This window comes from Mya arenaria, chromosome 11 (genome assembly GCF_026914265.1).
Source record: "Mya arenaria isolate MELC-2E11 chromosome 11, ASM2691426v1".
Taxonomy (NCBI): domain Eukaryota; kingdom Metazoa; phylum Mollusca; class Bivalvia; order Myida; family Myidae; genus Mya; species Mya arenaria.
In genome coordinates this window covers 54381971-54503866 of record NC_069132.1, presented here as the reverse complement: position 1 = coordinate 54503866, position 121896 = coordinate 54381971, and the positions used below count along the sequence as shown (strand labels likewise).

The 121896-nt window shown below is 35.4% G+C and overlaps 4 protein-coding genes and 1 long non-coding RNA gene across 12 annotated transcripts; 4 read left to right on the top strand and 1 right to left on the bottom strand.

Moving 5' to 3' along the window:
- Positions 1–13691: 13691 nt before the first annotated feature.
- LOC128209107 (uncharacterized) lies at positions 13692–25243 on the top strand. 6 transcript variants are annotated; one of them, XM_052912966.1, is made up of 10 exons: positions 13692–13805; positions 15249–15540; positions 16190–16507; positions 16895–16996; positions 17496–17555; positions 19073–19180; positions 19800–20256; positions 20935–21109; positions 22265–22459; positions 23274–25243. In XM_052912966.1, the coding sequence occupies exons 7-10, from the start codon at positions 20095–20097 to the stop codon at positions 23558–23560; spliced, it is 819 nt and encodes a 272-aa protein (XP_052768926.1). In that variant the 5' UTR covers positions 13692–13805; positions 15249–15540; positions 16190–16507; positions 16895–16996; positions 17496–17555; positions 19073–19180; positions 19800–20094; the 3' UTR covers positions 23561–25243. The 6 variants fall into 6 exon arrangements, 5 of the variants coding, with proteins under 5 accessions (XP_052768926.1, XP_052768927.1, XP_052768928.1 ...); XM_052912967.1 differs by having other exon boundaries at positions 16190–16554; XM_052912968.1 differs by having other exon boundaries at positions 16190–16996; positions 19076–19180.
- On the bottom strand, positions 25200–30928 carry LOC128209106 (uncharacterized). Of its 3 annotated transcripts, none has more exons than XM_052912962.1 (5): positions 30860–30928; positions 29281–29976; positions 28696–28944; positions 27498–27771; positions 25200–26405 (listed from the first exon to the last, which is right to left on the bottom strand). In XM_052912962.1, the coding sequence occupies exons 3-5, from the start codon at positions 28785–28787 to the stop codon at positions 26199–26201; spliced, it is 573 nt and encodes a 190-aa protein (XP_052768922.1). In that variant the 5' UTR covers positions 28788–28944; positions 29281–29976; positions 30860–30928; the 3' UTR covers positions 25200–26198. The 3 variants fall into 3 exon arrangements, with proteins under 3 accessions (XP_052768922.1, XP_052768923.1, XP_052768921.1); XM_052912963.1 differs by having other exon boundaries at positions 28710–28944; XM_052912961.1 differs by lacking the exons at positions 25200–26405; positions 27498–27771 and having other exon boundaries at positions 28208–28944; positions 30860–30922.
- Positions 30929–50179: 19251 nt separating this feature from the next.
- On the top strand, positions 50180–53018 carry LOC128209179 (uncharacterized). The gene is made up of 2 exons (XM_052913097.1): positions 50180–50209; positions 50645–53018. The coding sequence occupies exon 2, from the start codon at positions 50645–50647 to the stop codon at positions 52781–52783; it is 2139 nt and encodes a 712-aa protein (XP_052769057.1). The 5' UTR covers positions 50180–50209; the 3' UTR covers positions 52784–53018.
- Positions 53019–79832: 26814 nt separating this feature from the next.
- On the top strand, positions 79833–88106 carry LOC128207342 (uncharacterized). Its single transcript, XR_008256686.1, has 3 exons — positions 79833–79941; positions 87386–87572; positions 88039–88106. It is a non-coding gene; the product is annotated as an uncharacterized LOC128207342 (long non-coding RNA).
- A 7176-nt stretch (positions 88107–95282) lies between these two features.
- On the top strand, positions 95283–96638 carry LOC128208628 (uncharacterized). Its single transcript, XM_052912177.1, has one exon. It carries the CDS (start codon positions 95283–95285, stop codon positions 96636–96638), a length of 1356 nt encoding a protein of 451 aa, XP_052768137.1.
- The last annotated feature ends 25258 nt before the right edge of the window (positions 96639–121896 follow it).

Below are 121896 nucleotides of genomic sequence, written 5' to 3'. Positions count from 1 at the left end.
ACAAATTGAAAACAAAACGTACACACATCATGTCAATGCTTAAAGCTGCACTCTTACAGATTTACCGTTTCTACAACTTTTGTTTATTGATTTGTCTTTGAATGAGCAAATTTTTGCGTAAATATCTTCAAACAAGTGATTAAAGACTGCTGACAAAAGATCAGATCGCAGATTTTCATATTTCTATTTAAAAATTAATGTTTTTTGGCTAAATGCGTTACAAACGGTTTAAAAAACGGTTTCCATGCATTTTCCCATAAATTGGCTCGTTCCAAGGCAAAAACACAAACAAAAAAACTTGTGTGAGAGTGCAGCTTTAAGCAAGTTGATACTAACGGATACAAACGGACAGTATAAACAGTTTTCGAGGATATAAACAAATACACTTTTTTTTGTAATTTACAAGCTTGTTACTAGCTCTGAATGTATTTCATAAAAGTAAAATAAGCGTAAATCATTTTAATGTGTTCGAAATGTATCTAAGTATTTTTTATACAGTTGGCAAACTTTGAACAGCGGCGTTGATAATATTTCTGATGTCACTGTTGTCAAATATGTGACATTAGTGTTTTTTAAGTTTTTTTAATATTTTAAATATTTAACATACTTATGGTGCAGTTATGGCATATACGTCTGAATGTTGTGATATTTTATGTAACTGGTGACATAGACAACATAAACGTTTTTTGAGGGTGCTACACTTGTCCAATCACATCTTAGAACCGAATAGAACCCATATATTAATGTCACCAAAGCCTTATGAAAATGAGCATCAGTGATTGACCACCATGTATTCTGCACTGGAACTGTATCAATATCAAGTTTCAAAAAAGCATTTAAAGATGCACTTTTACTCCCAAATAAGATCAACCACAATTCTTCAGTTATTTTAATATGTCAAAAAGGATGAATAATTGTCAAAAACAATGGTTCTTATGAGGAATACCGAATTTAATTTGAAAGAAATGTGCAGAAAACAAGGAGGCAATAGAAGATCACAGCAAATCTTTTAGCACTCACCAATCATTTAATGTTTTTGCGTTTTCACCTTTTAAATACACGGTTACTATCTTGTTATCAGTTATTGATATTTTCCGTAAATGCATAATTTGGTAAGTAATAAAAGGTTTATCACTCAAAATTTATGCTTGTTATACAAGTGTATGTATTGATTTTTATTTTTTATTTCTTCAACTGTGTTAACATTTCGAATACTGACTGACTTTAAATTCATTCAGATACAAATATATAGAGGATATTTGTTTTTTTCAGTGTAAGATCGTATTTTATTTTACGAGTGTCATAAAAAAACAAATTTTCACGAGTGGCGAAGCCACGAGTGAAAATATAGTTTTTTTATGATCACGAGAAATTAAATACGATCTTACACTGAAATAAACAAATTTTCTGTTTCTTTTATGCTTATTTTCGGAGTTTTATTTGTTTTTTATTTATTTCTGAATTACCCCCTTTTTTGAAAAGGGTGGGCTTTACGCCGCTACCCGTGGGGCGCCCCTCATGCATAATTATAGCTGTCAACTTTTCTACTTTCGGTTTGGTGAGAAATAGTTCTCTGCTATTCATTTTTATAGCTTAATATTCGCATTTTGTACATTCATTTTGTTCGTTTTTTAACGTACCCTTGCTGTCTTCAAAGTCAAAGTAAGTGTTTAAGACGACGGCGGCCCCCTTGGCTATTGCCAAATGTTCAAACTTTCATAATGTAAAATAAAAATGGGGATTTTCGGGCTAAATTTTGCAATATCAACCCTCACAATATAAACAACACTTAATTTCAAAGTAAATAGCCTTATGTTCCGTTGAACGTCGACGTTGTTGTTTATAATGAACTTACTAGCATATTTAAACATATATATACTGACTAATAATAATAATAATAATAATAATAATAATAATAATAATAATAATAATAATAATAATAGTTATAACAATAATAATAATAATAATAATAATAATAATAATAATAATAATAATAATAATTGTATAGATATTAAACAATACCATTGCGATCGTAAATTGTACTGCAATTTGCCAAAAAAATATTTGTGTATAACAGTTGTAGTTTTGACAAAAAATCACATATATAACTCAGAAAAATAAGATGATAAAGTCGCGATTAGTTTTGTCGATTTAACTTATCGGTTTTTTAGCACTACAGATAGTCCATCGCACCCAGAACGGTGATACGCTGTTTGGAGTAACTTCCCGTGCCGTCCAGTACCTGCCAATACTTTTGCTGCGGCTTTTGTTAATGCCTTTGCAATGATATAAATGTCATATGTCTGCAGGTAGTTCTTTTCATTCTTGAGCATGTTAAGGTTATAATGAGCTTCTTGCAATAGCGTTATCTGCAGCTTCTGTGGTAGAGCGACGACTGTTTGAAGCAGGGCTCCAAGGGCGGCAACATCTGCTTCCGCGTTGTGAGCATTGAAGTCAATTTTCAACACATTTTGCACGATAGCAGATAATTTGTAACTTGATCGTCCAAGAAAGGATTGCTTTGCATAGCTTTAAATTGTCCGAAAAACAATAAATATGAGAATGGCTTACACTATAACGCAGGAAGCTATTTATTAATACTCTAGTGTCAAAAGCTGCATTGCGGGCTATCAGGACGGGGTTGTTATTTTTTTTTCAACCACTCAGAAAATGAAGACAGGCCAGTAAACACGTCCGTATACCCAACCGGTGTCATGTAATAAAACATTTAATCTCCATGTATTGCAATTCCGGTAAGCGATGCGATGGTGTCGGAATACGGCCACCGGCGGGTCTGATGTATGCCGAAAACGTGTCGCCGGTATCCAAATGCTTAGCCGACAGCTGAATTATGTCACTGTCCTGTGCTGGAATTACACACAAACTTATTAAACGGGCATAAAATTACCTAGTTATAAGGACTATATATCTATATATATACTACGCTGACTGAAGGACACGTTAATGTTATTTTTTCTGGAAAATTGTACGAAATGTTGAAAATTTTGGTACCTAATCCCGTGGTCTCAATTTCGAAAACTATGAGAGTATCCGGTTGCGGGGCAGACACGGACGGCCTCATACTCGGAAGAAGAAGTGGCGGTGAGATTTCAACTATGTCGTCTGGTGTGATGTCGTCTGTTGCATTGATTGCGGTTTCATATGTTTTCCCCTCGTGTAATTCAGCAGACGTGTCATTGCGAATCCGCTGTTCCTGTAATCAAAGTAAAACATAAAACCACACATTTTCTAATATATACCCTTGAGGCATTCCGATGGGTAAAAGTGGCACACATGGCGCACGTGCGTTTGTCAATCCAACGCTCGTCTACTTTTACCATATGTAAAAGGGCAAAATTGTTAAGGGATCAATTCGCTAGATTTATAAATATATATGTATATTATTGGTATACTTAAGATCAGAAGCAGAGCAGCAACAAGGGGGAGCACGTAGTGGATATTCTATTACCCATCATTACATTCAAGAAAAGCATAGCCCTTTCAATATTTATTTCATTTTATTATCTTTATCTTATGTTTGGGAAATAATGGGCAAGGCTCGGACGAAATGTCGGTAAAATATCAACGGTTCTGTCACGGTATATCTATGATCAGATCCAACCAATCTATATAAATACCACAAATTGTCCATTAAATGTTATTTGAGAGTTGCCAATCGCCAATGAGAGGCTGAGGTAGTGGAAGCCGATCTGCCCAAAAAAACACGCAGAAAATAATAAACCTAAATGAGATTATTATTTTTTTTTTGGCTTGGCAACACGAAATGTTACAAAAAAGAACTTGCAGTTATCAAATGCGCCAATCAATGTGTTATGCACATAATAAAATGACTTTATGACGGCTTTTCAAAGACGAGCATAGCAATTGGTAAACATTGCATATATGAATCTAATTTACGTTATGAAGCATTTTGTAAGATTTAAGGCTGAATTTCGCATTTCTATTATGTGCCAATCGTTATCATACATTGCAATTCGTGAGCAAGGGCCGGACCAATGTAGCCTCAGGAAAGTTTTACTAAATGTTTCACCTGCCAATAATGTGGTTGGTGTTTTCATGGTAAAGCGATATATACGCAGTAATATTATTTATAACATATACAAATGTAGCGTTCAATGGGTGTTGTTGCAATACATAGCATGGCAAACATGGCATAGCGTACTGAATTTCGCATTTCTGTTTTACACCCATCTTCATCACATATTGCAAAGAGCTAAGGCCGGGCCAAAGTAGCCTTAGAATTTTATTAGTAAATGTGTCACCTGCCAATAATTTGGTTGGCGTTTTCATGGCGACGCGATAGATTTGCAGCAATATGATTTATTACATATACAAATATAGCGAATAGTGGTTGTTGTTGCATAGCATAGCACGGCAAACATAGCATAGCGTACTGAATTTCGCATTTCTGTTTTACACCCATCTTCATCATATATTGCAAAGAGCTAAGGCCGGGCCAAAGTAGCCTTAGAATTTATTTAGTAAATGTGTCACCTGCCAATAATTTGGTTGGCGTTTTCATGGCGACGCGATAGATTTGCAGCAATATGATTTATTACATATACAAATATAGCGAACAGTGGTTGTTGTTGCATAGCATAGCACGGCAAACATGGCATAGCGTACTGAATTTCGCATTTCTGTTTTACACCCATCTTCATCATATATTGAAAGAGCTAAGGCCGGGCCAAAGTAGCCTTAGAATTTTATTAGTAAATGTGTCACCTGCCAATAATTTGGTTGGCGTTTTCATGGCGACGCGATAGATTTGCAGCAATATGATTTATTACATATACAAATATAGCGAATAGTGGTTATTGTTGCATAGCATAGCACGGCAAACATAGCATAGCGTACTGAATTTCGCATTTCTGTTTTAAACCCATCTTCATCGTATAATGCAAAGAGCTAAGGCCGGGCCAAAGTAGCCTCAGAATTTTTTTACTGAATGTGTCACCTGCCAATAATTTGGTTGGCGTTTGGTTTGGCCTTAATAATTACCATTGTATATATGTAGTTAAAACAACTAGTATTTTATTGATTTCAAATCTGTTTATTGCATGATTATTATTGTGTTTGTTTCTTGCACAAAAGTGTTTCAATACAAGGCACTTTAAAGTAAAATAATTCAATCATGGTTATAGTATAAATATATGAAGCTGGCGTCACAGTAAGTAATTTGCAACACGCAATATAATGTACGTAGTTGATGATATATGTCTTTAAGTTGATACATGGTAAAATGCCCAGGAAGAAATTCCAATTGATCTTAAAAATAGGTTTGTTTCTTACTAAATGGTTACAAATATACTTGAGTACTGTCCGTTCTAAAACAGCATATTAATGATCTTGATCTGTAGTTGGATGCCGTTGATTTGTCTTGAATTCGGAGTATTTCTTAGTATAAAGTGGCTTATTTTAATCTCGTTCAGCTGCTTTTTTACATCTAGATTACTGAGTTTATCGGTTATATCTGGTTCTGTTATTTTGGAATTGCTAACAGTTTCAGCAGACCATAATTCGAACGGAGGTAACCCCACTTCATTTAATTTTGTCAATTGTTAAATTATGCCAAATATTCATTAAGGGCTTATCTTTATCAGTAAATAATAAATAATTTGAGATATTTTGTCGTAATTGTCAAAGTGATTTTATTATAACTAGTTAAGACATTTCATTCAAAGTACCGACTATTACTAATCGTGAGGAAATTTCAAGGGCTCTTTATAGGCTAGTTTCAAATATGTCCCGAAATGTTATCCCACCAGAGAAAGTGTTTTTCAGTTTAGTCTAAAACTTCATTTGAAAGCTGGGTTTCAGTAAAACATGATACATGTATATTAATCTCCTTTTTGTTCATTAATGCATTAATGTATTATAATTTATTTCTTATACTGCGAATATTTTGAACCACTTCCTTCTTCAGATATCGGCCAAGGATCCTGTACAACTCGTTAAAACGATAAATAATATAGTAACGAACATATACTTATGGATACCTAATATCGACAAAGTACTGTCTACCCAATAAGTTCTTCTACTAAAATACGTTTCTTTGAAGTCACTCGAGATTTGTATAAAAGAAATAATTAGAAAAAACTTTTGAAACAAGACAATTTGGTCAACGATACGCACAGCTTTTTGACAACGATTTAAGATAGATAATTAATAAAGGAATGAATAGGTAGAAAACTAGTAATAAACTAGTCGTAAATAAACTAAATATCAGATATGTAGTGTTGCATTATCATAGATGTATAACGATTTAAAGACACTCGTAATTTGATGAAGACATAATTAGTCCATCTACATAATTATTTAGATACCATGACAAGTATTTTAGGAGCAGAACATTTATCATATCGACAATTTTCAAACAGCTTACATCTGTGATTAATATGAAAAGTATAACAGTGCTATTCTCTAAAAAAAAAAAAAAAAAAAAAAAAAAAAAAAAAAAAAAAAATCATGTCAATACCAACTTTTAAAGTTTTAGGAACATTAACATGTGTGGGTTTGTCTAAACCTTTGAAAAATGTTGAATACTTATTTAATGAACCACCTGTTAACACCCTCGGTTTACCCCAACTGTTCTGATTTTGAAATTTAAAAAAAAATCGTGCAAATCGCTTTTTACAAGTTTTGTTAGGTAGTTCGTGTTTTGACAAAAACAATGAGAAAGTGTATCAGATGTCAAGCTGGATTAAACTGGAATGTGCATATCGATTATAACTTTAAGTTCAATACAGACATATATATATACATGAATAATAATAAATAACTGTACTTTGCGTATGTACGTTGATATTGAAATGGTGCCGGGTTGTTTACATAATTGTTTACAACAAGAATGATACTAGATATTCAATATTATTTATAGTGTGGTATGTTATTACTTAACCAAAGAAGAGTTTAAAGTGTTGTGCTATATTACAAATAAACTCTTTCTTGGATAACATTAAATGACGGATATATATTAACAAACTGGACTATATATAATAAGGTAATTTTTCATTATTATTGTAAAATACGAGTAAACACTATATGCTTTAGTACGCAGATCACTGACATAACAATATGGTTTCATCGTATCATAATTACATATTTTATTCTTGTATTAACGAGTGAATATGCTGGACTAATATAACACAGTCATTGGGCAAGGTTCTCGCTAAATTTGCTGATGACTGATTCATAATCGATTTTTGAGAAGCCCCAAGCCGAATGTCTCTGCCATTTCAAGTATATCTTGCGTTATATCTGGATGGGTAACTAAAAAGATAGCCGCGTAATTAAAGAAAGCGTCAGTCGATGACCCTTGAGGGGATATTTTAATGATTGACGGACAGTATTTTGTTTTCATTAAACGCTACGTAGCATAATTGGCACATTAAAACAGAAACAAAGATAAACATTTAATACACTTAAAACAATGGAGGAATAAATAAGTTCATTTTGTTAAAGTCTAGAATTTGAAGCAAAAGAGCTACTACCAGTACGCGAAAAAATACACTTTCTGTACTAAAATTCAATTGCATGATGACTCGTAAAAAAGTATTTATTATCGCTGACTATAAGATAAAAGTGCCACTATAAAACTAAATTATGTATTTGCCAGATTGTTAAAGATGAAATTCAAAACAAATAAAAATAAACCAAAAAATAATAGAGCTGCAAAAGGCTGACCTTTTTCATACGATGGTCGGAGCAAAGAGGCCTGTATAACCATGTGCTTTGTAGAGGGCGCGCACTGCGGCCAATCAGATCAGTATAATATGTTACGTCATGCAATTGCTCGCAATATGGTTATAGAGCACCATTAATTAAATGCATTACAAAGATACCAATAACGAAAGTTATCCTTAAAGGAATAACTTGAAGTAATACATTAATAAACATCAATTTGTTACAGCAATATCACGGGATTTGAAATACTATAGGAAATATCTTAATTTGTAAGGGACGTTTATGGTCGTGTGTTTGTGATGAATTAACTGTATAAACATATCTACCTTTAGCTCGATACGACGCCTTTTCTGTTTAACAGTCCTGTGTTGTGTAGCGTTAAACAGGCGTTTCTTATCTAACTCCTGGCAACGTTTCATTGTGATATGTCCTTGTGATAAACTGTAGGCATCGTTCACCTGAGAGCAAATCACCGCCTTCACCACCACCATTCTCATCCTCATCCTCATCATCATCATCATCATCATCATCATCATCATCATCATCATCATCATCATCATAATCACCACCACCATCATCATCATCATCATCATCATCATCATCATCATCATCATCATCTTCATCATCATCATCATCATCATCATCGTCATCGTCATCGTCATCGTCATCATCATCATCATCATCGTCATCGTCATCGTCATCGTCATCATCATCATCATCATCATAATCATCATCATCGTCATTGTATAGGATATAGCAATATTCTTTTTACATTTGTTTTATAAATATGTAAGTATGAGGTCGTAGTTGTTTACAAAAACAAACCTTTAATATATAAGCGTGTCCATCAGTCTTTTGTGCTACTGTCACCGAAACACGAATACCAAGGCTCTCAGACTCGGAGTAATGGGACCCTTTAGCCGCTTTTCTTGATATCATCATGTTCATGTTCTCGTTTGAATTCGTTGTTGAAAGTGTTGCCAGCTTTTCCGTCATTTTTGCGTTGGTGTAGGGATCTATCACCTTTTCAATGTCCTCTCTTACGGCCTGATCCGTAAGGTTTTCCCGCGCGGCAAGCTCGAATGACGGTTATTTGCGTCCCCAGCACGGCACCACTTCCGGTCACAGCCGCCATGTTCCCCGTAGCTGTGTGGAACTATGGCGGTAAGGTTTCCTTTTATGCCGTCTGGATCACCTTGGTTTTGGGATACAGCGTAAGAAAAGCACTTCTTTGCAAATGAAATGGTTTCATTGCCTATTTTGTTGTTGTTTGATTTTTAGCTCCACTGGCCGAAGGCCATGGAGCTTATGTCGTCACAGATTGTCCGTCGTGAGTGCGTGCGTGCGTGCGTGCGTGCGTGCGTAAACTTTTACTTTAAACGACATCTCCTCTGAAACTGATAAGCGGATTTTGACAAAACTTCACAGGAATGTTCCTTTGGTGGTCCTTTACCAAAATTGCTCAAATGGTTCCGGTCCATTGCACAATATGGCCGCCAGAGCTAAAAATAGCAAAATCTTTAAACGACATCTTCTCTGAAACGGTTCGGCAGATTTTGATGAAACTTGACAGTAATGTTCCTTGGGTGGTCCTTTATAAAAATTGCTCAAATGGTTCTGGTCCATTGCACAATATGGCCGCCACAGCTAAAAATAGCAAAATCTTTAAACGACATCTCCTCTGAAACGGATAGGCAGATTTTGATGAAACTTGACAGAATTGTTCCTTGGGTGGTCCTTAAACAAAATTGCTCAAATGGTTCCGGTCCGCTGCACAACATGGCTGCCAGGGCAAAAAAATAGAAAAACCTTTAAAGAACATCTTCTCAGAAACCGATGATCAGATTTTGATGAAACTTAACAGAAATGTTCCATGGATGGTCCTTTACCAAAATTGCTCAAATGGTTCCGGTCCATTGCACAATATGGCCGCCAGAGCTAAAAATAGCAAAATCTTTAAACGACATCTTCTCTGAAACGGTTCGGCAGATTTTGATGAAACTTGACAGTAATGTTCCTTGGGTGGTCCTTTATAAAAATTGCTCAAATGGTTCTGGTCCATTGCACAATATGGCCGCCACAGCTAAAAATAGCAAAATCTTTAAACGACATCTCCTCTGAAACGGATAGGCAGATTTTGATGAAACTTGACAGAATTGTTCCTTGGGTGGTCCTTAAACAAAATTGCTCAAATGGTTCCGGTCCGCTGCACAACATGGCTGCCAGGGCAAAAAAATAGAAAAACCTTTAAAGAACATCTTCTCAGAAACCGATGATCAGATTTTGATGAAACTTCTCAGAAATGTTCCATGGATGGTCCTTTACCAAAATTGCTCAAATGGTTCCGGTCCATTGCACAATATGGCCGCCAGAGCTAAAAATAGCAAAATCTTTAAACGACATCTCCTCTGAAACGGTTCGGCAGATTTTGATGAAACTTAACAGTAATGTTCCTTGGGTGGTCCTTTATTAAAATTGCTCAAATGGTTCTGGTCCATTGCACAATATGGCCGCCACAGCTAAAAATAGCAAAATCTTTAAACGACATCTCCTCTGAAACGGATAGGCAGATTTTGATGAAACTTGACAGAATTGTTCCTTGGGTGGTCCTTAACCAAAATTGCTCAAATGGTTTCGGTCCGCTGCACAACATGGCTGCCAGGGCAAAAAAATAGAAAAACCTTTAAAGAACATCTTCTCAGAAACCGATGATCAGATTTTGATGAAACTTAACAGAAATGTTCCTTGGATGGTCATTAACCAAAATTTGTTAAATGGTTCCAGTCCACTGCACACCATGGCTGCCAGAGCTAAAAAATAAAAAAAAAACTTTATACGACTTGTTGTCGAAACCGATGACCTTTTTTCGATAAAACTTGACAGAAATGTTTGTTTGGTGCTCCTTTACTCAAATTGCCCAAATCATTTCGGTCAACTGCACAACATGGCAGCCAGAGCTATTAAAGTAAAAAAAATTTTTAAATAACTTCTCCTCAAAAATTGATGATTGTATTTCTATGAAACTTGACGAAAATGTTCGTTAGGTGGTCTTTGCTTGAACCTTTTGGCCAGTGGAGCACAGGCACTGATGTGCCTCTTGTATTGTGTAAAGGCAATTGGTCATGTTTTTCACAACATGGTTGTTATCACTATTTTTTCGAAGGGACGGGAAAAGGCATCGTTTCACTCTAGTATACATTGACGTGTCGTCGTCCATTGTAAATGCATTTACCTCGAGGACTTTTCTTTTCAAATCCTGAAGGCATTTTAGTGTCAGGAATGGCTCCATTGCTTTTGAAGAGCCCGTCCAGTTCTTCCCGCACTTGTGCTTCGATGCTGGAACTTTTCTTCTGATTGGATTCTTGCAAAATCTACAATTTTTTAGCAACGCCAAAGCTCAAACATTTCTTTGAAGATTTGCCGACAATTGTCACGTGCCCTGATGAAAAGAAGAATATATGCATTAAAGACGTTAACAGAAAAAGTATGAATTGAATAATTCGATTCATCAAAATATATTTAAGAATGAAATTGTATTTTTACACAATTTTGCAAAGTATCAAAATATTTTTTACGGACACTGAAGATCATCTAACTGTTCGGCTATATCTTTATGAATATGGGGGGTCAGACATGCATGTGCGTTACAGGGCAGGGGCGGTTCCAGGATGCGCCGTAAGAGGGGGCGTAAGTTAGGAAGCGTAAACTTTTGACTTGTGTCTTTCCCTAAGAACCGAAATTTATTTGGTTTAAAGATTTAGCGGGGTGGGAGGATACTCCCCCTAGAAATTTAACAATATCTAGTCCGAAAAGCTGCATTTTGGGCGTACTATTATTTTATTTATTCTATATTGAAATAAAAGTAAACTTGGACGAGTGTAAGGGGATGGGGGTGCCCCCCCCCCCTCCCGGATCTGCTTGTGCAAGGTGTTTTGTTTTAAACTCATTTTGAAGAGCATACTGCGCTTATTGCAATCTTACAAGATGAAAAGTATCTGGAATCCTATTTATCGGACAAGCTGTTGTTACTGTGACAAGTTCCTCGTTTCTGCGAGTCGCCATCCGCCGAAACCTCCACCCACTGTTCATCTGTTTCCCTACAATTCCATTATTTACAACATTTAAGTACAGTAAGAAAGATATTTCCGGCGGAGGATAAAGCGTAGACATTAATTTGTCATGTGGAGACTCCGTTGTTTCAAACTGTATGTATTCAGGAGAAAGATGTCAACAAATAGTCACAAGCATTTCCTTGTATAACTAAGCTACTAGTTTAATTATATCCGTCATTGGAATGCATTTACTTGAATTAAGTACAGTTGTGTTTTATACCATAACTTAAAAATAGTTCATTTGAAATGTATGAATAGTTACTCAGAATTTCGAATTCTTCTTCCACTGCACGTGAACATTACTGCTCGGCAACTGCCTCAATGCTCTTGCCGATTTCTCACTCCCTTTTCTTGAGTGTCGCCTTATTTACAAGGGAAAGGTTCATGTAGGCAATAATATTATTCATTTGTTGTTCCCCAACGCCAGCGTTGATCATGGCTGAAAGAATTGAAGCCTTTCAATAAAAATATACAACCTATTTGAGGTTAATTAGGGATTTTTGAGAGGTAACATTCATTGAGATTATATTGATATTAATGCATACTGAAAACTGCAGCAAACTATTACTTAGCTTTATTTTTGTAAGTTTCGAAAGAAAAACTTACCTGCAGCTAACTTTGTATTTACATCTAAGCATCGAGTTCCGGTTTTGTGATCACTAGCCTTGTGTCGTTTTCCAGTCGGCACTGTGTTGTCAGCCAGACATGACATGCATTTTATATGAAGAATACTCCCAAGACCGTATTTAGTTTCTGATGTTATGTTAGTAAGCGACAACTGTTCCGCGCACTTGCACTTTTTTTAAGCCGTCTATCAAAAACTTAAACTCAACGACTCGTCTTCCTTTCAAGTGACACTCGCCTTTCTTACGAATCTATACAAGGTTCTGCATCCGTTTCTTGATGTTTTCTTTAGTAAACTTTCCATTTTTCTTGCAAATATTCATGTCTTCTGCTTTGTTGCATCGGTCTTCTGCATTTGTATTTTATATGACGCTGTTTCCGGTTTTATTGAGCACATGCACGGTTTCGACAAAACGCGCACTTTCTAACACAAATTGCACGTATCGGACTCTTGATCAGGAGGTCCCGGGTTTGATCCCCACTCGGAGCATCGTTTGACGATAATACTGTTAATCATCCAGGAATGTTAAATGGTTATGATTTCATGTATGTGATATATCTTAAAAAAGTAACATGTTTATGTATAGGTGATCGTCGCAAATTATAATACATCTTACCTTTACCAATACGCATGCACGTGAATGTGCATAATCTCAATCGTTCCTGCAACCGATAGATTTATCAATCATAAATGCAAATCCATCAAAAACACATTTTGTTATAGAAAATTATGGAAGGGTATTAACGCAAAAATTACATCTTGCTTTCTTACGTTACATTGTGCTTTCTGACTTGTACATCTCGGATTCTTACTTTTACATTTTGCATTATGACATGCACACAATGCATTCTGGCTTGCACATCTTGCATTATGACTTGCACATTTTGCTTTAAATTGCATGAATCGTTCGTTATATGACTATCTTCAAATTTGTCTACGTTAAAGTTATATGTTTGATGCTAAAATCAGTTCAGTTTAATTATAATGATCTTAAACTGTCTACATTTAATGTGTACAAAAATAGGAAACCTATGTTAATCGATTATACATGTATAAATAATACATGGAAGCACGCACTTTGTCAAATACAACAAGGCAGGTTGCAAACTACACTCTTTTTTACGACAGAGGGCGCAAGTTCGGAAACATGTACGGAACCATACGGAAATTACCAAAAATATAAGAGTATCCGGAATATCGATCACAATAGTTATGTCCCTTATTTGCAATTTAGCCATAATCTTATTTGTTACGGTTGATGTCATGTGGTTGATTTTTTTATCATCTGATCATTTGTTATAAATAAACAACATCTGCTATTCATATACACCAAAAGGCAGTTGCAGATTTATTCTTTTTTGGTAAGTGATAAAGAATTGTCAGTGTTGGATTAAAGGCGACAGGCGTCTGATGTACATGATCGTGTACATTGCCGTCTCGCCTAACACACATAGTGGCTTGATGACAGGAGTTCATATTAGTCCATCTAGCCATAATAAATAAGTTCAACTAGCCAAAATTATATTTTAAGCATACTTCAACATGTATATCATCAATATAATGCATTGCCATAAACTTTAACAGTGATAAAATGAGATTTGACAAAATTAAAAAGTACACTATACTGTAAGTATAATGAAGTGAGGAATGCTCGCCCAGCGAAAATGTAAACAAAGACCAATTCTCTTTCAAAATTATAACTTCCTTGTAAGCTATTAGCAAAATACCTGGCTCCTAGATGCAGTGGCACTAAATGTACATGATAACACCAGTATCCTTGTCGAGAAAAACAGTTAACGACGAAAATCCTTCAGATAGCGAATTATCACAAATACTCGCCATACATTTTCTGTCAAAATGACGTCGAACCCCGCTCGCCTTCATCGATTAGCGAAAGCGACCAAAGGACAGGAACCACATATATACATGTAAATCAAGAAACACACAACACTTTTACATAGTCTATCGGTGCCTTACCTGGGGTCAAATAATCAATCCGTCATATACTTTGCATTTTCTCAAATTAGAACACTGTTTATATTATGAATATTAGGTTATGAAGAAGTTATAATTTTGAACAAGAATTGGTCTTTGTTTATGGCAATGCATTATATTGATGATATACAAATGTACATGTTGAAGTATGTTTAAAATATAATTTTGGCTAGTTGAACTTATTTATTATGGCTAGATGGACTAATATGAACTCCTGTCATCAAGCCACTGTGCTAACACAGTAACAGTTTTACGAGACGTTAGACAGTTAAAGCTAAACGTATTCTGTTTTTAATATGCCACTAGTGGTTTAAAGATGGCATCCAACCCCTCTGCCAACATAATAATTCATATTTAAAGTAGTTCTTAGGAAGGAGTGCACGCTGTTCCCCTATGTGTCACCCTCTGTAATTGCAAATCCTGTATGCCTATGTGGCGGATCAAGGAAACATTGAAATAAAAAGTAACTAAGCCGATTTCAGGGCAGGCGCACACTGGTTGCATTTTGCGCTTAGATTTCCCATTTTGTTGAATTTCACATGCTAAAATTAGGCTAGGCTTCTTTCCAAAATTTGTTGAAAAAGCCCTGTATCATATAAATGTGCAGAGCTCTCTTGTTTTCGTCTTGTTCAGTGTAATATCCTTATTATTTAAATGTGTTCAAGATTTGTAATGTTTTCTTGTCTTTAGGAAATAGTGGCTGTCCAAAGATTTTTATGTATAAAAATCCTACATCATTTATAAAAATCCTCCATGTTTGCTGTTATGTATGTACATACTGAACAACTACAGTAATGTTTTTTTATCAGGAAAATGAGTAACCAGTTAAGGGCTTCAGAGCTTTTGCGGCAGGCAGCAAATCTTTTGGTTTCGGAAAATTCATCAACTACTTGTTCTGAATCACAATCAACTCCATCAGTGACAACAGCAACATCTATTGGTTCGACTACATCCAACAGAAACCACTCTGCAGAGCTTCGTGCTGCCACTAGGGCACTGTTTGCCCCTTACAACAGAGGGACCCGCAGGCGAGGAAATGCAACAGGGCCACCAGTAACATATTGGACTCATAGATTTTGTCTATTGTCAAAATGTTTGCAGGTAAATTAAAAAATATTGTAAATAGATATATATATATAAACATATTGACAGCCAATGTATATGATATGTATACAGATTATTTGTATGTCTTATACACTTGGATATAGCCATACTCTTTACCACACATCACATTTGATGTATGGTTCAATGTTTAACTTCTGTGTCTGTTTTTCTGCAAAGAATGTATTAAGTGCCATATAATTTGTGTCGCTCACCAGGTATCAATGGAGTTATGAAGAAATAATTTATACTTTATCCATGATGTTCAATAAAACAAGTTATTTAAGTTGCCAAAGAGTTTATGCTCATCTAAGTCACAAATGAGATAATGCTGCATGATTCATCCATACTCAAGGCTCACACTGTGAATTTATTACTTTTTTATTGTGTTTCCCTTTTTTAATGGACACTACAAAAACAACAACAAATAAATATTGAACAGTTCTCTTTTGTACTCCTGATTTCCTGTTTTATGTTATTGGTGTGAAAATGATTTCTCCTGTATGGAAATATTCGTAGCGTACATGTACAATGTATCGTCATATTTTGACAACATTTGAATAAGAAAGTAAGTCAGAAAAGCAAAAATAACCTGCAAAAGAAGAAATTTAAGAAAATTTCACAAAAAGTCTTTTTCATATTTTTAAAGGATACAGTTCCTTCACGGGAAGAAAAAGCCCTGCTGTTTCAGGCAGGTGTTGGTGAGAAGAAATTGACCATCATCAAAACATACAATGCAGATTTGTTTAAACAAAAGCTAGAGGAGGCATTTCCACCCATTATCAATTGTGGTGGATTTGAATTACTAAGAACTTGTGGGAACTCCAAATACACGTTGCAGCCATTGCCAATTCCCCCAGGAGAGTATACCACAAAATATGTTTGTGATGAAAGTTCTCTAGGACAGGCAGTTTGCTACATCAGGCCAATACAGAAAGACCTTGATATAAATCTATGCTCCTCACAAGTATAATTGAAATAAGGATATTGATTTCTTTGATTGCCTCTTATAAGGTTTAGCTTTTGTTTTATTTCAGTTATTTCTAGATACTGTATCACAGTAAGATAATACTCATGTGCTCAAAGCTCCGAACTTTAGAAATGTTTATTGTGTCACTATTTTTGGTTTAAACAGCTCAAAGTAGCATTGCATTTTTATAAACACCATAGTCTTCGTTTTTACTCAGCATCCTATATGGAAATTATTATCATCTTTTAAAGCAGAGAGTCTAAGTGACATGTATGTAATTTTTCAAATCTGCATAAATTTGTTAGCACTATTTAGGAAAGAATAATTATCGAAGTTGCATAGTAAGTGTATGCATGTATAAATGTATTAAGAATTTTGAAACAGGTTGATACTGATGATCAAAAAACAGAGAAGTGTTTGAGGTGTGGCAAAAGTATTCCTCTTCAACGTCTTCGCCTCCATATTGATGCTTGTTGGACTGATGAGGTACCTCACTAGTAATTACTCGTATCTATCAAAAGTTAGATTTTGATTAAAGACCAACCCATTCCATGCTACAGAATTCATATCATTCCATCCATTTTAATGAACTCTTCATATTTCATATAAACTTAAGGTCTAGGCATTTGTTGATAACAAGGAATCTTTAAGATTTTATTGGGTGGTACATGTGTAGGTAGAGAACTAGTTGGAGTGAGCTTAAATCTTTATTTTAAGGGGGGAAACTTACTTTGTGCTTAACTCTTACCATTGGTAAAAGCAATTATTGACCATTCAATTTACAAAATTAAATATGCAATAGCAAAGGTCTGTATATTTTGTATGTGGATATGACATCATGTTTGCATAAAGAAAACTGAGCCAGAGTTTGTATATATGTTTCTGCTGTATATTAAAAAAAGACAAACTTTTCAATTCATGCAAGTGAGATTAATTACCATAATATGTTGTTATCATTTAAATGTGTGCAAATTGTAAACTTCAGGTAGATGCACCCAGTGCAAAGATGAGCCAGGGACAGATTCCAGTCTGCAAATTTGCATGTGTAATTATTTTGTTTGTTTATTTACAAGTTACACATTGCCAATAATTATTAAAGTTTGAAAACTCCTTCTCAGCAGTAGGAAAGAAATTGTTAAGATCTAAAAAAAAATAAGTTATGAATCTGAAAACAAATTTTATAAAATAGTTGAAATGTTTTAAAGCCAAATTAATTTTTGAAGGATATTCAATTTATAGATTGATCAGCAAATTTATCTTATTATATGGCTTGGTTTGTGTAATATACAACTTTGTATTATAATCCAATATGAATTGATTTCTTTATATCTGATAAGAGAGTTTTTTTATTGAAAGGCTAATAAATATTTCAATTGTTACCACACTTTCATTTTATCAATACCTCAAATTACTCCTCATACAAATATGCTATTATTCAGTTGTTTTTTCACATTCTGTGATAGACCTAGTTTAGCTAAAATTACAGTTGTGTTATTTAAAGGCAATGGATACATGCAAACCATCAGAACAGTAATTTTCTTTTTTAAGTTTATGAGTTACAAGTTTTATAAGTGTTCTGCCAAGATTGAAAATATAATAATTGAATAATTCATTATAGTATGTAATTCAAATTTGTCTCATCATGTACACAAGAAAAGGACCTTTGTTGCACTCCCAGAACATACCAAAATAACAAACATTCAAAGGGGATTGTACAAGATAAAGAGGTAATCAACCTTGTTGCCAGGTTAAAGGTCAAAAAGCTTCATTGAACTCTGTCAAATTCCACTCTATAATTATTTACAGTGATACTGAAAAATATTAAAGTATTTTTTTTGTCAAACATCTTGAACATCACATAGCAAGGGCATCTGTGCCTGTGACACGTTTCTTTTTATTAATGAATCTGAATAATATCATGTTTGAGTCTTTGAAAAATTATTTCAGTGTCTTGAAATGTTGGCAGAACACACAATTTATCAGTTACTGTTTGTGGCTTTTTAAGAATATATTGAAGAATATATTGCCTGCATATCTTGCACCCCCTTCCCCCAGACTTCCTGTTCATTCAGCTGTTGCATGTTTTTCTGTTGCACCAAATAGTATCAGTGTAAAGTAATGAAGAACATTTCCAAACATATAGGTTTTGCAGTTTTTTTCAAGTATTTCATGTGGATGTCATTTCCACTTAAAATCAAGTTCTGGTTAAAATCTGCACAATGTCATTTTTATACACCCATAAAACGGTTTATGACATAAAGCGGTATATTGGTGTACAGCAATGAGTTTGTGGTTTGGTCAGTCTACTTGTTCTGTGGAATTTCCATACAATAACTACTTAATAGGTCAGCAGCTTATGATGTTTTCCTTCATTTAATATATCAAAATAAATAATTACTGACAAAGTTTTTATTTCAAAAAAACTTTGCTACATGTATATACAATTAAATTCATTGTAATGTAATATGAAATCATTAAAATCTACTAAACCAAAAAAACAACATACCTAGGTTAAATGATTTCAGTATTGAATGACATTTCACTAATATTCTTTATATGTAGCAGTACAGAGCTGTGTCCTATATGCCATGATGAGTTCCCTGTCAGCACCATAGAAGAGCATGCTGCAAGTTGTTGTGAGAACCAGCTGTCTAATCCCACCCATGCTAGGTAAGTGTTTTTGGTAGCCCAAATAATGTTATCACTCAATTTTAGTTCATTGGCTGGATGATTTGGTATTCATGGTTGTTTGTTAAAATGAAATTGTAACAATTTATTCAAAAGACATAATTAAACATATGACAAATTATATACAGTCAGCATAATATAATACATTGATAAAACGCAGAAACCAATACATGTAAAAAGCTGTGGTCAAGTCCATAAGCATAACGTTACCGTCTGTAGATTTAATAAGGTGACAATAACTGTTTTTGTCGAACCTGCTTGTGGTAAGCTCGACATAGCTTTGACAATGGCGGCCCCGTGTATGTGCATGTGTGCTTCTGTCTGAACTGGGGTGTATCTTGACCATGCATTATAAAATTGTTAAACATATCCAGAGTATGTTATATCTGTATATCATTACATGGAATAAGGAAGTGAAAATCAGGCCAAAATTATTTGTTTGTTGTATCCAAAGTTTTATTATAACCGGAGTTATTATTTTAGGAGTTTACTTTATACTACCAAAAATGCTGTCATCCAGTTTAGGACCTTGTATAGCTTTGTTTTACATCTACAATTTGTTCCCTGTCTTGAGTATTTATAAGAAATATTTGTTTTTAAGGACTCGTGATGCAGTATTGGATGCCATAGCAGCAAAGGTTGGAGACAGTAATGAAAACTGGCTAATCAATGTTGTGAGGAGAAATTTCTTTAAAACAACATTTGAAGAACTATCGGATGCTTTGACAATTGACTGGGAAAAACCTATAAAAATTCCATTTATAGGAGAAGAAGGCTTAGATGCAGGTGGCTTAACCAGGGAGTTTTTCAGCTTGTTGTTTAGGAACAATGACCTTTTTGAAAATGGATCATTCAGATTAGATTCAGGCCTACTTGAAAAGAAGACCTATGAAACAATGGGAAGAGCTACTGCACGTGCCATCCTCGCAGGACACCCAGGCCCAAAATGTTTTAATCCATTGCTGGCCAGGTTCATTTATACTGGTGAAGAACCAGATCTAGCAGATATACCAGATGAATATGTTGGAAGGCCTGATGTGTTAGCAGCCATACAAGAGGTATGTTTAGACTTTCGTTAACGAATTGAAGTTTACTTTACCTCCTTTCAAAGTAATTTTTCTCTGTAAATACAACATAAAAGACACAGCCCATTGTTATATTTGAAAAAATATATGCAAGTTTTTTCCTTACAACTTTTAAAATCATTTCAGATACCAACTTCAAACTTCATACATACTGTATGATTTATGGTCCTTTGTAACCTATCTGAACTTGGAAAGATTTAAAAGGAATTGAATGAAACTTAAATTACCAATATAGTAATGACAATATGGCCTAATTAATGTACAAGAACCACAACTCTATTACCTGTTGTCACGAAATAGCCTCCATTGATTTGAAAGAAAATGCTAAAGCATGTTATACTGAATAAAATGTTTTGGATGAAGTTTCATTCATCATTATGATAATGACAGTGGAATTATATAAAAACCATAACACTGTGACCAGTGCTATCAATTAGTCTCCAGTGTAAACATGTACAAATTGTAAGAAACTTTATGATATATTTGAATCAAACATATACATGTATGTTGATCATCTCCCTTTGCTCAATCTTCTTATACCGTTTGGTTAGTGTATTTAACAACTTTGTATATAGTCTAAAACAAATTAAAATATGACTCCCTCTCTCAAAAGGGTATAATCCCCATTTATGATTGGTAATTATTTTGCAGATCTCAACAGACAGTACGGGATCTGGAGACCTTGTTCAAAGACATGGTGATCTGCTGGAGCAGGCGGGCTTTAGAAAAGTTTTGTCATCATCAACTACCAGTGAAGCTGTACATGCTCTGAAACGGCACTTCACCTTTTATCATGTGATTGGACCACTTCTTCAATTCAGACAAGGCATGGGTTTACTTAATGTTTGAAAATACTTGTTTGAAATCAATATTTTTAGTCAATGCATTTCTCCATCTTGATTGCATACATGTTTTAAAGGATCGGACAATATCAATGTTTAATTTGAAAAAGATAGGTTGTCAGCAGTTTGAATTACTTCGGTATCAGTTTGTCTGCAAAGTTTAAGGGCTCATTTACGATGTATTAGAAAATTAAACGCTGTGACAATTAAAGGTACTATTAAAGTTCTGAAGCCATTTATTTAAGAATTTAAATAGATTTTAAAGAAAAATGTTAAACATGGTTTTAATACTGGGAAGCTGGTTGTGTTTGGAATGAGTTAGGAGCCTTGTCTCAGAAATTTGATACTATGGAAACTTCATATAGAGAATTTAACTGGCAAGAATGTGAATATGTATTTAGTATTTGCATTTAGTATTTATATTCTAAATTGGAAAGTGAAAAAGATTGTCACAGTTTCCTTTATTTTTGTTTTAATGTATACAGTGGCCTTGAAAATCAATGTTTTTTTTTTTGGGGGGGGGTTAAAGAAAAGAATCAAGCCATTGTGATCATTTCTTGTCAATGTCATGCAAAAGGTTGGACATTATAAACTAAAGAACGTCCAATATTTGAATGGAGTAAGGTATATATGTCACAAGACTCAATGGTATGGATGATTGTATTCAGTATTGATACCGAATACTTTTGGAAAAAAACTATGTATTGTGTTGTAAATACATGAATATGATTTCAAATGATTTCAGTAAGGAAACAATTTGTTATTAGTATTTTTAAAGTTTCAAACATGCAGGTCAAGTATATAGTGAGACACATAGTATGCACACATTGCCAGTGTCATTTTGCACATATATAGCAAGGAACATCACTCTCATATAAAACATTATTGAGATGTGCACCCGTTTTATTTAAAGATTAATATGAAATAAGATTTGTCAAAATTAAACCTTTTTTAAAACTTCTAAAGCATACATTTCACTGGATGTTGATATGTATTCACCATAACCGAATGTGATCTTTTTTCTCTTTTACTTCAAATCAAGCAGATGGAAGCAAATTGGTATACATTTTAATTTCAGGTAACGTCTAAAGACATTGAAAAGTATAATTTTTTATATGTTCCTAAATCATTCTTTGCAGGTTTGAAACTTCTTGGTGTTCAAACTGCCATCCAGGGACATGCTGAGGAGAGTATAAAGTTCTTTACCACATCTCCAGTTAGTGCGTCGGATGTACAAAGTTTCTTCAAACCGACTTACACACCAGATAGCGAATTGAAGCCAAGGGAAGAAATGATCATGTATAACTTTGGGAAATTCTTAAAGAAAGCGGAACGTATGTACTTAAAAAAATTTAATATGTTATTCATGTCTGCATGTGAGCATCTTTATATGCACTTCAAATTTAACAGAACCCCCAGGGTTGTCCCTAATTTTTAGGGCCAGTATAAGGTCCCATTCACCTAGCCAAGGAATGTACCTATTTCCCCAAATTTGGTCAAAATTCCCCTCCATTATCCCAAAATGTTTAACCTTTGAAAAAATGATTACAAGTCAAATGGCAAAAAAAATCATTGATTATTGACACTTCGTTGTGTAATGTTTTTGGATTCATGAATTTAATTTACATCAATTGCATTAAATAGAGTAAATTTGTTTGTTTCAGTTAAAGATGTTCGATATATTTCACCAAGTCAGCAATTATTAATTATTTATTAATTTAAGTCTGCAAAAATGTTCCAAACTGTCATTCTTTCTGCACCTGTGAGGATATACATCTCTTCCCTGATTCTAAAATAAATAGAAGAAAAAAACCAACCTTATTTCCTTCCAACTGCATAACAAAAATTGAGTTGGGCCACTGCATTTTTTTTAACAATCGCCTCACATACAAATTGATCTTTTGAGTATTGATGAGACAACAATAGGACAAGCCAATCTTTGAACTAGCATTATAGTCTGTCATTGGTACTTTTTTCTTGATAAAACCTATATATTACTGGTGAACTGGTCATTGTATGTATGTTGGGAAAAATAGTAAGGATATGATTATCTAACCTTACCTACCATCTATTTTTTAACAATATGGGCAATATACTCCATTCAGGTAGAAATTATTATTCTGTTCAAGCCCGTGTTTCGTTTTTCAGGCGGAACACTGTCCACACCATGGATTGATATTTACGATGGAGTTGAGACACAGGTGGTGATTAACACTGGACATGTTCTTCAGGCTCTCATAGGATGTGAAACACTTCCACGAAATATAGAATGTGGATTGGTTGAATTTAGCCACACATCAAATAATTTAACAACTGTCAACACATGTGCACCTTCAATTATGTTCTCACAGACTGCTCGTATTCAGGAGTACGAGACTTTTGAAAAGCACTTTTTGAGCCTTATTGTTGATGCTGTTGGTTTTGGAATTGCGTAATGTTGTATGACCAAAGTAAAGAGATCTTTAAAGAATAGAACAAAGTTCATTTGCTAGCCATGTTTTTACCATACTATGTCATTTTGCCAAAGATGGCTAGATTTGAACAGATTTTGTAAAAATGTTCCTTAGATTACCACCCCAAGATTGCTCAAATGATTTGGGTTAAAAAAAACAACAGTCTTCATTGGGATGGCCCCATTTTTATGCTTTTTAAAGGAGGGCAGCATATAGTCGCCGCTTTGTACCTTTGCATGTCTGTCTGCCCGTCTGTCATACCCTTTTCGAGTAAATAACTTCGAAACTAGGTATGGGATTAAAATGAAACTTGATAAATAGGTAGATGACAATGTGAGTAAGTGCACTGCACAAGAATCATGCAAATTTATAAAGTTGGTGCTTGTTGAGGCCATATCTTGATATGTACTAAAGGGATTCAAATGAAACTTGGTATAGATGGCAATGACAGGAAGTGCAGTGCACAAGAATATTAATTTTGCCCAGCATGTATATTTATTTATCCCTTTAACAATTGCTGTTCTTTTATTTCATTGCTTGAAATATACTTTAAAATTAAATTCTCAAACCTGCCAATATTTTTGCATGTTATTATTTTTTTTCAACTTGTGTATAATGCTGCTACAACAATTCATCTGATACCCAGTGCATTGTATTACAATGTGTGCCGTATCATAGAACAGTTTGGGAGGCATCCATCGCTTTTAGCGATACTCTTGTTTATTATATGTAAACTGTAGAAATTATTTCCATGTAGACTGGACCACATCTTTTATACATTCGAAGATGCTTTACCTAGCTGAGAAATAATCAAGAAATAGATTGCAATGATCTATCTATAGCATTATTTTGAATATGTGGCAAATTGTTTATTGTGAGTGCCTCAGTTTTCTAGAGACAGTTGTTGTTAAGATGATGTTTTCTCTTGTATCTATACCAAGTTGTAATCAAAGACCTTTCATGGCATATTTTAAAAACAAATCAATCATCAATATGGCACATGTAGAACTGCCATTTTATAAATTATACATTTAGAACAAAAACTGATTTTTCAAATTACCACTGAGAGGTCAATATTTTACCATATGGACTGTAATTTGTGTGACAGCCATGAATTTTCACTAATAAAGACATCATTTTTGGACTTCACCTATGACCTTTAAGTAAGGTCAATACAATTAAAATTGAGGTTTACTTTTTTGCCTAATCCCTTTGTAAACATATTTTAAGAATTATTCTAGAATGAATAAGGCTAACAGAGTATTTTTCTGCTCTCATGGAGCAATATGAAACAGTTCTTTCAGATTGCATTGTTCTATGATATATTAAATCTTGTATTTCATAAAAACAATATTTGTATAAATACATCCTTATCCTGTATTTATATGTTATTACAATCTATGTTTTCTTGAACAATGATGCAACTAAATGATATCATGGGTCATGTAATACAGAACTGTTATGCACAATATACATTTTATACATAATGCAGAAAACAAATCTTATCCGAGACATTATGGATATGGATTAGGCTTCTCTCAGCCGTGCTCTTGTTCATGAAACATCATTGTCAGCAAGTGCACTACACAATTTACTTTTAATATAAAAAACAACACATACATGTACTTATTGTTTTTATAACTACATACAAAACATTGCATATAGCCCTCCTTCACTGACAAGGCACATAATTCAAGTGATAAACATTTGTATCCATTATCTAATGAAACAGTTTCACTTTCGCCACAGATGTGGCTGTATTTAAGCATATCTTGTTGTTTGTAATCACCAAGATGATACTGCTTGATCTGATATACGACAAGGCACAACTTAACATATATGATATTTAAAAACTCATCATGTTTGTAATAAATCTTAAACCATGTAAAGTGTTTCTTTGTGTTATGCTGTACTTTTATATAAAAAAAGGCTATTCCGATTTAATTGTCACAGCTGTGATGTTGTTGTGCAAAATGGTTAACAAAAAAAGTTAGGACATGACTATTATGCTTAACTATTCAGCTGACACCCTGGCCTTACCCAAGTCTAAAGTGGAAAGTGCCTAGATAAGTTGGATAAAGTCAGACAAAAGTTATTTAACTTGGTCAATTTTAAATGTGAGGAAAACATAACATTTGACAATCCAATCGCAAGTTTTTTCTGCTTTGTTTGAAATTTAAATTAAACACAAATGACAATGAGAGGTTAGTGAGACTTGCATTCAAAACACCATTCAAATATGGTTAATTATTTCCATTCATTGCACAACATGCCAAACAATCGGTCCAATTTACAGCTCTTATTGTTTACATTGACTAAAAGTAATCAATGTTACCATAGAAAAATATCGTATATGAAATATGAAGACCACTGGCCTGTTAAACAGTAAAAATAAAACAAAAGCTGGACAACCCATAGTGCATGCAATATCGCAATATCATACAATCAATCATCACTATACTGTCCACATGAATTTGTACTGTAGTGATATCTTATTCATTTATGTATACCAAGAATGCAAGACTTCCAACTTAAGAGTACTTGTTTTCGTAGTTAATACAAATGTCCCTTTGTTTTTGCAAAACTTGTGTGAGCTATCTGATATTTTTATGAAAACCAATCAAATGGATTCAAAGAGAGAACATACATCCATGTACGTTTGTACTTCGAATGGTGTGTCAACAGGCTGTTCAAGTATGGCATTTATCTCAGCCTCAGGATAGTTCACTTCCGGCACTTGTAACAGTTGTGGTACAACTATACTTTCTTCAACAGCATTGCAAACAGATTCAGGAATACCAAAGTCCATGCCATAAACCTCTGATTCCTGAAAAATATACAACCACCTTCGGTGTATTAGAGGTGGAACTAGAGTGATCATTGATATGAACATCTATGATACTGCTTTGACAGTGTATAAGGGGTGTTAAAAACTTCCAATATTGGAGACAGTACGACTCGTATATGCCAAAACGAGTATACATGCAAACTTTTAAAATGATAATAAGCTCAAACACTAATGGTTTATCAAGAAAAAGAACTGTCACAGGATCAAGACACCAATAATGCTCACCACTTGAAAAATGCATTGATTTCTTGACATTGAAGAAACAATAACATTTTCAAGCTCTGTCTGTATTTAAAAAAGTAACGCTTTGTCTTAGAAATGAATGCATGATGCAATGTGTGCCTGTAATTTTTTTATAAAAAATAAAGGGCCATAATTTCCATTAAATGCATAAACATTTCAATGTAATAAATCAAGTGGTTACTGAGATATGGACTTTAATATAGTTGCACTCTAAACTTGAACCAGAATTTTTAGTCGAAAAGTAAAGGGCCATAATTTGCATTAAATGCAAGATAGAATTATCTTACTTGATTATTTTAGTTAGTGTAATGGTTGAGACACCTTGCATAATGTTTAAATGTAATAAATCAATTGGTTACTAGGATATGGACTTTAAAGAAGTGTCACTCAAAACTTTAACCAGTTTCTAAATTAAAAAAATAAAGGGCCATAATTTGCATTACTCATTTTTGGTTTAGCATAGAAATTGTAAAACCACATTACAGCACTTGTGATCATGTAGAATATTGGCGATTAGGTAATCAAATGCACATTAAAAGAAGTGATTCACTAATCTGTGTTTTAATAGGAATGAAGAAGCTTGAGCTTGACAGGCTTTAAATGCATGAAAGAGTTATCTTACTTGCTTTTTTAGTTGGTGTGATAGTTGGGAAGCCTTGAATAAAGTTTAAATGCAATACATCAAGTACTTGGTACACAATAGTGTAATTTGTACTTGCATGCAAAACCTTAACCAAGGTATGATGCAGACACCAACACCAGTATAGCTCTCCTTATTCTGCGAATAGATGAGCTAAAATTTAATAATTAGTACCTAGCTATAGTTACCTCAGCAGTAAGCTGAATCTTTGGGTCCAAGAATTGTCCCATAATCCACATTTGCATCGGTGTTTTATTGTGTTCTGTCCGTAGTGGTCGATTGGAAACAGCATGTACAAAACGGTCCACTGAACTTTGAATCCTCTTCAGAAAGACAAGGTGAAGAGAAAGGAGGTTGACCTCGTTGTCTACATCAAGAATTCCATCCTGTTCCATTGTACGGAATAGCTCATAGTAGGTGCAGGTGCATCCCTGCCACAGTTCCCGCCAGAACCGCTCAATTCTGAAATCAAAACATATGTAGTTAACCTTCAACAAGAACTTGATAATAAACAATGGCTGACATTGATTAATTGATTAATTTAATCTTTTTTTTTTCAAATAAAATTTGGGACATATCATAAATCACTATATAAATGTCCTACTATACACGATTTTGGCAAGTACAGTCTTAAACTTCCATAAAATGTAGCGTGCATGTGTTCTATTGCTAACCACAAAAACATGGGTTTATTCCCTTAAAAGAGTACTTTCTTATGTCCTTTCTTAATAGATGCTAGTACTGTGTTTCCCAAGAAATGGAATTGGGAGAGACTGACCTTAAATTTTAACTGTCTTCAGAAATTACATTTTAAACATAATCAAATGCCAAAAGTAAATATATGGATGAAACATCATGGTATGGTCAAATTCATAATAATCATAAGGCGTACAAAATATATGTTTCTTTCCAGTTTCCCGACCTACCTTATTTTTTTGCCTGGACCCTAAACCTTTTATTGCCTTGAGAAATATTTTTTATCATTTGGTTGATTTTTTTCTTTTAAAAGTTAAGAAAGAAGTGTTTTTGGTCTAAACAATTCCAGTGTTGCTCATGCTGATTGTATAGATGTTCATAAGCATATAAGTTGAAGTTTTGGGTAACAGAAAAATCTCAAAAATCAATTTGCCTTATAAAAAGAAAAAGATTAAAAAATTACTACCCACCTACCCTTTTCTTTTTGGGCATGAAACCAGAAACAAACATACATTTTTTTTCGCCTAATGAAAAATGTCTACATAGTGACTCATTTGAGTCTTCGGACCATTTGTATAGTAAATTGGCTCAAAAGATTGTATGATATTACAACTACAATGTAAAAAGTATTAAATGGTGAACATTACTTCTAAAACTCAAACTAATTAAAAGAGGAATATTATTACAAACCGTTGATTATGTACACTTCTGCCAGTAATATGGCTTCTTTTCTCAACACCATGATTCTGAAGCATAAATTCAGCTATTCTGATGTTTTCCATGCCTTTATCTGTCCTGACACGTTATGGTATGCCATACTGCTGAACACCTATTTGAAAGGAAGCGAAAGCTGTAGCAGCAGTGTTGTCAGCAGCTACTTGTAGGTAGACAGGAAGTCTTGAATAGCCATCAATGCCACCATGAAAGATGAATCTCCATCTGAAATAAAACAAATCACATGCGATGATAATATTAATTCATTTTAACTTAAATTTCATACAATGGTACTTATATCAGACAGGCATGTTAAAAAAACTAATGTTATGAATAAAAATATATGCATGTATGACCGAGTAACTCAGTTTGATTGATAGTTGTCATGAGGTTAAGTGTAATATAAAATATGCAGTGAAAAAGATGTATGACCTGGATAATTATTGGCACTTCGTAACTACTACGCTACTGTATACTTATCTAAAATACTTTGTTTGATAAGAATTGAAATGTATGGATTACAGTTCATACAAAATAACTAAGTAAACTATTTATAGTAACCTTATCAATTTATGGTTAGAGTCCACATGCCATAATGCCATTGGTGCTCGCACAGAGTATGACCGTCTCCTGATCGTGTATGTCCTGCAGAGAACATTGCGAAGCATAACGCCAAGTGGATCAACTTCTCTCATTATTCTGCGAATGCGTGATTCCGTTATTCGAATGCCTACTGACATCAAATGTCCTTTAACTGACTTGTATCCAATGGAAGGAAATTGGGTCACTTTCTGCTGAACTACTGCCACCAGTTCTTCATCACTTATGGAAGAGTATGACTGCCTTATTGAAAGCCCATAGTCTTCCATTCTGTTGCTGACTGTTCTTGTACTGACTGACAGCATATCCGACATTTGCTTTAATGTAAATCCTTTTTCAATAAAATATAAAAGTGTCTCCTCAGGAATGTTATAAGAAGGTCGGCCTTTTGCAGAAGTATACAATAAATTTGGTTTCTTCTGACAGACAGACTCTTCTGATTCAGCACTCATAAGGATATCAAAGGCTTCATTAACTTTATCAAAACTCATATTTACATCTACATGATAGGACAACTGAGTTAGTAATGTCCTTACTGAGTCTATTTCATATTCTATGTTTTCAGTCCGGAAATTGCCAACATTATTAGCGACCTGGATGATTCTGTCTCTAATAGCAGATTTTATATGCGAAAGTTCCGTCTGCTCATGGTTTTCCCTACAACAGAAACAAAACACCAATGACAAAATATAAGGTTAATCAAATGAATTGTTTGTCATAGAAGATATTAATAAACATTTTTTTCTACATTCTTAGTGGTGTTTGTATTGCAAATACTATTGCCTTAAGGTATAAAACTTTTTTGTTTTAAATGAATAAGATCTGTTATACATTTCCAATATCATGAAGGCTACAACTAAAGAAAACTACTAAAAAGGCATCTTCAGCCCAACATGCAATATTCATTTTATAACCATTTCTTGGGACCATTTTTGTACATTTTGTTTTTATGTACTCATCAATAAATATTATGAAATCATTTGTCTTAAAGCTGCACTCTCACAGATTGACAGTTTTGACATTTTTTTTTATTTTTTTCTCAGAATCAGCTGATTTTGGCAGCAGTTCCTTCAATTCAGTTTTAAGCTGACACTGTGAACAAGAACCTGGGGCCGTATTCATAAAGCATCTTAGTGAATAATTTCAACTTAGTGAAAAATGACATTTTTTGACAAGTTGAATTTAAAAAAATCTAACACTGTGTGTACAAATTTAGTTTGAAAATAGGCAAGAAAATGTCCTAATTAATAAAAACACATTAAAAAATGTTGTGGATGGTCACAGGTATTGAAAATAAGCCATGTCAAAAATTAGGAACTTTTCAAGAGGATGAAATATTTTACTAAGAAGTTTTTTTATGGCCCAAACACTTTGAACAACTGTTCTATTTTTATAATTATTTTGTTGATAAAAAAATAATTCTAAAATCATTGATTTGGAAATTTGCAACTTGTCATTGTCAGCTGGAAATATAATTTGACCCACAGAGTTTTAGTAATAAATACAAAAATTGGTTAAATCGTTTTGTTTATATATTTACCTTATTTCCTCCATAGTGGAAATGGAAATTTTAAAACAAAGGGACGTAACTTGGTAAACTGAATCCGAACCGCAAATACGGACTTTACCGAGAATATAACTGTAGCGCCACCTGTTAGCATAATTTGGGTGTCACATATTATTACACCAGATGTCGCGTCGTATTATGCTTGCTGCATTCGGCTTTCGGCTATGCGTCATTCTACCTTATGACATTCGTCATTCAAGCTGAGTAAATAGACCTAAATACAAACAGTTGCAGGTTAAGTTATTGAATTAAAATACCAGATCAACAAATGAATAATAATTGATCGTTAAATAACGATATCAACATACAATTAAGCAAGACGCACACAGCAGAAAGCATAATGTGCATGTAAGAAAGCAACATGTAAAAGTCAGAATGCAAGATGTACAAGACAGAATGCAAGATGCACAAGTTAGAAAGCACGATGTAACGTAAGAAAGCAAGATGTAATTTTTGCGTTAATACCCTTCCATAGAAAATCATATTCCCGTTGCATTTGCTTAATGCTATTTTAACATTTCTTTCTTGGTTATTGGACGGCATACCGTTCTTTTCTGCATTCAATTTTCAAAATATCACAATTTCACGCCAGCATTACAACTACGTACATCAAAACAACGTTGACGTCAGTTGCGTTAAAGCAAGTGTTTCTGAACGCATTGTTTTAAACTGGTTGCTTAATTAGCCCGAAAACATATATTTTATTACATAACACGAAAGGCTAAAAATCAGGCTATAAAATGATAGAACAAAATATAGGAAGTGCCGTGAATTTAAGGAAGTTATTTTCACTTCAAGGCCAGTCGTTGAACGTAAATATACGTGCAGAATTATCTAATGACACTAAGCTTATCTTCTGCACATTAAATAATTGGCACATTTGTTGAAAATGCATATTGTATTGGTTCTATAACTGTAGTAAGGCATCTTTACAGCAATTTCCATAAATTTATAATTACAAACGGCTGTTCAGTAACGCCAAACGTATCAAAAATGTAAAAAAGGGTTATCGTGTAAGATAGCGTCTTTTTGCACTAACCGACAGCGCCGACATAAGTCATTTAAGCAGAAATGAGGAAAACATGCCTGACACATCATTCTGGCCACTTTTCAAAGTATTTGAAAGATATTTTATTTTGAACGTCAATTTTGACGGAGCAACGTATCCCACCACCTTAAAACATTCAGGTTTATCTTTTAGCGCAATAAATTCACTAAATGGTTGTCTTCAGCCGATATCATGTGAACCAAGCTGGTATGAATTCGTTTCCTCCTGCTATTTGGCCATATAAACGAGTATGGGTACCTGGCAGACGGCTCGTGATAACTACACAGCCATGGGCGCGCACCTCGCTGTTATTACCGATGCCTCCGAAAACACGTTTCCATAGAACCACTTCATGTCGCTAAGCATGAGAACGGAAATATTTTGGACGGGTGGAAGCGATCCAGCAGCTGAAGGAACGTGTGTTTGGGAGACAGAAGGGTCGATTAGTATTTCGCCGTTCACTGATGGACAATTGTACAACAATACAGTGTACAACTGTTTGGCCATTACGTCCGTCTCAAGGCGGGTATGATGGAGTCTATATAGCTACTTTTATAATATATGTGAACGTAACTCTGGTTAACAATTTAATACTGAATGAGCATGGACGATTCAAAACACAATACATTTAATAGTTAAGTTGCAGAATGTGTGTTTGACGTTGTTACCTCATTTAATTAATCGTTTACTGGTTGCATATATCAGCATTTTTTGTATCTTTTTTGGACCAGTAATTTGAACAAATAAATAATGTTATTTTTGAAATATTTCATGTACTAAAATTGGTCTGAATTAAATTGAAGTCCACGCAGTTATCTTAAATATCGAAAAAGAAAGCGTTCAATATGGCCCTATGTACATACGGGATCACAAAAAGACATTGTCATGTTAACGGTTAGAAAATGGACAGGAAATAAGACACGCTTTTTACCGAAAATATTGGAAAGTATCACAGTTCAAATTTATTTCGCGTTAAACCGATGAGCTTAGCTTTTTATATGAACAAATATTTTATATAACACAACAATTTTAACAACGGAGTTTTCAACTAGTAATTAAAATACGCAATGTTGTTTACAAAAGGAAACATGTACGTCTTTAAAGAGCAGTAACTTATGTATAGCCTCATATGCATCGTATGATATGTTATGTCGCTTTCTGAAACACCTCTAGGTGAATTATTAGAGACATGTTGATTTAGTAACTTTTAACAACATTCGAATAACCAAAAACAGTTTAAAGAAAATTTGTGAAAATTAATGTTAGATAATCTATATCGAGAGACAATGCATCTATTGTTTTTGTTAATGATGATCGTGAAAAAAAACCGCATCGTCAAAATCTGTAAACACAGAAATAGCCTGTATGTGGCGAACGAATACGATTGATGGTTTAAGGAATTCAAGCAAAGATGATTTTTTCAAAACAACTCGCAGTAATGCAGCTGATGCCTTTCCTGCTATTACTGATAGTGCTCATGCTTAAGACCTTCATTATGCTAAAATGATAATTTCATCCACACCCATTCTTAATGAATGTGTTCAATAAAGAATGTGTTCGAATTGATAACCACCCAAAATTAGGATGCAATAAGCCACATGTACAGAATACTAAAACGGTTGTTGTTAAAATATTTGTATGTGAATGTTCAATAAATAAATATTTTCATTAACACACACATATATATGTTACAACATTAGTTTAAGCATTATATCCATCAGTGAGCAGAGCTCTTACCGTGACAGAAGAAGTGGGCGGATAAATAATAAGGATATTTCTACATAAGCAAGATACTTGTTTAACGCTGCCTATCATGACAACTCAGTTGCATCACCAGCCATACCATTTGTGTTTTACGTATCTACTTCTTCTTGATCAGTTTCTTGCTGTGAGTCCAGTAACCACTACATACCTCTGGTAGTGGGTGCAGTAACCAATTAATACCTCTGATAGTGGGTGCAGTAACAATTTCATACCTCTGATAGTGAGTGCTGTAACGAATTCATACCTCTGGTAGTGAGTGCTGTAACCAATTCATACCTCTGGTAGTGAGTGCTGTAACCAATTCATACCTCTGGTAGTGCGTGCTGTAACCATTTCATACCTCTGGTAGTGAGCGCTGTAACCAATTCATACCTCTGGTAGTGAGCGCTGTAACCAATTCATACCACTTGTAGTGAGTGCTGTAACCATTTCATACCTCTGATAGTGTGTGCAGTAACCAATTCATACCTCTGGTAGTGGGTGCAGTAACCAATTCATACCTCTGATATTGAGTGCTGTAACCAATTCATACCTCTGGTAGTGGGTGCAGTAACCATTTCATGCCTCTGGAAGTGAGTGCAGTAACCAATACATACCTCTGATAGTGGATGCAGTAACCATTTTATACCTCTGGTAGTGGGTGCAGTAACCATTACATACCTCTGGTAGTGGATGCAGTAACCATTACATATCTCTAATAATGGGGGCAGTAACCATTACATACCTCTGATAGTGGGTGCAGTAACCATTACATACCTCTGATAAAGAGTGCTGTAACCATTTCATACCTCTGGAGGTGGGTGCAGTAACCATTTCATGCCTCTGGTAGTGGGTGCAAAAACTAATTCATACCTCTGATAGTGAGTGCTGTATATATTTCATACCTCTGGTAGTGGGTGCAGTAACCAATTCATACCTCTGATATTGAGTAATGTACCATTTCATGCCTCTGGAAGTGGGTGCAGTAACCAATTCATACCTCTGATAGTGGGTGCAGTAACCATTTCATACCTCTGATAGTGAGTGTTGTAACCAATTCATACCTCTGGTAGTGGAAGTAGTAACCATTTCATGCCTCTGGAAGTGGGTGCAGTAATCATTTCATACCTCTGATAGTGGGTGCAGTAACCATTACATACCCCTGATAGTTGGTGCAGTAACCAATTCATACCTCTGATAGTCGGTGCAGTAACCATTTCATGCCTCTGATAGTGGGTGCAGTAACCATTATATTCCTCTGATAGTGAGTGCTGTAAACATTTCATGCCATTGAAAGTGGGTGCAGTAACCGATTCATACCTCTAGAAGTGGGTGCAGTAACCAATTCATACCTCTTATAGTGAGTACAGTAACCAATTCATACCTCTGGTAGTGGGGCAGTAACCATTACATACCTCTGATAGTGAGTCCTGTAACCATTTGATGCCTCTGGAAGTGGGTGCAGTAACCAATTCATACCTCTGGAAGTGGGTGCAGCAACCAATTCATACCTGTGATAGTGGGTGCAGTAACCATTTCATACCTCTGATAGTGAGTGCTGTAACCATTTTATACCTCTCGAAGTGGGTGCAGTAACCATTTCATACCTCTGGAAGTGGGTGCATTAACCAATTCATACCTCTGATAAAGGGTGCAGTAACCAATTCATATCTCTGGTTGTGGGTGCAGTAACCATTACATACCGCTGATAGTGAGTGCTGTAACCATTTGATGCCTCTGGAAGTGGGTGCAGTAACCAATTCATACCTCTGGAAGTGGGTGCAGTAACCAAGTCATACCTCTGATAGTGGATGCAGTAACCAATTCATACCTCTGGTTGTGGGTGCAGTAACCATTACATACCTCTGATAGTGAGTGCTGTAACCATTTGATGCCTCTGGAAGTGGGTGCAGTAACCAATTCATACCTCTGGAAGTGGGTGCAGTAACCAATTCATACCTCTTATAGTGGATGCAGTAACCATTTCCTACCTCTGATAGTGAGTGCTGTAAACATTTCATACCTCTGGTAGTGGGTGCAGTAACCATTTCATACCTCTGATAGTGAGTGCTGTAACCATTACATACCTCTGGTAGTGAGTGCTGTAACCATTTCTTACTTATGGTAGTGGATGTAGTAACCATTTCATACCTCTGGTAGTGGGTGCAGTAACCATTTCATACCTCTGATAGTGGGTGCAGTAACCATTTCATACCTCTGAGAGTGAGTGCAGTAACCAATTCATACCTCTGATAGTGAGTGCTGTAACCATTTCATACCTCTGATAGTGGGTGCAGTAACCATTTGATACCTCTGATAGTGGGTGCAGTTACCAATTTCATACCTCTGGAAGTGGGTGCAGTAACCAATTCATACCTCTGATAGTGGGTGCAGGAACCAATTCATACCTCCGATAGTGAGTGCTGTAACCATTACATTTCTCTGATAGTGAGTGCTGTAACCAATTCATACCTCTGATAGTGGGTGCAGTAACCAATTCATACCTCTGGAAGTGGGTGCTGTAACCAATTCATACCTCTGATAGTGGATGCAGTAACCAATTCATACCTCTGATAGTGGGTGCAGTAACCATTTCCTACCTCTTGTTGTGGGTGCAGTAACCATTACATACCTCTGAAAGTGAGTGCTGTAACCATTTGATGCCTCAGGAAGTGGTTGCAGTAACCAATTCATACCTCTGGAAGTGGGTGCAGTAACCAATTCATATCTCTGATAGTGGATGCAGTAACCATTTTATACCTCTGATAGTGAAGGCTGTAACTATTTCATACCTCTGGTAGTGGGTGCAGTACCCATTTCATACCTCTGATAGTGAGTGCTGTAACCATTACATACCTCTGGTAGTAAGTGCTGTAACCATTTCTTACTTATGGTAGTGGGTGCAGTAACCATTTGATACTTCTGATAGTGGGTTCTGTTACCAATTACATACCTCTGGAAGTGGGTGCAGTAACCAATTCATACCTCTGATAGTGGGTGCAGTAACCAATTCATACCTCCGATAGTGAGTGCTGTAACCATTACATACCTCCGATAGTGAGTGCTGTAACCAATTCATACCTCCGATAGTGATTGCTGTAACCATTTCATGCCTCTGGAAGTGTGTGCAGTAACCAATTCATACCTCTGATAGCGAGTGCTGTAACCATTACATACCTCTGATAGTGAGTGCTGCAACCATTTCATACCTCTGATAGTGAGTGCAGTAACCATTATATACCTTTGATAGTGAGTGCTGTAACCATTTCATTTCTCTGATGGTGAGTGCTGTAACCATTTCATGCCTCTGATAGTGAGTGCTGTAACCATTCCGTGCCTCTGATAGTGGGGCTGTAACCATTACATACCTCTGATAGTGGGTGCAGCAACCATTACATACCTCTGATAGTGATTGCAGTAACCATTTCATACCTCTGGTAGTTTTTGAAGTTGCCATTACATACTTCTGGAAGTGGGTGAAGTTACCATTTCACACCACTAGCAGTGGGTGTAGAAACACTTTTAAACTTTGGTAGTTGGTACATTATCTATTTCATACCTCAGAAGAAAATACAATAAAGACATATGATATATTTTGTTCATTTTACTATAACTTCTTAAATAAAACTATCAATCGTTATTTTAATTATTAGAATGATTGTAATGTATAATCATTTGTAAACTATGTGCCCCATCACTATTCCTGATCTTGTTCAATATATGACGATGTAAACACATCCATGCTACCATTTTAAGGCATATGTGTTCAAACATCATACTGGGTACTTATTTTTGATATTGATATTTTTTATATTGAGAGGTTCCCTGTGCCATGTTTGGCACTTAAATGATCCATACAAAAGCTCAGACCAAGATTTGTTATTGAAGACAAAATAACTTGTGAATTACGTGTATTTGAAGTCAGATCGGTAAAAGCGTTGTTCAAATTGACAGACAATAAATGATTCATATAACTGATGATATATTCATAAACCCTTTGGTAATCAATAGAGGAAAGTATGTGGAGTATCATCTCGTAAGTGTTATAGAAGTGGTGACGCACACGTACCATCCTATATAAGTAATCGTTTAGATTTTAAACAACCGAACAAGTGCCCCATTATGAAACAAAACACGTTTGCCGGCATGGTCTGAATCACCCTTGAATGAAGTCGGTGGTGAGTATAGGTTATAAGATCAAACCGACTTCAACGTTCACACGTATCAGTTACTCTTGATATAGACACAAGCAATCTTAGCAATATATACAATATTTTGCAATTTAGCAGAGGATATTAAAAATATTTTGCAATTTTCAGGGGATGTTTGAACTTTATCATACCATTTTTTTTTAAATTAATTAATCCTTAAATTATTATTCAACTCTTACATGTATATTTATATGATTATACCTATGTCAAGACCCCTTAACTATAAATAACCTGAGTTGAAAATCTATGAACGTAAATCTCATCAATAGTTTATCTATAAATACGCAAATACATGGAATAACTTGATAATAAATTTCCTTTCTGAATTTCAAATTGTTTCGTAATAATTTATTTCCTCACATTGTTACATTTCATTGTTATTTTTAAGAATCTATCATTGTTTGGAGTACCTCTTAGTATTTCCTAGAAGCACTTAGAAGCTCTGAGAGGTTTTTAGTAGGACCGGCTGTAACGGTTTGATATATTAAGCGTTTCAAGTTGTACCATTGTTTGTCCTTCCGTTTTTTTCGTTTGTTTAGCTAATTGTCTATTAATCATCTACTTGCGAAGTGTGTGACTTGGTTTCTGTGAAATTGAAGTACATCAGAGATGAACTTTCACGTGAAATCATTATCAAGACCAAGCTCTGTTATTTTGTACATAAAGTTTTCGTTAGAATATCTTCTTTGCAGTTGAGTCGGTGGCAGAAACCTCGCAGTTTGCACAGTAGCCTGTGTTTTATCATACATAACAAGAACATTAATCGTTTGTGCTTACATTTGTGCTAATTAAAAACACAGGACGAATCCATTTATGCAAATGTGTTTACCCATTGTTTTGGCAAATTGTGAGATCGACCTATTATTATAAATTATTAATTATTCAGTAAAGTCACGCCATTTCGTTTTCACCTAACATAAAAAAATAACTCTATTGTAAGTAACAAGAAAGGTTATAACTTTGAAACCTAATCATAAATGCAACATACGTAAAATGAAAGTAAAGTATAATATACTTATCGTGTATTCATTAGAAGTAAAATAAATTCAATGAAACAAACACACTCATGTACCTTGCCTTTTTATATTTTGGAAACTGATTTACAAATGTACATAACTAACATGGCCATTAACATAACATTATATGACTTCATTTACTGAAATATTCGGTCAGATTATTATATACTTACTGCTGAATTAAATGTAGAGAACCCAATTTTAGCGAGACATTGACAACTGTCTCCGTGAAGTTCAATCGTGTTATAGATCGCATTTTTCACTCCAGAGGTATATGTTTTGAACAAATATTAGTCAAGTATTTTTTTACCGAAAATTAAGAAATGAATGGCGAGTGTGTTTTGGGGCATAATGCCTCGGTCAAGCTCGATCATGTTGGAAACCAAGAGTTTAAAAACACGTTTAGATTTAAGTCTTGTGAAGACAATAACTTAAATTGTTATCACCTTTCTAAATCGCCTTTGTAGCCAAGTCTACTACTGACTTTTGCGACCTTTCACATTAAAATATGTATAACAGTTTTCTTGACTATGATGGCCGTTTTTAATAGGCGACGTATCCATTTCCGCGGAATTCTAAATTACAGGTTCATGAATTATGCGGAATAACATGACAGCCGGAAGGAAATCCGACCGGAATGTATTAACCTGATAGAGCATAAATTATTCCTGCCAGGTTTTATTTTGGCTTGATTTGATTACAGCACTCGCAAAACTCGAAATAAACAAAACACCCATTTTCCGACTGAGTATGGTAATCATTAGAGTTAAGTTGGCTGAGTACCAGCAACATGTAGTATGTTATTTAGAGAACAATCCAAGCTCTAGTTCCATAATGGTCATCATTGGGGTAACAACTCGCAAATATGAACCCAAAACCACACAAACCTGATTTCCAGCTGAGTCTGTTACTCACATAAGTAAAGTAGGCGGAATAATACTGACAGGTGCACTAGTGGACACCCTAACCTACATACCCATATAGGTCACCAAGCTTGGAAAATCCTTTGATTCGTTTAAAGCACTCGCAAAAGAGGGCCTAAAACCTCAGAAAATACATTTCCCTGCGGGGTTTGGTTCTTATTAGAATGAAATAGGCGGAGAATCACCTAGTAGGTATTGTAGGAAACCCTACACCTACCAACCTTGATAGGGGTCGGAAGTGTCCTGTCCCCTAAAGTTTCTTCTATTATACTAGCACATGTATTACTGCATACAATGTTAGGGCTGTCACTGCAGGGTACTTCAGGAGGTCCCACCACCAAGGCCATGGTCCCTCTCATTCCTTTCATTCCGGCAAAACCACAGGTGGAAAAGAAACAACAGGTAACTCATTGTGTGCTTCTTATGTTTCTTCTAGTACTAAGATCAAACAGCTCAGATCATTTTCTTATGCAGTCATTATATTTTTTATACCCCCACTTAAAAAAGGGAGGTGTGTGGGGATTTGATATTGTCCGTCCTTCAGTCTGTCAAAATCTTGTCATGCATTTTTCAGAAGGTTTATAGCCAGAGTGATGAAACTTAACAGTAATGATAAGCAGCATGGAGATTTGTATGTGACTGCAACTACTCTCTGCTTTGTTATTCCTCTAACATTTATAAAAATGTTGACAACCAAAGTTGTTAAAAAGTCTAGGAATATTAAATAGCATATGTGCATTTGAGGTAAAGCATGTGACTACCTTTAACTAGAATCAAGTTATTGCGCTTGACTGTTTTCCAAGATGAATATAAAATATGGAATTGTGTCACCCCATCAATCTTTTTTTCATTTATATTCAAAATTTTGGTTATAACTTGCGATCAGAGTATCAAGAACTATAATTCCTTTCAGAAATAATACATTATCGATCACATCAACAACAAATAGAATCATACTGTACTGCAATAGCCATATGGTATTTCAATTTTAACATACTGTTTTGACCGCGTAAAATTGGAACATCGAAGTTAAAAGCAAAATCAACAAGTTCTAGAAATACTCATGATCTCTTCTTTATTAATAATTACCTTTAGTCTTTTGGGAGCATTATGCAGAAAAAAACACAAAATGTTTTACCGTCTCATTTAAAAAAAAAGAGTTTGTAATTCCCAACCACCCATTTCAGCCGTGCCTGTAAGTTATAAAATTTTCTTATATTTATGTGTAGAATTGTATTTAATTACTTTTTAATGAAAATACAATTTTTACTTCTGTAAAAATGTTGGCGAATAAAAACAATGAAGAATTGTTTATAAAAAATGTGCTTCTGGCTGAATTCGAAACACTACCTTGAAACCCTCAAACGATTTGTAGTTCTGTGCCTAACAACATAGGCTAAAGCGTTAACATTGACGAGTTAGAAGAGGAAGTTTTCATTAGGGGTGTGCTAGCTAAATCCTTTTACAAATGTATAAGGGACTTGAGAAATTTCGAGCAATTAGGGTTTTGGATCAAGGTCAAGATTACTGTTATTCAATATTTATATATATATGTTGCATTTTTTAAATTCATATCTGAAGACGTTCGAATTAAACCTTTTTGACAAAACACATGTATGATATGAATGTATATTCGAGATAAAAAAGGTATTGCATTTTTATGCCCCCACTATTTGTTTTGCAACTTGTAATTCATATCAGCTTCACCGGGTAACCGCAGATTATTCAACTGTATGTGTATTTTGTTTATAATATAATGTGACGATGACTTGTTTATTCTTTTGTCTAAATTAATGTCCTGTTAAATGTTTGCATACTTTAAATGTATATATTAATTATAAAGATATTCAAAGCATTACTACCTGTATGTATGTAGGATATGATGCCTTTAATGTTTAATTTTATTTCCAAGTTTTGCGTTTGACAAATGGCATATTTGGAGATTACATGCAGTCTTAAGTTTGAAAAAAATAATCCATGTATGTCTCTTATTACAGCCTGTGATTGGCACCCCTGGTTCTAACGGCCGAACAGAGCAATCCGGAGCGTCCGGCCTCTGACCGCGCCGCAAGACAGTCACTCAAGGGAGATAAACAAGAGGAGAAAAAACCTGAAATCTCAGAAGAAGAACAGAAGAAAATAGAAATGAGACGACAGATTGCAAACAAACTGAAGGCAGAATTGATGGGGAGTAGCAATTGAGATTGGAATGGTTTAATAGGCTGTATATTTAGGCTCGGTTATTGTAAAAGCAAATCATGTTTACTTTATGAAAATACAATGCGGCTTCTGAATACCTCATGGTGTTTCAAGATTGATTGATCCATTTTTAACCTGTGTGTTTTTAGATTTAAAAAGTATAGCTTTTGTGAAGGCAACGTTGGCTTTATTGTCAAGCAAAAGCTCTAACCCTTCGGCATTACTAGAAACACCAAGATATTCAAATAAAACTTGGTATACATGTTGCCAGAGACAATACGCACATGTACAGCAAGGCGCATATCTCTGACTTTAAACACTATGTATCTCTGGCTTCATAAATTATTGAGTTATGCCCCATTGTTTGTCTGATTTATTTTTTGTTAAAATTGAACCTGAGGAGTAAATGAAACCATTTCAAAACTCAAATAAAGCTGACTAACTTCAACTTAATGTATCCGATAACTAGTAATATCAGTCCTCGTCCATCCGTATGTCTATCAACAATTGGTTGAAAGACATGTTCGTGGAAACCATCTGGCCATATTTCGGTAAAACCCCACAGGAAGCTTCCTAGGGCAACGTTCTTCAAAACACAACAATACGCCTCAGTTTGCCAACAACAAAAACAAAATAAAAATTTTCGACTTCCTGTTTTTTTTTTCTTTAAAAGAAAATGTCGTCTGAAACTATTCAGTCAAATTTATTAAAACTTTTGTTTTGGAAGTTTTGTTTGGTGATCATCTTCAAGAATACAAGGCGTCTCGATTGACATACAACAGCAATAGCAAAAAATGGCTGAGTTTCTGTTTAAACTTAAAATCTATCTGATATATTATTTTCTCTAGCTGTATATAATGTACTGAAAATTCACTATTACCATTTTATTTTTCAATAGTTAAAACTTTACTCTAGAAGCAAGGGGAATCACATTGTAGGTCTTTAAAGGAAAATAATTTGGCTAAGATTGAAGAAAATTAATTGATGACGTCGTTCAATCTAGATCTCCTGCAAGACTTTTGTGATGCAAATGAATATTTTCCACCTTTCATATCATATAAAACTTTATTATGTATCTTCTTTGAAAATAAATATTATGGCCTGTCGGGTATATTTGTATATAAATTTCCTTCACATATCAGGTAAGCGAATCAGGGCCATCATGGGACTCTTGTTTATAAATCAGGCTGTGATTTAAGGCTATTTTTAAGCAAATTAACTGTTTGCATTGAGTCTGAGTTAATTTTTTTTTATAAGAACAGTAAAATTACGCGTCTTTCTGGTGCTTCAAGCTACCGAAAATACACCAAGTGTCATAAGGCATTTTAAAGTAGTGCCCGGTGCAAAATTAAGGGCAAAACGGGCAATCGGAAACAAATATTTCTTTCTTAACATGCTTTATTTGCAATCGGAACACCTAGGCCAGATTCCAGCAGAACTGAAGGTTCCCTGAGCTTGCCGGAGATGGCCGAGTTGTTACGATTGTGTTTATTTGATGTCATATCGAGCTACTTGACAGTGTTATTTAAGGAATACCGTTAGGGCCATCGCCGATGAATGAGTTGATCCGAAACGCGATACTCGACAGTACGATGATGAAAACGCGATATCACGAAACTACGATGGTGAAAACGCGATAGTACGAACTATCGCGTTTTCATCATCGTTCTATCGCGTTTTCATCATTGTACTGTCGTGTGTTCATCATCGTACTATCGCGTTTTCATCATCGTACTATCGCGTTTTCACCATCGTACTGTCGCCTTCTGATGCACATGCGCATCGTTAAGAATTTCCCCTCCATGTGACAATTAAAATGTCGGATTCATAGTCTGTAGGTAAACATTTATTCTGATTCATAAATCTATTGATTTAGATCTTATCAGATCTTTGTCATTAACGGAATCAACTTTGCCGTCTTTTATCTTTGCTGTATAAGTTTGTGTTGTGTAATGTGCATCTTAATTCTAACTATGGCTGGCGAATACTCGTATCATATTAATATATTAAAGTTAAGTTTTGCAGTTTCTGTGCCGTTCCATTTGTAACCAATTCAAGTATACAACAGTTATTTCCCTTAGTTTTAAGTCTTTCATTAATACCATTCTCAAAGTGACATTTTCTTATGTTCAGTGTGTGATTGGTGTGGTTTTGTGTAATAAAGGGATATGTCCCATAGTTGTAAGTTGATCTACGAATATTTGTTATTGATACTCAAAATTATTTATGAATAAACCTAAAGACAATGGCTTATTTTACCCCCATGCATCCTAACATGATGTTTACTGTATGTAATGGTCAACTTTTAATAATTTAATGAAAGTGGACTTTTTTGCATTTCTTGAAAGAACGAGTATGAAACTACAGTAAACCTCTATTACATTTTTGCATTGGTGCAGAATCTTTAACCTGCTTTTAACAAAATCTAAAATTTTCAAAATCCTAAGTTTCCAGTAATTCTTGCACTTTTTCATTTAATAATAATGTGCACCACACCACAAGATCAAAGTATCAACTTTATGTATCAACTAATGTTTTCACACCTTAAAATGGCGTAAATGGAACCCCCTAAAATCCTTCCATTTTGTTAGCAGTTTTTGGGACAGTGAAAATAGTGTAACGTAAAGAGGTTGTTCTTAAAAAAAAAAAACTAAAGAGAGGGCTGCTGTAAAGGTTGCTGTTCAAAAGAGGGCTAGTGAAAATGCCATCCTATATATTGTTGCATACTTTTTCTCATGATAACACTTAGTCGCAACAGCAACAACAACCATCAGCACCATTGCTTGCAATACTGATCAAAATTATAACACAACATCACTATACCAGGCAAACAGGTCAAGGTACAGTATATGTACCCCAAAGCTTGGATCTATGAACTGATATATGATGTGTTTTGTGGTGTGTTGTATATATATTTAATAGTGATATTTCAATATATTAATTAGGTAAAAAAATAATTAATTTTCTGTGCTGTAAATGAAAATCATAATCTCCTATTCATAATCTCCTCAATCTCATTTAAATCATATCGTGACGTTCACTTCATTTCATTACGTTATGTACATAGCGTAACGTCGTGAAGCGTGTATTGGGGATCTGATTTTAATGAGATTGTAATCTCCTATATTGTGTGAAAGTGATATTTGTGGACAATATCTACATATTTCTACAAATTGAATGTTAATTGGATATATCAACAGCTATCTGCATATGAAAACAATTCACGTTCGTTCAGTTCTGATGACATTTTGGGGGGAATTCAAGTGACCTTATCTAAACTGTTAACTTTGAGTCAGAAAATTCTCATTTATTTCCAGATAAATTCTGCTGGAATAATAAATCTGTAAAGAAGATTCAAGTTCTGCTGGGGTGAAAATTATATTAATGCTAGGGTGTTGACCAAATTACTTTAGATTAAATATGTTCTTTTTAAATTCATAAATTTGCTAATTTGTTTTAAAAGAAGACAGCTGTTTCATACTTTATCTAAATGTAACTAAGGGACACAAGTCTTGATATACTAAAGTTTATTAAATGTTCTATCATACTGAATACCATGTTTCATATTATAAAGCTATGCCTGTAGTATTGTATTTCACTTGTTATTCGGACTTCAAACAGTGAACATGTAACCAAAACCTTGTGTCTTTGTACATCTTACAACATCCCATAATGAAGCCCACTATGCAATTCTCCTGTCTGAGGGGAATATTTATTTTCTCAATTAAAATTAGTCTGTTTGTAAATTTATGTTTGTATTTTACTTTTTATAATATGTTGTTACATGTAGTACTGGTAGATCATACTGATTTTTTTGTTTGCCTATCTTAAACTATATTTTCAGATTCTAGCATTGGTGAACTTCTTAGACGTCTCGGGTACTGGAAGTATATTGCTGCATTTGAAGCTCAAAAGGTAGATAATTAAGACTTTTTCTTTAAATTTAAAATGTTTAAATTGTATATTCATTTTTAACTGCCTCTGGTCTGCAGGGGAATGTAAAATTATCTGGTTGATGTCCTGTGATAGGTGGGCACTACCGATAGTTAACTCTGTCTTTTTTATTATTATTTTTTGCTTTTTTATATTCTCTGTCTCTCTCATTGTTTTTCGGTACATTGTTTATATAATTCACATACAACAACTTTATTACTTTTTCATCAAACACATGTCTTCCATGTGCTATATACATGCAGCTTTATCTACTTACTGTAATTCAAAACAACTCCAAAGACATATCCTTAACTACTTGGCAAATGTTGATGAAACTTGGATGTAATTGTTCCTTAGGTGGTCCATATCAATAGCTTATGTAAGATTTTTGTAAGTCCGTGCAGATATCTGGTAGCAGCCAAATGAAAAATTGTTTTTCTGAAGATGCAAAGCATATAATTATATAGTTTTGATGTTTGGCATGTGACGTCATGTGGCTAATTTACCTTTCATGCATATAAAAGTAAATTATAAAAGGTTAACTATGAAAGGTCATATTTTATGGAATACTTTTTTTCCTAAACTGCATGTTATTGTTTCAGTTTTATGTACAATAGGGATCACTACAGGATAATAAAGTTGACTCTCCTAAACACAATTTTATGATCCTCACAGGTCTGTGGTGTATAGCTTTTCATATGAAAGTCAAAATATTGAGTGTTCTCCTGCTCCTTAAACTGGGATATTGTGAAACGGAATATAATTATAATAACACTTTTTGAAATAGATTTGTGAGTTTGTTTATTTTTTATAAAATCTGTATGTAAACCATTTCGCCTAATAATTCCAGAAGTGGTTATATAATGTCACTTGTTATTAAAGCTGCACTCTCACAGATTAACCGTTGTTACAACTCTCATATTTTTTGTTATAGAATGAGCCAACTTTTGCGTAAATGTCTGAAAACCAGTGATACAAGAATGATCAGACTGCAGTTTTCATATTTATGTTCCATAATTGATAGTTTATGGCTAAAGGTGTTACTAACGCTTTAAGAAAAAAAACAACAAGTTTTTGGACAGTTATCCAAACATATCAGATCCAAAATAAACAGGATTGTTCTCATATAGCCAATATGGTTTAATATTTATACACCAAAATATACATTAACAAGACGCGGATAGTATCCGCTACAAACACTGACAATTTCATGAAAATAGTATGTATGCTGCAAAAGTTACAGGGGTCTGAACAGGGTCACTAACGCAGACCCGAAGCACGCCGGATACATTGGAATGACGTTAACAGTGTGACGTCATCCTAGTATTTTTCAAAATAATCGCCATCACGCTGGATGCACCGTTGGTGGCGATGAATCTATTGGTGTCAGAATACATCCCTATACCACTCAGAGTCCTATTGTTTGATAATTTGTGACGTCGCCGTGCGGAGATGTGTCAGCGAATCAAAACGATTTCCCTTTAATTGGGTTTTGATTGTCGGGAAGATGGCAAAATCAAAAGGTGCCAAATCTGGGGAATATGGTGGGGGTAAATTGTCTCGAATCCGATTACCCCGATCTCCAAACGTGTCGTTTGTGCAGTATGGGACGATGCATTGTCCATATACAAAATGAAGTTCTCGAGGGGAATCCCCGGCCTCTTTTTCTGCAATGCGTGCACGAGGTCCCGGCGGAGTACCTGTTCAAGTGAAATTAACATTCCGATCCGCTCATGTGATAAGATGTGTGACAAGAAACGATTCGTTATAGGCTAACTACAAAATGACGTTAGATAAAAAATATGTTATCACATACTTTAAAATAACACATAGGTTTTGTTCATTTATTTTTAAGGGGTACATAAAGTGCTAAATATATAGTAATTAATTAGTTTTTACTTCAAACATAAGGAAATATTTGAATAACATAGTCATATTTATATCAAAATTCAAAAATTGAATCAAAAATAATTATTAAGTATAAAAAAAATAATCCTACCTTGCTATAATAATCTGCATTTACGGTCATATGGCTTGGGGCGGCGTGGCTTAAAATCATCCCGTGAATGTCAGCAAACATGATGAACATGTTCTTTCCGCAGCTCTTTGACACCCGGGCCTTCTTGGGAGGTGGGGATCCGCTTCGTTTCCACACGGCCGACTGTGATTTTGTCTCGGGGTCATAAAACCAAAGTCACGTCTCGTCTCGTCTGTCGTTAGTATTCTACTTAAAAATCAGTCTCCCTGCCGCTTGAACATTCGAAGGAAAGTTCTGGAATCACTGACACGGCGTTCTATTTCATGGTCTTTGAACAGGCGGTGAACCCAGCGTGCATGAACCTGCAAGCATTATTTGTTTTAAAATTGAAAATTGTTTGTGAAAATAATAAAAACCGTGTATCAATTCAATTAGTATTATCTAGATCCTTAGACGTCGCACCGTATTTCTTTTTTCTTCCTCTACCCTCATCATCTTCAAGGCTCTCTCTGCCGTCAAGGAAACGCCGGTGCCATTCGAAAACCAAAGTGCGACTGACACTGTTCTTAACACTTTTCGTCTGTATCATCGTTTTGAATGATACTTGTTTATGTTCGCATATAACGTTCAGATGACGTTAAACTTGCATATGACGTCACAAATATTTCAAATGACGTTTTACCGTTTTTTAATATTATCTGAGCTATATATTTTGGAGGTTATTACAGTTCCATTACACATATGTTAATTGCACAGTGTACTGTGACAGGTGCGCGTTACCATGAGAAAAGGGCAATACAAACACATTCTGCAATAACATGAAACGATAGAAAATCCTTAGCGGGTTAAAACGATATATATACTGTTACACTTAACAACTCTATATTGTTATGAGTACACCAGTTCTGTTTATTTTGGATCATCCCTCGTATTCTATTGTGAGTCATATTATATGACTGAACTGAACATTGATACCCCAAAAAATCAAAACCATCAACCTATGCAGCTTTAATCTAATTCTTTGAAATTGAAATGATATTTATAACAGTACTATTGAAGACTTTGACTGACCCAGTGACGTACATTCGGATGTTTTAAAGCTGCACTTTCACAGATACATGAAGACCATTTTAACAACTTTTTTATTTATATTTTTTTTTGGAATGAGCCCATTTTTGCATAAATGCCTGGAAACATAAGTGATACAAGACTGCTGACAAAATTATTATTTTGCATTATTTCTTATTTTTGTTTGAAATTTGATAGTTTCGCTTTACTAACGCTTTTTGTAAAACGCGAAAGTACGATGATGAAAACACGACAGTACGATGATGAAAACGCGAAGTCACGTTATTACGATGGTGAAACCGCGATAGTTTATCGCATTATCATCATCGTACTGTCGTATTATCGCGTTTCGTTATCATACTGTCGTGTTTTCATCATCGTACTTTTGCGTTTTAACCATCGTAGTTTCGTGATTTCGCGTTTTCATCATCGTACTGTCGAGTATCGCGTTTCAGATCAACACATTCATAGGCGATGGCCCTTACTGCATTCCGTAGTTATTAACTCAGAGCTTGTAGTTAAGTGATGACAGGACGTTATAAAGCTATATTTTGTCAGACAAAATGTTTGGCATTGTTAACTCAGAATTGGTGAATTATTAAAACTTTGTTTAAGGAAAGGAGTTTCAAATATTCGAGATTGTAAGTTCAAACATTTGTTTATTTTATCAAAGATTCTTAAACTTTTCTGACATGGATATGAGTATTCTGTGTGCATCACAGGTGATCGTCACATAGCTAGGTCACTAAAATATGGCCCTTTAGTCTTTGATATTGTTTAAAAAATAACAAAAAATAATTAAAATTGATAAAATGACATTTCAATAAATTTCTAAGAGTACAACTTGAAAAAGTTTCATTATATATATATATATATATATATATATATATATATATATATATATATATATATATATATATATATATATGAAATGGACAACATGTCTTATGGGACTACCCCGATCCCGCCCCCCCCCCCGCCCCCCTCTTCCAACATTTTAAACCAAACCATTCTTTCGGTTTTTAGGGAGTGGTGCATGTCGAAAGGTGCGCCTTTAAACAGTGTCATAGTTTATTTATAGACTTCTGGGGTTTTCCATGTACATTCCCACTAATAAAGATAAAATCAAAGCGAGGAATTTTTTTTTATGTAATATATAATTCTTGTCGTCGGTGACGGCTGCGTCAGCAACACAATAATAAAGGTATTTTTTTATCAATTGATGATATGATTTGATGAGCTTTATGTCTTGTCCAGAAATCACTTAAGTATTTTTTTATTCGATTATGAGGAAGCCGCTACTGCAAATTTTACACATCCATATTATCAATTGTACGTGAAAAAAGTACGAGTACGTATAAATGGAACTTTTCTATTAATATGCGTATTGGGTTTAAAGTAAATTGCTAATAAACGTTTTATTATTATGGATCACGTATTTATTTTTCCATCTCACGCAGACAAAAACAAGATTAAAACTATTACTTAAAATAAATCAGTCATATACATGCAATATTTCATTAGACAGTTTGAAAGCGAAAGTGAAAATTAATAGGTTATTCTAAGATTTGTTTTATATTACTTGTAGAAACATAATTCGTTTCATGAAATAATTATAACCATTGTTTCTTATTTAAAGATGGAGAACCCGCCCGACTTTTACCGGATCATGTCTCTCCGTCTGTCCAGGGCGTTAAGCGACATTGGCGTCAACAGGTGGATGGTGAGGAGAAGAAGGAGAACTTTCCTCATGTTAGAGGCGAGCCAGACGATCAATGATAAACTACGAGCACCTCTTGATGCTACCACTTTCAATTTCGGGAGTCAGTCAGAGGGAACAACTACACCAGGACTAAACTCCGATATTGACCAATTAATCAGCTTAAACGACTTCAACATCATGTCATCCTGGTCTGAATGGGAAGCCGGGAAACTAAACATTCTGATGGTGAAGGAGGAGACGTGCTCTCCACAACATTATCTTCTACAGGTGATTAGACATGACTCACCTGAACCTGTCATACATTCAAGTGGTGTATTCCATGTAGTTGACAGTAAAGGCCGTGTATTATTTGTCAACACATACGCCGGAATTTTCGCCAAAAATCAAGCAATAGAAAATAACATGCCTCACTACTCTAGTGGCCCATCTCATAGCCTTAATAAAATGTATGACCATGTGCTCGCGCATTGGTGCAGGTCACTTCCGCTAGAATGCCACGGGTGGTTTGAACGACCGAGGCCCGGACACTGGCCGACACCGGAACTGTTAAGAGATGTAAAGGAGTGTGGGTGTTTTCTTGTTCCTGATGGATACTTTGACAGCCGTGTCAAATATGTTGAGTGGAGAATTTCTCCTAGTCTTATTGAGAGAACACTGATGTTTAGCATGAAAACAGTACAGCTTAAATGTTATGTGGTTCTGAAGATTCTAAAATCACACGTCGTCAACCCCCTTTTAGATAATGAAGGAAAACTGACAAGTTTTCACTGCAAAACTGCCCTGCTTTTCGCCGCGGAAAGGTTGCCGTCCGAAATGTGGAGAGAAAATCGCTTGATGGAATGTATTGTGTATTGTTTGAAATTGTTGCTTGGTTGGACGAAAACCGGTATGTGCCCTCACTACATTGTAGCAGGCGTGAATCTTTTTCATGGAAAATTTACAAGTCGGCAGTTAGCAAATCTTTCTAAGATCCTTTCAAATATCATTGACACTCACTTAATAGTACTCGCGTACATACAAGCAGACGACATGGGCAACCGGATGTTCAGCACAACTATCAGAACTGTTCGCTACAGTGAAACGTGTTACATATCGACAAACACTAGTTTATGTAGATGGCTAAATGTCTTTGCTCACCACAGAATAAATAAATGTTTTCAGATTATTCTGTCTATGAAGTCTGATTTGAAGCCTGTATATATGATTTCATATTTCGGCCTATATCTTAAAATAATACGTACATATGTTCATGGGCTGCCGTTTCCATTAAGAGAACACACTTTTGACTATATTTTTAAACAAGTTCAGAGTGTTTCAGCATCCACTGCTGCATCATGTTGCATACGGAATGGTTGTGTTGTTCCGAGATATATACTGTCTCTGTTCGAAAGTTCCCTAGATACGGATGTGGCGTCATCAAGACTGAAGTTGGCTTCTTTTCTCCTCTGTCATAATGAGCTTGAAAGAGCAGCGGACGTTCTGAATGATGTTCAACGTAGATATGACGACAGCGTGCAAGCCGTATGTGCATGTGGAAGAATGGATCCTTTAAATACAAAACATCACAAACCACTGTGCACTACCAGTGTTGTTAATAACGATGACGTGTTATTAACAAACAAAACGGCACTATGTGTTCGCTACTTGAGACAGGAGGCGTTCTGTGCACCACCGATATTACACTACGAGATGGTGAGGGGAATAGGCGAGGATATCAATCATAGGGATGATATTGAGCGTGATTGGATGAACTGGGCCGTCGTGGACTCACTGCCTTACCTCTACTACCTGCAGTACCTGACTTTCCGTGATCTCGGCCAGCGAGGAAGACAACGTCAGTCTGTATTGAACTTAATTAACTGCTATCGTGACGCCAACCGTTGTTATCATCTCTTCCACCCGGAGACCTGTGTCAACCTGATAGGGCACTGCATGGAGATGGAGGGCCAACCGGAGATGGCGTTACGACTGTACAGGCAGTCCGTCGGCCGTTTGACTAGGAACAACGCGGCGCATTGGCATATTTACAGACTTGATCATGGCCACCAGATTTAGATAGAACAATAAAGAAGGAAAACTTAATAACAAATTAATTTAATCATGTTTTCATGAAATGATTAGGATAGTTTATTATTATCATTATTGTCATTATTGTCATAATTATTATTATTGTTATTATAGTTATTATTATTATTATTATTATTATTATTATTATTATTATTATTATTATTATTATTATTGTCATATAAGATTGGCTTTGTCTTATATCTCATAAATTAAAGTATGTTCGACCGAAGTGTTACTGAACTGTGTCTCTTTTTTAACACTTAAATATAATTTTGTTTATATCCCACTTTTAAGTTTTATACGCAAATCATGCACACTTTATGGCAAACATGGCTTTAATACGCTTATGCTATTTCCACGCCAACAAAAAAAACTAGCTACGGAACATTTGCACCATGTGTTGCCAGAAAAAAATGCTCGTTTTATCTGCCATTAGTTAACAGTTGAGATAGCTGCAATAAATCAACTAAAGATTTTATAAAATAGGGATCTAATTCACAAGAAGACACAAATAGACACAATCTAAGTCCCGAAGTTTTATATTTTGAATCTTTTAAAACAACTACTGATCACTTAATATTAAAGATTTGTATTTGTTTTATCTCGAATATGCCTAAGATAGGACATCACTGGAATATATGAAAGTGTAAACTTTTAACGCAACCGTTTAAGCTGCTCTCTGACAGATTGTCAGATTTGACATTTTTTAAATTTTTATCTCAGAAACAGCTGATTTTGGCATCAGTGCATTCAATTCAATTATATAAGATAACTGACAATAGAAGTAATCTCAATTGTTTGAAAAAATGCCGAAAATTACATTTTTCTTAAAGCGTTAGAAACCATTATCATTGGTTTCCAGAAATTTACGCTAAATTTGGCTTATTCTAAGACAAAAAAATAAAAAGATGTCAAAACGGTCCATCTGTGAGAGTGCAGCTTTAAGACATTGAAAATGTAAATAGAAACTATGGCGCCTTGTTTCACAATATTGCATAGATAAAACGACAATAGCCCTATATGTTTAGCTTATTTGGAAGTTTAAATTTAACTAGTGTTTCATACCTGAAAGTTATCTTGCTAAAACACGATATCAGGGGCGTACCTGGACGCTTTCCAATAGTACGCCAAGTATGAGCCGCGTAGCTGCGACACGCGCAGAAACGCTTCGAATATTGGGTAGATACGGGAGGGGGTATTAAAAGGCAAAAGGGAACTTTCATGCAATATCTCAGTGCTAAAATGACATTTTGTCAGTTATTACCGTACAACTTTCATGTTTATTAAACCTTCTATCAAACTAACACGATCAATTTAAATGGAATAAAGTATGGATCGAAGTCTTACACTCTGCTCACGTGAACCGAAATGTTCGTGGCAATTTTCGCCGTTCTAAAGAAAACAGACTACATTATTCAGAATCGATAATGCACACATAGTGATGTGAACATCACTGGCAGTATACATCTTAAAACAGCAGAGCCAGACGACGACCTTTTGTTTGATAACTTGAGTAGTTGTTCATATACAGACGAACCCCGTTGACTCGAACTCGCTTGGCTCGAACTCCTCGTTGGCTCGAACTGGATGTAAAGGACCGATTTCTTTATATTATAGATAAAACATCCCGCTTGCCTCGAATTTTTCGAGGCTCGAGGTATTTTTCCTGTCCGTGAGAGTTCTAGTCAACGGGATTCGACTGTACATGATATTTAAAACATCGGCTATGGTAACGTTTGACTAAATAAGTTTTATAAATATAATTTAAAAAAAATACTATTAGAAATTTAAACAATAAGGCGCTAGTTTTTAGACGTCTTCCCTCATGACTGTCTTGTTTTCCATGACTTTCGGCATTTATCTCGTTTAGAACATATATACCATGTCTCAATAACATCTTTCAAGGGGTTTTTGAGATTGGGAACTGACAGTAAAACTATGGCTCGAGCCTTTGACCTTGACCTTTAAATGTGAGCTTGACCTTCAGCAGGGTGGATAGAGCGTGATTTCCCCGCATATCGTGTTAATGTTATGAACACGTTTCTCATGAAAATCATTCCAGTGGTGTAAAAGATAAAGAGCATACCGGAAAATACATGCACATTATATGAGCTGAAACTGTGACCGATCAATTGAACAACTTTCAAGGTGTTTAGAAGATATTGAATTAAAATGAAATCTATTGCTCGGACATTTGGAGCTGAGCTGGGGTTAAGCACGTCGTCTCAAAGTAGTGAATAATTGACCCTTATTTCATAAAATATATCGTTTCAGGTGTTTAGAAGATATTGAGCGGACAAGAAATATTTGACTCGGTCATTTGACTTTAATTAGGATTCTGCACGCCGTCTTGAAATAATTATTTACCCGTAATTTATGAAAATTCTTCCAGACGTTTATAATCCGTTGAGGTCATACGGGTCGAGGGGTAAAAAAAAAACAATTCTAGAGGGTTATCAACCAATGATTCGCAATTATGTTATATTTAAAAAAAAGCAAATTCAGAAATTCGCATGCCTTCTAAATAACTCCTTAAAGCTTATTTCAAATTATATACAAAACCAATTCTTCTACATTGGCAAAGAAATCAAGTTCAATCTCTTTGCACACCTGTGTGTTTGTGTTCATAAAACATCCTCCAGAGAATCATTATAAATGGGGACATCAGGGGCGGTTCCAGGATTCGGCGTGAGAGGTGGCGTAACTAAGGGGCGTACCCTTTTGACTTGCACCCCTCTCTCAAAACGCGATTTTTTGGGGTGTAAAGTAGTGGCAGGGGGGAATAGGGGTCCTACCCATGAAAAATTTAACTATTTCTAGAAGTGTACAGTGAAGATTTTAGAGGGGGGGGGGGGGGCGCTGGGTCTCCCCCCCCCGATACCGCTAGTAGATTTTACATCTATATTGTCTTGTTTTACAGATCAAACTAGATACCTTCCTCTTATCCTCCGGTTTCACTTCATCTTTGTTATTTGTCTTAGTTTTTTACCTCAAAACATCGGGTATTCTTATACATGAAACAATCTTATTTACTTTGTAAGGCACTAATTCATGTGTGTACGAGATATTTAAGTTGAACAAAAGCTTGCGATAATTTAACAATTGTTCGAAAGATTACACGGAATATAATACACTTTCGCAACATTTCGGGTCATGGGAATAACCTGATTATCCAATTAAACAAAGAAAACTCGTCCAAACTGCATTGCCTTTTATATGTAAAGATAAAGCACAAAACACAATAGCGCATTACTAAATTTATAGACACTTCATCATTTTATATTCAATATGACTTTAGTTTATTGGACTAAATCGAAAAAACGTTCACCAGCTATCAACAATGATTTCAAGTATAACATTTTCAAAGGTCAAATATTAATTATTGAACATGATTCATTTCGACGTGAAGCTGTAAAGTAACGCATTTGGAAATGTAATGAATTCAAACTTGACCAAATTATGAAATAAAAAGTACAGAAACAGGTTTATATCCAACATTTAATGAAAAATCGGTCAAGAGCCCCACCCTGGCTTCTGTCTAACGGATACCTAATTAGGGGCACAAACAACTTTCAAAAGAACACAGACAGACGACAGTCCAAGTTGGACGGCAAATGAACCCTAAAACATATAATTATAACCTTAAATTGATACCGTAACACGTATAACACTGATATACATCGGATACATATATAATAGGAACTCGTAAGTATGTCCACTTTATAAAGAATAAAAGTATTCTTAAATAAAGGGTTAAAATGCATGAACGATTTTAAACATTTCCATCAACGTATTTGTATTAGAGTTTTCGCCTTTGAACGGACAGCTGAACACGAGTTGCGTGGCGGATCTAGCAGGAGGTGAACACAAGCCCCCTCCCCCTAAGTTTGACGGCAAATGAACCCTAAAACACATTATTTTATTCATAAGTTGAAACCTTAACAGTTAAAACGCTGATATACAGAGTATATACAAACTGTTTTTTTTAAATGTATGTCCACTATATAAGATGTAACAAAAAGTATTCTGAAGTGAAGAGTTGAAATGCATCAACGATTTTAAACAATTCATTTCAATAATCAGTAAAATCAAAGTTTTGAGGGGGTTGTGCCCCCCCCCCCCCCACACACACACACACTTACTTCCCAGATATGAAGGGGACGGACGCAACCTAACGCCAACGATTCGTTTAGAAAATAAAGAAATAATTGATCTGACAGTGCTCAGCAAGAAATGCCTCGCGAAAGCCTCCATATTATCCAGTGCGCATGCGCAAGCTTCTAATTAACTGACTGCTTTCTTTAAGCAATAAATGACTAAATTATCGGTTTTTGGTTATAATGTGCTTAATGGATTGTTCTTTTTAAATGTGTATTTGTCCAGCGATCCCATTGACAAGGAGGCATGAGTCTGGATTCTTAAAGTACTAGTTCTCATAATCTTACGGACGCGTGTACATTATTACGAAAGCTGTGTTAAGTGCGGTTACTCTTAATACCGAATAATACCGGATAATACCGAATAATACCGGATAATACCGGATAATACCAAATAACTACCGAATAATACATTTTTTTTGCAAATAAAACTTATATTAGTATAAATTTAGGTGAAATATATATAAATAGTTTAAATATTTAGTAAAAAACCCTGTTTTGAGCATATAGGCCTATTGTTCAAAATGTCTGTTTCATATATTTTTGAGTGTTCTCCCTTTAGATGTATAAGAGTGTTTCCATTTGTTCAGTCCATCAAGAAGTCTTTAGATTCAAAGTGTTTATTTTAAGTTGTGTATCAAGTTATATAAAATAATTGTGAAAGAAAAATAAAACATATTGAAGTCATATGTAAAAGGTTTCGTTTGAATATAAGCATGTAACAACATTGCAAAATAAACTACTAAGAAGTTGTTTAAGGTATTAGCACGTATGAAATGATTATATAGTGAACTAAATGATTATGACAATATCTAAAAATAAATTTAGAAAGGAATTATATTCTGGAATTGTTCTATTTATTTGCGCATTTTTAGAAACAATGTTCATGAGAATCTTCGATGACAGGTTGGTTGTCATATCAGAGATTATTCATAGAAAAGGGGTCTCCATTAAAGCATAAGCATACGACATACATGTAAAAATATAAATTAAATTGAAATGATGACTTGTTTTTAAAGGATATGATATAATGAGCGTCGAAATGACCCGTAAAAAGCAAAATGTTTCATTTCATTGGTAAGCTTCTTGTTTACATATCATTTGAAACTCACGAGTTTGAGTGTAAATGTAAATATGATTTCTTGAGGTTACGTACTCAGATTGCGTATAGCAGTGCGCGTGGAACGCATGGGACGTAAGCAACATATGAAACGTGGAACAGCTCAAATTCAGACACGAACTAAAATCATATTGTACAAAAAATATCATCCACAAATATAAGCCATATGTTTAAACATTATGTCCATTGATTAACACTGTCTATTATTGATTAACAGTTTAACCACCAATGAAGAATACGTCAGATTTGTGTCATTGAAGGGTTAAAAAGTGACGAATGCAATCCATAGAGATAATAAATTTGGCTAATTTATACCATTATGAAACTGTGTCCTTTAGTTTGAAGAAATATTACGAAGTTTATTTATTTAATGCACAAACTATTTTTTTCCATTTGACATGTTAACGTCATTCTCGTTCAACGGAACTATAATGCTACGTGAACAATATGCGTTAATAAAGCATTGTCGAACTTCTAAGGACTTGTACATAATATAAAATTGAATCAGATATTGATACTTTTTTATCCAATAATTATGCCAGTGACGAATAGTGTTAATATAACATTGTATTTATAATTGAAAATGTTATAAACTCAACACGTGAGGCTAATTGAACATTTCCAGGCAAAAAAGAAGAATCCCACCTGGACAGAGGCGAACACGAAATGTCAGCAGTATTGTTCATGTAAAATTTACCCTTTATAAATTATTTGAAAATATTAATGACTTTGTCCATTGCATTTATTTTATGTGTATATGCTATTGCTTTACTAAATGGTAAAATAATTGTGAATAGAACATATATGGTATAAATCGTTATGAATTCTTTAACACGACGATAAAAAGTGTGTGACTTATTGGACCCACTCAATAAACTGTGTATTGACCCCCCACTAATACCCCTTATCTGATCGTTGAAATATCCTATTTCTGCGCGTTACTGATACCCGGATTAAGAGGAATATTGATGGGCGTGTCTTAGCCAATCGTACTGTTCAAAAGTTCTGCTAACCCCTATTCGTTCATCCAATCAGGGAGCACGCTGTATGACCAGATCAGCTGGAGGCTGGACCATGAAAAGAATGTTTTTAAGTTTCGATTAATGGAAAAATACTATATACGCATATTTTTTTATCAACTAATTCGTAAATTTAAGCCTCAATACCAAACATGCCTTTAGCATCTTAAATGAAATATAGTAAAAGAGAAGTGGTATCAGCGTAGCATTCGTATACACTGAGCAAAATTTCTAAACGTCCATTGTTTAAATTACATTTTTTTAAAGAACGGTTTAACGTATCGATTTAATATTTGGTGTGCTAGTTTTATACATAGAACGCTATCGATTTTACAGAGAAAAAACCACGATCTCTTCATGGTTGACATGCGGTAAGGTAAACCCGATTTTCACCATTTGGCACGTGATACACGTGTACAATTCCGTAGGCGATAAATCTTTTTTGGGTTTAGTCCAAATTGAACGCCCCGATACGAAAAACAGAAATTATCGGATTTTAATCTCTATTCAACAATGGCAATATTGAGGAATGTATAATGTAATATCGTATAACTAATAAAACAGCGGGAAAGATCGGCGGAGTCTGAAAATCTTAACATTATTTCCATGAAGACTTTTATATTATAATGTAAGATCATCCGATGTTTTGAAGACAATACATAAGTAGTTAATCAAATTCTTATCACTACAACAAGTTCTGGAGTTTGTCATATATATCCAGTAGACAATATGGCGCCATCTTGTAACAACATTTTTGATATGGTGACACTGGTGTCATTACCTATTGGTTGGGGCTCAACATGCCATGTTATAAAATCTTATAGATATTTTTTCTATATTATTCAAGTCTATAAGTCAGTAGGAGTTCACCAGCTTCACTTTTTTATGTTTTGATAGACCAAAACAAAATAACAGAGAGTAAACATTTAAAGAGAATTAACTAAAGAAACTGCGTGTTTGCTTCGCATTAAAAACGAAGAAACATAATCTGCCTATTTTTAAAGCATAACAAATAAATTCTAATCATCATGCTTATCATGGTTTGAGGGGCATTTTGTTTATAACTCTTTTTTTTTAATATGCGTTTAAGGATACAAACATAGTTTTCGCACTTCTCGCCTGTTTTTTTTTTCAATCTCGTTCACCAGATCTATGCGTACAATATAGCATTGCCGATCCTCTGGGGAATGAGAATTCTTTTATGAAAAATAAAAAAAAATGTTTTTATTATTATTAAGCTCGCTCGCTCAAATTGTCAACCAAATTATCCATGTAATAAACAATGGTGTGGCCTTACATGAATATCACCAGATTTTAAACAATTAACCATATTTACTAAGGAAAAACTATAAAATGGTTGAACAAGAAATATAAATCAATGTAAACTTCCTATCGCATGTCATAAACGATTGCGCAATATGACATAATTGGCAGATCGGGTATTGATACCCCACCGAGAAGGAAGAACCAATATGTCCATAAATCAATATCGCACAGTCCAATACACAACTATGTTACCTTCGGAGGCATTGATGTTTACATTAATATTAAAAAGGATCAATATTGACATATCCTATTTTTATTCGGAAAAGTGCATTTGAAAAAGAAACGTATTATGAACTTTCAGCTTCCAAGCGATTTGACATAATACCCTGTAAATTTGGCATGATATGACAGCTGTTGCGTTTAGTTCCACGTAAATTCTGATATTTCAACTTGGTACTTGTATCATCAACCGTCATTTAATGATGGATGAATTATCCATGTTGAATAAACGTTGTGCTATATTGCTAACAACAATAAGATGAACTATTTTTTAACATCGTATTTTAAACGTTTCAGGCGGCACAGAATGGCTCCTTCGAGAACCTCAGAAAGGCCGTCGACCGGGAGCTGATGTTCCGTCAAAAACTGCAACTGCCGTCTACATTGGTCGAACGATATCCTAGAGTGGACAACTCTGCCGCAATGGTCCTGGATAACTACGTCGACGATATCCGGGGCACACCGCACAAAACATCCGGGGACGGCGACTGTCTGTTCAACGCCGTGTCCATCCTGCTGAAAGGCGACGAATCCCTAAGCGTGTACCTTCGCTACCACACTTGTATTGGTCTTGTTCTGGAAATGAATTTCTTCAAGAATCATCCCCTGGCTCGGCTTATAAGAGACCATTCCGGCTCGTACACATCTGCATGTTTGGATTCAGCAAAACTTGGTTCGGCATCTAGTGCATGGGCAGTTCTCTCCCTGGCAGATGCCATAGAGCGACCTATACGCGTTATCTACCCGCATGTTAACGGACGTGATGACCATCCCCATATATCCTTGAATAGAGTGTTTGAAACTGAAACCGGAAGAGACCACCCACCGCTATATATACTGTGGCACGGATACGGCAGTATTCCAGTTCCTGGACAGTACAACATATTGAACCACTTCTCGGCAGTATCGGGTGTATCACCAAAGGAAGACCAATTCATACCAGTACCGGAACCAGAACGTGTCGGGAAACAGAAGGCCAGCACACCTGTTCACATCAGCGACACTTCGTTGTCATCGCTGGACATGTCCGCCGTCAAGGAAGACTGCGCACCAAAATCTACAACATGGCGCATGCCAAAACGGAAACACATTTCGCGAAAGTCATTCGTTTCCGTGGAGTCGAACATTAGTCTGATTAGCAGATATGACGTGTTAAGCGAAAACGAGACAAGTGCCAGTGACACCGACGATGATGTTCGTATGATGGATGCTGATGACAATATTGTGAGAGATGATGATGATGATGATGTTAATGTTGATGTTGATGAGGATGTTGATGTTGATGTTGATGTTGGTGTTGCTGTTGTTGATAATTATGGTGATGATGATGATGATGATGATGATGATGATGATGATGATGATGATGTTGATGCTGATGTTGATGTGGGTGTTGCTGTTGTTGATGATGATGATGATGATGCTGAGGTTGATGTGGGTGTTGCTGTTGTTGATGATGGTGATGATGATGATGATGATGATGATGATGATGATGATGATGATGGTGATGTTGGGTTTAGTGTTGATTCAGAATTGCAAGAACAGTTATCGGGGAGATTTTTAGACGGCAGCTCAGCCGTAAATCTATTATCATCAGATAAATGTGGCTTAAAATCTGTACATACGGGAGTTAAAGAGAACGTGTATTTCGTCCTTGACAACACAAGGATCTTTGAAGAAAGGACTAAGAAGAAAGCCAGTTGCTTTGGAGATGACTGTGGTGCATGGGACAGTGCATCAGGGACATCCCCAAAGTTCTACTATCTGTTAGCTTCGGATGGTTCGCTAAGTACCGTCTTCCTGCGCCAGGAACAGTACTGTGTCCGAAAAGTTGTCCAGAAAAAGGCTGTGTACGTACCTGTGAACCGCAGCCAGAAAAGGCTAAGGCTGTCGTGGTTCACAGGTACTACACAGCTTCTAAACTTGATAACAAATGCAAAAAAGGGTCACTTGGCTTGGGGATAGGGGTCTTCAAAGTTCCTTAGCGGTTGTCGAGTACTTGGGGAAATTCCCAGGTCTTGCCCCACACGGAAAGGCATCTAGTAAGTCTAGTGAGTATTTAAGAAGCGACAAAGAGGTGTTCACAAATATTGATGAAATGACAGATAAGGTCAAGCCCCACCAAATTTACAACCATCTGAAGAACAATTTTGATGAGGTCACTGGTCCGTCAGATCGTAAACAGATCTACAATAGGCAGTATTATAAGCGAGTCAAAAGTAAGAAGTCTAATGGTCACTCAAATAACATGGCGGACCAAATTCTTGAGTTAGAGAACATGGTCTCTGAAGGTCATCCCTTTATTAAGTCCATCATCAGAAATAGTGGAAAGCCCCCTTCAATCCTCCTCTACACCGATGAGCAGTTGGCAGATATAAAGACTTTCTGCTGTTCAGGTCAAACTGTTCTCGGTGTCGATAAGACATTTATGCTGTGATGTGTTACAAGCAATTAACAGTCACCAGATCTCTAACAGGAGAACCCCCCATCTGCATAGGACCTGTATTCATTCACGATTGCAGTGATTATGAAACATACGCCCAATTTTTCCACCATCTTAGGCTAAAGTTACCAGGTGCCAACTTAGAAAAATTGGTTATTGGGTCAGATGATGAAAGGGCACTGGTAAAGGCAATAACGACAACTTTCCCTGAGTCCACCCATATACTTTGTACCCGGCATTTAGAACAAAATGCTAAGCAAAAAATGAATGATGTAGGGTTAGGTAGGAACGATAGGAAAAAGATGATGAAAAACATCTTTGGTCATAATGGCATAGTGAGTGCAGATGACACAGTTTGCTTTGAGGAGCGCTGTGACGAATTTGCCCAGTTAGCTCATGATCTAGTAATAGGTCAGTTCAAAGAGGTCAAACGTGCCCTGTTAGGAACTGGCGAGTTTCGTCCTGCCCCGTCCCATAGCAAATTCAAGGTTACTAAGACTGAGTGGGTGGCCATGACAGTTACTCAGCGGTCAAATTTGTATAAGAAGTTTAGGTCACATAGGACAAACAACTACTTGGTTAACTCTACTGATGGACGTTGTATAATTGTTGAACCCCGCACCAATGGAAAAAAGCCTGGAGCGCGAAAGCGCAAGGTCAACATCAAAACAAGAACATCCAAGAAGGTCAAACACCAGGCTCCCATTGACCCCACTTAGGTCTAAGGTCTTGGTCAAACAACTCTGCTCACAACTTCTTTTTGTCTTTTCGTGTGGGGCTAGGATGAAACTTGTGTGACGTTACGTCATTAAGCCGTTACGCACGATGTTGCCATTATTTACGGTATCATAACTTGACGTTGGCTTTACTATGCAATGGTAAAAGTATATTGTAAATACCATCATCGCTTTACAATTGAATGTTCTACGATTAATATCGGAATTGATACGCTTATGCAGAGACATAAAATAAAGATATGTATTATATGGCTCTGGCTTAAGCGATAGGAAATGCTGCATACATATATTACACCTAATTTCAAACTGGTACGTGTTTCAATTCGGAGATACTTAAAAAATAAAAATGAACACTTTCTTTTGCAATTGAGTATAATTATATTTATTGAATGTTGAAACAAGGATCGCGGACTTCCATCTTGATAATATGATATTGTTATCCATGAACTGATAGCGGGAAAATACAAAGGGAGACAAATCTTAGATAAAATAAAATGTTGAAAAAAGCAATAAAAACAATAAAAATGTACCTTCTTACGTCATATTTATATATACTTCACCTAAATTTATACTAATATAAGTTTTATTTGCAAAATAAATGTTTTATTCGGTAGTTATTTGGTATTATCCGGTATTATCCGGTATTATTCGGTATTAAGAGTAACCCTGTTAAGTGGGATTCTTTCATCGAAATATGTTTTCAAATTAGCAAACGCCGTCTTATGCATGCGGCATTTTAAAAGAAAAGACAACTAGTAATTTAAGCTATCCGAGTCTCTAACTGCACAAAATTAGATTCACATACTCAGATGAAGAGGCTTAAGTAGTATTGGTAACCTTAGGTGCACATATGTGCATATAAACGCAAATACCAACTAGGGAAATTTACCGATGGGTACAAACTTGTACGAATTCTTGAGGTGGGGTAAATTTTAACCGTGGTATTTCATGTGGTGTAAGCACACCAATTGATTTCAGGGTTTTTGTTTTTAATTTGGAAGGGTTTACATTAAAACATGCTAATGTAATACACTTCTCTATTCTCTTTCTCTATTCTGTTAAACCTTTTTGAGATTTCCCGCAAGACTGTTTCTACAAAGGATGGAAAAGATTGAAATATCATGTAAATTTTGATTTTTATATTTTGTTTTTAAGTTTAGCTATTATGTCTTTCTTGGAGACTCATAAGCTATCGAAATGGAATGCTATACTTTCAAAAACATTTTAATTAACATGATGCGGCCTGTCACTCAAACTAGCCGGTCGATAATCGATTGACCAATCAGCTTCTAGATCAGGCGAGGCTTATCAGTTGCTACCCGCCATGACCTCCGACAATCTGCAATTATCAACAGTAGTTTAATTATGCTTTCTATGCAAATATTTTTGCATAACTGAAAAATAGTTAAGACAATTAAGGAAATTCGAAAAACTGACATTTTCCCTGAATGATGCTCAAAGTATGCATTTCATTGTACTTGTTTGATAACTTAGTTACATTTAAGTAGACTATTTCAAACCTCCAAACGTATTAATCGTTAATGCAACCGTAAATAAGTTAATTTATTTTGCTTAAAAATAAATTTTATTATTTTCGCGATATTGAATTGAAGGGTTGTCGTTCCGTTGCTAAGCAATCGGAACACTCGGTCTCTATCGGTCAAGTCAATACGGACTGGGTCTCGATATTTAACTCTAGCTTAAAGTACACGTTTGAATTAAATTAAAACGGTCTATGAACCGGGAATCTTTCTTTGCTAGCGAAATCTCGTGCGGGGAGGATCAAAATTAAAAAGTCCGCCCAGCCCACCCAGTCATAGATTGTTTTTTCCTTTTGTTTAGAATTTACCTGTTATATAAGTATTATAGTAATTAAGTTTAAACTTTGCTGCTCAGAAATTTACTTTCATGTTTTGATGCTTTCGTACGTTGTATGTTACAGTATGTATCGAAGCGGTGGTTCGAGTCTGGTCCAAATGCACGCTATGGCGGGTAGATGTCTCTCCAGGGAGCGTTCGCTATGACAGAGAATACCCTAAAACAGTCGGGGAGCAACGGATCACAAATCGCCATCTGAATATATCTGGAGTGTCATCTTAAAGAGTGCCAGGAATATACAGTCGCTTCTTAACGTGCAACCGCTATATGGAACATTACTTGTGACTATGATCTTGTAGTCATGGTGATTTATCATAAGTGGAAACTCGTGCGGATGGAAGTTCAGTATGGAACACTTGATAGGCCACGACAGAGTGTCAACCCCCACTTTAGTGGAAATAATTTGCTGTTGCATTTGCTGTTGGTAATTGGTGGTTGCATTGCGTTGCTAGGAGATTGCGGATATATTGCGGGTTTTGCAGTTGCTTTTGGCAAAAGGAGCATTTGCACGTAGACCGTAGTTGCTGGGTTGTCTCATTTTGCCAAACAGTCTATTCCAGCACTGGCATATCATAGGAAACTATAGTATTAATAGAGTACACATTGAATTTACACTTAATACAACGGCTCAGCCTAGCCTCTCGGCTTGCGTGGTTCTTTCCCACTTGGACTTCCAGACGTGTGTCACTAGGACCTATCATGGAGTCCGTTCGTTTTCACGGTCAGATTTTGCCAATCCTTTTACTTTTTGTTAGGTTGTTGTTCTAATTGCAGTTATTATGTATAAAGGTTATTATGCGATTATAATGTTTGTTATGCAGAAGTAAAACTCAGCAACTGTCAATGTTGTTTATTTGGTTTCTATTCAACGAAGTAGTAAACTACGTATATTTTCCGATAGTCTTTAAATAGGAAATATCATTATAAGTTATCAGTATTATTGTAAAATATTGACGATATCAATCGATTTATTTATTTTTCTTTAGAAATTTAGTTCCTTTTTGTGCGTTAATTTTTAAATCCTAAGCATATACAATTTTTTTTTTGGACATTTGTTTGGACATACTTTTAGGAGAAACGACTACTCAGCTGATTTAAGTTACATTTTTTAAATTCAGATAAAAGATGTAATATCCTCACAGATCAATAGTCTATAGGTCCGTGTTGTCATATAGCTAAACATTACAAAACGTATATACGAATAAATTATCTTTGTAAATGACTCAAATCGTATTATAAACTTGTGATATTGATTATGATAATTTCTAACGTCTTTAATGCTTGTTAGAACAGTTTTGCATTTCATTTAATATGGATATTTGTCAAATTTGATGTTAATTATGGCCCAAAGCATGTATTTAATGATATTGCCAATAAACTAAACCTGAAACTGATATTGATACATTGAGAGAAACATTAAGGTAGTTAAATCAATACTAATAATTCATTAAACTTGTAAAAAAGAGGTGATTTTTAATTGAAAAAAAGAAAAACAGCAAAATCAATTTAAGTTTCCACATTTGATACAAACAAACGTCGTTTTTTTTGTTGACTTTCGTAAAGGAAATTAATACAAGTTTTGTTTCCCTAAATTTGGGTTTTAAAAAGAGACCTGTTGTAACAAAAGTCCGATGTTATTTAGAAATTAAGAGTTTTAAAATTTCGACATTAAATCATTTTTATTTGAATCATACATTGCATTCAATGAATAATGATCAACTAATTTAATATTATTCTTGCTTTTACTGCTATGTTTTACCAAGTTCCATGAATTTTTTAATTGATTGTTAAACTAAACTAGTACTGGGGCGTAGCCTTATCGCTATCGGCGTAGTTTCAATTACGTATGGGTACCTGTCACTATTGTTTCTGGGTAACTGCCCCAATGGGTCTGGGTACCTGTCACCATTAAGTCTTGGTAACTGTCCACATTAGGTCTGGGTAACTGTTCAAATTGGGTCGGGGTCCTGACCCCATTGAGTCTTGGTTACTGCCCCCATTGGGTCTGGGCAACTGTCCACATTGGGTCGGGGTAACAGTCCCCATTGAGTCTTGGTTACTGCCCCAAATGGGTCTCGTTTGCTGCCCCCAATGGGTCTTGGCTACTGTCCACATTGGGTCTGTGTAACTGCCCCAAATGGGTCTGGGTTACTGACCTAAATGGGTCTGGGTTGCTGCCCCCAATCGGTCTGGGTTACTGCCACGATTGGTCTTGGTAACTATTCCCAGTGGATGTTGTTTACTACCCCATTGGGTCTAGGTTACTCTCATGGGTCTGGGAAACTGCCTCAAATGGGTCTGGGTAACTGCCTCAAATGGGTCTGGGTTACTGTCCTAAATGGGTCTGGGTAACTGCCTCTAATGGGTCTGGGTTACTGTCCTAAATGGGTCTGGGTAACTGCCCCAAATGGGTCTGGGATACTGCCCCAAATAGGTCTTGGCAACTGTCTACATTGGGTCTTGGTAACAGTCCACATTACGTCTGCGTAACTGTCTCCATTGGGTCTTGGTAACTTTCCACATTACGTCTGCGTAACTGTTTCCATTGGGTCTGGGTAACTGTCCACATTACGTCTGCGTAACTGTCTCCATTGGGTCTGGGTAACTGTCCACATTACGTCTGCGTAACTGTCTACATTGGGTCTGGGTAACTGTTCATATTACGTCTGCGTAACTGTCTCCATTGGGTCTGGGTAACTGTCCACATTACGTCTGGGAAACTGTCCCCATTAAGTCTGGTTTACTGCCCCCATAGGGCCTTGGTAATAGTAAACATTGGGTCTAGTAAATTTCCCCCATTGATCCTGGGAAACTGCCTTCATTGGGTCTGGGTAACTGTCCCCATTGAGTCAAGGTAAACTGTCCCCATTAAGTCTATGTTACTGCCAGTATTTGGTCTGGGTAACTGTCCCCATTGAGTCAAGGTAAATTGTCCCCATTAAGTCTGGGTTACTGCCAGTATTTGGTCTGGGTAACTGTCCCCATTGAGTCAAGGTAAACTGTCCCCATTGAGTCTGGGTTACTGCCAGTATTTGGTCTGGGTAACTGTCCCCATTGAGTCAAGGTAAATTGTCCCCATTAAGTCTGGGTAACTGTCCAATTGCGGCTGGGTAACTGTACCCATTGAGTCTTGGCAACTGTCTCCGTTGGGTCCGGGAAACTGTCCCCATTGAGTCTGGGTTACTGGGTAACTGTCCCCATTGAGTCAAGGTAAACTGTCCCCATTAAGTCTGGGTAACTGTCCAATTGCGGCTGGGTAACTGTACCCATTGAGTCTTGGCAACTGTCTCCGTTGGGTCCGGAAAACTGTCCCCATTGAGTCTGGGTTACTGCCAGTATTGAGTCTGGGTAACTGTCCAAATTGAGTCTGGGTAAATGTCCCCAATAGGTCTGGGTTACTGTCCCGAATAAGTCTGGGTAACTGTTTCTATTGAGTCTGGGTAACTGTTACTATTGAGTCTGGGTAACTGTGCCCATTGAGTCTGGGTAACTGCTACCATTGAGTCTTGGTAACTGCTACCATTGAGTCTTGGTAACTGCTACCATTGAGTCTTGGTAACTGCTTCCATGCGTCTTGGAAACTGTCCCCATAGAGTCTGGGTAATGCCATCATTGAGTCTTGGTAACTGTCCACATTGAGTAAGGTAAATTGTCCCCATTGAGTCTGGGTAATGGTCCCTATTGTGTCTGGGTAACTGTCCCCATTGAGTCTGGTTGACTGCCCCCATTGAGTCTGGGTAAATGTGCCCATTGAGTCTTGGTAACTGCTGCCATTGAGTCTTGGAAACTGTCCCCATAGAGTCTGGGTAACTGTGCCCATTGAGTCTGGGTAACTGTGCCCATTGAGTCTGGGTAGCTGTCCCCATAGAGTCTGGGTAACTGTCACTATTGAGTCTTGATAACTGCTACCATTGAGTCTTGGTAACTGCTACCATTGCGTCTTGGAAACTGTCCCCATAGAGTCTGGGTAACTGCCATCATTGAGTCTTGGTAACTGTCCACATTGAGTAAGGTAAATTGTCCCCATTGAGTCTGGTTGACTGCCCCCATTGAGTCTGGGTAACTGTCCCTATTGTGTCTGGGTAACTGTCCCCATTGAGTCTGGGTGATTGCCCCCATTGAGTCTGGGAAACTGTCCCCATTGAGTCTGGGCAACTGTCCCCATTGAGTCTGGGTAGTTGTCCCCATTGAGTCTGGGTAGCTGTCCTCATTGAGTCTGGGTAACTGCCCCATTTTAGGTCTGGGTAACTGTCCCCATTGAGTGAGGGAAACTTTCCCCATTGGGTATGGCCCCCGTTAAGTCTGACAAACTGTCCCCACTTACTCTGGGTTATCAATTACTAAACAACATTACATTAACGCTCTTGTAAGGTGGAAGATAATCGGTCACAAAAAAAGTCCAAAAGCAATCAACAAGTTGTTAGGTGTAAAAAATAAGAATAAGACGGAAACGGAAACGGACATTTCTCTTTTGTCACACGTTTTTGGAAATATATCGAGGAACAATGCACTCCTAAAATTCATAGTTAAGTTATAAACAGTAAAATGTGTTAAGCAATGTTTTAACAACAAAATATCTGCACTTGAAATCAGAATTGGTTAATTAATAAATACTGGCTATAAAAGGAGTTATCTATATTTACCACAAAATTGTGTAACCTGTGTTTATTTTATCTAATAATCTTAAACTTTTATGACAGGTAAATCATTTTGTTTTGTGTATCTTAGTTACAGTCTGTAAATAACTCATACATTATGTAACGAATAAACTATTATTTGCTGAGATTTTCACAGATGTGCAGTAGTTAACTGGGTTTGCAGGACATGTGTGTATAAATGTAACAGTGGATCGATACATGTGGATGCGTTACTCTCCAGGTTGTGCCTTAAAACAATGTCATAGTAAATGTTAAGACTACTGGTCATCTCACTTAACGTTTCATTACTGTCCCGGTTGTACCTTTAAACACTAAATAAATAAACAATGTCATGGTTAATGTTAAGTCTACCGGGCTTCTCCCTGTATATTTCATTACTGTCCCGGTTGTACCTTTAAACACTAAATAATAACAATGTCATAGTTAATGTTAAGAGTACCGGGCTTCTCCCTGTACATTCCAGTACTGCCCCGGTTGTACCTTTAAACAATGTCATAATGAATGTTTAGACTACTGGTCATCTCACTTAACGTTTCATTACTGTCCCGGTTGTACCTTTAAACACTAAATAATAACAATGTCATAGTTAATGTTAAGACTACCGGGCTTCTCCCTGTACATTCCATTACTGCCCCGGTTGTACCTTTAAACACTAAATAAATAAACAATGTCATTGTTAATGTTAAGACTACCGGGCTTCTCCCTGTATATTCCATTACTGCCCCGGTTGTACCTTTAAACACTAAATAAATAAACAATGTCATAATGAATGATTAGACTACCTGGCTTCTGCCTGTACACTATATTACTGTCCCGGTTGTGTTCGTTGTCACGTTTAATGAAATACGCCAAAAATGCATCATATCAAATTAGAATAATTAGAAATTTCTTTTGGGACTATCCCGACCCCCTCTTCTCTGCTACATTTTAAACCATAAAATGATTTAAATTTCGGTTCTTAGGAAGGTTGTATCACAAATGGTTGCACCTCACAGCTAGGCTCCCTCTTACGTCAATTTCTAGACCTTCCGCTGGTTGTATCTTTCAACAACGTCATTGTTAATGTAAAGACTTTTGGGGGTTTTCCATGTACACTCCCACTTATAAGGATGGAACCAACACGAGGAATGCTATATACGTCAAAATAAAATATATATTTCTTGTCGTCGATGACGGCGTCAGCAACACAACATCATAGAATTTGACGAGCTTAGTGTCTTGTACAGATATTACTTAAGTATGTTTATACGATTTACATGATGCCGCTACTGTAAATATAATACCCCATATAATAAATCCAACGTAAACGAAAGTACTTAAAAATGGAACTTTCCTTTTAATTTGCGTATTAGGTTATAACAGAACTGCTGATCGTTGTTATATTATTCTGAATTATGTATTTATATTTGCATCTCATGGATACAAATTCTAGATTAACACTACTATAATATTATTTTAAATTTGTTTAAATATACATTTTGAAAACGAAAGCGAAAAAGAACAGGAAATCATACGATATTTTATATTTCTTGTAGAAATGCATTTCGTTTCATGAACATATGATAACGCTTGTTTCCCATGATAGAGGCGAGCGATATGATCACTTGTAAACTACGCGAATTTAATGCTACAGGTTTCTATTTCGGAAGTCAGTCAGAGGGAACAACAACACCGGGACTACACTCAATATTGACGAATTAATCTGCTCAAACAAAACCAACATCATGTCCTCCTGGTCTGAAAGGGAAGCCGGGAAAAAAACTTGCTGATAATAAAGGAAGAATCGTCCACAATATCATCTTATTCAGGTGATTAGAATTGACTCACCTATACCAGTCATAAGTTATGTATTTCATGTAGTTGAGAGTAAAAGCCGTGTATCATATGTCATCACATAATGGGCAATAATGGGCCATTCTTACAAAACCAAATCAATAGAAAATACCTTGCTCTTCTACTCCAGTGTCCCTTCGCATTGCCCTTCTAAAATGTATGACCTTGTGTTCGTGTGTTAGTGAAAGTCACTTCTGTTAGAACGCCAAGAGTGGATTGGGCAACTGGCGGCCGGCTACTAGCCGACATCAGCACTGCTCAGAGACACAAGGAAGTGTGGGTGTTTTCTTGTTCCTGATGGACACTTTGACAGCCGTGTCAAATATTTTAAATGGAGAGTTTCTCCTATTCTTATTAGAGAACATTGATGCTTAGCATGAATACATAAAAGCTTAAATGTAATGAGGGACTGGAGATTCTTAAATCTCACGTCATTAACCCCCTAAAAATCACAAAGGAAAGCTGATTAGTTTTCACTAAAAAATTGCACTCATTTTCGCCGCGGAAAGGTTGCTGCCCGTATATGTGGAGAGAAAATCTCCTGATGGAATGTATTGTTTATTGTCACATTCCATTGCTTGATTGGACAAATACCGGTATGTGCCCGCACTACATTGTAGCAAACTTTTCTAAGATCTCTTTAAACATCATTGATACCCACTTAGCAATACTTGCGTACATATAGCAGATAATTTGGGCAACCGGATGGTGATCGCAAATATCAGAACTATTCGCTACAGTGAGTTGTGGCATGTATCGACAAACAAAAGTGCGTGTAGGTGGTGACGTGTCTTTGCGCACATCACAATGAATAAGGCCATTCAGATTATTCTGTCTAAGACGTCCCATTGGATGCCTAAATAAATCGGCCTAAATCTTCAAACATTACGTGCAGATGTACACGAGTTCTCGAATTCTTCTAGTGAAAAATATTTCTCTACATTTTAAAACAATTTCTCGGTAGTTTGGCATCCATTGTTGCATCATGCTAAATACGGAGTGGCTGTGGTGACAAAAAATAGTTTATGTAGGTGGCTAAGTGTACATGCTCACTTCAACATTAATACGGATTTTCAGTTTATTATGTCTAAGACGTCTGATTTCATGCCTGAAGATATGATTTCATATTACGGTCTATATCTTAAAACATTACGTACATATGTTCATGGGCTGCCGTTTCCATTAAGAGAACAATATTTTGACTGTATTTTTAAACAAGTGTTGAGTGTTTTGGCATCCACTGCTGCATCATGTTGCATACGGAATGGTTGTGTTGTTCCTAGAAATATACTGTCTCTGTTTGAAAGTTCCCTAGAAACGAATGCGGCGTCATCAAGACTGAAGTGGGATTCTTTTCTCTTCTGTCATAATGAGCTTGAATGAGCAGCTGATGTGCTGAATGGTGTTAAACGACAGCGTGCATGCTGTATGTGGATAAGCAATAATGGATCCTTTAGATACAAAACGTCACAATCCACTGTGCACTACCCGTGTTTTTAACAACGATGATGTTTTCTTAACAAATGAGTTCGCTACTTGAGACAGGATGCATTCTGTGTACCACCGATAATGCACTACGAGATGGGGGTTAGGCGAGGATATCAGACAAAGAGATGTGAGTGAATTTGTTCGGATGAACTGGGCCGTGGTGGATGCCCTACCCTACCTCTACTACCTGCAGTACCCTACGTTTCGCTGTCTCAGCCGGCTAGGAAGACAACTACACTTTTTAAGAAACTTCAAGAGCTATACCTTTGACTCCAACGTATTTTTTCAGCTCAACCACTTGGAGACGTACGCCCACCTGCTGGAGCATTGCATGGAATCGGAGGGCCGCCCTGAAGTGGCGCTACAATAATTCAATAAAATCGTCGAATTGATACCTTGGAACAACGCTGCGCATTGGCATATTTACAGATGAATTGTGGCTGCAAGATTTAGATTTGAAGAGGCATACCTTAATACAACACTTTTTTAATGTTTTCTAACAACAATATACAGAGATTCTTTTAATTAAATGAATCTCATTTAAATCCAACGCATTCTTATTTTATATGATGAGTGTTATAAATCAACAGCGCAATTTCTTATTTATTATTTATTGCTAACTTAACTACATTGAATGCAATAAAAGTTGAATATATATGTGAAAAGAATGTTAAACAGCACGCTTTTAATACATTTTTATTGATTTATAAACTCTGTTTCATGGCAAATTCACATTGTACTACCTAAAATGCCGTACATTGAATCAACAGTCAAACGTTACCGTTTCTAAGGATCAGTTACACTTATAAAAGCCATTCTATTCAATTTACATACAAAAACATTACTATTATTGTAAACTGTCATCAAAGTTTAAATAAGATATATATATAAGTCTTTATTAGCACTTGAAAATTTTGCAGAACATGCTTCATTTCGCCAATAAGGTATAGTACTGAATTTGCGACAGATGACGATTTCCCGCTTCTACTGAGAAGTATCAGAATGAATACTAAATGGCCTAACTTTAAATTTTAAAGCGCTGAAAACGTTGAAAAGCTATAGGCGCGACAGGCCTCAATTTACTTTTTAACAATTATGTGGACATGCAATAAAAACAAATAAACTTATTTTGAGTGGCCGCAAACTGTAACTGTTAAGTGCCTGTCATTACCTGTAGAACATGTACATTAACGAACTTTTTATGCAATTAGCTAGTTTGATAACAGTTACTGAAAAACCTCAATGTACTAGGATATATGAACATTGCGTTGATAAAGCAAGTTTATTGCTAGTATGAAGTTGATTAAATGAAACGCGATAAAAGCTGATGGCGTTTTGACTATTTGTAGCAGGTAAAGTAGGGCCGGTTCCTTTAGTCAACACATTTTCATTTCTTGCGTAATTATCTATAATTTCCTATTCCCCTTGGTTCCTCACCAAAATTTATTTAAAGGCGCACTATAAAGGTTCATGATTTTTATTTTTATTTGAATGCATTATCCTGTTAAACTCATTTAAATGGAAGCGGCGTAGACTGTGCTATGTTTCATTTAAAATCAGAAATCCTTTTATTAATTTTCCTTCCAAGGGAGGTTAATCAATTAAAATTACACCATTTAACTAAATGAGTTGACGTTACTCATAATATCTGATGTTGAAAGCAAGTAGGCTAATTGGGTCTATCGGAAAGGTGTTCTTGGATAGATGGATGATTATGGATGGATTGATGGATGACGGATAGATGGATGGATGGATACACCAACACTTGTATCAAAGTTATTAATAAATATGTGTTTATTTGGTTTCCTAGAATGGTGACGAGTAATTACTGATAAAAGGCTCATTTCTATTTTCGCACAAATTGCGAAAGATTTCATTTAATGTTTTTATCATAAAACGAGCCGGTCTATCTACATAAACTTGGATTTTGGATTATACACGTTTTATTGGGCATTTTTCACAGAAAATAAATGACTGGTATGTATATCTTATGTTTCTTAAACGTTATCCATGGTTTCTATCGTTAAGAAGCACAAACCCTGTTTGTTTTTTCATGTTAAATGGTTATTGAGATTTTTATAAGCGTTATTCCGTATTCGAGTAAGCATTAATCAATAAATCATTTGTACGTTTTTGAACTATCAACAATTGATAAAGTTGAACATGATTGTAAAATAAAACTGCACACGAACATTGCCATTTCAGATTAAAAGGTTAGCCAAGGTAATAAAATTAATCAGTCATAAGACCATTTGGAGAAAAAGTGTCATCATCCTTATGAAAGGACGATGGAAGCAGTAACATCAATCAACTATAGTGCAGAAGACACTAGTAAGAGCAGTGGTTCCATTCCATGTTGTTGCTGCCTGGGCACGATCTTGACAGTTGCCATTGTAGCAGTACTTATGTTTGTCTACTTCGTCTATATTCGGAGTGACGTCATACATACCGGGCCCAGATTTCTCGAAACTTCTTAAGCTTAACTGGCATAAGTCGCTTATTTCAATTAGCCAAAATGCATACTGAAAATGGATTTTGATCAATGATGAATGGTTTATTCTGGTAATCATACAGAGTATTCCTACATAATTTCTTAAATATCTTGAAGAAGTAAATATAACACATTTTATGGAACAACGAAAATAGTGAGATTAGCTTAATCCTGTTATAAGGGACTTAAGAAGTTTTGAGAAATTGAGGCCGGGTGATTTATTAATGTATGATTGTTTCCTTTTCTGCAAAACTCCTGTATGTCATATTTATTTATGAATATACATAAATATATTAAAGCATTGAAATATAAATCATTTGCAAATGTTTAAGTTGGGGCAATTTTACGAAGAAATTTTGTATCATAGATTTGCTTAGATTCGGTGTGCAATTTTACGGTAAAGTGTGACACCGTTATAGCATCTGTTTTAAACTATCCATAATCTATTTTCTTTTGTTGCGTGTGTGTTCTATTTGTTGTGTGTGTGATGCTTATACGCTTGTGTGTCTTATTCATTGTCATTTGGGTCCTTGCCGTGTGCCTCTTAAAAGGGATTTGTTCCGACTAATGTGCTTGTCACTGTAGTTTTTATTGTATTATTGAAGTATGAAGAATTGAGTGTTAAACCTCGTACGCTTTGAGTAATATAAAATACAAGTACATGAAAAGTGCCTGTTTTCCAATAAATCTTCATATCTGTCAGCCTTGATGTTTAAACACACAAAAAACAAACAACCAACAACAGAAGACGTAAAATACCCGTACATACAATAGTTTAAATATGGTTAAAGTGTTACATTCAAGAGTCAATCAAAATTGACCAATCAAAGTTCGTTTTTCACCTTTCTCCTTTGGTTAGTGTTTTATAACAATATATATGGTACACATTGGGGTTCGAAATTAACTTCGACCTCATGCCTCGTCCAGTGGTGAGGGTAAATTCACCTCCTTCCTGTAGGACTTAAACCCCCTCGGATGATGCGTTGGGTCAAGCCATAAAACACACTGAGCAGGGGCACACCTTGTACAATCTAAAATCAACACGGTGACGAGTGAGTCAGCCAATCTCTTAAACAGTGATAACTGTAAGACAAGGGAAGTAGCCGCTGCGTAATGAAGTTGGTGACTGAACGCGTTATTCGTTTAAAACGGTTTTAAATGTCTGTCGCACACGTAGACAAAATGTACATGCGCTATTGTACATGTAGAAACACATAAACGGAGAAGTTTGAAATGAATTTAAATGTGTACCTGTATCTTATGTGATCATAAATCCATTTCCTCGTGCTGATGTATTTCTTTACTTGTACAATACTAACATAAATGGATAACATAGTGCACAAAATGTAGTCCACACGTACCCGTACCCGTACCGGTACAAGTAGAATTTTGCAACCTCACTATGTTATGGATGTAGCGGATCCGTGGTTAAGTAGAAACACACTTGACCTGATGCAGGGGTCGCTTGTTTGATTCCCCTCTGCATCACTATATATACTAATCTTCTTCCGGAGGACGTTAAATGGTGTCCCATGTGACAGTGCTATACATTGGAACCAGGGTAGCTCTAACCGGCGATACATTTTGTCTGTGAAATATGCTCTAAAAAGCTAATATGACTAACAATCTTATCAGAGCACTCGCCGGATGGGATTTTCCCGAGTGCGAGTATAATAAATGAACACAGTATATGGTTTATATGGTACACAGCTGTACACACTATTACGTTAACCAGTTAGTATGTAACGTTTTAAGTGGAATTTGCAAGCCATAACTAGATAACCTGTTAGCGCCTAAATCTGGAATGCATTTGTAGCTAAGTGGTAACACGAATCTAATTACGTTAGCCAGTTAGAATGTCACTTATTGAGCTGAATCCGCAAGCCATAACTAGATAACCTGTTATCCCCTAAATCTGGAATGCATTTATAGCTAAGTGATAACACGAATCTAGTTACGTTAGCCAGTTAGAATGTCACTTATTAAGGTGAATCCGCAAGCCATAACTAGTTAACCTGTTAGCGCCTTAATCTGGAATGCATTTATAGCTAAGTGCTCACACGAATCTAATTACGTTAGCCAGTTAGAATGTCACTTATTGAGTGGAATCCGCAAACCATAACTAGATAACCTGTTTATGTTATACAGCTCAACAGGGTAATAGGTGGCCGTTCTGGGCACTTCTAAGCCTGTTTGTAGTCTTACGATACATATCTTACCAAAAATGTATCGCGAATATTAACTAGATAGCTAGATAGTTATCGCGAAAATTAAAAAGTTAGCACGAAACAATCTTACGGCAAAAAGTATGCCATATAGGATTACAAGACCCGGTTTACAGTAAATGCTTTAGTTCATGGGTTTAATTTGGCCTTCACTAGTGGATATACGGAGGTTGTGGCTGAATTTAATTTCAAGATAACTTTATGTATGTCAATAAAGGTGACAAAATAATAGATTCATTTAAATAAACACAAAAATAAAAGCACTAAAATGCACCATAAAAGACGGGAAATAGTTTTTTATGAATATATATTTATAATTCGATTATAAGGGAATAGCAGGATAGTCAGATCATAGATCTGATGTACCGTGTGCGATTTGGCTTGAATTATTTATGAGGCATTTTCATTGTTTCCGCAAGGTACATGATGCTTTTCCGTAAATATGCTGACGATTGATATAATTAAACCGGGTCCGCATTATCAGTACAATAATTAATGTCAGCAGTCCAGACCACTAGGCCATGGAGGCTACTGACAAGAAGATTTGTCTCATGGACTATGGGTTAGCTCCAACTGATTCAGGACCAATACATAAATACAATACGTTGCTGTTTCGATGTCTTTATTAAATTGAAATTAGTCTGAAATCGGTATAGTTTTAAACAATTATTTGATACCATGATAAAACAGGTGATCCGTAGTGTTTATGTACATATGTACATTGAACTTACTTTTCCATTAAAATTGCTTTAAATACAGGTGGGTATTAATCATATTACCATCTTTCAAAACCAAGTTGATTTTATTAATAAGTAATATGACACAATTGCAATCAATGTTTGGGTAAATTTTATATAAACTATTTATTAAAATGTGCAAGGTGTGTATTTCAAACCCCTTGATTAGAAACTGCAATACTACAAGAGAAAACTTATTTCAAAATACGGTCAGATATTGCTGGTTTATTATCAAACATTGACAAAGAGATAACGTAAAAACAAAAGAAATATGGAGTTTAGGAAAATAGTACATAAATTTATTGCTTTAATAGTTGCTTTAAGTCTTTTATTTTAAGGTATGGTACCTTTTTAACTATTCTCAACGCGCATAAAAAAACAACGCAAAACGACAAAAACATTCTTGGGCATAAGGGTGTCTTTTTTAACTAAACTTTCAGTGGCATTTGAACAGAGTCCTGGGACTCAGAACCTTAACCGGGGGTGTAGCTAGACCTATATTCATTTGGATTCATATATTTGTTCGGGGGGGGGGAGGGGTCGGGGGCATACACCAGTAGTCTCTTTTGGTGAATACAGCTTTACATTAGTTAATCAAACTATTTATGAAATATTTGCAACGCTATTGCGAAACCCACGATTGGAAACGTTAATACTACCCGGATTGTCGTATTTCAAAATAAACGCAGCCATTTCCAAATATGTCGATATATAAATAGGCCAAGTTGTACGATGTGTTTATAGTTTAAAAACAAATATGGCGCTGAGGAGAGGAGTTTATATACTTTTAATCGTTGCTTTGAGCATTTTATTTGAAGGTAATTGTTCTGTTTTATTATCAGTATCGCGATTATAAATAATTTTCTTCATCGTTAATAACATATATACATATTGCTAATGTTTCACGTTAATAGAAAAAGTGCATTGAGACGGTTGTAAAAATAAAATTAAAGCTTTTTTATAGTGTGTTAAAGCAATGGATATGTATAAACCTAAAAATATTAATTATGAGTGGTATATTGGCACTAAATTGCTGGATTTTCTTGCAAAGAAAATATGTTTATTAATTCAAAATACCTCTTCATAAAAATGAATATTCAGTTATAATATTTTGTTCAATGTCTTATTACTTAAACAGTTGTCCATCCAAAAACGTTCAAAAATAGTATTCAAATACCCGTCATCTGGATATATGGTCTGGGATCGTTTAGTTACAGATCGATTTAGTCGTAAATTGAAATTATCTTAGTGTCAAAGTCTCATTATTTTGCAACATATTTGAGTGAATTGAGCTATAAGCAGTACTAAAAATGAACACAAATATGAAGACATTAAAATTAATCATGAAAAATGTTACAATTTGTGACGTTTATACAGATTTCAGTTTATTTGGAAAGGTAGATTGACTCTTTTTTATTTTGATGCATTATCATGTTTAATATAACCTATTTGACTCAAATGATGAAACACGCATATAATATGAGTATAGATAAAAAGATTTAAGCGAGATTTAGGTGTATACAGATAAAAAGATATAAGCGATATTTAGGTGTATACAGATAAAAATATATAAGCGATATTTAGGTGTATTTTAAACTTGGGAATTTGTGGCCACGTAGTTGTTTATTAAAAACAAATCAATAAATGATGACATTTTTATCATCTGTATCCAATCAAATGCTCTTTGTTTTGTTTTGTTCATTTAAGTGTAGTGAGTTAAACATGAAAAGGCATTTTTTGCATTAATCTTTCTTAGGTGCCTTTAAAGTTACGACTTTGACCCTTGATTGAAATGACCAACTGTTTTTCTGTGAATATTGCTCCTCTAATACTAATAATCGCGGCCATAAAAATAACTGCAGAGTCAAGGTGTTGACCACAGTAACCAGACTTAAACATTGATCTTAATGCCATAAATATTAAGTTTTCCTGATTGATTTAATAAATGATATCGATAAAAGTGTATTGGATATGAATATACGACTTACTTTGGCAAATAAACTCGTAACCTGTGGATGAACTGTTTGCTTACAAACTAAGGCCAAACAAAGTATAAATGTTTGTTTTTTGGTCAATTTGATTGGTGTTATTGAGGGAGACATTGAGCGCCTGTCTTATATGGCATTAGTGTAGTACAACAACAAAAATATAACCCTAACATATAACTTATCAGAGTTTTATTAAAAAAAGACTTTCTGAAAAAAATCTTACTCCCAAATAAGACAAACCACATATAATACAATTGTTTTAATATACCGTAATGGGTGAATATATACAACATTAAATCAATGGTTCTTATGAAGAACTTTTTTTTTTGAGAGAAAGGTGCAAATTCGCTGTATTTATACCTATGAGAAGATAGTTGTTCACTGTAAATATAATAGCACTCACCAGTCATTTAATGTTTGCACGTTTTCAGCTATTAAATACACGGTAACAATCTCAGTGTGTGTATACCACGTGATAAATTGCGTCATAAATGCTACTTCGGAAGGCAATATTTTGCTTCGATTGAAGACTTAAAACAATGCTAACTTTTCATTTTCTTTACTATTTAAAATGAAACATAGCGCAGTCTATGCTGCTTACGGAGCCCCGCCTTCGGTCTTTTACCAAATTTTGATTGCGAGTTTAGTTTCTTATAACACTTCGACAATCCTTTTCACGATACGGCCGTCTGATGGAGCACTGTCAAAACATTGCTATGGAAACAGGTTTGTCGAAGTGTTTGATGAAACTAATCAACTTATCAAACTCCGGTTATAAAACAAAGGTAGGGCTCTTTCAGCGGCATAGACTGACCTTTGTTTCACTTAAAATGGTGTAGTAAGCGAAAAGTTATCTTTGATTTAAGTCTTTATTTTAAGCAAAATATTGCCTTCCGACGTAGCATATATGACGTTATTTATCACGTGCTATACACACACTGAATCTTGTTATCAGTTATTCATAGTGTCCATTAACTTTGGAAACTAAAGTTTGAAACAGTTTTGAATATTGAAAATTTGGGCATATGCTGTTTTAATGGTAGTTAATTCCAGCTTACCTTGTGTCTTTAAAACATTTTCACTTTGAAATCTGTCAACATTTTGTATTGTCGATTTCCAATGCAGTTAACATATAAACGGCGTCCGAACTGTCATTGGTGTCCATGAACTTTCGGATAACCTTTGGCCAGCCCAACTGCGTTCATATCCCCGATAATGACATCCATCCCGCAATTTATTACTTATATTTACACTAATACTTCATTATTTCATTCAAGATTTAAAAAAATAAATATTTCATTTCATTTAAGAAAACCTCACCCATTCTGTAAATAGAACGACCTGACTGTAACCGGATACATATTATCAATTGACGTCACAATAACGTGGGGAAAATATCAACCATTGGTCTTCGCCTTAAAACATAGAAATGAAACACAAATGACAACATTTCATTTAACGTATCATAAAATACCACTTTGTTAAATGTTGATTTATTTTTACGGGACTTGCTGACACAATACAAACAATAACAAGATCAATGATTTTCCTGTTTATTGTTAAGCGATGACTCGCGATCCGAACATATCCGAAGATGTTGCGTTCATCGGATGAAAACCGCAATTGCCGAAAGGCAGTTATTAAAGGAATGGAAGTTGAGGTGCAAATATGATATAAACGGCTTCAGAACTGTCAGTGGTGTCCATAAACTTTTGGATAACCCTGGTGTGTGTGTCTTACCAACGGCTTCCAAGACTCAGAACCGGAAGGCGGATACAGAACGAACACAATCCCGTGAATAAAGAACATACTAACGCCTTTTTACTAACCGTTTACAATACTTCCGACAGTTAGCGAGGTCGAGTGTCGCGGCGGGCGTGGTGGCGGAAGCAGAAGTGGCTCGAGGGCGAGGGGATACAGGGGTGGAGGAGGCGCTGGGGGCGGAACTTTAGCCTGGTACTGGTACCTCGTCATATTTGGGGGCGTGGCTATCATAGGGGCTGTGGGCTATTTTATTTTGAAGTTCTGCCTCCGCAGATGATCCGGATGAGGCATGCTTTAAGCCCAACGTAACTTATAAATCCCCTTGTACTTGAAAAGTGTTAATCTACAAGATTTAAATGAGTTCAACCATGATAACCATGCCGCTGCATAGTCTTTGAAGAATAGTGTTCCTTGTTTTAATGTGCGATTATACCAAACTGTAACTGAAGCCAAACTACCTCGTTTTATCACCAGGAGGTGATACACAACGGACGGACAGACAAACATTCAACATATAGTTTAATGTATTTAAGTGTATTTCATTTGGATGCATATTCGGTATAATTTATATTGTTTTATTAAAAAACTGGACAGTATACTTGTATACTGCTACTTCTTCATATTTTATACAGTTGCCATTAGTTATACGTTATCCATGACTTTAGTCTAGTCATTGTAATGAGTTGATGCTATTTGGGTTTAATCGTCCTTAAAGCTGCACTCTCACAGATTGAACGTTTTGACAACTTATTTTATTTTTTTGTCTTAAAACGAGCCAATTTTTGCGAAAATCCATGGACACCAGTTACATAAGACTGCTTACTGCTGAAAAAAATAGATCGCAGATTTTTATATTTAAGTTTAAAAATTGATGTTTTATGCATTTTCCTTAAACCGTTTGTAACGGTTTAAGCCATAAAACATTAATTTTCGAACAATATGAAAATATAAAAATCTGCGATCTGATCTTTGTCAGCAATCTTATATCATTGGTTTGCAGATATTTACGCAAAAATGTTCTTTCCAAGACAAAAAAAAGTTGTAAAAATGGTATATCTGTGAGAGTGCAGGGACTCGGTCGTGTTTTTGGACAAACCATTAGTTTCCCGGTAATGCAATTGAAAACACTTATTTTATCATTATTTTACTCTTTGATATCGAAATAACAGAAAAAAATAAAGTTTAAAAAAAGTTTTAGTGGGGTGCGCCGGAACAGTCAAGGAACAATATGAAAACTGATAACAAAAATTCACGCACACACTAACTCATATAAAAACTCAAGGATAAATTAACTATTAAGCCTTTTGCTGAATCGCGTGACTAATGCCTATAAAATTGTGAACTTCAAAGAAATTCTTTGAGCATATATCAACATTTGTTGAAGGGTTCATGCCGTCAGTATAATAGTTTCATCTCTCCTAATGATTAGCCACACTTAAGTTCGTTATACAAAGAAAAAGTGCATTTTTTACAAAAACTTGAGCGATTCCCTTTAAACTTGGTGATTATTATGAAATGACAATGATTACGTCGTTCTTTAAGAGCTCATCAGCTTCTGTTAACAAGTTAATGTTTAGATATGCCTTTAACAAATCAGTTTCCATTTTAAAGGCAAAATCTGGCAACGATCGACCGACAGCACTTTAAATGTCTACTATTTGTATTCGCTTGCCCATTACGTTACATATTCGATTTTTATCTATATTATACTACACCCTACTCGCTATCCAACTTAGACATATTATTATTTTTTTGAAATACGTTTGTTATGCGTACATTAAAATACACGTACCTCCTTTTGATTTCTATTTATATTCGTTATACGTACATTGAAATACATGTACCTCCTTTTGATTTCTATTTATATTCGTTATACGTACATTAAAATGCATGTACCTTCTTTTGATTTCTATTTATATTCGTTATACGTACATTAAAACACATGTACCTCCTTTTGATTTCTATTTATATTCGTTATACGTACACTAAAATGCATGTACCTCCTTTTGATTTCTATTTGTATTCGTTATAAGTACATTAAAATGCATGTACCTCCTTTTGATTTCTATTTATATTTGTTATACGTACATTAAAACACATATACCTCCTTTTGATTTCTATTTATATTCGTTATACGTACATTAAAATACATGTACCTCCTTTTGATTTCTATTTATATTCGTTATTCCTTGTGTTATTGTGTACTTATTTTCTTACATTAGAACCGTAGGTTAAAAACGTCATGTTTATTGCAAGTCACATGAATATGCATTTTATTTCCTCAGACATATGTAACTATAATATTTATATGTAATAAACGTTGCTATCTAAATGGTAGTTTTCACTTTTCTTACGAAAGTTAACATAGAGTGACATATATACACTATGGACATATTAACTAACAAAGCAGCCTGTATAATATATCTTGATAACATCAATTGTCGGAATTACCACTAGTTCGACAGCAAAACAAAGTAGTATATTTTCTCTTGGGCTAACAAAAATCCTTAAAGTACTAGCCCTAAATGTTAGTGAAAAAAATCCTTATTTCACTTTTGTACCAGCCAAAACCCTAATGTTAATATGCTGGTTAATACTTTCACTGTGGTTGACTTACAATCCGACCTAAACCGCTTATATCAAGGTGATGGTTCCCAATATCCAATGGTGATCGTTGTTTATAAATACAATTTGCGACTGAGATCACAAAGCAAAATTTATTTGATTCTTAAACTTTCGGAGAAAAGTCATCCTTTTTCTCAACAGGTGGATATGGTGATATTCATTTTGATGATATTAAATGCCAAGGAATTAATAAGTGCCACCTCAAAATTGCACCAAGATTTAAGGCTAAGTCAAATAGACAAACGCATCGGAGCTGCAAGGTGTATTTCTAAAAAAAGGTTGAATTTGATCAAATGTCAATTGAATTTAGAAATGGCCACAACATTGCAAACACAAACCCTTCTCTGCTATTGTTTTACATTTTTCAATTACTTCAGTGACACATTGTGAACTCTCCAGTGACTTATCGTGACATTGTTTTAAATATGACTTTCATCTTTCATATTTTCTAAGACATATTTTGTACCTGTATATATATGTTACAGTTAGTTTTGTTAATGTGTTCTCTTGATGCATGTTTGGTGGGGCGCTCTAAAATAATGTATCCTCATATCAAAACATGAGGTAACCTAAAACCAAACCATAAGGTAGCCTTACACCAAATCATAAGGAAACCTCATACCAAACCAAAAGGTAGCCTTATTTACCTCAAGGTTACCGCAAGACAACACCAATATCAACCAGATACATACATCAGCAACACAAGAGTTACAGACATTCATTGTAACCACTCGCGTTAAACAGAACCACCCAGCCATCTCCTTCCATTGCGGAACCCAGTTGATAATCGTTTAAATATTGGACATCGTGTAAATGTGTGTCGACATCCTGTATGTAAGAAATGAATTGCGGGTTTGATGTCATTATCAGGGTAAGAACCTTTCAGTAATCCTTTCTTACACATTCTGTAAATGGAACGACCCGATTGTAACCGGAAACATTTTATCAAATGACGTCACAATAACGCTGGAAAAATAAAAAATCAACCACTTAAAATAACTTTTAAACGTAAAATTAAAACACTTATGACAACAATACATGTAACATATTGTAAATGAACACTTTCTTAAAAAAATCAGGACTTGCTGAGACAATACAAACAATAAAAAGATGAACAATTTTCATGTATATAGAGAATTCTAGGTTAGTGCCGTGGATGGAGGAAGTTTATCTCTGGCAAGGTGCAGGAATTTATCATGTGAGCCGAAGGCGAACCCGATAAAATCCATAGCCGAGCCAAATAAACTTTCTCCATCCACGGCACCATGTATTCTATTTATCATGTTACGTTGTTTTATTAATTGATTAAGTATCTTTAAAAGTAATAGGGGCAACTATTTTTTTCCCTGTTGACGTCATGACACTCGGTATCCATGTTTAAATCGCCCACAAAATAGTTCTCAAAAATGTTCAACTATTTTTCAATACGTTTATATTCAAAGTCATTGCAGTTTAATACGTCAAGATCGATTCAAACCATAAAAAAAACTTTGAAAATGTCTCCAAACATTATCTGATGATGTAACAATTATTCTGCAAGTCACAGAGTATAATACACAGGTCATATTCAAGATCACGAGTGTATACAAACAACGCCACAAGCTTAATGGATTTAATTCATGTTGATAGTGTTGGATGTTCAGAACTGCACCGGCAAAGAGATCATTCATTTCTGTTGTAAGTGAGATTTTGTCATACACCACAGAAATGGTAAAACTATCGACGAGTATCGTTGAATGCTGTTTCACAGTTTCCAGCATTTGCGGGTGGGGTAAGATTTTCACATCACATGTACATGGCGAGTGATTGTTGTGTTCGATTGGTGGCGGTCTATTGATAAGATGCTGGAACAGTATAAATTTGTGCTTTGCCTCTGAAATTGCAGAATATAGAAAAGAAGTTCGTTTTCGCGGTCACATCACCACATGACCACCTTGCTATTGGACCGATTTGTATGCAAGTGACAGGGAATGCAATGAATTGCGATCCGAACATATCCAAAGATGTTGCGTTCATCGGATGGTAACCGCATTTGCCGAAAGGCAGTTCATTGAAGGAATGGAAGTTGAGGTGTAAATATTTGTCCTTGAAGTTTTTCCTTTGGTAGTTATGCCTTTGGTAATTGGAATTTAACTGATAATTTTCCGTATTAAAAACTGCATGTGTTTGCAGTGAAAATATACCACTTCGTAATATTAATGTTTCAGAAATCTGGTCCGTTAGTTTTAAGCATATGACTATTGTATCCAACCAAATAATTTGAAACTCTAATTAATAAATATTTTCATTTTAGAAACACGATTATCATTATCAAATAAGGAAACTTGGAACTCCCGAACATAGTAAAAACAATTAAATAACAATTATATCAAACTGTACGATTGTTAAAAATCACCCTAGACTATCATCTTGCTACCATAATGCTAGGATGAGAGTGGTTCAGTTTATTGTATGCCAAATAATTGTTAATTAACCATATATGTAGATAAACTACCCTCTTTTCAAGATCCAGTATTATTACTTTTTTTCTATTTTCAGTGAGTGATGTCCAGTGTCGCGGAGCGCGTGGTGGAGTGAAGGGCGGATCAAAAAAGACAAATGTGGTGGGTGGAACTGCGGAGGGGGTCGGGGGGGGGGAGGTGGCGGTTACATGTGGTACAGGTTCCTGGGGATAGTTGGCGTCCTGCTGGCATTGCTGGCGCTTGTTTACATCGGGGAAGCTTGTGGTTGAAAAGTTTGTTTTATGTAGCTGAACATCAAAAATATCATCGACATATCTGTTGATATTCAAAACCATCTGGCATTCTAACATTCTGGTATCTGCAGCAACGTTTGACAGACCAATAGTTTATCAGGTTGCGCATAGATGCCGTGGTTGTGATAAGCTCCTAATCTGCTTGCTCTCGACCTATACATGCCATGAACGAACTATATTGAATTCGGATAGTGAATAACATTGAATTCGGTTAGTGAACATCATTGTAATCGGTTTGTGAATAACATTGGAATCGGTTAGTTAATATCATTGGAATCGGTTAGTATATGTCATTGTAATCGGTTCGTTCATAACATTATAATCGGTTAATAAATATCATTGCAATCGGTTAGTGATAACCTTGTAATCGGTTAGTTAATATTATTGGAATCGGTTATTATATGTCATTGTTATCGGTTCGTTCATAACATTATAATCGGTTAATAAATATCATTGCAATCGGTTAGTGATAACCTTGTAATCGGTTAGTTAATATCATTGGAATCGGTTAGTATATGTCATTGTAATCGGTTCGTTCATAACATTATAATCGGTTAATAAATATCATTGCACTCGGTTAGTGATAACCGGTTGGTTGAGCTTACACCAATGTAATCAGAGCAAACGTAGGTCCATCGTTATTCTCGCCTTAACACTTTGAGAATTGCGATGTGTTGAAGTAGTGTATGCAAGGTGTTATTGTATAGTTCACATACAGGTTGTGATTCTTCATCACGGCAGTTTGAGGTACTGTCTCCTCCAGAAACATAATCAACACATGAATTTTTCTATTTACCATGTGCCAATTATATATACTGTGATAATCGTTGTGGTCAGCTGCTTAAGTTCACGACATGATTACTATGTGAAATGTCAACTTAATAGGTTTGTCGGACTTAGTCTTCCTCCGCTTGAAGACAGGCTATCAGATTCAAAGGGTTTTGCAGGGTTGCCTTGACCATGCATGTATGTCTTCTTACTTGTTTCTAATTAAAAATAAAATGAAACAAACCAATCTTGCTAAAAGTTGAAGTCTACTTGTTAATTAAATGGTTGATATAAATAATGATGAAAAAACAAAATAAACAAACAATAGTACATGTAGTATCACCCCTGTTCCGTAAGGTATAAGGATATATTACTTTTAGTACCAATAGAAGAACGGGCTGAACGTCAACGCTCGTCTTTTCCTGTTATCAGTCAAACAAAATATTAAACCCAATTAGTATTCAAGTCAAAGCTCTACCTCGGCTTAACGTTGACCCTGTTGGCTGTACTGTTTCTGTGAAACCTGTCACCGCTATTAATGAAGTGTATCGGTGCCGAAATGTTATCCATCATTCTCCTTATCCTCAATATCCTTAAGTTCACACGGTTTTCATAACCACGGATACGATTCTGCAGTGTTAAAACGGCATACTCGGTGATATTAGTTACTGAATATAACTGTTAACTGCCCGAACAGGACATTCTCAGTATAAGTTTTAACTTTCATGTATCATCCATATCTTACCCTTCCTTCATCTTGGGAAACTTTATTTTAAAATAATTCACATTTTTTTGGTATGACAAAATGAAGTGTGGCAAGTCATTAGGTGTTAAAACTAAGATACTAAAAGCAGGAACCCTTTAGCAAATGTTGCTCAAATATCGATTTAGAAGACCACAATTTTCCTTCTGAAAATTACTAGTTGTGATGTTTGATCAATATGTCAAACTATCGATCACATTTAAGAAAAACTTCGAGGTCTTTTGGTTCAGCTTTTTTTCGTAACTTTACCTGCGAAAGTTCGCACCCCACTTGAACCAAATATTTTTATTCTAAAACTATATTTTACTCTCCAATTTCCATGTCATAGCGATAAAATAAGTATTTTCAGATGCAATACCGGGTAAACTATTTAAAATTAATTCTTCTGAGTTGAGAAATGCAAATCATTAAATATTCAGAAAATAAAGTGATATCCAAAGTTTGTATTAATTAAAGACATTGGTATACACTAGACTTTACTCCACAATTATAAAAAGTGTCGAAATATTTGATGTCCTAATTTTTACGTGATTATAGTGTTTGTCAATCGAAGTTCAACTTTGTTATCTTTTTTAATCGGGTTCTACGTCGTTGATAGACGTAATTTTGCCTGTATCAGTACATCCAGCACATGTATAGATAAAGCTTTAGGTCATCACACAATAACTTACAATATTTATCTATGTTAAAACTTAGTCACTAACTATGCATGTATGCGTTCGAACGTAGCAATATAGCAAAGACTGCTTACTATTATTTCAGGCATCGTGTTTTAGGTAGCTAAACCGAACAAGCGAACATCCACCTTTAAACTTTAAAGGCTACTAATTTAGAACAATTGGTCAAAACGATTGAATTCATGTAATCTCGGTCATGTTTGGTTATTGGTTTTTAAAAAACTAAATCGGGTATGGGTAATCTCAATTAAAACTCTTTGGACTTATGCCAACCCTTAAAACAAGAAGAGAAATTGAAATGTGACGACAGATTGTAAACAAACTAAAGGGAGGCTTGATAGGGAGTGGCAATTTAGATTTGAATATTGAGTTATTGTTAAACTGAAAAGCCATGTGTACTTTATGAAAACACAATGCGGCGTTATCTTTTGTTAGAGAAACCAGGTTGCGGTATTGTTACAGCTTAACGTCGTCGCCATGGTAAATATTTTGTCTTGGCTAAGAGTTATTTTAATGAAAGCTGCTATTGTTGTAAGCATAGACAATACGCACCTGTACAGCATATCTATGCTTTAACTTATATTGAGTTATGACTCTTATTTGTCTGGATTACCCATGCTTCAATTGAATCTGAATGAAAAATGGAACAATTTCAATTTTAAAATAAACAAGATGAACAAGTTGCGCCTCAATACGAATTTGACTATGTCTTCACGGGTCTTATTCTGTATGGTTTACTGTATCTTTTATAATTTGATGTTTAATCTTAAAAGATTAAATTGTGTACCATGGGTTGTACTTCACAGAAAATCGGTTAACACTATCAATAAAAACTTAACATATTACATATCGGTCATTTCGCACTTTTACAGAGAGTATACACATCTAAATTGATAATACCTGATAGATGAACTAGAAGAAGGGGAACCACATTGTAGGTCATTAAAGGAACATCTTTGTCTAAGATGTATGGAATGAAATTCCTGTGGTCTCCACTTCTCAAGCATTTATTAAATCATGACCTGTCACAAATCTGCCACTGACAAGGCAAGACAATAAAAGGAGTGTCGGGTGCAAAATGTAGTGTGCGACGGCACACTGAAAACAATAATATCTTTTTTATCACCTTTTTATTTGATTTCATATCGAGCTACTTGACTGTGTTATTATCTAGGACCTTGTAGTTGTAGTTAAGTGATGACATAATTTTTAAGCTATAATTTTGACAAAATGTTTAGTACTGTTAACACAACATTCGCGAATTATTAAGACTTTGTTTAAAGAGCGTTTCCACTATTTTGGATTGTAAGTTTTTATAAAATATTCTTAGATTTTACTGACACGGATATGATAATTATGTGTGAACTTTGACACAGACATTAACTGTTATTAATTTGATCTGATATGCGGAGGTTATCAAAGCTTTGCTGTAGTAAACTTATTTTCCTGGGGTATGTTGTCAATTGATTAATATTTTGTGTCATCAATTAACGATGTTATATGTTATAAGTGCCTTATGTTTGACGTTGTTTTTGTAATGTCAAGCATATAACAATAAAACTTTTCAAAAGAATGATATCAGACTTTTTGGCTCCTCATTGTGCAATACACAGCTATTTTTTGTGCCTTTTATTAATTTCATTGTTAATGTTTAGACTTCTAAGCTTCACCATTTACATTCCGTTATTGTCCCGATTGTGCCTTTAAATAATGCCATAGTTAATGTTAAGATTACTGGGCTTCTCCCTGAACATTTCATTACTGTCCCGATTGTGCCTTTAAATAATGTCATAGTTAATGTTAAGATTACTGGGCTTCTCCCTGTACATTTCATTACTGTCCCGATTGTGCCTTTAAATAATGCCATAGTTAATGTTAAGATTACTGGGCTTCTCCCTGCACATTTCATTACTGTCCCGATTGTGCCTATAAATAATGCCATAGTTAATGTTTAGACTACTGGGCTTCTCCCTGTACATTTCATTACTGTCCCGATTGTGCCGTTAAATAATGCCATAGTTAATGTTAAGATTACTGGGCTTCTCCCTGAACATTTCATTACTGTCCCGTTTGTGCCTTTAAATAATGTCATAGTTAATGTTAAGACTACTGGGCTTCTCACTGTACATTCCATTACTGCCCCAGTTGTGCCTTTAAAACAATGCAAAAGTTGATGTTTAGACCACTGGTCTTCTCTCTGTACATTCAATTACTGTCCTGGCTGTGCCTTTAAACAATGCCATAGTTGATGTTAAGACCACTTGGCGTCTCCCTGTACATTCCATTCCTGTCCCGGTTGTGCCTTTAAACAATGGCATAGTCAATGTTTAGACTACTAGGCTTCTGCCTGTTTATTCCATTAAACTACTAAACTGAGACCACTAGTCCTTTCTCTGTACATTCCATTACTGTCATGGTTGTCCCTTTAAACAGTCATAATTAATGTTTAAACTCTCTGTACATTTCATTACCGTCCCGGATGGGTCTAAACCATGTCATAGTTAATGTTTAGACGACTGGGCTTCTCCCTGTACATTCCATTACTGTCACGGTTGTGCCTTAACATTTAAACATTCAAACATTTAACAAATATGTAAAGCTTTGCCTGAGTTGAGCGCTCCTGACGTTATAAAGCGTTGCCTGAGTTGAGCGCTCCTGACTTTGTAAAGCTCTGCATGAGTTGAGCGGTTTGGAATTGTTTGTCGTGAATATGTTAAGTTTTTCTGAGTTGAGCGGGTGTGTCTATGTTTAGCTTTGTTTTAGTTAAGCGGGTGTGACTTTGTTTGGCTTTGTCCAAGTTGAGCAGGAATGACTATTGTAGGCTTGTCTAAGTTGAGCGGGTGTGACTATGGTAGGCTTTGTCTCAGTGGAGCGGTCCTGACTTTGTTAGGCTTTGTTTGAGTGGAGAGGTTGCGACTATGTTTGGCTTTGTCCAAGTTGAGCGGGTGTAACTATGGTAGGCTTTGTCTCAGTGGAGCGGGTGTGACTTTGTTATGCTTTGTTTGAGTGGAGGGGTTGCGACTATGTTTGGCTTTGTCCAAGTTGAGCGAGTGTGACAATGGTAAGGTGTGGTAGGCTTTGTCCAATGTGAGCGAGTGTGACTATGTTAGGCGTTGTCTGAGTTCAGTTGGAATGACTCTGTAATTCTGGATATGAGTTGAGATGGTGTGACTATGTTAGAGGGTGTCTAAACTTAGCGGGTGTGACTATAGTAGGTTTTGTCTTAGTTGAGCGGGTGTGAATATGTTAGGGTTTGACTGAGTTCAGCGGTTGTGACTATAAAAGGCTTTTTTCTCCCACCTCAGGGGCGAAGATAAAATGACCGTATGAAACTTTTTTAATGGTCACTACATTGTATTTACCTCCCTTGTTGAAGACTGTCGTCTGTAGCACCATGGAAACCTTGTCTTGTGGCAATCTTTAGAACGCTTATCAATTATTTCTCGCTTCAAGTGTCACCATAAAACAGTTTTCATGCACCTTTCAAGAAATAATGCTTCACTCTTCTTAGAACTTTTAAAGACAGATTTGACTATTAGCATAATCTGAATCACTGCGTGCATACCCATGAAAACCACGAAATATCGCATATCCATACGCAATTATTTTCAATAAGCACAAAAGAGTTTCAGCAAAAAATACTTATACTTACTTTTGTTTTACTGAGGTGGGAGATAAAGCATCTACCATAGCCGCTCGTGTAAGATAGGTTCTTCCCCACCCTCGCGCAGGGGGTTTCGGGGAAACTCGGTTAACCTCGTTTCCCCAAAACACCCTACGCTCTGGTCGAAATGAACCTCTCTTACACTCTCTGCCATGGAAGAGACTTATAGTCTCAGTGGAGAGGTTCTATCTTTGTCTAGTTTTGTGTGAGTTTAACGGATATGACAATGTTAGGTTTTGTTTGAGTTTAGCGGGTTTGACTATGTTATGCCTGGTCTGAGTTCAGCTGGAGTGACTATGTAATTCTTGATATGAGTTGATATGGTGTGACTATGTTAGAGTTGTCTTAACCTAGCGGGTGTGACTATTTAAGTCTTTGTCTGAGTTGAGCGGTGTTGTCTATGTTAGGTTTTGTGTGAGTTGAGCGGCTGTGACTATGTTATTTTTTGCCTGAGTTAAGCGGGTTCGACTATGTTAGGTTTTGTCTGAGTTGAGCGGGTGTGACTGCGTTATATTTCGTCCAAGATGAGCGTGCGTGACTATGGGGTAATGCTATGATTTGTATGAGTTGGGCGGGTCTTAATGTGTAAATCTTTTTCAGAGTTGAGTTTTGTTAAGTTAACCGTATTTGTAAATGTTAGTCTTTGTGCGAGCTAAGCAGTATTGACTAAATAAGAACATGTCTGTGTTGAGCGTCTGTTTCTTTGTTTGGCTTTCTCTGAGTTGAGCGGTTTGTGACCTCGTCAGACTTTGTCTGAGTTAAGCGGCTGTGATTTTGTTAAACTTCGGCTGAATAAGGCAGGCGTGATTTCAAAAGTCGTAATCTGAGTTCAGCGAGTCTGACTATATAAGGCGCTGTCAAAGTTGAGCGGGTGTGACTATAATAGGCGTTGTCTGAGTTGAGAGAGTCTGACTATATTAGGCGTTGTCTGAGTTGAGCGGATAGGATTTGATGAGCTGTATGTCTTGTTAAGAAAACAAAACAAGATTAAAACTAATACTTTAAATAAATCAGTCATATACATGCAATATTTTCATTAGACAGATTAGAAGCGAAAGTGGAATTGAATGGGTTATTCTAAGATTTGTTTTATATTACTTGTAGAAACATAATTCGTTTCATGAAAGAATTATAACCATTGTTTCTTATTTAAAGATGGAGAACCCGCCCGACTTTTACCGGATCATGTCTCTCCGCCTGTCCAGGGCGCTAAGCGACATTGGCGTCAACAGTTGGATGGTGAGGAGAAGAAGGAGAACTTTTCTCATGTTAGAGGCGGACAATACGATCAATCGTAAACTACAAGGACATGATGTTACCATATTCTATTTCGGGAGTCAGTCAGAGGGAACAACAACACCGGGACTAAACTCCGATATTGACATATTATTCTGCTATAACGACACCAACATCATGTCATCCTGGTCTGAATGGGAAGCCGGGAGGAAAAACATGCTGATGGTGAAGGAGGAAACGTGCTCTCCACAACATTACCTTCTACAGGTGATTAGACCAGACTCCCCTGAATCTGTCATACATTCAAGTGATGTATTCCATGTAGTTGACACTAAAGGCCGTGTATTATATGTCAACACAAAACTCGGAATTGTAGCCGAAAATCTGTCAAAAGAACATAACTTGCCTCACTACTCCAGTGGCCCATCTCATAGCCTTTTCAAAATGTATGACTTTGTGTTCGCGTATTGGTGTAGGTCATTTCCGCTAGAATGTCACGCGTGGTTCAAACGACCGAGGCCCGGCCACTGGCCGACACCGGAAGTGCTGAGAGACGTAAGGGAGTGTGGGTGTTTTCTTGTTCCTGATGGACACTTTGACAGCTATTACAGATATGCTGAATGGAGAATTTCACCTAGTCTCATTGAGAGAACACTGATGTTTAGCATGAAAACAGTACAGCTTAAATGTTATGTGGTTCTGAAGATTCTAAAATCACACGTCATTAACCCATTTTTATATAATGAAGGTAAGCTGACAAGTTTTCACTGCAAAACTGCCCTGCTTTTCGCCGCGGAAAGGTTGCCTCCCAGAATGTGGAGAGAACATCGCCTGATGGAATGTATTGTGTATTGTTTGAAACTGTTGCTAGGGTGGACGAATACCGGTATGTGTCCGCACTATATTGTAGCAGGCGTGAATTTTTTTGATGGAAAATTTACAAGCCGGCAGTTAGCAAATCTTTCTAAGATCCTTTCAAGTATCATTGACACTCACTTAATAGTACTCGCGTGCATACAAGCAGACGACTTAGGCAACCGGATGTTCAGCACAAATATCAGAACTATTCACTCCAGTGATGCGTGTTACATATCGACAAACAATAGTTTATGTAGGTGGCTAAGTGTCTTTGCCCACCGTACAATAAAAAGGCATTTTCAGATAATTCTGTCTAAGACGTCTGATTTGATGCCTGAATATATGATTTCATATTTATGCATATATCTTAAAACAGTACGTACATATATTCATGTGCTGCCGTTCAAATTTAACTAGTGTTTCATACCTGGAATTTATCTAATTAATAAAATATCGATATCAGGGGCGTACCTGGACGTTTTTTAAAGGTACGCCAATTTTAAAGGCCCGTGCCCCCCCCCCTCACCCAGTTGCCCGGCACATGAACCTTAAAACACATATCTTAAATTTTAAATTGATTCCTTAAAGGGACAAGGCAGCAGATGATATAATTAAAAGAAAAAAATGACAGGAACCTGAATCAAAAATTAATTGATATCGTTGAGTACAAAATGCATTGAATCTTACGTTCTGCCGTATCGTTTCAATTGTATATTTCGCAGTATTTGCTTATTTTTCAATTCAAGTTTACTGAGTTTGTCTACCACGTAAATGCTATTAAATTTAAAAATAGAGTATGTATATGTATCTATACTAATCACGTCAGTTTCACAAGCTAGTTATACACACCATAAACTTTGAAAACTAAATTGCGCCAGTTTAAACGGGTAAACCCAGCTGAGACAGTAACTTTCAATAATCATGTAAAATCCTTTATAATCGGCCTCATACTATCTCGTTTTGACCACTCTAGGCTTGTTTTGAGGAAATACTGAGTTTTCTGATTTTGGGACCATCTGGTGTCTAGTCCCTTTAATACCATTCAAAAGCATTTTAGCAAAACTTATGGGTCTTGTTCAAATAGGGCTTAATGTCATAGTGAGTATAAAGTAACCAATAATACAACGGATATAAAAAATGAAAAATATGTCACAGACAAAAACCTATTGAACCTATAGGGATAAATATCGTTAGCCATTTAAGTAATTGCCAACATAAGTGTTTACGCACAACAAGGCTATGACAACATGTCGCTCGAGTTTTTGTGGAAAGCCGTACAAGATAACTCTGCAGCGGTCGTCTTTAAGCAACATGAAATATCCCCCAATAAACGCTGCCTTTGACATATCTTCAGGATCATGTCCCTCTAAACTGGGTATTTGTTAAATCCTTGGCTACTGGGCTTGTCCCTGTTGTATCATTTTTCAAAATGTCGCTGCGATAAAATAAGTGTACAAAGCGTGACCAAGCCCCTAGCGTTTTGAAAGGTCCAAGATAATGAATTGAAGTAAAGATATCTTGCAATAATTTAATACGAAGCTTTTTATCAAAATCAAAAGCAAGCAAAATCGAACTAAAACTGAAAAAAACGGTTCACACATTTATCACAGGAATTAGTAACCTGAATACAGACTTGGATATATATTTGTCGTTTCTCGGTGATTTCGAACAAGGTACCGCTTTCAAACAGAATTCTTCAACAAAATATTTCGAGGAAACATTTGTCAGTTGCTCTTAAACAGCGAAACATAATTCACTACAAGGCCGGGACTTCATATTCAACCATTTTGTACTCACCCTTTAACCGAGATAAAAAATAAATAAAGTATATAACTGTGATTGGCATGTTAATGCATTTTTGTTGATACCAATCTAGTTTCAGTATTGGTTTAAAGTGCTTCAAAGGTTTGGAATATTTTACGCGCGTGCCCTCTGGTGGGAATTAATACATATGTATAATCGAACACAGCCTGAAGGGAATAAACACCTGCTTTGGTGTCATATGACCTGTAAAAATGTTCCTACATTTAAAGCTGCACTCTCACAGATTTTCCGTTTTTACAACGTAATTTTTCGTCTTGGAATGAGCCAATTCCTGCTTAAACATCTGCAAACCAATGGTAAAAGATGGCTGACAAAAGATCAGATCGCAGATTTTCATATTTCCGTTCGAAAATTCTTTTATGGCTTTAACCGTTTCTAATGGTTTAAGAAAAATGCATAAAACATCATTTTTTGAACTTGAATAAGAAAGTCTGATACTACTTTTTTGTCATCAGTCTTATATAACTGGTTTCCATGCATTTTCGCAAAAAAGGCTGGTTCCAAGACAAAAAATAAAAATGTTGTCAAAACGTTTAACCTGTGAGAGTGCAGCTTTAACCTCAACAATCCTTTCAGTAATGCTTTCTTACCCATTCTGTAAAATGATCGACCCGACTGTAACCGGACACTTTTTTTGAATGACTTTACAATAACAATAAGAAAGCGGCAGCAACAAACATACTCACCTGACAATACAGTTCTGGGCACATGTTGAGGTGATTACACCATGAAAGCATTACAGTACGACTAAGTATGATAAACAATAAATGTCTGCAAAATAAAGCAAACTGAAAAAAGCTTCATAGTCAAAGTGAAGTTATTTGGTTTAATTTAAGCTCTTACGAGAAGACATGAGTATGATAAAATAACTTCTTAATTGACTTTTCTTTCGCAACGAAATTAAGTATTCTTGTACATTTTATTGATAAAATATGTTCAAATTAGGACGAGCAGGTTGCGATAATATGCCTTTAGTAGTTTGTTATCTTATTTGTCAAACAAACATACTGACTTTGTGCACGTACATAATTTTGAATTCATAGAACGAAGACTGTGGGTCATGGACTTTGAAACTGTTTTCTGAATCATTTTGAGTGCACATGACCCTCTAATAACCGTATAACCTCATTTATGACAAGTGACGATATAAAGGTGCCCTTCGTGCGTTCATAGATCTATTGAAACGAATTATCCATGTATTGCTGTTCTGGTACACAGCTTAAATTTTGTTATAACACACTCTTTCGAAGATAAATAAGAACAGAAATAAACGATCATGACAACGGTCCAATGACTCTGATGAACTGCTGTTTGATTCAGATAATGAATCTGTGTGTTATTCGCCCTTGGTTGACGACCAAAAAGAGCCTGCAATGTGGTTTTGTTAAGAATGCAATGAATATCTATGCAGGCCATGCATTGATGCCCACTGGAGAGTGCGATTGTAGAAAACACATCAGGTTAAAAAGGGAGATGAGATGCCGCGAAGCATAACTAAAGCAGATCGACAACCCGTTGTCAGCAAATGCAACTTGCATGCTGACAAACCTATAACTATAACACAAAACTTCTGCCGTGATTATTGTTTGATTATGTGGCACAAAATTTTATTTTAAATCCAAATGCGATTTTTAAAAATAGTTTATCGGAAACAAAGACTATGAAAATAATCACCAACAAAAATGATGCAGTTTATATGAAGTTTATGTTTCTTACAAAAATGCAATCGCAGAGTTCAAACCAGAAGTTGATATAATCATACACAACGACGTCAACAAGCTGAATAATGTGATAGACACTCGTGAATCTGTTCTTAATCTATTCACGTGCTGGGTTTATGATATCAATGTAGTTCAGAAAAACACCGGGGAGATCAAGGAACTGTTTATTCTGGTATGGAGAACACAACATGAGGTTGACAACATATCAAAGTGATATTTTCACTGTTGTTATTTCACTGATAAAACCCAATATTTCATCAACAGCCTGACAGAAAAGGTTATATTTTCTGTTAATATTTAAGTGGCAGCACAGCCATTCTCAATTAAACAATGCCGAAAAATACTCGGTTATTTTTCCCATTTAGATATATACGAATTGCATTTATAGATATATATATATATATTCTTGAAATGAATGTTGTACCCCGTGTCAACACTTTTGTACCCCGTGTCAACACTTTCAAACAAATAAATTTCGGTTCTGAGGGAGGGGCGCAGGTAAAAAACTTACGCTCCTACAATTCGCCCCCTCTAACGTTAAATTCTTGATATGCCCCTGTTTGTGTGGGCAAACGTCTTTACATCAGAAAACATGTTAATTAATATTCGACGAAGGGAGGTAACTAGATAATAAAATACATCTTTAACTATATTGGTTGACGCTCTTCGTAATATCCTGTGTTGAAAATAACGCTTTACGGTTGTTTTATAAATTTACATTTCAAGTAAACCCATTCCGAACTGTTGCTAAGTTTTGAATAAAAATAACATCACTGTTACGGCACTGTATCGGGTCGTATTGCGGCATGCACGTATTTCAATGAAAAGTGCAGCAAGCCAATAGTTCGTTGGAAGAGATAATTTGGGCAATTTGGTATTTCTAACGAAGTTATACATGTGAAATGTTGTACCATTTTTAATTTTCATTTTTAACATGGCACTTTTTGCCAAATGTTACGGCACTATTTCTTGGTCATACTTTAGCATGCATAAGGTTCAATGAAATATGCAGCGATCCAATAATTCGTTAGCAGCTATTAAATGGTAGCTGTACAATTTTGTATTGTGATCATGACGAATGTTGTACCTTTTGTGATTGTCCTCAGAAACATGGAACTTGTCGGCAAACGTTACGGCACTATAACTTGCCCATATTGATGCATGCTAGAATTTCAATAAAAAAATGCGGCGATTCATCGTTCGTTGGGAACGATACTTTGTACAATTTTTAACTCTAAATCTAGAATATTTTACTTTCATGATTTTGATTGTCACCAGAAACATGTAACGTTTTTAAAAATCATTCCGGCACTAAATACTGTTCATATTGCGCCATTTGCACGATTTTCAATGGAAATTTCGGCGAACCAATCGATCGTTAATAACGATAATTTATACAATTTTAGACTTATAGAGATGCTAACAAGTTCAATGTTTTATTTTGTTCATGAAGGTCAAAAGAAACATGGCATTTAACCAAAAGTAAAGGCACTATTTCCTTGTCTAAATGCTGCCTGCATAAATGAAAATTGCGAAGAACCAATAGTTTTTTCGGGAGCAAAAATTTGTACAATGGTCTGTTCATAAGGATGTATACATGAAGAATGATGCACTATCTTAAAATTGTCTTTAAAAAACTCCTTTCGCCAAACAATTGACACTATTTTCGGTTCTTTCCTCTTGGAAACGACTGCATGCACTATTTTGTATTTTTAAGGATGTGCACATGACGAAATGATGTACCTTTTGCCCTTGTCAAACATGGCACTTTTTGCTAAACATTCCGGCATTCTTTCTTGGTAATATTGCGGCATGCTTGATGACAAATGCGGCGTACCAATCGTTCGTTAGGAACGATCATTTGTAGCTTTTCGTATTTATAGGGATGTATACATGCCACATAATGTATCTGCTCTTTTATTGTCATAAAAAACATAGCACATTTTTACAACTTTACGGCATCCTATTGTTATATGGCGGTATGACGGAAATCAATGAAAAATGAGGCGAACCAATCTGTTAACATAATGAATGTTGTATCTTTTGTTGGTTGTCTTCAGAAACATGGCACTTTTTGCCAAACGTTACGGCGGAATTTTCTATTGCGGCATGCACGAATTTCAATGAAAAATGCGGCGAACAAATAGTTTGTTGGAAACGATAAATTCTTATTTAAATGAAAAAGCTGTGTACACATAATTCATCGCTAACGAAAAAAGAACGTGGATTTTTGTAATCATGCTCATGTCAAAAGAAAGATCGATGTTCCTTTTTTTTATTTTCACAATAGCACGGCTTTTCTATCCAAACTCTGGCATGTGAACGGCAATATATGTTCGTCACATCGCGGCATTTGCGAAGTTTAATAATAAATTCGATGCACTAAAATTCGTCCCGCTATATGCATTTTTGTAACCATGAGCATGCCAAAAGGTAGACTACTGTCCCTTTGTTCAGTGTGAAAAAATTACACGACTATTCTAACCAAACGGTACTGTAATTTATGCCCCTCATTTTACGGCATGCATGACTTTCAATGAAAAAGCGATGTACAAATCATTCGTCCCGAACACAAACACACTGGCATTTGTAATAATGCGCATGTAGACAGGTTAACTCTTGTATCTTTTTTAATTGGCTTAAAAAACACGACACTTTTACCAAACGGCAGCATTTACGGCAGCATTTACAAGTCATATTGCGACATACAAGAACTTTTAATGAACAATACAGTGAACTAAAATTTCGTCCCCAACGTAAAAAAGAACATGCATAGATAGATCGGTGTTCCATTTTTAATTTTCACAAAAAGACACTGCCTTTCTTACCAAACTGAACGGCAAAATATGTCAGTCATAACGCGGGATCCGCTTATTTCAATAAAAAATCGTATCCAAAGGAAATATATGCATTTTGGCAACCATGCGTACTCGTGTTCAATGAAAACGCACGAGAACTCTTAAAATACGTTAACGTTGATGTGAAGTTCCACTAGAAAAACTAGAGTAAAATAAAGTTTAGGCTATTCTGAAATGAAACACATCCCAAATGAAGATTTTTTGGTAGTTTGATGAATATTGTGCCACCAAAGACATCGTAGGCAAATTTTGAGATTCACAAACTCAATATCTAGTATACCCGCCATTAGCATCCAGGGAGTTGGCATCTGCGTGTCATATTAGGAATGGGATATTGAATGCGGTACTGGGGGGGGGGATTCCGCTCCTCCCGAAGCACCTGCACAAGCTCGGCCTTGTTATTGATGACGTGACGTGCACGGTGTACCTGACGTCAAACTGGCGCCAAAGACACTCCTTAGAACTCAAGTCTGGCGAGAAATCAGGTCAGGGCAAAACATTGATGTACTGACGTGTCATAAAATCAGTAGTAAGGAAAGGGGCCGTGCGTTGTCTGTTGGAAAACGGTGACATCACGGTGATCTTGCAAGAAAGGCACCACGCATGGTTTTAGGATGTCGTCGACATACTGCTGGGCAGTCAGATTTCCTAGCACTTCTTTTAGCGGTGGCTCGTAATGCTAGGATATGCCTGCCCAGACCATAACATTGCCTCCTTTCCAGCGAGAGTGTTGTCTGACGCAACAGTCGGCGTACCGTTAACCCCTTTGACGCCATATCTTACGCATATTCACTAGCATATCTATGCAAAATCTGGGCTCGTCTGTGAATACAACTTCTTTCCACTGGTTTGGCGTCCATCTTAGATGTTGTCGAGACTACAATTGGGGATTCCTACGTCTTTCCGGCGTTATGATGTTACCCCTGTAAGCAGCATATGCTCTTATCTCTGCAGCCAGTAAACGTCGCTGTGAAAGGACTATTTGACGGTCTTGGTGGAGAGACGTCACTGGTTGACGTCCATGACCGATCTGCTACAGAACCGGGGTGCGTTTCAGATAGATTTTACGATCTGCCATTATCGTAAATTTACGATCATAATAACGACCAATTTAACGATAATCATATAGGCGTTTCAGAAACGTCACGTAAACTCTCCGGTCGTACGTAAAATATAACGATCAAGTTCAGCGTTAAAGCGAGTGACACAGTCTGAAGTAAAATGACGTCACGTCATATTAAACTGGTGAGCGCACCTGTCTTTTATAATTAATAATAATAATAATAATAATAATAATAATAATAATAATAATAATAATAATAATAATAATAATACATCCAATAATGGAATCAATTAATGTTACGATACAAACTGATTGACTATTTGCTGCTAATGCTACACTTATATCTATAGTAGAACATTGTGTTGGAGGCAGTGGCGGCTATATATCGTGGGGACACAATGGCCCGTGCCCCCCCCCCGTCGTTAGCGAGAAAATGAAGTTTATTTAAATCATAAATTGATACCTTTTCGGGTAAAATGCTGATACATACATAGCGTTTTTCTACGGTTGTGTACACCCCAGTTATGTATCCCTGGACCCGCCACTGGGGTGGGTATTGAAACCATCGGAAGCCGCCTCGCAATTAAATGTAAGTCTTATGCGTTGTGCTGCTTGTGGAGTTTTCAAAAGGCATTTGTTCTAAGAATATGACATCAAAATGGGTGCTTGCAAGTGACTACTATTACACAATGATGAATATGATTCTGTTTCTGCCGGGAAACCCGACTCTCCGTAGAAAATTTTGTGTAACTCTGATAAAATTGGACAACAAAATACGATTGGTTTCATGCAGGCAGCTAATTTTAAAGTTATTATATTTTAAATTCGTATTTGATAAATGAAATATTAAAGTACGGGTATTATGACTGCCCTGAGAAGTAAATGCAAACGTGCAGCATGGTGCTGATGATGATAGTAACGATGATGCGACGACAACGACGATGATGATATAATAATAATGATGATAATAATACAAGGACTACGACGACTAAGGTGATGATAATGATGGTGGTTTGACGACGACAATGATAATGCAGAGACAACGACGATGATGAATATAATGATAATAATGTTGATGATGGTACGACGACAATGATACTATTTATGATGTAACGATGATGACAATGATGATGCGTAAATGTTGTTGATGATTGATGATGGTGGTGGTGTTGGTGATGATGATGATGATGATGATGATGATGATGATGACTGATTCGTATCCCCAACAACTGGCCTTAGTTCATATAAGGTAAAGTTCATACTTTTATGCATCAACACTTTGAGTTAGAGGTATTGCATTTGGGAAATGGTTCAAAAATATCATTTTGACTGGTTGGATATGTTGTATGAAGACAATTCATAAATCAATCTTTATTGTGTCAATCGTTGTGATAACTGTTAAATAAACAGTATATTAGATCCATTCATAATACTTGATAAAATAACCAGTTGCTGATATGATTCAAAGACTCGATACACATAATGACTAAAAGAAATATACCTATTTTACAAGCTCATCTCATCAAAACGCATTATTTAACAAAACAGTAGCTTAATAAGTGGTGCAGATTGTCAAAGTGGTTATATGTTCAGAGTTTCATGCAAATATTATCTACTGTTTCTATTATTTTATAACCTACACTGGAGTATACACTATATACACCAATGTGTGTTGAAAGATGTGCCAGTCAAAGTAAAATAACAACAACAACAAGTTATTTGTATTCAGAAATATCAAAACATTCACTAAATTTCTATAAAAAATGTAGTATGAACGTTTCATTGAAATTAAATCCATGGTAATATTACATGAACAACCATGGTTGTGTGTGTTTCATATATTATCATAGGATTCAATAAATGTTTCATTTAAATTTTTCCTTTATAATTCAAAATTGTTTAAGTGCTTGGAGGAAAATATGTACAAATGGACAGATGACACTGTATAAATATGTTTTGGAAAATCAAATGTTAATGGCTTTTCCAATTCAAAGTCAAACTTAAAAAAAAAAATCATTTCAACTTATGAGGTTAGCACAAATGCCTCACTGCCTATGAAACAGTTTGAAATATTATGCTGTGTTGGAATATGCAATGAATTGTATTGTCTGTGTCCATATATATGTAGCTTAAAGTCTGCTTGGTCTGGTATCTCCAGTGGATGTTGGTAAGTACTGTTTTGTCACAGTATCCTTATTCACAGTGGAATGCTTGGGTGAGTATCTTGAAGACTGACCATGAGCATATTCTAGATGTCTGAAACCTTGGATTACTCAGTGGTCTGAAAAAGACAAAAAGTTATAATATATTGTTTAATACAGCACAACATAATACACCAATACATTTATGTTACACCTTTTAATAGTTTACGTAAGAAAACATGAAACACACCATTCTGATACCAATTTATTTCTAGTTCAATGTTCATACCTAGCTAAATATCACATATGTTATACCAGTATTAACTGTTCAAAATTTATATATAATATGCTCAACAAGGTATTAATATAAAATTCATTGTATTATTCATAAAATTTGTTTGTGTCCTATTGAATTTTAAACTTTAGAAAGTGAGAATATAGAATATCAATTATCATCTGCACATAGCCTGTGCGTTAACTGCAGATACATAAAATGGTTTTGCAGTTAAATTACTTTAATAGTCCTTATGACAATGTGTTCATATGTTAACTATACCTACAGTATATTATCTTTTATAAAACAAGCATTAGATTTTATTTCCCTTTTCCATACCATTATTAAATATATGTCTAAGAGGTCTGAGGAGCACAGCATATTCCATCAATCTTTCATCTTAGGTTTTTCTTGTACACGGCATCAAATGGTATGTCTGAAAAAAGAAAAGATGTATCTTTTGTCATTTGAATGCTCACATGTATACATATATATAGTGATACTGCAAAGTTCTACAAAGAACATATGATAACTTAGTAAAAACAAGTAGCTTTTACAAGTGAAGATGAATTAAAATGATTACATTGTGACCAGATATTGTGCATGGCATTAAACTATCAAATAAACCAACTTATTGGTTGTGACAGTGGTGTTTACGGTACAGGTATATTTACAGACTTTAATAGCACCAGATTAAGATGTTTAACTATAAGAATAAGAATGAAATGTTTATATCATGACATGATTCAATAAATGGTAACATTGTTTAATAATTCACTGACTATAATATGCCATAGAGGCCGGTAATATTACATTGAATCTGTTTATTGTACAGGCATTTATTTATCCGAATTAAAAACCATCCGAAAAATATGAATATCAAGAAATGTTTTACAGGACATGTTACACAGCAATGAAAGCAATTCAAATTCTACATCATATTCAATGCCTAAGATGTACACAATGTCAGCGCATTAACTAAATATAACATAAAGCTTACATCTTCTACAGTTAAAATCCTTTTTTTGACAGATCGGCGGAAATAGAACATTTTCGTACTGTTTTGAGCTATTTTTAGACATTGTTTGAAAATTCCACTCCAGTGAACGTGCTTCACGCGATATTAAACTCTTAAATGTTGATAAAAAGTTAAAATATACTTTGATATGGAGAAAATCTTCATCCGCCATCTTGATCATTAAGTTTACGAGTGCCTCTAGTCGGTCGTAGGTTTACGATCAGAATTAACGATAAAGCAGGTGCACGTTGCGTCTCTGAAACGGTGCCGATCGGTAATTTTGGTCGTACTACCAAAATCAGCTAACGATCGCCTTAACGATCGTCTCTGAAACGCACCCCCGGTTTCTTCGTGTCGTCACACTTATCGCAATTTAGTCGAGTGAGAACATTTCATCATTCGTTCGATCACGTTGTACGACATATCACCGGCTTCATGACGTTGTGCGTCACTCACAGGTCTCCTAGTGTAAATTATGGACTCACGTTTTGCAGTCGTTTTAACAGTCTCGAGTTTAGATGTGTACTGATACAATGTATACATGCAGTACATTCACAAATGACAGAAAATTCGCAAAAATAACGATTTACACGGACCACACGATATTGCGTAATGGACATTAAATATCCTTCAAACCACCACGGTATGTTATTACAAATCTGCTAAAACAACATGTTCATGTTAAGAAAATTAAAATACGCCCTCATTTGCTGTATATAGTTTTGTAAACAGTTTGGTGTGTTTTCATTGACCGCGAGATACACATAAAACTGTTTTATGTAACCGAATGAAAATGTTGATATCAGCGAATTAAATGAATCAATGTAACATAATACACATATATAACTGTTTTATATAACCAAATGAAGTAATTGGTATACCAGATTTAAAGATCAATGTTTAAGTTTCCACATACAAAACAGTTTCATTTAACCGTATGAAACATTTTGTATCAGAAATTTCAATATTTATTTACGGCACATCCTTTTACATTTATAACAAACACGTTATTTTGCGAATAGTTTATCACTTCACAGTCGTATTAAATTATTATACAATATTTTATAAACTGCTTTTTTTGATAGAATCCAATGTTTTATATTAATCTGTACTACAATAGCTTATTTCATTTTTACTCGTTACCAACGGTTGGACTACATCCGACAAACGGATTCCGACCGTTGTTAAGTTGACATTTCACATGGTCAGTATGTCGGGTAGCTGATCAGCTAACCACAGCAATTATCACAGTATATTTATATCATTGTCACATGGTAAATATATAAATTAATGTGTTGAATATTTGTTTCTTGGAGAGACAGTACCACAAAATGTTGTGATGATGAATCACAACCTGTATGTGAACTATAGAATAACTACTTGCATACAGTACTTTAACACTTCGCAATTCTAATTGTAAAGGCGAAAATATACGATGTACCTAGTTTGCTTTGATAACATTGGTGTACGCCCAATCAACCGATTTCAAATGTTATCACTAACCGATTGCAATAACATTTATTAACCGATTCTAATGATATTCACAAACCGATTCACAAACCGATTCTAATGATATTCACTAACCGATTCCAATGATATTTACTTAACGAGTCCAGTGATATTCACTAAACGAGTCCATTGATACTCACTTAACGAGTCTAATGATATTTACTTAACGAGTCCAGTGATATTTACTAACCGAGTCCAATGATATTCACTAACCGATCTCAATAATATTCACTAACCGATCCCAATGATATTCACTTACCGATTCCAATGTTATTCACTTAACGATTCCAATGTTATTCACTTACAGATTCCAATGAAATCCATTTAACAATTCCAATAATATTCACTAACCGAATTCAATGTTTTTCACTATCCGAAATCAGTTTAGTTCATTGATGGCATGTATTGGTCGATAGCAAGCAGTTAAGGAGCTTATCACGACCAGCTGGTTTTGAATATCAACAGATATGTCGATGACTGTTTTGATGTTCAGCTACATAAAACAAATTTTCCAACCAAATGCCTCCCCGATGTAAACAAGCGCCAACAATGCCAGCAGGACGCCATCTATCCCCAGGAACCAGTACCACAAATTACCGCCACCTCCACCCCGACCGTCACATTATAGTTTTAATAAGGTTAGATTGTGGTTTGGTATGATGTTATCTTCTGGTTTGGTATGAGGCTACCTTATGGTTAGTATGATGTTACCTTACAGCTGATATGAGATTCCATTATGGTTGATATGATGGCACCTTATGGTTTGATATGAGGTAACTTATGGTTTTATATAAGATTACCTTATGGTTTGGTTTGAGATCAACTTATGGTTTGATATGAGGTTACCTTATTGGTTGTCATGAGGTTACATGATGGTTTGGTATGAAGTTACATTATGGTTTGATATGAGGTTACCTTATGGTTTGATATGAGGTTACCTTATTGGTTGTCATGAGGTTACATGATGGTTTGGTTATATTATGAATTAATATGAGGTTACCGTATTGGCTTTTTATGATAAAACACTTTTGTATTATGTGAGGTTACATTATGGTTGATATGAGATTACCTGATGATTTGATATGAGGTTACCTGATACTTTGATATATGATTACCTTATGGTTTGGTTTAAAATACATTGTGGTTTGGTATGACGTAACATTATGGTTGATATAATATTACCTTATGGTTTGATATGAGGTCACCTTATAGTTTAAATAAGGTTACATTATGTTTTGGTATGAGGTTTCCTTATTGTTCTGCATGAAGTAACCATGTGGTTTGATAAACGGTTACTTTATGGGTCGGTATGTGATTATATTATGGTTAATATTTACGGCACCTCATGTTTGGATATGAGGTACCTTATGGTTTTATATGAGATCACCTTATTGTTTGGTATGAAGTCAACTGACGTTTTGATATGAGGTAATCTGATGGTTTGGTATAAAGTTATCTTATTGTTTGATATAAAGTTACCTTATGGTTTGATATAAGGGCTACCTTATGGTTGGTATGATGTTACCTTACAGCTGATATGAGATTCCATTATGGTTTGATATGAGGTCATTTTATAGTTTCAATAAGGTTAGATTATGGTTTGGTATAATGTTACCTTACAGCTGATATGAGATTCCATTATGGTTTGATATGAGGTCATCTTATAGTTTCAATAAGGTTAGATTATGGTTTGGTATAATGTTACCTTATTGTTCTGCATGAAGTAATCTTGTGGTTTGGTAAAAGGTTACTTTATGGGTCGGTATGTACCTTCTTGTTTACATATGAGGTTACCTTATAGTTTGATATTAGGTTACGTAATGGTTTCATGTGGTTTGCGTTCTATATGATTCTTAAGGCATCTATTTTACTCAATGCGTGTCTTTCGTTGTAGATGTGTTAAGCCTTAAAACGAGATCACAATTTATGTTTCAGCTGGTGAGTGTTACTGTACGGAAAGTTTGATTGACAAGTTTCGAACATATAATTCTCGAACCCATCGCTTAAACATCTATCTACGAAGGGAGATATATTTTATTCTAAAGAGGGTTCCTTTAATTTTTTAGAAACCAACATCTTATATTAAGCATACTTAAAACGCATGTTCATTTATATAGTATTTCAAAAGTATTTAAATCGAAAACGGCTCTTACTTGTAAAATAGTCGTGATAGAAAAGTATACTTGATATATATGAGTCATGACAGATGACAGATGACCTAGTTATGTGTATCTAAAATTGACAGGAGGCATTGTTTACACTCGACTATGGCATTCCACAACCAACTCTTGTTAAGCTATGTGAAATGCGATGACGCTTCACGATAACATTTGAATCTGTAAAACCGAGAGATTTGTGCTATATGAACTTTGTATGACGAACTAAAGTGTGGCAAATCATTATGAGTGATGAAACTAAGATACTGACGGCATGAACCCTTCAACAAATGTTGATATATGATATATTGAAAGCTAATTTATCCTTGAGTTTGTATATAAGACCTTGTGGAGTTTTTGTTGTCAGTTCTCAAATAACCATTTTTATAAATTTTATTTTTTTCTATTATTTCGATATCATAGAGTAAAATAATGATAAAATAAGTGTTTTTAATTTCATTAATGGGAAAACTAATGGTTTGTCCAAAAACGTGAGCGAGTGCCTTTAAGGCCGACTAAACCCAAATAGCACCAACTCATTAAAATGACTAGATTAAAGTCCTGGATAACGTACAACTAATAGCAAATGTATAAAATATGAAGAAGTAGCAGTATACAAGTATACTTTCTAGTTTTTTAAATAAAAATATAAATTATACCGAATATCAGTCCAAATGAACTACACTCAAATACATTAAACCATATATTGAATGTTTTTCTGTTCGCACAAATTCTCTTCTTGGTGATGAAACGAGGTAGCTGGGCTGCAGTTACAGTTTGGTATAATCGAAAATTAAAACAAGGAACACAATTCTTCAAAAAATACGCATGGTTGTCATGGTTGATCGCATTTACATCTTGTAGATTAATACTTTTCGGGTAGAAGCTTTGTGGCGTTCGGAATTGTTAGTTACGGTGGGCCTAAAGCAAGCATCATACACATCATCTGAGACAGCAGCACTTTATGATAATAAAGATCGATGCCCATATGATAGCCACACCCCTAAATATGACGAGGTACCAGTACCAGGCTAAATTTCCGCCCCCAGCTTCACCTCCACCTCTGTATCCTCTTGCCCTCGAGCCACTCCTGCTTCCGCCACCACGCCCACCGCGTCATTCGACCTCACTTACTGTAAGAAGTATAAAAATGGTTAGTAAAAAAAGCATAAGTATATTCATTATTTACTGTTTTTTGATTGCTTACTATCCGCCTTCCGGCTCTGAGTCCTGGAAGCTCTTGGCTAGACACACACGCCAGAGGTGATAAAATAGTTCATGGGCACCAATGACTGGTGTGACGACCTTTTTGAAAGTACCTGACGCTTATATTCTTAATAAGATTGAAAATGGAAAATGCGTTGACAAAAAAGTGCAACGGTTATGGCAATCGTGACAACTCGGTCATCTCCGGAAAGCCCCGGAAAATACTTCGTCAATAATTTATCAAACGGTTATGACAGGGAAAATGTTCCTTCGATGAGTATCTAAGAAAAATGTCGATATAAATGGTGCTTCAGCTTCTTTTAGGTCGTTTTTTTTTTCTCGTAAGATAGTTGCAATTTCATTGAAACATTTTGTAATCGTTTGAAAATTTTTTGGTTGTTTAACAAAAACGGATGGATACAATGATAAAGACGTTACAAAAATATATTTATTTCCACTTTCCCGATCTACACTTTTGTTCTGCATCTGACAGTTATGTATTTAAGTTACCTTTTTCACCTTTCAATGTGAAAATGACATTATGACAAAACTTATGACCCTGAGCGATCTTTCTAGAAAATTGGTATAAATTTAAAACAGCATATGCCCATTTATAGGGACGGTTTTCACCTTTTTAATATTCAAAACAGTTTTGAAACTACGAGTTCTCAAAATATACGACAGATGCGTCTTTTGCAAAAGTTTTCAGTTATGTATTTTTCGTTTCTTTGTATTTCCTAGTTTATTTTAAATGCGTCGATAACATCAATTTTCGCAGGAAAAACAACGTAGTGTTTCGTGTCTTTCTTTAAAATCTGAAAAAAACCCTGTTCATTTAAATTCTGTTAATAGATTTATTCAAAATTTAATAACAAATCGCTTGATATCATAAGAAATGTAAATGAATGCCTTTGCGCAATATCAATGAATCCATCCCTTATACCTGTTACTTATTCCGTACGTATTATATATTAAAACGTTTAACATGACGTTTTATCGAAATATTGTTTATTTTCATTAAATGGTCAAATTAGAAACGTAAGAAAGTCTTGTTTTGTACAAAACTCTGATAAGTTATATGCTAGGTTAAACCCTGAGCTGTTTGTGGAGTTTTGTGCTGTTATTCTATGTTTATTGTTTGTGATTTTCTACTTAGCTTGTTTCTGTAGCTTTTTGCATAAACATTATTAATGTCATTTTTGTTGTACTAAACTCATTCCACATAAGACGGGCGCTAAATAACCAACTTATTAAATCGAACCAAATGGACCAATATTATTTTTTTTACTTTGTTTGGCCTTAGTTTGAAAACAAACAGTTCATCAACAGGTAACAAGTTTATTTGCCAAAGTATGTCGTATATTCATATGAATACACTTTTATCGATATCATTTATTAAATCAATCAGGGAAACTTTGTGGCATTAGGATCAAAGTTTATGTCTGCATACTGAGCTTTAAGTCTTGAACTTGCAGTTTATATTGCATTGCTACCATTAGAAGAGCATTGTATATAGAAGAACAGCGTGTCGTTCCAATAAATACCTGAGGCTCACAGTAATGGTTGATACAAAAAATGGATAATCATGGTTTTTTCGTTTGACTTCAATAATAAAAAAAACGAAAAGCGTATTTCAAGGTACAGATTAAAAATACCAGCCTTTAATTAATAGCTACGTGGTCACAAATTATCAAGGTTAAAGACACTTTTTTTCGCGGACCCCTTGATTCAGGTAGAATGCCGCGCTGAAAGAAGTTCCATATCTATCATGTTTTCCACATGCATAGTTCAATTATTATGTGTGATGTGTCTTAATAAATCATTTATTGTGCGAGTCTGAAACTCGATTACTAGTATTTGCATTTTGGTCAAATGAAGGTATTAAAAATGATTTATCCTGTCTCGTAGTAATTTATGCTTTTACATATTGTCAGAGGGGTGAGCGCAAGACTGTGTTAAGTGTAAAGCAATAAAGAATGCACTTAGCACAGTCTTGCGCTCACCCCTCTGTCAAATTGTGCAGTACCGGGTAATAAAAGTAGTCCATTGAATTTCCCGCCAGCTTGTCAAAACGCGCCCAATTCTGTGGTACTTCGGCTAAAAGTAGTCCATGAATGTGAAGTGTCGGGCGTGCTATTTTGTTATTTCATTAAAATAAACGTATGGAAATTAAAAAAATTAACGTCGAGAAACGTTTGTTATCATAAGTGATTTATATACAATTCATTTTGAATGTTCGACTAAAATATCGCGGAGGAATCGTCGCCAGTACCCCTCGCTAGTTTGATTTGTGAAATTTCTTTCTAAGTTCCTGTGTAACGGCATTACAGATATATGTTATCATTTGGGGCCCAGTAATTTTTTTGCAGTTGTCATATAGTAATCGCCCTATGTGTCTGTCTAGCCGTACACATGTTCGTGTCTGATCCATATCTCCCGTCATGAATAAATGATTTTTTAAATTTTACAGAAATGTTAACCACATCCAAGATTATGTGTTGCAGGTCAAAGTTCAATGTCACAAAGCTTAATTGTCATATATTCTACTAATACAGCTAGTGACTTCATATTTGGCATGTAGGTGTACCTGATGGAGCCACCAGTTTTCAGTGGTAACATTTGAAGGGCAAGGTCATCCTTCAATGTCAAAGGTCAACTTTTGAACTATTGCAGATACAGAATTGATACTTGACATGCATGTGTATCTCATTAAGTTGCAGATATTCATTTGTAACATAACACAGTCAAGGTCATCCTTCAAGGTCAAATGTCAAATTTATTTGTGACAAGACCCTTTGGGCGCATTGGTGTTTCAACTACACACTTTTATTTACCATCGCAAGGGTTACAATTTGACAGGGTAATAACTAACGTTTTTTTGTGTGCAAATTTAATGCCCCTTTACAGGCAGACAAATGTTGGCATACATAAAAGATGATTGAAAATAAGCAATCAAAAACTTCTTTATGCCACATCAAAGATGTCGATGTTATTTCTCCTTGCAGGACAGCGTTGTCACTACAGTAATGGTGAATGACAAAGAGGTGAATGTGCGGACCATTACGGTGGAGGACCGTACTGGGAAGGTGAAAGTCAGCCTGTGGCGCAACATTGCAGCAGAGCCTGTGGTGTTGGGGGATGTTGTTGCCATCACCAATATTGTTGTCAACAGCAAGAGATATAACAATGAGGAATCCCTGTCGTCAACACAATTTACAAAGATAGAGGTAAATGCTATATCTTGGAACATACAAACATACATGTACTCGAGCAAAAGTTCCTTTCCAAATCCTCTGATCTACCTAAACTATTTGCAATGCACAGACTTGAATTTTAGCATGAAGGTGCATCTCAATGACCCACACATTTTGAGGGGCCACTTGTCAAGGTCACATTCAAGATGTAAAATTGCCATTAACTTTTCATCCATTTGACAAACTTCATATTTAACATGATATTGCATCTCAGGAAGCCGCTCATTTTTTTAGCGGCCATGTTAAGGTAAAGATGTCCCATCAACATCAAGCGTTTCATTTATGAAATGTTTATACTACCCCTGGCAATTACGCATGCAAACTATTTCGATAGTGTATTTGTCCCATACTCTAACTTAAAAACTACTTGAAAGAATTAAAAGAATTGAAGGAATTTGATAGAAACTTGCAACTTAGATAGATAGCAATGTGAAGTTGTGCACTTTGCAAGGGTTATAACGCTTGGTCAATTTGTTGCAGAGTTATCTCCCCTTGTTCCATAGTTTAATAGTGTAAACTTTGTCCAGAGCATACTATGACAACTACTAGATTATATTTGATAAAGTTTTAAACAATGGTAGAGCTCAATTAGAGGAAGTACAGTTTACAAATACCATAACCCATGTTTGCTTAATGACAGAGTTATTTTCCTTTGTTACTTTTTCTTGTCCAGTGCATAACTTGAAAACTACCGGATGGAATTTCATATACTGCATACAATGGTAGAGCTCAATGAAAGGAAGTGCAGTGTACAAGAACCATAACCCCTTTATGCTTAATAACGGAGTTATTCCCTACTTTATTTATATAGGTTACTGACATGCCAAACACCGAGATGACGGCCACCATTCTAGGACTTGACCTGGGTGATGTGGAATCCCAGTTACTCACAGAACAGGATGGAATCTTCAATGTATCAAACGAAGTGCTAGTTGCAGCCTTTCAGTGTCAGTTGGAAGACATTACAGCCAAACTACCAAAAACACTGAATTTCATAGCCAAAGGACAGTCTGTGGTCACCTTTAATGAGTGAAAAATCATGTTCAAAGTTTATAGTTTAGAGATGTTTACTTTTCATACACTGGAGCATGACAGTCTGTGGTCACCTTTAATGAGTGAAAAATCATGTTCAAAGTTTATAGTTTAGAGATGTTTACTTTTCATACACTGGAGCATGACAGTCTGTGGTCACCTTTAATGAGTGAAAAATCATGTTCATAGTTTATAGTTTAGAGACGTTTACTTTTCATACACTGGAGCATTCATAGTGTTGCCTGTTATATCATTCCATCACCAAGAATTACCAAACTTGCTAGCTCTTGACCTGGGTGGTGTGGAATCAAGCTTAGTCACAGAACAGGATGGAATCTTCACTAAATCGAACGAGGATCTAGTTATCACCTAGGATTACCAAACTTAGTGTGAGGATGCATATATTGAATGCAGCGTTCCACTTTCATCAGTTTCATGTCCTTCTGACGTTGACCTTTACATTTGATCTTCATTATTTAGAGTAATATTCTTGATGAAAATTCACTTTAAAACACACAAAAATCTATCTTTGTCTGTTAGAGGACATTACCTATCTGTCATTGATGTGACAGATTGATGCATTATTTGATGTGAAAGTGGCGTATTTTACCTATTATAAAAGTCATTTGAATTCATTTTGAGAATTTTATTTCTCATAGTTCCTGCCCACAACTGTCAATCATTATGTGAACCACCAGCCGCGTTTCACAATTTTACTTTAAAGGTACCAGTATGAAACAAGAGCAGCAATGTGCCAATCAACCTCTTGTGTACTTTTTAATTGGCCAATTGTAAAGCACGCAACGGTTCGTAAACTAATTTACAATCTGGGGTGGGAATCATGAGGCATTAAAATCCTCACACTTTATTCATTTTGGTGTAATTAGGGACCCCCACACATCAATGTGGGGGCCCTATAGTAATCACCGTTTGTCTGTCCGTCCATTCGTTTTTTGTTTTTCTTCCATAACTTCAGTATTTCTTAACACATTATCCCCTATGCTATATTTAGATTCCTACGTCATTTTTATATTTTTAGCTAACCAAAAATAATCTTGAAGGCAAAGTATCGGTTTATCTCAATGGTTTTAAAGGCATTATGGGATATAGAGCATTTGCTCCTAAGGAGCAAATGCTCTATTTCTCACAATTTCTTCAAACATCAGCCACAATAATTGTGCAATAATGTGTCTCTAGGAGATAATGAGTTAATGGAATTTGATAAAACTTCATACAATAGTAAAGCTCAAAGAGATGCAGTGTACAAGAACCATAGCTCTAATTTACCTAATTATGGAGTTATTGACCTTTGTTACTTTGTCTTGTCCGGAACATAACTTGAAAACTACTGTATGGAATTTCATAAAACATCATACAATGGTAAAGTTCAATGATAGGAAGTGCAGTAATTTGCTTAATTACAGAGTTATTGCCCTTTGTTACTTTTTCTTGTCCAGAGCAAAACTTGGAAACTACTGGATGGAATTTCATAATACTTCATACAATGTTAAAACTCAATGAGATGAAGTGCAGTGTACAAGAACCATAACTCTTAATTTGCTAATTATGGAGCTATTGTCCTTTGGTACTTTTACTTGTCTGGAGCATAACTTGAAAACTACTGGATGGAATTTCATATTTACTTCATACAATGGTAGAGCTCACTTGGTCAGAGTTCTAGTTCAATTACATATTGTAGGAAAAAATCTACCTCTTTTACTAAAAATGATTTCATCTATAACGTTTTTGGTCATTACTTTTACCAGACGATATAGGTTTTTTTTCGTGTTTGAAAGATAGAATATTCATCAGCAGAATTACTTTTAAATCTTTGTCAGTGCATATCTCCTATACTATATGGCCTACGATCACCAAACTTGGCTTGTGGTTGCATTTTTGGATTGTGAAGTGTCATGTATCACTATCATTCTGACCTTGACCTTCACATTCTACCTTGATTTTCACACACCAATTGAGTGGAGGCGTCCATGTACCATATATGCATGTCTACTAGTAGTTATGTTTTAAATATACTTTAGTTAAATACAAGGAGTACAGGAATACTCGCATTTTATTATACCAGGCTTTAAAAATTGAATCTGCTTTTGCCAAATTCCAGCTACAGCTGTCTGCATTCTTTTTACATGCTCTTGGTGACACCTTCCCTAATTGACCACTACCTATCTAAGACAGGTAGTTGTATTAAAGAGTTGTTTTGCTGAATACACTCAACAAAACTCCTAATCGGTCACCTAGGTAATCTTCTAATATTCCCTTCCCTGTACAATAAGCTTAATTACAAATTAGATTTATGAAAAGACCATTATCTCGTACACCTGCTGTGAAAACTTGGTTCACGTACTACGCTTCATCAAAAAGATACAGTGTCTCAAATGACAACACTATCAATAATAAAAGTCACAAAATCTAACATAGCGTATAAAGGAAGAAAAATAAAAATACCACCCTTTGTCACTTTAAAATGATATTACATGACATGTGAGACTGATACACAGTCACCAATGGCTTAATAAGTTAAAAAAAAATGTTCAACTTTAACATTACCTTCTATGTGAAACAGAGACTGTGTCAAAAGATTTTAAAAATACAAAATCAATGAAAAATGTGATTCCCTATGGAATTTGCATTGTAATTTCTTTTCCTTGTGACTTTTGGATTAGGAGTAATCACATATGAACTGTGTTTTCTCTGCCGTTTAAGCTTCGATTTAGCTGAAATTTTCTAAGAATATTGCCACGAGATGGGGAAAATAGAATACTGAACTGTATAATGTTGACACTTTATGCATTTTTCAGGAAAGTTACTTTACTAAGTGACCGATTAGGAGTTTTGCCAAGTTTACATCAGCTGAGACAATTTTCAAGTTGGTGGCATTACTTTGGGTACAATTTCTGCCATTTAACACTTAAAAAAGTACCCTCCATTCAATGCATGACTTATTGTCACATGTTCAAACTTCTGTTGCTAATGCATGTTGCTAACTTAATGCATTTTAACACAATTGTGCCCTTCATATATATTTTTTTGCCCCCATCTCTTAAAGAGGGGGGCCATATAGATTTGCCTCTGTCCATCCAAAATATTTGTTACGTGCATAACTCTAAAAGCACTCATACTTCAGACTTGAAACTTCATGGATATTATTCTGGGTGTGAATTTGTTCACCTTGGTATTTTCATCCAACCACATTTAACATTGACGGTCAAGTCAGAGTTATGGGCCTTGATTTAGTGAAAAAGTGGAATTTTCACTTTGTGTCACATGTTACTCTGAAACTATTAGTGCTAGAATGATATAACTTCATGGCCATATTATTCAGGGTGTGAACTTGTGCACCTGGGTATTTTCATCCAACAACATTGACGAGTTATGGGCCTTGGTTTAGTAAAAAAGTGGAATTTTAATAACTCAAACTATTAGTGCTAGAATGATAAAACCTAAGTTATATATTTATATCAGCCGGTAAACTTGTGCAATGGGATATTTTCATACAACCATATTTTGATATTAACAGAGTTCTGGGCATTGATGTGTTTGTGACCAAATGGTAAATGGGGGCATCTGTGTGCTATAGATACATTTCTAGTTCCGTTTGGTACCAAATGAAAGTTGTGGGACTGCTGCAAGCATCCGAAATTTTCCATGTGAACTTTATTTCATGTACATTCACTTGTGTTTTTAGCTCACCTGAGTATACAGGTGAGGTATTGTGATCGGTCTCTGTCTACCAAAACTGTTCAAAGAATTCTGATATGTCAAAAATATCGCCACCAGGGTCGTCGCCAGTTTTCCTTATACACTATATAGAAAACTTTGAAAATCTTCATCTCCAAAACTACTGGTCCAATTACAAAATTATTTCACAGAAATGATCCTTGGGTGGACTTCTACCAAATTTGTTCAAAGAATTTTGATATGTCCAAAAACATGGCCGCCAGGGGCGGGGCCAGTTTTCCTTATACGGCTATATAGAAAACTTTGAAAATCTAATCGAAAACTACTGGTCTGATTTCAAAATAATTTCATAGTAATTATCCTTTGGTGTACCTTTACCAAAGTTGTTCAAACAATGATGATATCTCAAAAAAGATGGCCACTAGAAGCGGCCAGTTTTTTTCTTATATACCTATATCATAAAGATTTTTGTGCTGTTTCTTTTGTTGCCCTTTCATCAGGTGAGCGATATAGGACCATTATGGTCCTCTTGTTAAATGTTTGGTAAGTTCACTTGTGCCATATTGCAATTCTGACATTATATGTAAATATACTTATCTTCCATGTTTTTGATATGTCTTTTGCATATTATGTTGCCTATGATTTATTTCTACGGCTTGAGTAAACTTTCAACTGTTTTTAAATATTGTGTATACTTCACTTGTGCCATAGTGAAATGGTATCAAACATACACTCAGTCAAAGTTCTAACCGATCACTATTTAAACTCGATTCTTTTAAAAACTATATTTCTGTGCTGTCTGAAAAATTAGACATACATTTATATACCTACTTAGCGTAAGCGTGTAATATCCGATAGTGGATTCGTGTGTATGGGCGCTGTGGCGAGTGGTAAGAATGAATTTCATTTTTTCGCACATTTTCATTAATTTCATTTTGTGATACAAAATATAATAATTCAGCCATACAATCGATGTCATGGCTGAATAATTCTATTTTGTATCACAAAATTCATTTATGAGTAATTGATGCTTTTACATATCATACGGAGCAACGTACCTGTCTCACAAAAGTGCCGGTATTCGCATACCAACAGCCATGGAATGATTCTTGATGGACAGTCGCCCCATGTTTAGTTTTTTTTTTATTTATGGCGGTCGACATGTAATGTAAAGCCGCAGTTGGGTGTTCGAACCATTGAGTTGACAGGTTCCACATGCGAAAGAATGAAATATAGCCATACCGCTCATCACAGCACCCACATACACGAATCCACTATCGGATTTTACATGCCAATGCTAAATAGGTATAGTAATGTATGTCTAATTTTTCAGACAGGACAGAAATATAGTTTTAAAAAAAATCCAGTTTAAGAAGTGATCGGTTAGAACTTTGACTGAGTGTATGTCATTTCACATATCTTACAAACTATTGATATGTCATTTGCTTATTATGTTGCCTATGATTTCTTTCTATGTTATGACTAAACTTTTACTATACTGTACATATCGTTGTCTGTTTATCTTTGTTTCATTCAACTTAGATATTTTTTCAAGCCAATTTTTTTATTGCTAACCTTAAATTAATATAACAGGAATACAACTGCTTTCATAGTACATCGTTTACCCATTACCCGATATGCTATATTTGGATGATGACATTATTTTCTACACTTGGTTATAAATTTTTGAAATGCTTTGCAAAAGAAAAATTGAATTTCTAACAGTTTTGAAAACCTTTTTAAAAAAGTGAGCATTTGCTCCTTAAGAAGAACATGCTCCATTTTTAACATTTCTCGGATGCATCAAAATGTGTCTTATCAGATAATGGGTTAATAGTGTCGCGGGTTAGTGTTAGTACACATAATTAATGGCAACATATCAAAGCCAAGATCATCCTTCAAAGTCAAAGGTCAAATTTAAGG

Excerpts from the sequence above, each read along its gene's own strand:
- LOC128208628 (XM_052912177.1), top strand. The coding sequence starts at position 95,283 with ATGGAGAACCCGCCCGACTTTTACCGGATCATGTCTCTCCGCCTGTCC.
- LOC128209179 (XM_052913097.1), top strand. The coding sequence starts at position 50,645 with ATGGAGAACCCGCCCGACTTTTACCGGATCATGTCTCTCCGTCTGTCC.
- LOC128209107 (XM_052912966.1), top strand. The coding sequence starts at position 20,095 with ATGGGAAGAGCTACTGCACGTGCCATCCTCGCAGGACACCCAGGCCCA. Across the intron at positions 20,257-20,934 it reads TGTTAGCAGCCATACAAGAG|ATCTCAACAGACAGTACGGG; the intron begins GTATGTTTAGAC and ends ATTATTTTGCAG. Across the intron at positions 22,460-23,273 it reads ATTCTTAAAGAAAGCGGAAC|GCGGAACACTGTCCACACCA; the intron begins GTATGTACTTAA and ends TTCGTTTTTCAG.
- LOC128209106 (XM_052912961.1), bottom strand. Across the intron at positions 28,945-29,280 it reads TCTAACCATAAATTGATAAG|ATGGAGATTCATCTTTCATG; the intron begins GTTACTATAAAT and ends GTTTTATTTCAG.